This window comes from Acanthochromis polyacanthus, chromosome 8 (assembly GCF_021347895.1).
Source record: "Acanthochromis polyacanthus isolate Apoly-LR-REF ecotype Palm Island chromosome 8, KAUST_Apoly_ChrSc, whole genome shotgun sequence".
In the NCBI taxonomy this organism is placed as follows: domain Eukaryota; kingdom Metazoa; phylum Chordata; class Actinopteri; family Pomacentridae; genus Acanthochromis; species Acanthochromis polyacanthus.
Genome location: NC_067120.1, coordinates 23194791 through 23338969, shown reverse-complemented (window position 1 = coordinate 23338969; position 144179 = coordinate 23194791). Strand labels below are relative to the sequence as shown.

At 41.0% G+C, this 144179-nt stretch overlaps 1 protein-coding gene and 1 long non-coding RNA gene across 2 annotated transcripts; one reads left to right on the top strand and one right to left on the bottom strand.

The window, feature by feature from the left end:
• Positions 1-33869: 33869 nt before the first annotated feature.
• Positions 33870-136049, top strand: si:dkey-106n21.1 (solute carrier family 23 member 2). Its single transcript, XM_051952637.1, has 12 exons — positions 33870-34065; positions 56081-56236; positions 76983-77140; positions 80622-80805; positions 82597-82778; positions 96437-96554; positions 106191-106347; positions 109610-109863; positions 119403-119567; positions 121127-121235; positions 133375-133470; positions 134523-136049. Exons 1-12 carry the CDS (start codon positions 34009-34011, stop codon positions 134705-134707), a joined length of 1821 nt encoding a protein of 606 aa, XP_051808597.1. The 5' UTR covers positions 33870-34008; the 3' UTR covers positions 134708-136049.
• On the bottom strand, positions 125755-130562 carry LOC127535239 (uncharacterized). The gene is made up of 2 exons (XR_007944059.1): positions 129460-130562; positions 125755-127924 (listed from the first exon to the last, which is right to left on the bottom strand). It is a non-coding gene; the product is annotated as an uncharacterized LOC127535239 (long non-coding RNA).
• Positions 136050-144179: the final 8130 nt, after the last annotated feature.

The window sequence follows — 144179 nt, the reverse complement described above, 5'->3', positions numbered from 1 at the left end:
TCCTCTTGGTCCGCAGTAATCGCTAGCTAAATATCTAGCTTCTGCTTCTGAGAAAAAGCTAACACTTGCATGGATTAGGAGCCCTGTTACTGGGATTAGAGAAGGTTTAGCAAACAACAAATAAAACATGGAATAAAAGTGGTACCACTGATGTTTAAGCTGAGCCAATCAAGCCTTTGATAGTTTATTGCCTATTATTGATGAATATGTAGCAGAAAATTGTAAAAGAGATGGTATATTTTTCAAATATTTTGTAGCACAGATGTCCTCCAATTCTGGAATGATCCATTTACATATAGCTATATGATTAGTATATATTAGATATCTAGAAGAGCGTGTCTTGTTGATCTAGAAACATTAGCTGATCAATGAATAGCCACTTTCCATAGTCAGTTTGTTGTATAAATCTGCTAATAGTCAGGCTTTCAAGGTTCTCTCAGTGTACAGTGGTGAGCAGCAGTTGTCGGACAAACCATGAGCCAGTAAGAGAGTGTTGGAAACCTAAAGGATCTGCTGTTAATGTATTTGTGCTAGAGGGCACGGGGCACCTTCACAGGTCTATAGAGTCCATTTCTCACCCTCCTGGAAGCCAAAGTGATCAGCATGTTTTGGCTGATCAGTGTAGAGTTAACTTTTGCCTCATGAGCTAGGCAGTTGACTCGACAGTTAATGTTTTACACTCATAAGTCATTATTCTATATATTTTTTCTTGCCCTTCCTAAAATGATTTCAAGGGTAATGGCAGATGAACTGAAGTTTACTCTAATGTGTTCCATTCATTAGGTCGTTCAGGGTAAGTCAGTGTATGCTAAATGCCTAAAACGTCATTGTAAACTGGGTCAGTCAAACTCACTGAGGCCTGAGGCCATTTTGTTGACCAGTAGCTCATTCACTCTCACACACAAATAGAATTAGAGGTCAGAACAGGAGTCAGGAAGTGCATGTGTGTGTATGTGTCAGTGTTGGGGTTAAATTGATTATTTCCAATGGCCCATGTGTTTGTTTGCGTCAGTACTGTGTTTGTGTGTTAAACAGAGATGCAGGGATTTTAAGTATGTGCTTATGTAAAGCTTTTTTTAATGCAAAACAGCAAGTGATAACAGGCAGCAAAGTGACCTGATTTACTCTAAATGGTGGCTACATGTCAAGAGCAATGACTGCGTTTGTTTCCATCCATGTGTTTTCTATCAGCACTGAGTGTTTGTTGGTGCATTTCCATTTCCATATTTTTATGTCCATCTCTACCGTATGAACAACAAAACAAAACTCTCCTTCCTCCCCCAAGTTTTAAAGTCTTTGAAATGTCGTTAAAACCTTGAAATACTGCCAAAAAAGTTTGGATGCTTGGTTAAGGTAGAAAAGGCGGCATATTGATTAAAGAAGAATGAAAGAAAAATACGACTGAAAATGGATTTGCCTACATTTAGTATAGAACTTTAACATCCACCGAAGATTTTGCTGCACCGAGGAAGCTATAAACCATGGCAGACAAGAACATCAAACCTGTGTGGAATGATGAAAAACTAGCAAACTTCTTCACAGTGATCCATAAGACAAACAGAAAAGTCATATTTCAGCCAATCAGAGTGTGAGAGGACTATGGACAATGTTTAATTTCTGTCATGGTATTTTGTTCTCTTCTTAGTAGGTAGTTTGTCTTTTCTAACCTATTTTTTTTAACTTTACTTGAGACTCATTTGGATGGAAACCTAGCCAGTGATTGTAGTTTCTACACAGACAGCAATTAAGGACATACACACACAGACATGAATCCCAAAAACTATAATGTCTGAGCACAAGCAGTACTTTGGTGTTTGTTGTTGTATTAGACTGAATGACATGACAAAAAAACAAACAAAAAAACTGTGGGTATGGCTGCTGAAGGAGAGCTGGATTGATTATATGCAGCTCAATGAAGCATGCCGTGTAACAAACAAGTGTGCAATTTACTTTTTAGCACTTAAGCGTGGACTAACAAAATGTGGGCCTGTGTGGGGACCACGTGCTGAACTGGCCTTTCACATTCACATGGTGAGCAATCCTTTGTCAGCTGCTCAACTCTAATTAGACTATTACTTCTGCCTCTGGGCCTCTGTCCACTTCCTGTGAACTGTTTCTCCATCTAATTGACTGAGTAGAGCATGAAATGTAAAACCCTCTGCAACACTTTTCCGTCCAAATTATCTCCTTAAAGAATTATATGAATATTTCTGCATTGTGTGACCATAGGAAGATGTTCACCATTGATCCCAAGGCAGATGAAGTTTCTAAAGATAAGCAGTGGTCATTACACATTCAAGATTCAAGCATTTTTGACACTTTGAAGGAAGATGAAGAACATAATATACTCAGCAGGAGATCTTACACCATAAAAATACAACCATTTGTTATCCACTTGCTCCCAAGAGAGCTGAATATATAGTACTATTGTTACAAGCACTGTAGTTTCTCTAAAACATGAGTGGTAGAATGGATGGAAACTGAGAGCTTGGTCTCATTTTCATCTCATCACATGTGGCTGCTTTGTCAGAGCCCCTTTGTGTCACATGTAATCACGCTGGGTAGCCTTTAGCATCATTTTCGACATGCAGGGTCATTAGTAGGACCGCTGGTGAAACTCTGTGATTGTCCAAAAGAAATGCCATGTGTCCACAGTCAGATGATCTCTGTTGTTATCCTCACTGATGCTCCTTTTCCAGCAGCAAGAAATTTGCCTTCTAACATGTGGTGAATGTTGTGAAATGGTGTGTTTTAACCAAAACCCATGGTCTTCTCCTAAAGCTAACCAAGAAATGCAGCTTTAGTGCCCATGGTATACAACTTGTGAGTGAAAACAAAACTGAAGTCACAAAATAAAATGAAACTAAGTGAAAAAATAATAGTCTGACAAAAGACACATGGAAACTGCATCATTCCACAAACATCCTCGTGAGGCTCCTTTTAACTGCATTTAACTCCTTCACATCAGTTTGCTTTGGGCGACACCAATATTGAAGGGCATCTTGTGCATATCTGTGGGACACCAGCAGCTTGGACAAAATGGCAATATCTGACATCATTTATTTTAGAAATGCAGCATTTGTTTGTTAGATATTGATGATCAGAAATCACAGCAACATAGAAAGTGGCCATTTAACATACATGTACCCACAAGCAAAATGACCTTGTGCTGAGTACAGGCATGTGTTGTGCATGCGTACATTATGTATGGATACCGAATTGTGTAACTTAAATATGTAGGAGGAATTTACGAGACTCGGAAACACCTAGACAATTTAATCAATTCTTCCTTGAATCATTTCCGGCAGTCCCAGTCCACAGTGGTCAATTTCTATTAGGATCACAATCATGTGATCGTCAGTAGGCAGCAGATGTAGTGTTCATTTGTAGTCATAGTTACAGTGACAGTGTGGTGTCGCTATCTTGCACTGATACAGAAATCTTCAACAATTCTGTGGATCCGGACTTTAAGCCGCATCACTGCTAAAATCTAGCCACTTGGTCCTTGTGTCATTTTTGACCTCCCCTAAAAATGTCATCCAAATCCGTTAGTCTGTTTTGAGTAATGTTGCTAACAGACAGACAGACAAACAGAGGGACAGACAGACAGTTGTAACAAACCATTTGGAATTTGGTCCCTCAGTATTAGTATTGCCCATTACAGGGGCCTGAGACCTGCTATAGCCCACCTGAACCTTTTTTATTTTACTTCAGAGGTTACAGTAGTTTGCCAGAACATATCTTTTAATAGAGAAATTAACATTTAAATCACTTAAAAAAAAAAAAAAAACTACCACCCTTTTTTGAGGTAGCCAAGTGTGATGCATTTTGGTTTAAAACTAGGATTATTGAAATAGTTGTAGTATTCTTGAGCTTCATTTTATTTGAATCAAATTGTTTAGAGTTGGGATTTTTCAGAGGTGGTTCAAAAACACTGATGTCACTGACTCATGGTCATAAGATTGATATTTACTCTGTAACAGCATTTGTAGCTCTGACCCTGAACCCTTAAAGCCTGGCTATTAGCCCATTTATACAACAACCTGACTATGGAAAGTGGCTATTCATTCACCAGCTAATATTTCTGTATTTCTAGTATATACTAATCATAAAGCTCTATGTATCTGGGTCATTCCAGAGCTGGAGGACATTTGGGGTACAAAATATCTGAAAAATATACCTTCTCTTTTACAATTTTCTGCTCCATATTCATCAAAAATAGGTAATAAACTATCAAAGGCTTGATTGGCTCAGCTTAAACATCATTGGTACCATTTTTATTCCATGTTTTATTTGTTGTTTGCAAAACCTTCTCTAATCAGAGTAACAAGGTTGCAATCCCTGCTAGTATTAGCTTTTTCTCAGAAGCAGAAGCTAGATATTTAGCTAGCTGTTACCGCTGACCCAGAGGACAAACTTGTTGATAGAAAAAAGTAAGGAAAAAAGTAAAAAGAATTTGCCTAATCCTGATGATAACATGGTTGCATGAGGCAGAGTGAGACATTCAGTCAAGGCTGACGTCATGAAAATATGAAAAACAGAACAGAGGACATACCTTTGCTCTACCCATTCTTTTGAAAAACTGTTTGATGATGTTAATTCCAGCGTATCATGTAATTCACTGTTTTCTTCTTCTTCTACCAGCTAAAAAGGATATTCTAACTGGGTTGTTGTGGGACACACGTTCCATGCATAATTGTTATTTAAAATATTATATTGATTACTGAATGTTCCCACATTTAAAAGAGACATCAATGAAAACAATAACAGCAAAAAAGGAGATATAAATGTCATTTTAACGGTTTTATTTGAGACTCAATTTGGTCATCGAGGGGTGGGACAAGAGAAAAATGGCATTTTAGGGGGAACTCCAGACTTTCTTGGTATTTTTCAAAATATTTTCAAACATTCTTTTCACCTAGTTTGTTTTTTAGATTTGGTTTCAGGACAAGCACATGTATACCACAACTGTATGTTTTATTATTTTTTACATGGATTATTTGAAATTTGATGGCTGGGACATGAACTGTTCTCCAATTCTGGAATGACCCATTTACAACAGTAGTGCAAGGCAAGACGAGAGAGCACCTCTCCAGGATCCAATTTAAAGCAATTAAACAAACTTTACACTAGAGAAAGAAAAGGCAAATAGAAAAAAAGTTAAGATCACCCACACTTGTGCAATCACACACCCACACTCCGTCCTGTCCACACACATGAACACATCCCTAAGATGTTGTTTTACAAAACTGGCACAATTGATAAAATCAGCAGTTGAACTGCTATGAAGTGTCCATAGCAGCAGCCTGTGATGTAAAGTGCATGACAGTTAAGGTGACCTTGTGGAATGAGAAATAATTTACATACTGAAACTAAAACTAAAAATGCTAAAATTGAATTTAAGGTGCAGAAGTGTGTGTCTATCTGGATCAATAGTTGAGCATTCTGGCAGCTTGAGGAATGAAGCTGTTGATCAGTTTGTTGGTTCTGCCTTTAATGCTCTGAAAACATTTGCCTGATGGCACTCTCGACCACACCTCTGTAGAAAGTCCAGAGGATGCTGGTGGGGAGAGAGGCTTGTTTCAGTTTCCTCAGGAAAACAATCTCTACTGGGACTGTTTGATGATTGTTGAGGTGTTCTTATTCCAGATCAAGTCCTGCGAGGTCTGCACTCCGAGGAACTTGATGTTCTCCACTCTGATGCTGAGGAGAGCATGCTCAGGTTGCGACCTCTGAAAGTCCATGATCATCTCCTTCGTTTTGTTCATGTTGAGCAGCAGGTTGTTCTCACAGCATCCGCTCTCTAGGTGTTTAACTTCGTCCCTGTACGTTGATTCCTCATTTCCACGAATGAGTCCCACCACTGTGGTGTTGTCCGTGAACTTGATGATCTGGATCCCCTTGTGTGTTGTGGCACAGTCATGTGTTAGCAACAACAGTGGACTGAGCAGCGTGATGGAGTTGGAAATGTTCTTTCTGACCTGGACAGACTGGGGTCGCTCAGTCAGAAAGTCCAAGACCCAGTGACATGTGGCAGCATCCAAGCAAAGTAGGACAAGTTTCTCCATTAGCATCTGGGGGATGATGATATTACATGATGAGCTGAAGTCATTGTACAGGATTCCAGAATAGGTGTCTTTATTGTCCAGATGGGTGATGACTGACTGCAAGGTAGTGGACATTGCATTGTCAGAGGCACTTAATTGCTCTTAATTCAAGCACTGAAAGTGATGCACATGCCTACCTCAACTACAAGTCAGATATAAACAATATGATCGGTCTTGATGCCAAGTAACAATGAATTGTTTACTAAATGAATGGGTCAGTGAATAATATGAATATACAGAATATGCAGCAGAGCAGCCAGCAGGTATCATTGTTTGGTGCATTTTTTCTCTGTGACATCAGTATCTTGCTTATGATTAATTGCACAATACACCTCCATGCGTTCTATAAGGTGACCCTTCCTCCTGCTGAACAATGATTTCCTCTCCATTTAGGAGATTTGCTTCTCTTATAGCACTTCATCACTTGCAGCCTGGCTGTAGAAGAAGGACTTTACCCTGTGAATCTCTTAAGCTCCCAAGCTCTCCTCCATTTGCTGCAGTCATCACACATGAGGACATAGTGATAGCCCACTTTTATGAGCGGTTGAGTTCTCTTAGGATCTACATGGTGTAAATCCTGGGGTTTCAGTGTAGGATTACCTCCAATAATCTTGCTCTGCAAGGAGATGTAATGACCTCAAGGGGTTATGGCTAAAGATTAGGATTTACCATGTTCATCCAATGAATGTACCTTTGTAAATGTTGATCTATGCATGAACGGAGTGTATGTGCTGAATGAAAAGGATTACAAGGAACCTAGACAAACCAGGATTTGTTCATGCCAGGGTATTTACCGCTCCTGAGTAGTGTTTGAATAGTAGAGAAACTGAGTTAGTCTGGCAGTTTTGATCTGCAAAATTTGCTTGTTTTTTCTTTTTTCAGTGTGCTGCAGATGGGCACTGCTGCACTGCAAGGGAAATGAGGAGTGAAAGTTTAAATTTACTGCAATAAGAAACAGAACTTAAGAGATGCATAAATAAGCATGAAAGCAGGTTGATTTTCTTTATCCTAATGCCATATACTAAACAGTTTCTGAGGTTTATTATCATCCAACTTGTAATTATGGCTAAAAGCGCCAATCTATCAGATTTGGTGTTAAACAATAAGCAGATGCTGACACAACCATTGATAAATCAAAAAGACAAAAACACAGATGAGGTTAAGCTCACCAAACACACATTTAATTAACAGCGTTAAGCTTTCACCGCACATGGCTTTTAACCCACACATATCCAACTTGATCTTCACTCAGGTGCTGATGATCAAGTTCCCATCTCAATCCCATAAATTGTGATTCTGACAGAGCTGCAAATCAGAGTGTACCAAGAAAGTGAACGTCCACCTACAATCACCGAACGAAAACAATAGAAATTCATTTTACATTTTTTCCATGAAAATAGTTCCTCCCTACCTTAAAATAGCCCAGTTGTAACTCCACACTGTTGTCTCTCTCAGAATGCACAGATCTACATAGTATCTGCCTCTCTCTCCACTCACCCCTCCCCCTCTGGGCAGCTCAAGCACACCAGCTCACCTACAGCTCTGCTCAAACACTGTAAAATTACTTTACTTTACAAAACGGCAATGTGAACTAACGTTGAAATTTATCCACATACACTGTATTGCCAAAGGTATTCGCTCACCCATCCAAATAATCAGAATCAGGTGTTCCAATCACTTCAGTGGCCACAGGTGTATAAAACCAAGGACCTAGGCATGCAGACTGCTTTTAAAAACATTTGTGAAAGAATGGGTCGCTCTCAGGAGCTCAGTGAATTCCAGCGTGGAACTGTGATAGGATGACACCTGTGCAACAAATCCAGTCATGAAATTTCCTCGCTCCTAAATTTTCCACAGTCAATTATCACCTTTATTATAAGAAAGTGGAAGTGTGTGGGAACGACAGCAACTCAGCCACCAAGTGGAAGGCCATGTAAACTGACGGAGCAGGGTTAGCGGATGCTGAGGCGCATAGTGCCAAGAGGTCGCCAATTTTCGGCAGAGTCAATCGCTACAGACCTTCAACCTTCATGTGGCCTTCAGATTAGCTCAAGAACAGTGTGCAGAGAGCTTCATGGAATGGGTTTCCATGGCCGAGCAGCTGCATCCAAGCCATACATCACCAAGTGCAATGCAAAGCGTCGGATGCAGTGGTGTAAAGCGTGCTGCCACTGGAATCGAGAGCAGTGGAGACACCTTCTCTGGAGTGACCAATCGTGCTTCTCCATCTGGCAATCTGATGGATGAGTATGGGTTTGGCGGTTGCCAGGAGAACCATACTTGCCAGACTGCATTGTTCCAAGTGTAAAGTTTGGTGGAGGGGGGATTACGGTATGGGGTTGTCTTTCAGGAGCTGGGCTTGGCCCCTTAGTTCCAGTGAAAGGAACTCTGAATGCTTCAGCATACCAAGACATTTTGGACAATTCCATGCTCCCAACTTTGTGGGAACAGTTTGGAGCTGGCCCCTTCCTCTTCCAACATGACTGTGCACCAGTGCACAAAGCAAGGTCCATAAAGATATGGATGACAGAGTCTGGTGTGGATGAACTTGACTGGTCTGCACAGAGTCCAGACCTCAACCCGATAGAACACCTTTGGGATGAATTAGAGCAGAGACTGAGAGTCAGGCCTTCTGGTCCAACATGTGACCTCACAAATGCGCTTCTGGAAGGATGGTCAAAAATTCCCATAAACACACTCCTAAACCTTGTGGACAGCCTTTCCAGAAGAGATGAAGCTGTTATAGTTGCAAAGGTGGACCGACGTCATATTGAAGCCTATGGATTAGGAATGGGATGTCACTTACATTCATATGCGAGTCAAGGCAGGTGAGCGAATACTTTTGGCAATACAGTGTATGTTCAAACCAGAAGCTGATTCCGAAGAATAATGTCAGACAAAGTCCCACGTTGTGAGCTGAATGACTGATTCTTTATTACTCCACCAAGGAACACAGCGGAGTTATGTGATGATTGGTGTTGGTTTGTCTGTCTGTCAGTCTGTTAGCAACATTACTCAAAAATGGACTAACGGGTTTGGATGACATTTTCAGGGAAGATCAGAAATGGTACAAGGACCAACTGGCTAGATTTTGGCAGTCATTTGTTCAAGATTTCTGTATCACTGCAAGATAGCAGCATGGTGTCATTGTAACTATGTCAGCTGCCTGCTGACGATCACGTGTATGATCCTACTACAAATCAACCGCTGCGGACCACAAATTTTTTAGTTTTCATCCGTTGGAAATTGTATAGCGACTGAGCAGCCTTGGTGGACTACTACACTCTCTGAGTGCTTTTCTTGTGGTTCTTACATATGACAGTCTGGAAGTCTGAATCTGGGTGTTTGAGAAAGTCACCAGCACACAGCAGTTTTAAGTTGGATATGCTCTGCCATGGCATCAAATATTCATTGTGCTCATGATATGTTGCTGAGCATATAAACAACACCATACGGACATGTTTACATAATAAAAAAGCTGGTTTTAACCAGAGAGGGCCTTTAATGAAAAATGTGTAATGTGACATTACAACACTAAGATGATTGGTTTAAATGCCATAAATAGGATGAAACTAATATATAAAAAAAAATGTTAAAATTTCTGGATTGGAGGAAAACAAAAAGCACCAACAAAAATGAATAAGAATGCAAATTGTGCCACTTTCACAGGTCCAGTCCAGTCCTTGACACATCTTCTTACATGTCCATGAGAGTTCCCAATTGTCCCACTGTAAAGTCAGTTTAAGGCCACTTTGAAATACTGTTTAAACTTTATCTATCCACTTCATTTAAGCATCTAAGCGTTTAAGCATCTGCTGTGCTGCAGAGTTTGAGTACGCCACAATAAGAGTATGAGAAGTGCAATTTCTTTGTTCTGTGTTTATCTTTGCCTGTCATTCAACTGTGGTTCTAACAGTAATATTAGATGAATGCAGTAATTAATACAAACTACTTATTCAGGCTACACATGAACTTTAAACACATCTCATCTTCTCAAATATCATTTTAAAGCCTTTGAAAACACCCGTGTGGGCGTACCATACCTATGGATATAAACTTTAATTTGTGCATCCCATCTGCTTTAGCTCTTCCATACTTCGACAATGGTGCCAAACTGTTGAGATATAAATCAGTTTCTGTATTTCTCTGTGTTGAGCAGCTCAGCATGTGGACTGTCACTTCTCAGCTTTGGCTGTACTGCCATCTTGTGGTCAAACATGAGACAATGGCCTTTTTTTTACATGCTAACTTTATCGATGACTGTGTTCAGTTCAGTTAATCCAGCTGATTCGACGTTCAGTTTTAAAAGCAAGGCAGTTTTGATTTAACAGCACAGAAATACCAATAGAATACAACACACAGACTGATCTGGAAGCATTAAGAATACTCTGTGCTTCCTTTGGTTACCTTAAGTAACCTCTGACATGTCTGATGCACTGAAGAGAAGTGGTGTCAGATGCTGGAATCATTGTGCCCATGGAGGTCACCAGTAAGTGTTTATTAGTTCTCATAGCTTTCTCAAAAAGTATGTTAACAATAGAGATACATTTGATCCTTCCTCATTAAGTGTGAGCACCTAAAATCCAACGATGGAAAATTAATGTGATGGCTCTCACATGCTCATAAATTTTTGTATTTCACAGAAAACATCATGCTGGGTTGATTGTTTCCAGTATTAAGAGTGTAATATAAGGTAATAGCTGTTGCCCAGGTGTTTCGCTTTGCATGAATTATGCAGACAGTAAAGGGCCATGGGTTTCCAGCCTTCACTTCAGCCTGCTTTTTTATGTTAAATTTGCAAATGGAGCTAGAAGGCAAAACATCAACATGAAGTACAAAGAAGTGACTCTGATGGAAGTTTAATTCATCTTTATGAGGAGAAAAGCAAAACATTGCTCCGAACCGGCCACACCAGCAAACTCAATGCAAGAAGAAGCTCAAACATGCCAATATTTTATCTCAGAAAGAGCAAGTAACTCTGCAACTGCAAGTTTTCATCTACAATAAGAAGGACATTGTTATCATTTCAGTTTACATAAATTTGTTAAGCCTGTTGTATATCATGAGTCTGCAATGACTCCTACAACTGAATTTTCTGTGATGGTACCATTACAACACACGTGTCTTTGTCACAAAAATGTGTTTTGGCACTTTCATAGTTTTATTATAAGTCTTCTGGTGATATGAGAAAATCTGCTGGGTCAAAAATAAACTTAAAGAGTATTAAGCTCTGCACATATCATACACATATTTATGTCCATGTCATAGAAAAATAAAGCTCAGTGCTTGAACTATTAGAGCTAAAGTCTCTTTTCCCTCTGTATTCACAAAAAGCTGCTTGTATTTTAGAGCAACTATTTCTTGCCTTGATTCCACACATAGAACAAAATAGTTTAAAAAAAAAAACACTCACTGAAGTGGCCACTTGTTTATGTAATAAACAGTAACAGCATCTTAGTATTTATTATGTTAAATACACCCTTTGTAGATCGTGCTGCTACTTTACTCACTGTCAGCTTTTAGTTTGTAGATACTTTGCTTCTATTCTTAATCATTCATTTCATATTTTGATCTGTCTGTCTGTCTCTCTGTCTGTCTCTCTGTCTGTCAAGCATCTGACCTGAATCCAACTGAGCATGCATTTCACTTACTGAAGACAAAACTAAAGGGAAAATGTCCCAAAAACAAGCAGGAACTGAATACAGCAGCAGTAGAGGCCTGGCAGAGACCAGGGACTGAACCCAGCATCTGGTATTGTCTATGGGTTCCAGACTTCAGGCTGTCATTGACTGCAAAGGATTTGCAACAAAATATTCAAAGTAACAATTTGTTTTATGATTGTGTTTGTTTGTCCAGTTACTTTTGATCCCATGAAAAGGTGGAGGGCACATCTAAAATGTGTTGTAATTCTTATGCTGTTTATCTGATTTGGATGTAAACATCCTCAAATTCAAGCTGAAAATCTACACTTAAAGCACATTTTGACTGTTTCATTTCAAATCCATTGTGGTGATGTACAGAGCTAAAATGCTGAAAATTGTGTCAGTGTCCAAATATTTATGGTCCTGATTGTACAAACTTAGCTTGGCTTCTTTATGGTTTGGTTAAAGTTTTTTTTTTAAATGAAGTGTGTCATTAAAACCTAAAATGAAAAGCAAATTAAAAACACACAATATGACCAAAGGTCGCTCTTTAATTCAACAACAAATGCAACATATTAACATCAATCTTGTAAACAAAGTCATTACTTGTTCATTTGATGTTCACAGGAACAGCAGGTTCCCTTGATGACCTGTAATTTTCTCACGGTATTTTTGATGTCTTTAGTACTATAAAATATAACTTTGAATGTCCCCAAGATGGATTCCCTTTCATGTTTGTCCAGGCCCTCTTTTCTTCAGCTCAAAATATTCCATGCAGCTGTTCAGCTTTTGCTCATTCCCTTTGTAATTATGCACACAACCATATTTGTTTGAAATAATAGTAGTTTCCCTAAGGGCTGCTCAGTGGAGTAGTGGTTAGCACTTTCGCCTTGCAGCAAGAAGATCCCTTGTTTGAATCCCAGGGTGGGCCTGGGATCTTTCTGCATGGAGTTTGCATGTTCTCCCTGAGCATGCGTGAGTTTTCTCCGGGTACTCCGGCTTCCTCCCACAGTCCAAAAACATGCTGAGGTTAATTGGTTACTCTAAATTGCCCGTAGGTGTGAATGTGAGTGTCCTTGTTCGTCTGTATATGTAGCCCTGTGACAGACTAGTGACCTGTCCAGGGTGTCCCCTGCCTTCGCCCGAGTCAGCTGGGATAGGCTCCAGCACCCCCTGCGTCCCTAGTGAGGATAAAACGGTGTATAGAGAATGGATGGATGGATAGTTTCCCTAAGGTTTTGTGTGCACACAACATCCTTGTTTTGGTACAAGGACGCTGCCACATGTTGAAGGCGAGGTGTATTGTATGTCACTGTGACCTTCCCAAATTGCCTCAGAGTTGTGTGAAGTGGTCACACAGAAAAGCAAAACTGCACATGGGTTTCTTGGAATACTGCGCCACCACAGTAGCATGAGTTGCCAGAGCTGTTTCTTTGCCTTTTTGCATGACTTGCTTGACTTGGACTACAGATGCACCATTTATAGCATCCACACATTCAATCTTATACATTTTTTTTGCAATTACTTTGCCAAGAAGGCAGAGGCAGAGGGTTCCGGTTCCGGGTCGCTGCTCGTGTGGTCGACCGGCCGGTCAGCTGAGCAGTTTTGCGTTCTTTTCCGACTTTAATGCTCTTTTTCATTGTTTGCTTCGCCGTCTTTCGGCACCTTTTTCTCGGTGTTTTTCGGACTATTCGGCGTTTTTGACACTCCGATATGGTCTTACGGCTCAACTACACCAGAGACTCCCTCATCCAGCTGCGGCCGCAGCCTGGACTCCGGCTTTTTCGTTCCGCTCCTACGGACTACTTTCCTGAGGAAATACTCCGAGGACACTTTATTCATCAGCACAACCCTAACCGCAATTCCAAAAAAAACCAAGGCAACCAGGAGGGGGTTAAAGAAGGGTGGTGTGAGAGCCAGGCTCAAGCAGGAGACGCACAAACAACGAGCGCTCCCGTCCATTATTCTAGCTAACGTGCGGTCTCTCCGCAACACGCTCGACGAGCTGCAAGCCTGTGTCAACCACCTGCAAGAATACAGAGCGGCCTCCATTCTGGCATTCACGGAATCGTGGCTGAACAACGGTGATGACGACGGCATGCTGAACATCGATGGCTTTTCACCCCCCCCTTCGTCTGGACAGAGACAGTGGATGCACCACAGTGTCTGTATGTAAACAACAGCTGGTGCTCTACAGTCACAGTTAGAGAGAAGCTGTGCACTACAGACATTGAGCTGCTCGCTGTGTCCCTGCGTCCCTACTACCTCCCCAGAGAATTCCCTCAGCTCTTCATCATCCTGGTCTACATCCACCCCAGGGCTGACACAGCTAAAGCCAAAGACCATTTCACCAGCATGCTGCACAGACTGGAATTATTATCACCGGACTCTCCCAAGTTCATCCTGGGTGATTTCAATCACTGCTCCCCCGACAAATCACTTAAAGGTTTCCAACAGTACATCACATGCAGCACTCGCCAGGGGAAGACTCTGGATAAATGCTATGGCTCTGTACCAGATGCATTTAAATCCATACCCCTCCCCCTCTTGGCTCAGCAGACCACCACACCATCCTGCTGGCTCCTGCCTACACTCCAGTCATCAGGAGGATTAAGAAGGTTACCAGAAACATCAGGCAGTGGACAGCGGAAAGTATCCTCACCCTCCAAGGATGCTTCGATGCCACTGACTGGGACAGCCTCCTTTCTCCCTCTGATGACATCAACGAGCAAGTCGACACAGTGACATCCTACATCTCCTTCTGTGTGGACACCATCATCCCCTCAAAAACCGTCACCTTCTACCCTAACAACAAACCCTGGATCACCAAGGAGCTCAAGGAAATCCTCAAGAAAAAGAGGATTTTTTTCACCGGCTCTGCACTGGAAAAAAAGGAGGTCAACAGGGAGGTGAAGAGGGCCATAAAAATTGCCAAGCTGGAGTATAAAAACACTGTGGAAAAAAGTTCACCACAGGGGACCTCCGCTCAGCCTGGCAGGGCCTCAAAACCATGGCCTCAGTGAATACTGCGGTCACCACCCCCAGAACCATCCAGGTGGAGAGCAGCAACCCCTCCTCCCTCCCCGACGACCTTAACGCCTTCTACACCAGGTTTGAGTCGGACAATTCCACCCAGCTTGAGGAAACCAGATCCTCACTCAAACCTGGCAGCCCTGCACTCACCTTCAGGACTCAGGACGTGGTGAGAGCCCTCAGGAGGACCAGGGAGAGGAGCTCACCAGGCCCCGATAACATCAGCAGCCGAGTTCTGAGGCACTGTGCAGGGCAACTAGGAAGTGTGTTTCGGACTCTATTCCAACACTCCATGGACAGACACCGTCCCCCAGCTGTGGAAACACTCCACAGTCATCCCCATTCCCAAAAAAGCAGCCCTAAGTCTCTGAATGATCTTTGTCCTGTGGCCCTCACCTCCCTGGTGATGAAGGCCATGGAGAAGATCATAAAACAGCACATCATCAGAGCAACTGACCCCCTGACGGATCCACTCCAGTTTGCTTATCGCGCACGCAGAGGCGTCGATGATGCAAAAATCTTCATCATGGACTCCATCCACAAGCACCTGGAGCTCCCCGACTCTTCCGCCAGACTACTGTTTGCTGACTTCTCATCAGCATTCAACACCCTGCAGCCCCACATCCTGGCCACTAAACTCTCCTCCCGTTTCCACCTGGATGACCAACTAATCCTGTGGATTCTGGACTTTCTGACCAACAGGACTCAGAAAGTTCGGGTCAACAACTTACTCTCTGACCTCTGTTCCACCTCCACTGGCTCCCCCCAGGGCTGTGTGCTCTCCCCCCTGCTCTTCATCCTCTACACCGATGACTGCAGATCCACACAGCCCAACTGCCACCTGGTTAAATATGCTGACGACACAGTTCTCCTATCACTGCTGACAGGCCCCTCACAACACCACGGACCCATTCTCCAGGAGTTTGTGGAGTGGTGTGACAGCTCCAAACTAGAACTGAATGTCAGCAAAACCAAGGAGATGGTGGTGACCTTCTCCAGTAGGCAGAGGGATCTGGCTGCTGCAGTCACCACCACCATTCACGGGAAGCCAGTGGAGGTAGTTGAGGAATACAGATACTTGGGCACCATCTTTGACAACCTCCTGAGATTCTCTGCCAACACAGAGGACATTCTCAGGAGGTGTCACCAACGGCTGTACCTCCTCCGGAAACTCAACTCCTTTGGAGTCAGCACACACATCATGTTGACTTTCTACTATGCTTTTGTTGAAAGCATAATGACATTTTCCATAACCTGTTGGTTCCACTCCCTCAACCTGCAGCACAGGAACAGACTGCAGCACACTGCATCAGTGTGCTCCAAAATCATCGGCCTGCCTGTCAGAACTGTCTCACACGTTTACAGCCAACAGGCCCTCAGACAGGCAGGTAAGATAATCAACGACCCCTCTCACATTCTTCACACTGCATTTCAATGGCTCCCCTCCGGGCGACGCCTCCGCTGCATTGCCTGCAGGACTGAGAGGAGGAGAGCCACCTTTGTCCCCAAAGCCACTGTACTCTTCAACTCAAACTGTTAACACCATTCCCCACACACACATACACCCCCCCCCCCCCCCCCCGACTACTCAACATCCTGCTTATACTTACACTGGTTACACTGTTTTATATTATTTAGAATGTCTACACAGTCCATACTATTTCCTCTGTTTACACTGTCTGTTTGCACTTTACGTCATCCACTCCAGTTACCTCATTTGATATTTATATTGTGTACATACTGTATATTCTAAATTTTATTCTATTTTATTCTTTTTATCCTATTCTTCTGTGAATACCCTGTCTATTTTTTATAATGTCCTGCTGCTGATATGCACCTTAATTGCCCCTCGGGGATAAATAAAGTTTATCTGAATCTGAATCTGAATCTGAAGAGGCTCGCCTGAGTTATGTGACGATTGCTGTTGCTTTGTCTGTCTGTCAGTCTGTCTGTTAGCAACATTACTCAAAAACAAAATAATGGATTTGGATGAAATTTTGTACCATTGTGAGATAGTGACACGGCATCACGGTGACTATGACTACAATTGAACGCTACGTCAGCTACCTGCTGACGATCACATGATTGCGATCCTACTAAAAATCGTCCACTGCAGACTTATTGGGACTCATCTGTCAGAAATGATAGAAGGAACAATTGATTGGGGTGTTTCTGAGTCCCATCAATTCCTTCCGCCCGCCAATTATTTAGGTTGCGTGATTCAGTATCCATACATAACGTATACATGGATAACACACAGCTGTACTCAGCACAAGGTCATCTTGTTTGTGGGTACATCTATATTAAATTGCCACATTCTGTGGTGCCGTGAGTTCTGCCACAAATTGTTTCGTCTCTCGGAAATGATTCAACGACTGAGCAGCCTTGGTGGAGAACTGTGCTCTCTGAGTGCTTTTCATGTTGATAACTGCTATGTTCTTTGATATTTTCTTGGGTTTTCTCTAAATATGTATGTACATGCAGTGAGGATAGTTTAACCTATTCTACATTAAATTTTAAGTCCTCTTGGCAGTAGGGACAACAGAGGATAGGATATGGCATTTAAAGTTGTGTCTGCTAAGGAGCACATTTTGTTTGAAGAAAATATGGAATAACTAGTGAACATTTCTGGACACAGAGACCCTGTTGTGATAGAAGCACAGGACAGAGTGTAGGCGATGAGTGACAATGGGACAAATCAATAAAACAGGATTAGACGGTGAGTTATGTTTGGACTGCAGCTGTGGTAAGAGTCTGTTGCTTGGGAGCTGAGTAAGCCTTCAGGTGTCCATGTGTTTCATGTCTTTCCTCCTAATTACAGCTTTTTGCAAACAGGACAATGAAAAGGTTTAACATCCCTGTTGTTTAGATCGTTTCTGCAGATGTTTCTATCCAACAGCAATTCAAAATAAGCTGTTTAAACTGTCCTGAAACAAGACACAGGAATGCAGTCAAACATGAGCCCCATTCAGGCATGCATTCCATTCAGTTAATATCAGAACTTCACATGTGAATGAACAACCAGGTCACTTTTCTGTGAAAGTCGTAGTCTTGGTTGAACCTAGTAACTAAAAAAAAAAACCCTGATCGCTTTTCTGGGAAAGTCACAACTCTACTAAGTTAGACTTAGTAACATTTACGCATCACTTTCAACAGGGCATAAGTCTAAACTGCAGTGTGACTTGGTGGCAGAACCCAGTTCATCCGTGTTTCAGGTGATTTATCAATATGAATAATTAATTATGTTACTGCTGTTGTGCTACATGTAAATGCAGGTTACTCTCTTGCTTTGAAGGTGCTTATATTAGTCCTTCTGCTGTTTGATGCAGATATGTAAGAAACTCAGAGGTATGACTCTTATAAACAGCTGGAAAGCAACAAACTAAGCTTTGGGTGCTGTTCAAGTTTTTTTAAAACCTAGATTGCATTCATTATTGCGGAGTCTCATTATTTCACCCTGTTGTGGACTTTGTTGTCATCGCAGTAAAGTCTTAATTTTATTGACATTTCAGTTTGTAATATGTGTGAAATTGTCGGGAAATTTCAATGAAAAAGTTGTTTTGTAACTTGGGCATGCAATTGTGTGACCTTAATCACTTACTTACTTTTGCAAATCTATGAAGGGGGACTAATTATAATATTGCCTTTTACCAAATCTATTGGTATATCCAGTAAATATATTGAAATTAAGGACTACTACTGTCTCATTTTCATGTTTTGACATCAAATTTGAATGCCTGAAGGACCAAATATATCAGATTTAAATCTACTGTTAATAATTGTGGAGGACTTCTGTATACATACATGACTGCCGGTAAATGAATGCTCTGCTATACCTAATTTTAAATAAAGAGCTCTCTGAGTCAGGAGAGTCAACTCAGGGGCCACTTTCAGCCTAATTTGATCTCAAGTGGGCTGGACCAGTGAAATCATAACATAATAACCAATTAATATCGACAATTCCAGATTTTTCCCTTTGTTTTAGTGCAAAAAAAGGACATTCTGACAATGTTCACATTTAATGAACTATCTTTCATTTGTGTATCACAACTCACAGATCACAGTGTGTCTACAAAGGCATAAATCATTTAGTTGCAGGTATCTTGAAAAGATGTAGAAATTATTTTAAGATCATATTCATTTCCACATCTGTGTAGTAATCCTGACACACCACACCACACCACACCACACCACACAAACTGAAATGGGAACTATTATTAAGGAAAAGGGTAAGTTGTCCTCCTGTCTTGTAAATGTAGAAAATGTAAACAAATGCATAAGGGTTGTGGCAGTGCATCAACAATAGTGTTCAACCAAACCAAACTCTGTCATACTGGAACTGCTGACTGACATTATATTGCACAATGTTCGATGTCTTTAAATATTTTCACAGGAAACATTCATTCTAACCTCTGTACTTTTTATACTTTGCAAAGTCTTCCTGCAGGCTGGATTGGATCCTCTGGAAGGACAGTTTTGCCCCGCGGGCCTTATGTTTGACATCTTTGCTCTAAGGCATCGGGACTCCTTTGTTATGGCAAAAAATAATAAATAATAATAATAAATCTGTTGTGGTCAGGCAAATTTTTGTTTCATGTATGTTTGACCTGAACAAATGTCTTTGATGAGTTGTTTGACCTTGTGGTGCTAATCTGATTCACCATTCTGTCCTGTTCTGGACTGCTAGGAATGTCAAGTGTTGTAAAGGTCAAGTGATGTATTGGAAGGACAGTGGCATTTTCTGAAATTTTTTTTAAAAGCATCATTTTTCATTTGTCATTCTTGCCATTTTTTTCTGTGATTAGTTTGCAAAATAGATAGCTTCAAGACAAACTTTCTCCTCGATTGAAGTAGTCACTGCCAGACTTTGGAGGTGCTTTTGTTTGTAGCTACGTGAGTCCAAGCACAGCGGAAAATGCTTAATTCTCCAGAAATCTTGTGCTATGTACATCCACAATGCTCAGCACTCAATCACTGACATGGTGCTACAGCCCAACCTGTAAGTAACTACTGTATCCTGTAAAAACTCCAAAGTCTCAGCTTTCAAGAAACATCTACAGGAAAAGCATGTGTTTGAGGCAATGTGACAGTCTGCAGCAGACGTACACCAATTGTCAGTGCATGGGGATGCGGAAATCATAAATTGGCCCTCAGAAAAATTGTCCCACACGACACACGGACCCCAGACTCCTGGATGAAAGTCCTTTTGTGTATAAATGTCCACACTTCCCCTCCTAACCCCTCCACACGAACAACTGGAAGCATTCCCTACTACATCATAGTCTTGCCTTTAAGGGAGAAAGAATAGTTTCTATAAAAATGTAGTTAAGTAAACAGTTTTGTTGCAAAGTTTTGTAATGTAATTTTGGTCAGATATTTGCCCAGTTTAGGGAGAGAATTGAAACTTTTGAATGTGTCCTGTATGTTTCCTTTCCACTCTTCACACATCTGTCTGTTTTGGAGTGTGCTGATGAGTACAAAAGAGTAAATGCTTCTCAGGACAGACCAAAAGTGTCCAAAAGCATGCATCTTTATCTTAAACTGAACAATTATTACACCTTGTTCCTCATTGTGACTCCAGGACTCACTTTTAAATGACAACAACGTAAACCAGGCTGTTTCAAGCACACTTTCTGGCCTCTCTGCTTGGTGTTTATAATAATTCAACATGCTTTAATAACCCTCTGGTTGAGAATGGTGATGTTCACCATCCTGGGGCCTATTTCACAAAGTCTAATTTGTAAGCTCCACATACATGGAGTTTGAAATGAGTCACTTGCAGAGATATTCTCAAGTTCTTAAGTCCTCTTGAAACATGGTGTTTCTCCATCCATCCATCCATCCATCCATCCATCCATCCATCCATCCATACATACATACATACATACATACATACATACATACATACATAAATACATTTCAGTGTATTATTATTATTTTTAGGCACTTATATTTTTATTGATAGTGGCAGACACTTGCAGAAAAAACATGAATTATGGTTATGTTCTGTATGCTGTCCCAGTTCTCCTCTGCTACAAAGATCCCCAATATAAGCGTAATGTGGCTCGCTCAACATGCATAGTGATAATTTGCTTGTAAAATAAATAAATATATAAAATTTAAAAAGCTTACCTAACCCTAACCCAACCCTAACCCTAAGCTTACAACCAAGTCACATAACTGCAAAAAATTCAAGAATACGTTCAATTTTGCTTGGTTTAAATGTCTTGGAATTTTTGGATCTTAGACACAATAAACATTTTTTAGACGGGATTTGAAAAACAGGACCAGAGTGCAGTTACAGATGGGAAGCACTGCGGTTAATTACACACAAGATGGCTGGATAATTGAGAGACCCATAAAAACTAATCCAATGACAAAAGAATCCAATAAATCAAAAAAGAAAACACAAAAATAGACAAACAATAAAAAAGAGGAGTGGGTGGGGTGGGGATGAGGAGTACAACTAAAATCACAAACCAGATGCAGCAAGTAGAAGAACAAGAGGACAGAAACGAGGTGTAGATCAGGCAGGTAATCCAGCAGGTAGAGCAGGGAAAACCAAAACAGGACCAACTGGCAAAGAACATCAGAAGATGCAGGAACTTGCACTACTGTTCAAATGTTTGGGGTCACCTAGACAATATCATGTTTTCCATGAAAACTTACATGTGTTAACATAATTGCACAAGGGTTTTATAATCATCAGTTAGCCTTCCAACACCATTAGCTAACACAATGTAGCATTAGAACACAGGAGTGATGGTTGCTGGAAATGTTCCTCTGTGTAGACATTCCATTACAAATCAGCTGTTTTCATTTAGAATCGTCATTTACCACATTAACAATGTCTAGACTTTATTTCTGAATAATTTAAAGTTATCTTCACTCAGAAAAAAAACAGCTTTTCTTTCAAAAATAAGGAGATTTGTAAGTGACCCCAAACTTTTGAATGGGGTTCCATAATGTTATCAGAGTTCTCTTCACTGACTTGTTTTTAATGTTACTTCACAGTAGATGTTTGAATTCACAGCTTATTTTTATTTATTGTATTTCAAAACTACATGGAAAACATCTGTAATATGAATGGAAGAAGACATTTCTGTGTTGACATTGGTCTCTGATGTAAAGCAAATATTACTTGTGGTTTGTTTGTTTTTTTTCTTTAATTTTATTTAGTTATTTTTTTTAAAGATAACCGGTGCAGGTAAGCAGGTAAAGATGCTTCCCTGGATCACAGAAGAAAGGAAGAACTAGGGAAGCGTCATTTCAGCATAAAATCTTCCTCAGCTGTGGTCAGTCAGCTGGGCTGTCACATGTGCTGCATAATGCATATTAAACCATGGCAGTCATAGTTAGGTTAAGCATTTACCTTTAAATTTGAGCTGTGAGTCCCCACAACTTTCCTTACTGGCCATTTCAAAGGCAAAATATCAAATAAAATAAACCAAAAAGGCACCAACTTCTTTAGCCATTGATTCTGATTCCTTTCTTGATCTGTTCTTTTTTGTTTCCTAAAGATGACTAATAATTTTTTTTCCCCAACACAAATCTGCTTGAAGCAATCCTGTGACTCAGATGTCTGTGTCAAACCATTTCATGTGACTAGGGATGACTAGGTCAGGCTGTGTGTAGAGTACAGGAATTTATTGTCTCCAATACAACTTCTATAAATGCACGTCATTTATTCTAAGCTCTCTGTTAAGTCAAATGTCACTGTTGTTAAGTCTAGAAATTAGTATATCACAGTGTGATGATGAATGTCAAGGCTACATCAAAGTCCAAAATAATAACACATCTAATTTCTTTAATTTCTGGCATACCAGTAACACTGATGCGGACTGATACGGTAATGCACCTAAAGTGTGTTTTGGTGCAGGACACACTGAGGCTGTGTCTGAAATGGCATACTAACGTACTACATACTACATACTCAATGAGTATATACTGTATACTACGTACTATAAGTATGATTAGAATGCCAACCGTTCACACTGTAGTATACTATTAAGTTTCCCATAATGCATTTCAAACCTCCGACGACAAAAACCGGAAGTACACCAGGCTATCAGATATCTCGGCTTGACTCTTAGCTTGATTAATTTGTACTTACAGTTTGGTTTCCCTGTTGAGGTAAGTCCATTTTTGTTGTTTTCTCATTCACAATTCATATTTTCTATGATGCCATAGCTATGCCACATAACCACTTTTTAATTTTATAGCAAAGTTTAATAATTTAAGAATAATTTCCTATAGATGTAATAAATACTTTAAATATGATTCAAAACAAGTAGTTAAAAAACATACACAAATACCAATAAATAGTTTTAAAAAACACACAAATACCCATAAATAGTTTTTAAAAATACACAAATACCAATAAATAGTTTAATAAATAATTAATGATTATTGTTAATATAGTTAAACGCAACTCTGTTCAACACAAGTAAATAGTTTTCTCACATTCTAAATTTCTCACATTCTTTGTAAATAGTCTGCTTATTTCTACATTTTTTCTTTTTTTTGCTCATGTGTAATCGTAACTGTAAACTCATAATTGGAAACTATACCTACATTGAGATGCTGTATATAATATTAAAAAAATTAACCAAACAGAAGATTTGATAAACATTTTTTTAATAAACAGAACCAAAAGGTCCTTTCTCTTTCCTCCTCTCGCTCCTCCATGTCCCTCAAAAACTCCAGCATGTCAGCCTCTCTCCGTCTCTTCCTTCCGTCGCCTTCCGGAGGAGAGACGGCTGCTGCCACAGGTTCTGCCATGGCTGAGGTGATGAGGACTGGTGGGGCTATGCTAGGCTTTTGCCCCATCACCTCATCCATGGCTTGATACCATTTCCACAAGGCAGCAGTTGTCTCTCCTCCCTCTGTGCTGACCCCTGTCCTCTGTGCCTTCAGTTCCTACCACACAGCACAGAGGTTATTTGTTAATGATCATAGAGGATATACAGTGGATAACTGAATGACTATGGCCAAGTGTTTTTAACTAACCTTGTATTTTTGTTTTAAGTTTTCCCTTTTTTTTTTTTTTTTAACCCACCCTGCCTCCACCTTTCCCTCAAGGTTGTGGTCCTTGATGAACATTCTACACGTCAGGATTGAAATAGGAAAACAGACTTTGTTACAATAAATTCTTTGCATTTATTAATGAGTAAAGTCAACTATCTCTGAAGAGAAGATTGTGACCTTACACTGTCCAAAAGACTTATCTCAATGATCTGTGAATTATTTTACAACAGAGTGGGGGAAAAAACACATGCACACAATGTATGACACAAGTTTAGTACTTACTCGAAACCCTTTTTGGGCTGCATTACGAAGCCCTGTAAACATGTCCTCGTTTTCAGCACGCCACTTAATGAAGCGATCTGTGTCCTCATCTGTCCCTGAGAAAAATAGCAGTCGTGTCCAACATTATAAGCATTAGTTGCATTGTTAGGTGGTATAAGAAATTGCTTCCATTTGATCATCATAACAGTCCGCTCGAGTGGTAAAGCCACCCACATAATAATATTTAAGAGTTTTTTGCAGATCCTGTCCGGGAAATGTGCTCGGCGACTGACCATAATATAAACAGCTTTTATGAGGACAACAGTTGAGGGAACTTCGTGAGATCAGGACGAGCAAACAGTCGCATAATTAATGTGGCAATTTCAAGCCGGCACTCCTCATGCAGTTATTAGCCAGATTATGCGAATCGTTTCAATTGTAGCTGCAGGCTACTGGAGGTAGCTGCTACTTGTTCTGTATGCAAAGCGAGCTGCTGCAACTAGCTGCTAGCATTCAGTAACACGTTGTGAGGCGTCTGACAAATTTAAAACGTTGGTCAGAAAACGCCTATTTCTCAAATCTGTGGGGTGATTAGGATGACTATTTAACCACATAAAATAAAATAAAAACAGTGGGTACTTACATTTAAATTGCCCCAGTCCGGCCGCAGATCCCGCGGAGGCTTCCATTTCGGTGGGTAGCTCGCAAAGCATTATGGGGCGGTTGAGTATTACTCGTGTGGTCACCGCGCATACTTAAATATTTTCCGGAAATAGTATACATCCGGGTATTTCTTGCGTACTCAATCTTTTCATACTATCTAATGTGAACGCACTACATACTTATTTTGACGTCACACTTAGTATGAGTAGTACGTTAGTATGCCATTTCGGACACAGCCTGAGTCATGTCCGTGCACAGGAAAGTTTGGTGAACAGTGAAGGAAGACAAGACCGCGTTGAGCTTGTTGGGTGGAAAGTTTTCTTTTAAAAATGTTCCCGATGACAGCTTGGATAAAAACATGATTGTGTGCAACAAAGAGTTTATCACCACAGTACTTCAAGCCAATGGTATCATCTCAATACACAACATGTTACTGTTAGCACCAGAGCTAACGTTAGATACGACAGTCCTGGTACCAGAAAAAGGTGTAGCCATCCCACAATAGACCACTTTTTAAGACTCTAAAAGTGCTTGAGTTCACAAAAAGTCTTAAAATATTGAATTAATTTCTTGAATTGCATTTTAAATTTGGAGTAATTTGTGAATGTAGTAGACAGATGAAAAATGCAGATAAATATAAATTAAACAAATATTTTTGTTGTTTAAGTTCATGTATTTGTCTATTCACCAATTCAGTCATCAAGGTCTGTCAGCAGAGGCGATTGTTTTCTGTGTTGACCAGTTAGCTCAATAAGCAAACTGAAACGTGCCCAAAAAGGAGGGAGGATGGATTTGATGTGCTTCATGACTAGCCTTTTAAAACATTTCGTGATTGTAGAAGTCAGTGCCACAGGGCCGTAGTCATTGAAACTGAATGGAGAGGACTCCTGTGGCTAGTATGATGGTTGTTTCTTTGAACCATGCGGGAACAGCAGTCTAGCTTCGGGATGTGCTAAAAGATGTCTGTGAGGCCATCTTTGGGCTCCTCTGTGCAGTCTTTCAGCACATGATGTTGTCAGGTCCTGCAGCCTTGCTGGTGTTAGTCCTTCTACATGTGATTGTATTGGGTACATATTGTTATGTAGTTACCAGGAGGTTATGTAATCACCGGAGTTTGTTTGTCTGTCTGTGCATGTGTGTGTGTGTGTGTGTGTGTGTGTGTGTGTGTGTGTGTGTGTGTGTGTGTGTGTGTGTGTGTGTGTGTCTGTTAACAGCATAACTCAAAAAGTCATGGACGGATTTTCACCAAATTCAAGAGTAAGAATCGATTAGATTTTGGAGGTGATCCGGATCACCGTCTGGATCCAGGATTTTTTGAAGGTCGAAGGACAATTGAGAGATTCTTACTCTTCCGGACATCCTGTAAAAATTTGGTGAAAATCCGTCCATGACTTTTTGAGTTATGCTGTTAACAGACAGACAGACAGACAGACAGACAGACAGACAGACAGACAGACAGACAGACAGACAGACAGACAGACACACACACACACACAGACGGACAGACAGACAAACAAACAGACACACGGCATGGCGGAGGTATGCGCTCTCCGAGTGCTTTTCTAGTTGGAAGAATGTAATGTAATGAAAGGATAAGAAAGGATAGTGGTTCAGATAGGTTTGTACAGAGTGTTCATATTCACAGCAACCTCTGAATGAGCCTTTTGGTGGTGGAGCAGTCCGTTGCTAAGACAATTACCCACCAGAAGCCCTATTTGTCATGATCAGGCAACATCAACTATTTGATTAACATGAGGGAAAAGTCATGGTCATGGTAGCCAAGCTCAGTAACTCTGTTTGATAAGGTGTAGAAAGTTGCCCTCATGGAGCAGACAGACAGACAATTCATCCTTGTCCATTCTGTCATAGATTAATCCTTTGTATGCATAGTTCACAATGACCTCCTTCTTGTTCCAGATTTTCACAAAGGTCTCAGTACATCTTCTTCCCACTACATCAACATAGGTTAGTCTAAGCTGTAACGACAACTCATGCTGATCACTTGTTTGCACATTTGTCAGGAACTACTGTCTGAACGCCTTCTGTTTGGAGCATTGCAAGTGTCCACGGTTCATCAGAGCCTGGAAGTAAAGCTCTGATCCATTCTTTTTGTTTGAAATTGCCTACTAGAACGGTTTGATTGTTAGAAATTTATGTATTACACTATGATGTTCATAGTGTTTACGATATACTTTTAAGTTAGGCTTTGGTTTGTCTATGGTGTCTGACAGATCTGGTATAGTATGTACAGAAAATCTTGACTCCACAAAAATGTAGTCACTGACTTCACGGTTAATGAAGCATCAAAATTACACAAGTTTAAATTTTCTCAGGATGGAAATTATCCTGCTTCTTTGATTTTAACACGTGAGACACTCACTACAACACCACTGTGAACTCTGAGCTTACAGGACGAAGGTACAAAGAACCTTTTCAGTGCAAAGAGTGCCATGTCGAATCCCTTCAGAACCCTGCCATACAGATTTTTAACAGCAACTTCGTGAGATAAGATCTGTAAGTTGCAGAAACCATCAAAGAAAAAATGCGTGAGTAAATGAAAATGCATAATAACTAATCAAGTATTTGGCACTTTGAATTTATCTTGCCGGCTGTGGCTGCTGATGTTTTTGTGGTGTTGAGACATGCGTACAACAGAAACAGTGTAGAACACTATTTACAGTTTCAAAGATTTGGGAAATACAGAAGGGGCCTCTTTGTGTTGATGATGTAGATACATGAAGACAGGGACAAATAAAATCAATGGGTGGTCGTTCACAGAAGAGCACTGAATGCCAACATCACTCTTTAGAGTGCTTTAGAGATTCATGCATATGTCAAGCCGTATTTGTAAAGCCAACACTCACAAACTGCTGTATCTCCTTTCAGTCAGCTCTGCATGGTGCAGTGCATATATACAGTTCTCAGTGAGGCCAAACAGAAAAATGCGGTTTCTGCCCTAAGTTTTCTTTTTGCACTTCTTATTGTCAGGCAACTTCAGACTTCATAAGGTTCACTAACATGTGACAAATATATAAACCCTTGAAAGGACCAAGATTTGTTTCAAAAATACTTTATAAACTTTAAATTGCTCGGGGCCCCCGTATAGCTCAACGGGTTAAGCGGGCGACCCATGCACAGGGGCCTCCCCCAATGCATTGATACCTATTGCTTTTGCACATAAGCAATGAATTAGCTTCCTGCATTTAGGCCAGTCAGCCTAAGAAAATATGTAAAAAAAAGTGCCAACAAAACAAAATATGTTTTTGATTTTAGTAGACACAGTATTCCATATTATGCCAAGAACGCCAACTTAAAAGAAAAGACAACAACAAATGAAAATGAGTCAATGTGGAAAACTTCAAGAGTTTTCATCAAGATTTCTTCAAAAGGAGTAAAAAACCAATGTTATCATCAGATAACTTTACAGAACCCATATACCTGACCCCCAGAGCAAGCCGTAAGGCGACAGTGGCAAGGAAAACACCCTTATAACAGGGGGAAAAAAAACCTTGAGCAGAACCCGGCTTTTTATGTGGAGCGACCCATCTGCCTGCTGGCCGGGTCAAACTGGGTTTCATGTGGACTGCGACCAGGAATGGAAGACAAAGAGTGTGTTAGAGTTATTAGCTTGTTACGCACGCCAGCTCTGCTTTCACTTAGTGGCAGATTTCTTTTTCCCTTCCCTCTCTCTCTCCTCAGGTGGGCAGGTGCACAGCATGTGATGTGAGGACAGGTGCTGCCAATGATAATCAGTGGAATTGGCAGCCAAGTAAGTAGGAGCAATCATCAGTCTACAGTTACCTACCATAAAATACAGATCCTGCAATGGGCTCGTCGCTGGATCATTGAACTACATAGTCAGTGCTGACCTTAGTTCCCTTGTTACTCCTGCAGCTCATTGTTTTCTCCAAGTCTGGATTTCCCACCTGCTCGACCGTCCACCCGGAGTCTTGCTCCACACCACGGTCTGCCTGAATCCCTCCGTCTTCTGTTGGCCCTTCACCTTTACCCTGCCAAGACAGCCACAGTCCAACCGACTCCCCCCGTTCTTGCAGCACCTGTCCAGATTCCGATCCCTTCCAAGCTACACCTGACCCACCAAGCTTCTACGGTTCCCCTCTATCCAAGTCTGTGTACAGCTCAGTTCCCCGCTTGCCTTTAAGAGCCAGTCAGTGTTTGTACTTTTCTACTTTGTTACTCTGAGTCAATGTTCAGTATGCAGCTCTGCTACTAGCTTTAGCCAGTCATGGGTAAGAATGTGTTTCCTGTTTCAGAGTTACCGGGTAACTTTTGCCTAACACCGAATTCTCCAGCTTCCTGCTTTAGTTTATCTGGGTTATTCTTGTGTTTTACTGTTGCGGTGTTACTCCATGGGGACAACTTGTTAAATTCTTTATTTCGTGAACCAAGTCCGGTTAATGTTTCTCGCTGCTCCACTAGGAGACTCTGTTGATCCTGAACTCTAGTTTTTCCACTTTCATTTGAATGACCTTTTGTGAGGTCATTTCCTGTTGTGACTAAATAAATCATACTAAAACTCCTACACCTGCTTGATGTGAGTCTGTGAGCCCCGGTATCTGTAACACAACCTCAGAATTTTCCAATTTAGAGCACCTTAGACAAGAGCTCACGTCAATACTTCTCAGATTATTGATTTCAGAAAGTAAACTGATGATTGCATGTGTGGTTTCAAGCATAGACGAGGAAGTGTGATGATGCGTGTGTTTGTTGAAATTAATTCAGAATTCAAGACAACACCGAATAAATTGAATTCAATTATATTTATTATATATATTAATATATATATTAATTATATTTACCCATCTGCCTGCTGGCCGGTTGAGAGGGACAGAAGAGGTAGAGAGGTCGAAGGGTAGAGTGGTGGAAAGGGGGAGGGATGGGAGAAGAGGAGGGTGGGGAACAAGGAACATAACACACAATTGGATACATGCACAATAAGCTAGACGATACATACAAAGTACAAGCTAACATCAAAATTGATTCATAGTTTACTGTTATGGTGTACAGCTCTGGCATTAAATATACTACATATATAGCTGGTAGTAAAATTTAAGCAATATGTAGATGAGCATATCAAGTATAGTGAGGGTGATGCAGTCCGACTATTGGCTACCACAACAAAATAATTCCATCTAGTGTTAGCTTAGTGAAACCATAAGTAGCTTTTCAACAGGACAAAACCAAAACGCATCTGCCAGGTTTTGTGAGGACTGTTTGTCCAAGGAGCAGAGTTATGGAGTGCTGCAGATAACTTGGCCTCCACCGTCACCAATCTAAACCCAACTAAGTTGGAGCATAAAGTTAAAGCGAAGCAGTCAACAAATGATCAGCATATGTGGAAATGGTTTCAAAACTGTGAAAAAAAACAAACAAAAAAAAAACATCCTGAATGATGTCCTCATGAAGCTGCTTGAGAGAATGGAGATTGTGCAAAACTTTACCACAGCAGAAAGTTTCAACTTTAAAGAAGGAAATTCAAAACACAGATTTGCACCCTTTATTCATACAAATGTGTTACTTCATAGTTTTGATGTCTTCAGTTTTGAAAAGACATCAAAAAAGGTAAGCTTTGGTCTATTTACCGAGGTTAAATCAGCCTATTTCACACAACTCTCCATTTATTTCCAACAATCTCAAATATTTTATAACTTGTTCAATAAATGTTTTTTTTGTGGTCACAACTGTCCTTTTCAAACTGTGTTGAAATTCAGCTGCCTCTGAACCTTTTCTCAATGACTGTTGCTCTCATGACAAGTCTTCCTAAGATGCCATGACAGCAAAGTGAATTGATTTTGCATTCTCTTTTCTAGAAAAGGAGATCCTATTTACCATGCAGGACAGTTGTGTTAAACATAGTATTCATGCTTGTTTTCGCCTACCCAGTGTGTTCGATGCCCGAGTATGCACGGCCAAACATGCTCCAGAGAGGTGCACATTTGGGTCAAGCAAGGTTTCAGTTGTGGATAAATTTCAAAGCTTACAATGATGGAACTAAGGCTTTAGGTTTAGCACCCAATTGTCATGCAACGGGGCGGGTGAACCCAAGCAGCAGGCAGGCAGGCAGATAGATGAATAAATAAGGCTTTAATCTATATACAAATTAATGAACAGAAGGGCACTCAGGGAAAGAGGCACGGGGAATTAACAGAATGGAAAAAAGAAACTAAATAGAACTAAAGGCGGACCCGAAGGCCGAGTTAAACTAAATATAAAACAAAACTAAATTACGGGAGTAGGGAGACTCACAGAATGTCCAAGGGTGTGAAAAGGCGGAAGCGGGCAAAACGGATGGAGCAGATGAGAGATGTGGCGAGGGCAGGGAAACAGGTAAATAGTCCAAAGGGGAAATTGAGTCCAGGAAGCAGCATGCAGGAGACAGGGAGCGGTGTGCAGGGTTAAGCGGAGTGTGTCATGGCTTGGATGATGGAGCAATGAACCAGCAGTGAGCTGTGCAGAGAGTCAGGCTTAAATACTGCATTGATTGTTGATTTCTGCCGGCTGTGCTCTCTGCACAGCCGCTCGTCATTGCACTGATGAGCCGGCTCGTTTGGAGCAAGAGGGGCGTGACACCAATACCACTTGGGATCTTTTGAGAAACTGAAGGCTACAGACATTTTTTGTCTTTTCAAACTTAGCTACAAGATGTGTATGTTGCGGTGCTGCTTCTTGTAAATGTGTTCTTGGTATTAATTAATGTATTATTAATCACATGGACAGAGAGAGAGAGACATTTGTCATATATTTTTGGTTGTCATTTTTTGTATTATTTTTGAAATAATTGACTTGTGATAGGATGTCGGTGCCTGTAACAGAAATAGGATGAGGTTAGTGAAATAAGGGTTTTGAATAATGAACTGCCTATTCAAGTATAGCAATAGACATATCTAAGTTATCTAAGTGAGTTGAGATTAACCAAATTAGTCACTGGCAACCTGGTGCCAGTAATGGAAACTGCAATAAGTTGCTGCAAAAAGGCAAAAATGGAGAAAAAAATAGTAATGGAAAAGCATGAAGAAGCTGGAAAGAGGAAGACAGCCAAATCATTAACAGGCAAACCCAGTGTTGGGAACAAATCAGCATAGTGTGCAAAGAGGTGTTTCAGAAGATTGAAGATAGAAGATAGACTACACATCATAAGCAAAATAAGCTGTCAGTGCCAAATCTGAGCATCCCAACTTCAAACAAAAACACCTCATTAAATGAAATGACGTAAGAAGACACACATTGGTTACTCACAAACAACATGAGTTTCTTGAATCAAGGCTGGAATTGCAGTATGGACTCAGTAGCATTTTTACTCCGGTACCATCAGTTGTATTAGTACCTGGAAACCTGATGTCAGTAGGGAGTTACTGTGGTGAGGATAAAATAACTAAATTAATAACTGCAAAACACAATATGGTTATAAATGTTAATGAACTCTTTATCGGTGTCTTTTTCGTACTAATTCCCTGCCAACCTTTTCTGTAAGTAAGTGGTTGAACATTCCATTGGAGGAATCCTCCAGATGAATTGAAGAGGGAGGAGGGAAATCAATTGCTATCAGAAGAAGAGTTACCTCAGCCTGGTGGCATCTGTCTTGTTAGTGATCTAAAGCATTAAAAAAAGTAATCATCAGTAAACTTTTTAATAAAGTTTGCTGAAACACCGTGGCTTTGATTTTAAAGAACGCTGAACACTGAACTGAAACAAGAGTTAAAAACTTTTACGTTTAAACAACAAGATGTAAATAGCTTAACTTTAGTTTATTTGGTCTAATTTTGTTGGTTACTTTGTCTTGAAGTCAGTGAACGTAACACACACAGTACTTATGTCTCTCATGGAAACGGGAACAGAAATTAGCTGTATGGAACCACATTTTTAGGACCAACTCCCCCACCATGGATTTATGGTTATACAGCACTTGACATTCTGAGGTCTAGTTAAGAAAACTTGTCTCTTCTCTTCACTCGTGATGTTTTACATTTTTAACCAGGAGCCCTAATGAGGACTAAGAGGTGTATAGATAATGGGTGGATTAACGAACAGAACCAAAAATATGTGAGCACTGTAAACAATATTACTGGAAAACAATTTAAATACACAATGAACTTTTTTTTTAATCAGTGTTTCCTCATTAAGTTGACAGTAATATAGGAATGTGCTTTGTGCCGAATCACATTACTATTGCAGATTAGTACAGCATGTAATAGGTATAAAACACAATAATACTAATATACACTGTCGTTCAAAAATTTGGGGTCAACCAGGCAATTTTATGTTTTCCATGAAAACTCACACTTTTATTCATGTGCCAACTTAATTGCACAAGGGTTTTCTTATCATCAACTAGCCTTTCAACACAATTAGCTAACACAATGTAGCATTAGAACACAGGAGTGATGGTTGCTGGAAATGGATCTCTGTACCCCTATGTAGATGTTCCATTAAAAAGCAGCCGTTTCCAGCATTTACCACATTGACAATGTCTAGACTCTGTTTCTGATTGATTTAATGTTGTCTTCGCTGGAAAAAAAATGCTTTTCTTTCAAAAATAAAGACATTTTGAAGTGACCCCAAACTTTTGAATGGTAGTGTAAAACGAAAGTTGGAAAAGTAACAGGCAAGTTGTAACTGAGATTTGAAAATATAACACAAGCTTCTGACTATGAATTGAATGCACCATGACCCCAGGCTTTAGTGCTTTAGCAGCAACAGCTAATCTGAGATAATGTGAGTCAGACACAATGATCTGTTTGTGACATAATACAACCTATGATAATTATTGCTCTATCCTATCTGAATGTCAAGAACTTTATTGTGTCAGGTGGTAACATGGTAATGATCGTACCGCAGGTGAACTCCAGGGCTTGAACTGTCTTTTCTGAGTGGCACTTATTAACCAACCTCCTTAACTCAGAAACCATTGATAAATGAAGACTAGTGTGACAAATGAAAGATTCAAGTGACAAACGTGCTTGTTTACCCTCAGTAGATGTATCGTCACACAACAGCAGGCACATGACCGTAAGTCAGGGTAACTAAAGCTTAGCAGCAGACCAGAAATGTTTTAGAGCCGGAGAGACGATTACAAAATAACAGAGCCTCTCTTTTTTTCTTTTACTGTGATACTCAGTTTCCTTGGTGACGTGAGGCGGTTGATCACGTTGTCCCCTTTACATCTGCGGTCAGTCCGAGTTTTACTCCCACCGTGTGTGTTTGTGTATTTGGAGCCCACAGAGCCAACTGTACAGCACCTTGCTTCTTTTACCAGAATGCAGAAGATAGAGCTGGGACTCAAGGAGCAGGGGACGATCAATCCTGCATTTGGGGTAAGTTAAGAGTCACCTCTCTAAATTTGCAGTTTGACTTTGTGACACCAACAGAATTAAAGTGTCAAACACTGCTTGAGGGTATAAGACGACACAAAGTCCAACCCAAAGTCACACGCTAGTATTCTAACATGAAGAGTTTGAATTTGAACGGATTTCTTTGACCTATTGTTCCACATTTACTAGCCCAAGAAGGGAAAAAAGAAGTACAGTGTGAGTTTCTTACATTACAGCAGTTTGAGTGAAATATAAGCCACTGTGGAATGTAAAATCACCAAAGTCACCACGTGTTCCACAAAAGACAGCATATTTCAGTGCAGTCGGTTGCATGGTTTCAAAGTTTGTGGCGAGCCTTGAAATCACAAAATGTCAACCAAGAACCACGAACTGAATAAAGTATATTGAAGCTGTGGCGTGCGGTGTGTGTGTGTGTGTTTATGTGTGAATGGTAAAAACAGTGGACTGCATGTGGTGTGCAAGTGTACACAGCTGAGTGAAGGGCTGGTGTTTCTTTTTTCTCTCTTTCTGTGTCCATCAATGGAAGAATTTAGAAAAATATGAACAAACAAGCTTGACAGCAGATGAGTCAACATGTCATTCTGTCAACATCTGCAAAAGCATACATGCAAAGGCACAGGGCCTCAGTCATTATTTTTAACCTCGGATCGTATACTTGACACTTGCACACAAAGGCCCAACCTAAAATGAATTCAAATATGTTGAAATGGGGATTATGAAGCTCACAAATCCAGTGGAACGTGCCAACTTTATCATCCAGATTAAGTTTGCATTTTTCAGACTTTGATCATGCATTTGACAAAACTCTCTTTCTAGCATTGTGTGCTGTTTTTTCCACTAATGCTCAAGTATGTTATCCACAAGATGAGCCTCACATTAAGTCTACCTCTTCGTCTTTCTGGTGTATTTAAGCTCCATTGGGACCAGATTAAAGTACATTAAAGGCTTTTTATGAGCTCCATCCTCTGTGAGCTTAGAAGTTCAGGAAAAAAGAGACGGAGAAGGTTATGAAGTTATGGAGTCATTTGATCTGTACAGGGCACTTCATGCTGCATTTCTAACAAATAAAGGATGTGTCATTGTGCTGGCATATATATTTTTTCCTATGTTAGGTATAATGCCAGCAGCTGAGTAGCATATCTAGTGAACTTTTAAGATTTTCTGCAGTGTTGCTAAAAGCAACTTCCTGCAGATACACCCCCTGTCAAAAGTTTTAGGACACTGTCTCATTCAAATAAAGTAGAACCTGTCCTACAACTTTTGACAGGGGATGTATTTCATCATATGGATGTGATCAGGGCAGGACTCTGATCATACATGTAAAGTTTCAGGCAGATTGGAGCATGTTCAGGGCATTTACACAGCATTTGAAATTTCATGGCGAAGGATCAAAATTCCAGAGGCCGCCACGGACATGCCCTTTGACTTTGGAAAAAGATTTTAATAACTTTGGATCATTAAGGCCTCCTGTATGTACTGGCCGAATTTGAGGTGAATTTGAGTTTCCCCCTAGGAGGAGTTCGCTCTAGAAAAAAATGCAAAATGGGCAAAATCTGACATTCAACGCAAAATATCTCACTTCCTGTTGGGTTTGGAATGTGGCTGTCACTGACTTTTTTGTTCAGCCTGATGTGCTGCATGTGTGTACCAAATTGGGAGATACACCCCCTGTCAAAAGTTGTAGGACAGGTTCTACTTTATTTGAATGAGAAAGTGTCCTAAAACTTTTGACAGGGAGTGTAACTGATTCCAACCATGACAGCATGACAGGAAGCAAATTAGGATCCACATCTATAACAGTGGGACAGAACAATTCCAGCAAATACAATGATCCTGATTGTCTAAGATATTTATTGTTTAGAAAATGGATAACTTGATTTTTATGTTGTTAATCCGTGAAATCCATGACTTCTGCCTTCCTTTTTCCTTGTCCCATCTTGTTACTGTACAATACAGCAAATACAGAATTGCCATTTCTGGAGCACAAGAGCAAAAATGTTGAAAGGAAAAGTGAATGTGCTTTTGGCATTTTCCTGCAATACAGACAAGAGAGCGTTTGCTTGTCAGTGCGAGGGAAATCAGGCCATGCCGGTGCATTTAGGGTGTCTGGTGTCAATGAGCTAAACTCCAAAAACAAAGGCCAGCTTGATGGTCAAATGGAATATATTTACCTTTACAGGAACATCGCCACGGTACAGTGACTCTGACCTTTGAGCTCCACGCTGGTGTTGTTTTTAGTGTTGGTGATGGGAAGTTTTCTACTCATTTTAGCATTTTAGATTTGAAGCAGCAGTATTTCAAATGAAGCAAGAAAATACACTGCAGTGGACAGCTATGTTACCAGATATGGCACATACTATGTGTGTACTTGTGCATGCATGTTTCTCTGAGGAGTGTGCAAATCATTAAGTAGAAGGTCAGTCATCTGTTAATCTTCAATATGATTCACTCTACTCATTAAACACGTCTGAAGCCTTTAGTTAACGCAAAGATGTGGATTATTTTTGCCAAGTTCAGGATTCACAGTTTTTGAATGGAAATAAAACTGTCTTTCAAACCTAATTTTTACAGTCGAAAACATCTCAGTTTGTGTGGAACATGAGGTGAGGCAGGTCAGTGGCATCTTTGGCTACTAAACATGTTGGATATTCAGTGCAGAGAAACTGCTTTAACTATCAATAGCAGCAGGATTGAGAGTTCAGGTTCAGTGATCTTGTTTGAGGGGAAGTACACAATACATTGTGTAACTTAAGAAAAACAATTTCTTCAATTTCTATAATGCAAATGGAATTTCTGTATTGCTTCACAGTTTGTTTTTCTCTTGAACATCTTAAAAGCATTATTAGCAAAAGCTACAAGGTTGAGGGTCATCAGAAGAGCACAACAGTTAAGCAGTCATCTGTAAACAAAAGCACTTGTCTTCACTTTGTGTCACGGCATCACTGATCCGGTCCTTATGTTTTCTTACGTGTGCTTAACAGTCACTGACCTGAGTGGCCTCTTTACAATTGTTCTACAGCCCGAAAAATAATTCTTCGCAGCCCAACTTATCCGTTCATATCATTACAGCTGTGATGTGAAAGGCACGCATCTCAGCACATGATGCTACTCACAAAATAATCACACTGGTTAGCTTCAATGATGATTTGCCACACATAATCTGATTCATCCATCCATCCGTCTGTCCAGCCATCCATCCATCTATCCATCCATCCATAATTTCCTTTACTTAAGTGCTCCATTACAACTAAAAGTTCAACTTTGAAAATGTTGCTTAAAAGTAGATACTTTATTTAAATATAAACACTACCCTTCAAAAGTTTGGGGCCACTTCAAAGTGTCCTTATATTTTTTGAAAGGAAATCTTTTTCTTTCTTTTTTTTACAATGAAGATAACATTAAATGAATCAGAAATACAGTCTAGACATTGTTAATGTGGTAAATGGCTATTCTAGCTGGAAATTGCAGATTTTTAATGGAATATCTTCCAACAACCATCACTCCTGTGTTCTAATGGTATATTGTGTTAGCTAATCATGTTAAAAGGCTAATTGATGATTCGAAAACCCTTGTTATTTTAGAGCATGAATAAAAGTGTGAGTTTTCATGGAAAATATAAAATTGCTTGGGTGACTCCAAACTTTTAAACAGTCGTGCATTCTAACTAGAAAAGCACTGTTGTATTTTGGCTGAAATCTTGAAAAAATTCGTATACCCAGAGTATAAGCCTCATCACTGCCAAAATCTACTCAATTGGCTCAAAACTATGATCAAAATAGACGTCACTTTGCTGATAAATTGGCTCAATGATTAATCCACTAATTGTTTCAGCTACACTTGGATTGTAAACTGTTAGAGTTTATGACAAGATACAATGTTGTCAATTCTTCACGGATTTAGTGTGGACTGGTAACTGAAGGTGCAGGTAAATGTAGTAAAGTAAGGACAGGCACTTTCCCCCTGAGATGTTATGGAGCAAAAAAGAAAATACTGATGTGCCTCAAATTACTACTAAAGAACAGTTCTTTATGTCTTACCACCTCGTTGCTATTTTTCTGGTTAATAATTAGAGATTGATTTATACAGCAAATCTGTTCAATAAGTTCACTCAAATCATGCATACATTTTTATTTAAAACAGTAGTGCAGCCATGCTGGTCTGTAGCTGACAGTCAACATGTGACAGCATATGAGGGCAGAGGGAGAGGATAACATTTAAAGTAACAAATGTTCTCAGCTATGTTTACAGCAGGAAAATTGCAATGATGTGGTTACAGAGATATTAGTCTTTTCGGTTTCTGCTTCCACCCAGAAAAAATGGAGGTGAAAGGAACTTTGTATTTGGTACATAATCTTACTGTGAGCTGCTACCATGGTTGTAAAAGTGGCGGTATTTTGTGAGATTTTTTTTCTTTCTTTTGGAACACCACAAAGGTGAATACTCTGAGAGGCAGCATGGCAAGACTTGACAAATAAAATCCTGCAGCAATGAGCTACATCAGGGGTGTCAAACATGTGGCCCGCGGGCCAAAACCGGCCCATCAGAGGGTCCAGTCTGGTCTGTGGGATGACTGAAGTGTTAAAATTACAGAAAACACATGAATTGCAAATTGTAAATTTGTAAATTTTAAATAATTTGTAGACCTTGACAAGTTGTTGATCATAAAATAAAATGGTATATTGCTCATAGTTCTTTTGTTGTTTTGTACCTCTTTTTGTAATATTTTGCCTTGTTGTAGGTTATTTTGTCTTGTTTTTTGTTTGACTTTTGTCGTTTGTCTCATGTTTTTGTTGTTTTGTTTCTCATTTTTGTTGTTTTGTGTTTCCTTTTTGTGTGTTTTTTAACTTATTTTTGTCATTTTGTGTTTCACTTTATTCACTTTTTTCTTGTTTTTGTCGTTTTGTGTCTTCTTTGTCTCGCTTTATTTTTTTGTATTTTTTTGTTGTTTTGTGTCTTTTTTGTCTCGCCTGTGTCATTTGTCCAACTTGTCATTTTGTATCTTGTTTTCCTAACATTTTGTTGTATTTTGTTATTTTTTGTCTGACCTTAGTCATTTTGATCATAAATATATTAGCAAGCATGAGTATATTGTTCAGTTCCAGATACCTGTGACTACATATGTTGTGCCTTTGCAGATAAACTGTGATCTATAGGTTGTAATGTGTAAATGATAAACTGAGGCACATTTTGGAAGTTACACTTATTTTTCTTAAGAAATTTCAGGCTGTTTATGATGTTTTGCAAAAAGAAAATTTCTAAAATGTGAACATTTTCACAATGATTTTTTTTTTTGCACTAAAACAAAGGAAGCATTTGGAGTTGTCATGATTTTTAAGTTATTGTGCTTAGATTTTACTGGTCCAGCCCACTGATGAAATTGGGTTGAATGTGGCCCCTGAACTAAAATGAGTTTGACACCCCTGATCTACATGAAGTGAACCTGCCTCTCCCAGTTTCTAAGAAATCAACCCACTGCTGGTCACACTTGGATGGCCTTTTATACAGTTAGAGTGCAGGTAAAAAGCCACTAGATCAGGGGTGCCCAATACGTCGATCGCGATCTACCAGTCGATCGCGAAGGTACTGTGGGTCGATCGCATGACATTAAAACATAGACGTCAGCCTATGATCCGTCTTTGCTCTGAAATTTGTCACTTGATTGGCATAGAGGGAGGTCGGTCTGACCAATCGGACCTTTTCTGACAGAGGGGTCACTGGACATGCGCACATAACGGCGCGTTCTAGCAAGCTCGTGAGTTAGCCTCCAATTTATTTCTTCTAAACTTAAGGATATAAAAATGAGTGAGGGAGCTCGCCCAAGTAAAAAGCCAAAAACGTACCATTTCCATACGGAATGGGAGGTGGACTTTTTTTCACTATGTCATTTTCAAAGTGCATTTGCCTCATCTGCCAGTCTGTCATCGCTATACCGAAAAAGGGAAATGTGGAGCGGCATTTTCGGACTGTTCATAAAAACTACGATACTGACTTCCCTCCGAAAAGCGAGCTGAGAAGGAGAAAGGTGAAGGAACTAAAATCCCAGTTGTCCGGACAGCAGTCATTTTTCTCACAGCTAACTTCAAAAGCAAAGGCAGCCACTGAAGCTTCGTTCCGGGTGAGTCACTTAATCGTTAAGAACAAGAAATCCTTCCAAGACGGAGAAATGGTAAAAGAGGCATTTGTTGAAGCAGCTGACTCGTTGTTCAAAGACTTTAAAAACAAAACAGAAATACTATCTTCGATAAGAGCTCTCCAGCTATCAAGAACTACAGTTACACGACGCAGTGAAGCCATGGCTGAGGATTTGACTAAGCAACTTTGGAAGGACATCACAGATTGCGAGTGTTTCTCTCTGCAGTTGGATGAGTCTACAGACGTGAGTGACACAGACCAGTTGTGCATTTTTATTTTTCGGATGGTGCTTACTGATATGAGCACAAAAGAGGAGCTGTTAACAATCCTGCCCATGGAAGAACACACGCGAGGAGAAGACATATTTCAGTCTTTTAAAAACTTTATTGAGAAAACCCAGCTCCCAGTGTACAAAATGGTGTCCATCACCACGGACGGAGCGCCTGCGATGGTTGGCCGCTCAAATGGGTTTATTGCAAAGTGCAGGGAGGACGATGCTTTCCCAGACTTCCTTAATTACCACTGTATAATACCCCAACAAGCGTTATGCGCAAAAATGCTCAACATGAAAGAAATAATGGATGTGGCAACGAAGATCGCCTGTTCTATTTGCGCCAGATCTCTTCAAAGACGTCTATTCCGTGCACATCTGGATAACACTGACGGTGACCACTCTGAGTTACTGTTGCACACTGATGTCAGATGGCTTAGTCGAGGGAAATTCCTGCAAAGATTTCGAGACCTCTGTCCGGAGATTAAGGTTTTTTTCCGTGAAGCTAAACATGCAGAATATAACCAACTAAGTGACGACCAGTGGCTGCTAGACTTGGCATTTTTAACCGATCTGACCAACATGTTAAATGACCTTAATCTAGAGCTGCAAGGAAAAGACAAAACTGTGATCAATATGATAAGCTCAGTTAATGCTTTCAAACGAAAAATGCAACATCTCTCCTCGAAGCTCTAGCACCAGGGGCCTATTTCACGAAGCAGGTTTTACAAACTCTGAGTTTCTTCCACAACTCTGAGTTGATCTACTCTGAGATAGAAAACTCTGAGCTTTCGGTTTCACAAGGGCTGATTTGAGTTGGGTTAATCAACTCGGAGTAATTTGACCCGGAGTTACGCGCGTGCACCGCAAGTCTGAAAAAACAGCATCAATGGAACCCCGATTCGACGAATCACCATGGAAACGGGGAAGCGAAAGGCTGCGTTTTTGCACTGGAAGTTTTTAACGTGCTCATATTGCGAGTTTGAACACGTTTTTAGAATGAACTGCAACACCGCTGCAGCTGTAAAAGAGAGGGAGACGGCGTGGAGAACAGCCCGGATCAATGTGTAAGTTTAAATGTCGTCCTTTGTAATCGTAATAATATTACAGGGAATAACTGTCTGAATAGCAGCCTAGTAAGTTATTTCATTTAGGTGAAATCTCGCAGGGGAGAAGCGCACGGGGCAACAGCTTAAGATGAAATATAACAACATTGTTCAAACAGGTCAGACCTCGGCATTATTTCATGGAGGTACTTCATGTTGATCATGTTTTACATTGTGAAGTATCCTAAATATTAAGTGGCTGTTTGACTGTGCAGTTGTTTTATCCACACATAGCCTAAATGTCTGCATCCATATCATGTCCTGTTAAATAATTAAGCCTATTTAAACTAACACAGACTTCTGCTCAGCCAACAGAAAGAAAGCAGATGCCTGTAAAACGGTGGTATAAAAGGTCATGGATGCATATATATATATATATATATATATATATATGTACCTTGTAATTGTAAGTAGGCAACACTCCAAAGATTTATCCAAATGGTAGTTTAAGTTTACTGAAACATGTCACTGATCTAGGATGAAGAGGATGAAACTGTGTCTGCTGCCTTTACAGAGGGGGATCCAGAAAGGCATATAGAAGTATGTTACTGATAGTTCTCTTCTCATTCAGATTTTGGGTGGAATATAGAGTGTGACATTTACCCTACACTAGTATCTAAGTATTGCACATTCTCATCTTTTTTAACAGAGCATGGCTGGACAGCAGCAGAATGGTCCCTCAGCTTCCACTGCAGTGAGATGGATGTTCAGGAAACACCAGAGGTTCATTCTGTGGAATTCATGTGCAACTGTATAATTGAATGTCCTCTATGTATTCCCAGTTATCAGGAAAACTGATTTAAAAACTGCATTTCCTGAGAAAAATCCAAAAACAGATTAGGAGGGCAGATCTGGAAATTGAAATACTGGAGCACAAGTTAGAGGTGGTGATGGTCACAGGTGAATTATGTTAACTATTGGAACATGAACTGAACTATCTCTTTTATTTGTAGGAAATAAAGAAGACCAAATGAAATGTGTATCATGTCTTTATTTGCTGTGGTGGTGATGATGGTGACTTAAACTCTAAAGTGATTATTGCATACGGTGTCTCTGACTGCTCTGCTGTCCTGGATAGCTGCAGGTGGATGGGCTCATCATCTTGGTCTTCAGTTTGTAGGGCAGGGTGTTGCTCTCCTCTAATAGTGGTAATATTATGAAGAACAACACATGCCACAGTAATATCACAGGCCCGAGGAGATGTAGGCACTGGAAACGGGCTTTCAGCAGGCCTATGGTCATCTCCACCCGGGCTCTGGTCCTGCAGTGAGCCCGGTTGAAGTTCTGTTGGGGGCCTGGTTCAGGGTCAGGGTATGAGGTCATCAGCCTGGGTTGGCATGGTAACCCCTGTCACCCAGCAGAAGGCCATCAAACTCTCCTGTAATGTATAGTGGATACATCAGAGCATATTAAAGGAGGGAGACAAGAGAATTATATTGTGAAAATCTTTAGTCTGCTGACCATGCTGCAGTCTGTTGCTCAGGTTAGACTCTCCATAAATCCTGGAGTCATGAACAGACCCAGACCACGTGGCCTCCACATTAGAAATGATGTATGCAGCATCACATATGATCTGGACAGTGCAGAGAATGACAGATGTTGAACTATGATGCAGTCTTTAACATTTAGAAACAGTAGTCAGTCTACCTGTAGCCTACCTGCACATTTATGCTGTGAATGGACTTCCTATTCATGATGTGAGGGAGCTGTGATGGGGATGTGTGTGCATCTATGCAGCCAATCACACTGGGAAATCCTAAAAGAAATTAAAATTACTAATCCCAGTCTGAGGCTGCATGTCATTAACAGAATATGATTTAAAATTAATTTAACAGATCTCTACATCATTCACCTGCAATCCCATGGATCCTCCTTGATGCTCTGACAGGTTTGTGTCCAGGAAAACCACAATGACGAGTAAAAGTCGTTTCAGAGCCAGGAAAACTTTTCTGACTGTCCTGCATACAGTTGTCTTACTGTAGTGCTCTGCATCTCTGACATCATATAAAAACTTCCATTTGCAAAGAACCACAGCGCAACACACAATATCTGCTGGATGTGAGAGCATGACTGCGGCTGGTAATGTAAATGTAAGGACGGATTAGGTTGTTTATGTAGATTATGGACTTGAAACGAATACGAAACGGTACCGCTCAAACCGATAATTGTCCGGAAATGCGAGAACATTTATGCTCGGTCTGATAACAATCTACCGACGAATATTTAATTATCTGTGCAGTAATGCTGCTCCTTTATCCACTGGATCGTTAATAAAAGCTGTTCTACGCCAAAACTCGCTCGCTTACTGTCTGAATGAATTAGGAAATGAAACAGCGTGTGTGGCTGAAAGTGGGCGGAGACGGAGAGAAACTCGAGGTTTTCTCAGATAAACCTGCTGGCGACCAGGTTAGAGTCATAGAGTCTGTTACTGCGGTAACTGACCGAGAGTTGAAGTTACCCCTCTTTGTGAAACAGGCTCGAGTTACCCCGCATTCCCTGGTTAGAGTTACCTCACTTCGTGAAACGGAAAACTCTGAGTTTCCCTCATTTCAGGGTTAACAAACTCAGAGTTTTCACTAAACCTGCTTCGTGAAATAGGCCCCAGGATTTGGCAAACTTCCAGAACCTCACATCAGAGCTGGAGATGCAGGGGAAGTCATGTGTGCAGCTTGACACTGTACGCTACACAGAACAGATTGACAATTGCCTCTCAGAGTTTGACAAACGATTTCAAGACTTTACTTTACTCGAGCCTATTGCTACATTCATGTGCTACCCTTTTCGGGAAGATGCTGAGGTTGTTTCACTTGCATCAAAAATCGCAACACTGTTTCACCTGAACTCATCTGGAGTGGAGGATGAGATTTTAACACTACAAGCCGACATTGAGCTGAAGTCCAGAGCTCATGGACAGTTTTGGAACTTACTCACAGAGGAAAAGTACCCCAACATGAGAAATTGTGCAACCTCCTTGACTGCATTATTCGGCTCCACTTATTTATGCGAGTCAGCCTTTTCCCACATGAAGATCATTAAGTCCAAGTACCGTTCCACCATGACTGATGATCATTTGGAAGTGTGCCTGAGGCTGACTGTCAGCAGCTACTGTCCGGACTATGCATCCCTGGCTGATTCCATTCAGTGCAAGTCATCAGAGTAAGGTAATGACAAAAAATGCACAGAGTTGTATTGAGCAATATGGATTCATGTAGTTATGCAAGGTACACCAACATATATGGTTCATAGAAAGAATTCTCAATATATTTATAAATAAATATATGTTTTGCAAATTTATAGTAGGTAGATCATTTTGACTTGGTCATTTTATAAGTAGCTCACATGCTGGAAAAGTGTGTGCACCCCTGCACTAGATGGAAGCAAATGGTCACGTAATCATCAAAGCAAACATCTGTGGACATTACCTGCTGAAACTTTGACACTGTGAAGGCAAATCAAAGGCAGGGAGCAAATGTGTTGCAGATTTGTCTGTTGTTGCTGTAGCCTATTTCAGAGTGTCAGTCTGACTGAATGCCAGGTTCTTCCTCTGAAGCACAGCAGGTTTAAAAGGCGAGGCTGCTCCTTTGGCAGGAATGATGGAAGATTCATGTCAAATATATTCACTTGAAGCTGGATGTTATCTTGTGATCTGTTTAAATGTGTGAAGCATATACAGTGAATGTTGGGGCAAAACTCCATCGATATATGGTTTAAATTTTAGTTTGCAGAAAGTACTCTCTCGAGATTACAGCTGTAAAAGCTATAGAATACGATCCATCATCAGTCTTCCTTTTCACTATTCCCTACATGTCCATAAAAAAAGAAACACTAGGGCAGGTGTGCAGACAGGGTCCCAGAAGATTTATAAAATATGTTCATTATTGTTAAGTCGGGCTGCACAGTGGTATAGACCCCTTTCACATGACGTATGCATACTTAATTAGGCAGCTGCATGCGCAGACCCGGTTCAAAACAAAGCCTGTTTACCTGGCCAAGGCGTGATATTGCAAGCACATATTACGCTAAATATGCTTTCTTGTTGTGCTGTCGGCTGTCAGAATCGTAGTAAAGCAGATGATATGGCAGCTGTGACAGCGACCAGGTGGAACTTGCTTTGTTACCGTGGCTAAACGTTTGGTTTACTTAATACTGATTTCCGCGTTCTCCGGAGCAGTCGTTACGTTGATATCACAGTTCCTGCTGATATACCGGAGAAGCCCTGAGCCCGTTAGCAGGACAGTGCAGTATGTCAAAGTAGTGCCTGATAACGCATTGAAGGAATACTTTAATACCCAACATGCCGAACCAGGTCAGCAGCAACAGGACAGCACACCATCCGCTGCATCTAAACAGCAAGAGGCCGTGTCCGGCAGGCAGCAGGAGGCGGCTGTCGGCGGCGGCAGCCCCAAACAACAGCCGCTACCGCCTTCTCAAAGCGAGCCCATTGATGCGGCCAAAGCCGAGACATGCAATTTCCTAAACGCGGAGGAGGAGCTCCTGCACCGGGTCTGCGCGTGCATACCTTGTGTTAGTAAACACTGCAAGGGGTCTATAGTGGTTAGCACATTTGCCTTGCAGCAAGAAGATCCCTGGTTCAAATCCCGGGGTGGGCCTAGGATCTTTCTGCATAGAGTTTGCATGTTCTCCCTGTGCATGCGTGGGTTTTCTTTGGGTACTCCGGCTTCCTCCCACAGTCCAAAAATATGCTGAGGTTAATTGGTTACTCTAAATTACCCATAGGTGTGAATGTGAGTGTGATTGTTTGTCTGTATATGTAGCCCTGCGACAGACTGGCGACCTGTCCAGGGTGTCTCCTGCCTTCACCCGAATCAGCTGGGATAGGCTCCAGCACCCCCCCACGACCCTAGTGAGGATAAAGCGGTGTATAGAGAATGGATGGATGGATTATTAAGTCAGATGTATCTTAAAATCAGCATGTAAAGTCACGAGGGCATATAAAACAGACTTTCCTACTCATTGTCCTGTTAGGTGGTCTACTTTAGTAAATGGAGCTGATTTAGACTGACCCAAAGGTTTGTTACAGTGTTAACAACACATGCTACATTAAAACACAAAATATCTGAGTTGCCATGCCACTTGTGTCAAGATGGATACAAAGGAGTTTTACCACACAAAAAAATGGTTTCTAACTGTAAAATTAATCTATTTTAATTTTTCAATTTAATTTTTTCTAAATGGGGAGATAAAAAAAAAGAAAGAAAAGTAAATGCGCTGTAATATAAATATAACAAGCCAGTGATTCAAGTGAAAATGTAACCAATGTAAAAGCCCATTTTGACTTGTCATGTCTAATCAAGTGAAAAACTGCTGCAGCCAATCAGGCTCTTCCAACTGGAAATGCCTGGAACAAACTTGAAACATTAGAACCTGAACCTTTTCAAATACAGCGAATAACGATTCAAAATTGGCAAATGATCTCACATGTATCTCACATGAAGTTTGTGTGTCAGCATTAAAAAAGAAATTCTGCATGTTAACTCTGAAATAAAAGCACAGAGTAAATAAACAAATGAAGTTTAAAAAAATTCAGAAATCTATTTTAAACTTCTGACTCATCAAAGTAGTCACCTTTCATAGATAAAACAACTGAATACACTTGTGGCATTCTTTGCATGATGAAAATCAAATGTTCCCATAAATGTGTGGCACTAGTAGGTTGTTTTACTTTCACTCTTCTGTCCAGTTCATCCCAAACGAGCTCCACAGGATTTAAGTCTGGAGACTGTGCTGGCCAATCCATGTTTTCAAGCTTACCATCTTGTTCTTTTTCCTAAGGTAGTTCTGGCATAGTTTGAACTTACGTTTTGGGTCATTATCTTGCTTTCGGATGAACCCGTGACCAACTAGGAACATACTAGAGGGTACTGCATGGTGCTGCAGAACGCTGTGGTAGCCATTTTGGTTCAGGGTTCCTCTCACTCTGTACAAGTCACCGACCCTGGATCCAGTAAAACAGCTCCAGACCATCACGCTTTCTTGTCCATATTTTACAGTTGACGTCACACACTGAGGAACCATCCTTTCTCCTACTCGACGGTGTACAAAAATCTGATGAACCCAAGATTCCAGTCTTCAGTAGTCCAATGGCAGTGTTTCATGGCCCAAGTCAGCCTTTTTTTCTTATTCTGACATCTTAGCAATGGCTTTCTTGCTGCAACTCAGCTTGTCAAACCTGCAATTTGAAGTCTTCTCTTCAAAGTTGAAACTGAGACCTGCTTACTACGACCACTAATAAAAATAACTGTGTTTAAAGCTGCTGTCCTGTAAGCTGACTATCACCAAGCTGGTGACTCTCAGAAACTTGTCTTCTGATTCTGCTGTGGCTTTGGGTCTTCCAGACCTTTTCCTGTCAGAGTTTCTTCCATTTTTTGAATGCCTTTTGATGGTGAAGAAAACTGTACTCACTGACACCTTGACTTTCTTTCCTTTGTAGTAAAGACATACATTTTCAATTCCTCTATAGGAAAGACCTGCATTTTTAAATTTTCTGATGGTTTTTCTCTCTTCTATTGTAAATTGCCTTTTCCTCTCCATTTTTATAGCAACACACTATTTTCTGCAGTACAATACTGTTCAAATAATGCTTTCGAGGGTATGGCACCATAGTGTGTTCCAACTCTACTTTAATGCGGACAGAGAGGGTTGTAAATAATCAAGAACAGTTGGGACACCTGTAGGATTTGGCAGTACTAACTTTCAAGGCTTGATCAACTTCCATTGCTGAAGACAACTTTAAGTTGAAGTAAACAGTCCTCAGTTCACAAGCTATGCTTGTCAGAGCTCCCTTCTCACCCCCTGTCCTCCCCATCTGGCATCCAAACACCCTATCCTGTCTGTTTCCCACTGTCTACTTTGCTCTATTGCTCTGCTCTCCCTCTCTCTCTCCCTTCTCTCTCGCCAGCACTGCACCTGAGTGGAGCGCGGCTCTCAGCTGTCTCCACTCAGGTGATAAGCCTCCCCATGAGACCCGGACAGCTGAAACTCATCGCCAAGATTACACCTGCTGCAATAAAGACCAGCTGAACCTTCCACACCCTGCCAGATCGTTGAACTTGACTTACCAGTCAGTACTTTCTAGCTGCTCCCAAAGGTACGTTGCAAAATTGGAGGTTTTAACGTCTCTGTATCTCTGCTCTGCCCAGACTCCAGCTGTCCGGGCTCTCACCTGCCCTGTCTCCTTGGGACACCCTCAGAAACCATTCGGCTCACTTCTTTTTCCCCTGGACTCCCGGCTCCACTCATCCTGCGTCTGTCTCCCCGCCGGCTTCCCTCCTTCGTCTGCCTTCAACTGCAAGGGATTCACCCACCTCCCTTACTCATTTCCTACAATAAAAACTGTTTCATTCTACCCAGCCCTGGTCGTGTGACTCTCTGCTCGGGTCCAGACTCCTAGAGCCGTGACAGAACGATCTGGCCAACAACAGGGCCCGAAGAACCCACTACCAGGGTTCGGACCAATCCTCTCCCCGCACAGTCGTCGCCATCCCCGCTATCGGAATCCCTCTGCACAGCTCCTCACCTCGTTTCCCGATTCCCCAATCACCATGTTGAGTTTTGACACTTCCTCTCATTTCTGGGGAACCCGCCTAGCAATTAAGCTGCCTTCCAAGAGGCAGTATGGACCCTGGAAGAGAGGCACTCAGCCCCCACCTTTTTCCATCTCCTCCCATGAACTGTGTGATTTTTTTTGTTTTGTTTTGTTTTGTTGGACCGATCCCTTGGTTTGCCTCCCCCCAGCTTCTCATCCGACAGTCAGTCTGAACTTGTCTCCCTGCCAGCCATGGAGCCAGCCACCAAGCGACCTGGCCGCTGGGAGGCGCCGTGGCTCCCTGGATCCTGTTTCAGCGGGGCCCCACACCGACCCTCCATTTCCAGTCCACATGGGGGCCATCTTCCTGTCCTCTGTTCCCCAGAACCAGACCCAGAACCAGACCCTGACACCGGCCCAGCCCTCTGTGCCCCAGACCCAGACCCCGGCCCAGTCTTCAGGCCCCCCCAGAACCTGACACCGAACCAGATCTTTGCTCCCCAAAACCAGACACAGAATCAGTCCACTGATCCCCAGAACCAGACCCCGACACCACCAACAGAAAACTCAGCTGACGCCCCGACCTGGACCCAGGGCTCCTCCCTAGTAGTTCTCCTCTCCTGTGTAGAGAACAGCATATACTTTTTAGCATTACGCGATCTACATGAGTGGAGGAAGGACCTCAAGGAGGAAACGGTGATCCCGGATCTCAGGTTAGCAGCTCAGCGACCTGGGCTATTCGGCTACCTGCCAGACTACATTCAGGAGTTCCTGGACGCCCCCCTGCCCAACATGCCCGGCCCTCTGAGACTCTCTGCTGGCAGCCAACTGAATCCGGACTCCCCGCAACCGGAAGAACCGCCCGCCAAGAGACCTGGCCGCCGAAGGCACGATGCCAGGAGGCGCCGTGGCCCCCTGGCTCCAGCTCCGGAGGGGTCGGACACCTCCTCACCTCCAGATCTGGCCCAGACCACCGCGGACCCTCCGGTGGAGGAGGTCGACGCCCCGCCTCCAGTCCCTGAGGAGGTCGACGCCCCGGTGAGGTCCCGCCTCCGCCGGCTCCCAGTCTGGCCTCCGACCTGGCCCCCGGAGAGGTCTCGCCAACGCCGGTCCTCAGTTCGGTTCCCAGTCCGGCCTCCTGAGGACCTTCGTCGGCCTGGCCATCGATTTACTGTCCGGCCCCTGGGCCGTCCTCCGGAGCGGTCCCTCCTGTCTGTCCAGTTCCCGGGCCGTCCTCTGGAGCGGTCCCTCCTGTCTGTCCAGTTCTCGGGCCGTCCTCCGGAGCGGTCCCCTCTGCCTGTCCGGCCCCAGCCTGTCCAGCCCTCGGGCCGTCCTCTGGAGCGGTCCCTCCTGTCTGTCCAGTTCTCGGGCCGTCCTCCGGAGCGGTCCCCTCTGCCTGTCCGGCCCCAGCCTGTCCAGCCCTCGGGCCGTCCGCAAGAGCGGTCCCTCCAGCTTATTCAGCCCCCAGACCGGCCTCCGAATCAGTCACTCCAGCCGGTCCAGCCCACGGATCTCCCTCTAAAGTGGGCCCTCCAGCCTTCAGGTCGCCCTCCGGAATGGACCTCCCAGCCTTGGCCTGCCCAGCCTAAGGTTTTGGTCAAAAATGAAAATCTGACAGATGAACTTGCATCAGTTTCTCTTCTTCTTCAAGTGGAAAACATATTCTAAACAGGGCTGGCTCCCAACAGATATAAAAATATGTAAATCCTCACAACAGATTTGAAAAAGTTAAGGGGGCTTGTTTTGTTATTTTTTTGTTTGTCCATTAAATCTCATTTATTTTAACCCTCACAGTTTTGTTACTGATGTATACTCATATGTTACTATCTTAACCCTCCGTCTGTTACAGCTTTAACATGCTCCCTCCATGAACAACTCCGTCACATTATAAACACTGGTATCATCTACTGACTTGCTTCCACTTCTCCTCATCTCAGGAAACAATGTGTTATATAGACCCTTTAGAAACTGATCTGTCCCATGTGGACTGTGTTAAGAGGAACTGACCTCTTTGCATTTGAAAACAGCTCATTACTCACACGGGACATCTAATGATATACTATGTACAAATAAATAATAGAAAATAAATATTCCTGAGAACAGAACATGTTATAGTTACCATAAGTTACTGTTGGCATTTTTTTTTTTTTTTTACTATAAAATACCTGAAAGGTTACTCATTCATTGCACCATGAAACCAAACATAGTTCAGCTTTGAACAGGCAGCTCTTCAAGTGTTTGTACTGACCGACAATAAACTGATCTGTCCTATGCGACCTGCTTTAAGAGAGACTTGACCTCTTTGCACTTGAAGATGGCCCCTGGTGTCACATGTCAGGTGGTCCTTGAAGGTCACTGGGTCCCCATTGTCATTATTTTACACAACTGAAAGCGAGTGACTCTATTTGCTCGTGGACAATGCAAATCACTGGGGTGAGTCCAGTTAGAACTCCAAATGAAGAGGCGTTGATGATGCAAGGGCTTTTTAATGAGGATAAATCAACTTTACAGCTGTTCTCCAGCACCACTTCTTGCTGTTTTGTACAACTACTTGTAGGTGGTAAGGGTGTCTGTGTGTGTGGTCTAGAACAGAACACAAATAGAACAGTATTAGCGTCTAAATGACACACAATAATACTACAGTAAATCAACACGTGCTAGACATGCTAACTGTCACTGCGTTAATGACTCCTTTAGCTGCGCATGTGGAAACAAGTATTATCAAGCAACCAGGCTTATAATGCACACTTACTTGTAATTACGCACACTTTCAATATTGGTGACTGGAGAACGGAACTTTAACATAAACCAAATAACTCAGTACAAACTATGCAACTGTCTCTCGTCTCTTCTCTTTGCCTCTACTCCCCTTTCCTGCATCCAGTTCAGACCGGTGGTCTAAGCTTCGCCCCTTAAAGGGCCAGCATGACATTTACACTGAGCAGCCTTTTCTACAACAACTGTTCAAAAGTTTGGGGTCACCCAGATGATTTCATGTTTTCCGTGAAAACTCACACTTTTATTTATGTGCTAAAATAATTATAATTGCACAAGGGTTTTCTAATTCATCAATTAGCCTTTCAACACCATTAGCTCACACAATGTAGCATTAGAACACAGGAGTGGTGGTTACTGGAAATGTTCCTCTGTACCTCTATGTAGATATTCCATTAAAAACCAACTGTTTCCAGCTAGAACAGTCATTCATTATCTTAACAATGTCTAAATTGTATTTCTGATTCACTTAGAATTATCTCATTATCTTATTATTATAAGGACATTTGTAAGTGGCCCCAAACCTTTGAACAGTAGCGTAAGTATTGTAAGTTAAACTCCCAAGCACCACCAAACAATTTTCCCCAAAGAATGCCAAACAAATTCCCCAAAAACCTCTCAACAGAACAGGATGCCTGGATGCTCACTGATGCTTTTGTCTTTTAAGGATGTTGACTCGATTATATACAAATGTACAGAAAGTTTTGCAGTAAATTTAAAACAGTTTTGAATAAACTGTTGCCACTGCTTACGCTGACATCATTGTGTATGAGTCCTCATTTCCACAAATCTCAAAAACATTGGTGATGGGTGCAAAGTACAACTCATGCAGCCACAACAGACAAATTTAAAAGAAAAACACCATGTTTCATCCTTTAAAGTGTAAGGCTGTTTTTGTGTTTGTGGAATCGGTTTGGAGACATGTGGTTTTGGTTACATTTATGTGTGAAAATCTGAGGCTGCTTTGAATTCATTTTTTCCACCAAATAACATTGTGCTGTGCCTGAAGAAAAACCGAGTCATCTCTGTTTTTGTCAATGTTATATTTCCAAAACTGTTAATGTGACCATACAGTCATGTTGTGCATGGCTTTATGTGCATAACTGCCCTTAGCACTGGACACGCTTCATTCCCGAAAGCAAATTACTTGCAAAAATCTTCAAATCCAAAACTTCTGTTTCTGTTGTTTTTGTCACTAGCACAGAGATTTATTTCTCTCCATGCTATTCTCCTACTCGTGACCTGTCTTTGGATGGCTAGCTGAGAGCCAGTGACTTCAAAGTTACATTCCAGACAATTGCACTTGATAATCATTTTTCTCACATTTCTATGATTTACCTTGTGCTTGATCTTACCAAAATTATTTAAATGACAAGAAAAAGGCCTCTTTCTAAAGCAGCATAAATACGATCTCCAGTATCTGTGTTCTTCTAGTAAACTGAAGTGAGTCAAGCAAAGGCTTCCTCTGACAACACTAATGGTTATTTAGTCGACACTTCATTGTAAAATGCCTTATATTGCCGCGCATATATGTTTCCCTAATGGGAACAGAACGTCTGACGGTGCCGATGTCTTGTTCTATACGTTTGAACAGCAGTCAGAGAAATAAGGGCAAAGAGATCAGGTCCTCTGTAAATTCTCCCTGCTTGTTAAACCTAGATATGACTGAGTAGGTACTAACGCAACCCTTTGACAAAAGCTTACTTTTCATACTATTGCTACTACAGCTGCATAAATATATGTAAATATGGGATATAGCCAAATGGACACATTAAAGGACAGCAGAAGATGCTGGAAGACGATTTTTTTGCCTGTGCGGATATGTTCCACAAACATACTACATATCTAAAAAGCCAATGCCGGTGCAGCTGACACATTTACGATCACTTCAGGAAGTATTTAGCTTTCATGTGGATATTACGCTGACAGATGCCATTGTTGCAGACCAAGCTCATGGGTCTCCCATGGCAACAGCACTCCCTGACAGCAGCAGCCTCCTACAGCAGGACAACCCACTCCGTACCATGACAAAAACTGCATAATAATGTCTTAAAGAATATGAGAAAGAGCAAAAGGTGTTGATTGTCACCTAAGTATCTAAGGGGAAAAAGTTAATCCTTTGTGCCGACACTCCACTACCCCACTGCCAACATACTGGTGCCAGACATCATCTGCTCTTATCACAACGACTAATGCATGTGTGACTTCATCGATATGCACCTTGATGAGCAGGTGAAGTCCATCAAAGAGTTGGCAGACTGGGTGAAGGACCTGCATCGCATGGGAGCTCCTCAGAACAGCATGGTTGAATACCTGTTTGATATTCGTTCTTTGTAAATCCAACAGCTCTTAGTGGGCTGGACCACCACCTAGAAAACATGTGTCTCACGTCTCAGTTCAGTGTTGTGATCTGTAAAACTGACAGAATGGGTGGTGTTGGGGAATAGTTCATAGAGCAACATCTATCTCTGTCTAGCAAATATTAATGACATTGTCTGTAAAAGGTGAGCTTGCTCTGTAGAAAGACCACCAGAGTACTTGAGCTTCAGCACTTTCATCATCAGCACTCTAGCATTTCAACACGGTCTCACGGGGATTCGTGAAACTGTTACGTAAATTTTTTGTTTCTTTTTCGTGCGCACCAACACGATTTCGTCATGTTTTTCGTGCCGCTCACCACGAAATGTTTTTCGTGTTGCTCACAACGAAACCCGCTGTGGTAATCACAGCTGAAAGTGGTTTATACCAGCGGATTCATGACGATCTAAGCTGTCCATCGGCGTATACTGCTTGTGTGATCGCGTTTGCGGCCGCCGGCCGCCGGACATTCTTTAAATTCCTATGCAAATTGGTAAGTGTACCACCGGGTTATGGTTAGGTTATGGTTAGGTTATGGTTATGGTTATGGTTAGGGTTATGGTTAGGGACGATGTCATGCAAAATATAGCGTTGGATTCGCCATGGTTTTACATTAAAAATATAATACACACATTCGTTTGAAATACGTTCTGGGTGGCACGAAAAGTCCGCCGTTTAAAATACATTGGTGCGCATTTCGTGGTGAGCGGCACGAAAAACATGACGAAATCGTGTTGGTGCGCACGAAACCGAAACAAAAATTTACGTAACAGTTTCACGAATCCTCGTGAGATCGGGCTGAGCATTTGGAACAAGGTGTTTTTCACTGGGCCTAACCTCCACTATCATCTCTATAGGCATTCCACTTGTCATAATAAATCCATTGGGTATGCTCAGTCAGCCCGATCTCACGAGGATTCGTGAAACTGTCACGTAAATTTTTGTTTCGGTTTCGTGCGCACCAACACGATTTCGTCATGTTTTTCGTGCCGCTCACCACGAAATGCACACCAATGTATTTTAAACGGCGGACTTTTCGTGCCACTCAGAACGTATTTCAAACGAATGGGTATATTATATTTTTAATGTAAAACCGTGGCGAATCCAACGCTATATTTTGCATGACATCGTCCCTAACCATAACCTAACCAGAACCTAACCAGAACCGAACCATAACCTAACTATAACCCTAACCATAACCCGGTGGTACACTTACCAATTTGCATAGGAATGTAAAGAATGTCCGACGGCCGCAAACGCGATCACATAAGCAGTATACGCCGATGGACAGCTTAGATCGTCATGAATCCGCCGGTATAAACCACTTTCAGATGTGATTACCACAGTGGGTTTCGTTGTGAGCAACACGAAAAACATTTCGTGGTGAGCGGCACGAAAAACATGACGAAATCATGTTGTTGCGCACGAAACCGAAACAAAAATTTACGTGACAGTTTCACGAACCCCGTGAGACCGGGTTGGCTCAGTATATTTTTTCATTTGAAAGAAAAAAAACTACTCCACTTGCAACTTTGGCAAACACTGATGATGGAAAGCTTTCTCTGACCTACCCTCACTTTCAAAGACAATGAATAACAAAACCATTCAGGAATCCTTGGCTCTGTGAGAGTGTCTGGTATGCTCACAGAAAAAATGAGAGAATAACTTCTGTGGGTTGGTGTCCAGATAGTCCGGGTACAGTTAAAGTTAATTTCTTTCAAGAAAGACATTTTTTAAACTTTTTGTTGCTTGGATAAATTACATCAGTGGAAAACTGACTAGTTTGCCTTTGCTGTGCTTCTTTCCAAGGACAAAGAAAGTGATGAACAGCCACAGCTGACGGTTGACATTGAGGAGCCACAAACAGAGGAGACTCTGGAGGAGACGGCAGACAAAAGTGTTGACCTGGTTTACTCCCTCAATGGCAGGCCTCCATGGTACCTCTGCGTTTTGCTTGGTTTCCAGGTAAATTCATTTCATAACCTGTTTAGCCCAGTGACATAATAGAAGAGGCTGTCCCCAAAGTGTCCCTAAGGTTTATCCCAAACTGGAGAGTACTGCAGAAAACACACTGCATCCATTTATTTTTAGCTTCCAGATGTTAAATGAATGTCAACGCAAGGTGACAGACATGCAGCCCTGTTATATTATGGCCTCATAAAACTGTGTTGTCTACATAAAAAAGTACTATTTACTCTTGTAGGCAAAGACAAGGCCATATTTGTAGTCATTAGTAATTTTTCTGTCCACCTGATTAATGTAAGTCCAGTATTTGCACTCTTTATAGAATTATGTTTGACTTCAAAAACTTATTTGGCTCAATAATTGCATGTCTAGGTATTCCATAGTCTGTTGGCAATTTGGTGTATGCAGTTTAATGATGAGCAGTTAGCAGACAGGAAGTAGCTGTATCAGAGCATGATTTCTGAAAACAATAGTGTGTACTTGATGGAAACTAGACTGAAGTAAGACTGGAGTGTTTGTAATTATGAAGTCACAATGTTAAAGAAAATGTCCTACTTACTGCATATACTGAAAATAATCAATGTGAAGCATTTCACACCAAAATCCATCCATTATCTATACACCGCTTAACCTTCATTAGGATCATGGGGGGGGGGGGCTGGGGTCTATCCCAGCTGACTCAGGGTGAAGGCAGGTGGCACCCTGGACAGGTCACCAGTCTATCACAGGGCTACATATAGAGACAAACAATTATACTCATATTCACACCTCTGGACAATTTAGAATCACAAATTAACCTCAACATGCTTTTGGACTGTGGGAGGAAGTTGGAGAACCCAGAGAAAACACATATATGCACAGAGAGAACATGCAAACTCTATGCAGAAGGATCCAAGGAAGACCGGCACGCAAACCAGACATATTCTGGCTGCAAGGCGAGAGTGCTAACCACCAAGCCACTGTGGAGCCCCAGTGTGAAGTATTTCTACAACTAATTTGCTACAACTAAATGGAAAAAATACTGTAACAGAATACAAAAATCCCTTACCACAGGATAAAGGATTCCATGTGTAAAACATTAAATTCTTTGCATGTCTGTGTTACATCCTAAATTGCTGTAAACACATGATATTGGGGCCATGCCAGTGACATTTCTCAGGCTTCAAAACAAGTTTTTAATAGTCGAGCAGCTTCAGAGCACAAAGAGGATGGTGCTTTTTGAAAAAAAAAAAAATTGTCATCTTCTCTTGTTGGAAAGATTACATTTCCTTCCTCCTCCTGTTTTGTGTCCTAAAATCAATCAGCAAATAGGTTTTTTGAAGCCATGTACTGGCTCTGAGTGTAAAATAGTTGCAGCATGTGTGTGCGCTTGTTAAAAATTTTACAGCACTGTAGAACAGTTCCACCGCCTACTTGCTGCTGCAATTTCTCTTGGTCGGTTTGGAAAGAAACCACAAGGAAAGGGACTGTCAAATCAAGTTAGCTCAGCTCTTTAGAATCCTTTTTTACACTACCGTTAAAAGTTTGGGGTCACTTAGAAATGTTCTTATTTTTGAAAGAAAAACATTTTTTATGACTATAAATGACTATTCTAACGGGAAATGGCCGATTTTTAATGGAGTATCTACGTACACACGTGGACAAAATTGTTGGTACCCCTCAGTTAAAGAAGGAAAAACCCACAATTCTCACTGAAATCACTTGAAACTCACAAAAGTAACAATAAATAAAAATTTATTGAAAATTAAATAATCAAAAACAGCCATTACTTTTGAATTGTTGATTAACATAATTATTTAAAAAAAACAAACTAATGAAACAGGCCTGGACAAAAATGATGGTACCTCTATAAAAGATTGAAAACTATTTGACCAGAGTGACATGATTAACTCAGGTGTGTCATTTAATTGACATCACAGGTGTTTCCAAACTCATAATCAGTCAGTCTGCCTATTTAAAGGGAGACAAGTAGTCACCCTGGTGTTTGGTGAAAAGGTGTGTACCACACTGAACATGGACAACAGAAAGCGAAGGAGAGAATTGTCCCAGGACATCCGAAAAAAAATTATAGACAAACATCTTAAAGGTAAAGGCTATAAGACCATCTCTAAACAGCTTGAAGTTCCTGTGACAACAGTGGCTCATATTATTCAGAAGTTCAAGACCCACGGGACAGTAGCCAACCTCCCTGGACGTGGCCGCAAGAGGAAAATTGATGACAAATTGAAGAGACGGATCGTTGGAATTGTATCCAAAGAGCCCAGAGCAACCTCCAAAGAAATTAAAGGTGAACTCCAAGGCCAAGGTACATCAGTGTCAGATCGCACCATTCGTCGTTGTTTGAGCCAAAGTGGACTTCATGGGAGACGACCAAGGAGGACACCACTGCTGAAAAAAACTCATAAAAAAGCCAGACTGGAATTTGCAAAAATACATGTTGACAAGCCACAAAGCTTCTGGGAGAATGTCCTTTGGACAGATGAGACCAAACTGGAGCTTTTTGGTAAGGCACATCAACTCTATGTTCATAGACTCAAAAACCAAGCATACGAAGAAAAGAACACTGTCCCTACGGTGAAACATGGAGGAGGCTCAGTAATGTTTTGGGGCTGCTTTGCTGCATCTGGCACAGGGTGTCTTGAAAGTGTGCAAGGTACGATGAAATCTGAAGACTATCAAGGCATTCTGGAGAGAAATGTGCTGCCTGGTGTCAGAAAGCTTGGTCTCAGTCGCAGGTCATGGGTCTTCCAACAGGACAACGATCCAAAACACACAGCCAAAAACACCCAAGAATGGCTGAGAGAAAAGCGTTGGACTATTCTAAAGTGGCCTTCTATGAGCCCAGATCTGAATCCCATTGAACATATGTGGAAGGAGCTGAAACATGCCATTTGGAGAAGACACCCATCAAACCTGAGACAACTGGAGCTGTTTGCTCATGAGGAGTGGGCCAAAATACCTGTTGGCAGCTGCAGAACGCTCATTGACAAATACAGAAATCGTTTAATTGTAGTGATTGCCTCAAAAGGTTGTGCAACAAAATATTAAGTTATGGGTACCATCATTTTTGTCCAGCCCTATTTCATTAGTTTGTTTTTTTAAATAATTATGTTAATCAACAATTCAAAAGTGATGGCTGATTTTGATTATTTAATTTTCAATAAATTTTTATTTATTGTTACTTTTGTGAGTTTCAAGTGATTTCAGTGAGAATTGTGGGTTTTTCCTTCTTTAACTGAGGGGTACCAACAATTTTGTCCACGTGTGTAGGGGTACAGAGGCCCATTTCTGGCAACCATCACTCCTGTCTTCTAATGCTACATTGTGTTAGCTAATGGTGCTGAAAGGCTAATTGATGATTAGAAAACTCTTGTGCAATTATGTTAACACGTGAATAAAACTGAGTTTTCATGAAAAGTTAGTTCACTTGCTCCCATAGGATGAAGGTGAGTTTTACTGAGTGAATGATCACTGTATGTTGAAGCATTGCTATGCTGATGGTTGTATTCTCTGCCAGGATAGCACGAGGGGTGACTGAATAGTTTGAAAAAATTGATGTGAATCAGATGTTATTACCTTGGTAGTCACCATATGTCAATCCAATAGAACAGGTTTTCAAGCCAATGTGTTGAACAGCATTCCTCACCAAAGCTGAGAAGCCATGACTCTGGAATCCTGCTAATATGGTTTAGATGGAAATACTGGAAAATGCTTAGGCTCTGAAGTATTAGTCATCAATCAGAAATTCTAATATTTTTCGTATATTTTACTTAAAAGGAAAATAACTGCAGAACATATGTTAAAAACTACTGTTTGTAGACTGTCATGCTGAAATAATTAAACATATTGTATGCTGAGTTTCTCTGGGAATTCAGACAAAGCATCAAATTTTTTTTCTAAAACAAACTAACTGGTCTTGGTGTCTAAACCTAACCAAGCAGAACGCGATAACTGGTAAACTGAATGTAAACCATGAGTGAAAATGAAATGAGTAATTGTCCAACATAGCAGATGGACACTGATTGTCAAAAGTCCTGCAGCTCACTTTGGAACCAAACCATAGGAGGCCTCACTAGTATGTACAGAAATGGACCTGGATCGGACTCAGTGACCTCCATAAGGAAGGCAGATGGATGTGGTCTGATGGGTCTAAAGTCAACTTTGTCTTTTGGTACACAGCACAACCAGATAATGCTGGAGGACAGGAACACTGTGTACACACCAAATTCCACCAAAGCATTACTAGAAGGTTTAGGCAGCAACATTACTGTCATGCCCCTCCTGCTCCAGTGCGCTGGTTAGTCAGCTCAAGGAGATAACATTACTATGGACCATTTTTGCCACACGTGGCTTCGGATACCTCAAAGTCACCACGTTGTCACAGTATCTTCATGCTATGATTTCCAAGAGGGACTCAGAAATGCTAGAAATGAATTGTAATGCCTTTTTGTTTCCACATATCCACAGTAGACTTATCTATCTGCATAACTGATTTAATGAGCCATTCACAGTTTCACTGTACCGGCCGTGTGTACTTAGACTTGCATGGCTTAATCTTTGAGACAAGCATATGCTACTGGCAGGATCAACCAGGTAGCCCAGATGGGACGAGCGTGCAGCGCACGCCCGAGCGTAGATGTAATGTCTCTGATATAAAATGTAGAAAAAGAAACCAAAACAGTAGTCCTCTCATACCTCTGATGCATTACTCATGATTTCAGACAACTGTATTTTACCAAAAACAAAACTCCCATGAGATGTGATTGGAAGCACTGGAATATGCTCACACTTACAACTACTGTTTCCAAGGTCAAGACTGAGCTGTTGGCTTCTTGTTGCAGTTTGTACAGAATGGTGATGTAACTATACTGGCAGCAGAAATGAGTGATCAACACGGCATAAAACCCAGCTCTCTCCAGTCCTCAGTGCTGGATCATTGCACCTGCACTCTGCACTCCGGACTCTGCAAGCCGGACTCTGCAAGTGCCTTCAGTGTCACTCCTGCCCCCGGAGGGGCAACCGGTTCCAGCTCCGCCCCCGGAGGGGCCGCCGGTTCCGGCTCGTCCCCGGTTCCAGCTCCTTCCCCGGAGAGGCCACCAGCTCCAGCTTGATTCTTGGAGGGACCTCCGGGTCGGGGGTCACCCCCGGAGGGGTCACACTGTCACCGGTCCCCTGACCGGCCACCGGCCCGACCCCCGGAGGAATCCCACCATCGCCGGTTTCCAGTCCGGCCACCGGCCCAACCCCCGGAGGGGTCCCATCGTCGCTGGTTCCCAGTCCGGCCCCCAGAGGGGCCCCGTCGATCCAGCTGCTGGTTCCCAGTCCAGCCCCCGGAGGGTTCCCGTCAGGCCAGCTGCCGGTTCCCAGTCTGGCCCCCAGAGGGGCCCCATCGGGCCCATTGACGGTTCCTGGTCCGGCCTCCAGAAGATCCCCGTCGGGCCCGTTGCCAGTTCCCGGCTCGACCTCCAGAGGATTCCAGTCGGGCCAGCTGCCGGTTCCCAGCCCGGCCCCCAGAGGGATCTCGTCAGGCTAGCTGCCGGTTCCCAGTCCGGCCGCCAGAGGACCGCTGTCGGCCTGGCTATCAGTTCCCCGTCCAGCCCCAGCCTATCCTGCACCCGGGCTGTCCTCCGGAGTGGTCCATTCAGCCTGTCCGACTCCAGCCGGTCCAGCCCTGGCCTGTCCAGCCCTCAGGCCATCCTCCAGAGCAATCCCTTCAGCTTGTCCAGCCCCGACCAGTCCAGCCCCCGGGTCGTCCTCCGGAGCGGTTCGACTCCAGCCTTTCCCGTCCCTGGACCATCCTCCGACATTGTCCATCCCACCCGCCCGGTCCCAGCCCGCCCGTCCCTTGGGCCGCCCCCCAGAGCGGCTCCTCCTGCCGGTCCTGAAGTCACTCGCCGGCATCCCAACCGATCCAATGTGCGCCAGGAGGCGCACCTTGAGGGGGTTACTGTCATGCCCCTCCTTCTCCAGTGCGCTGGTTAATCAGCTCAACGACAAACAACTGTGCTGAGTGCACAGCCGGCAGAGATGAGCAATCAGCACGGCATAAAACCCAGCTCTCTCCAGTCCTCAGTGCTGGATCATTGCACCGGCACTCTGCACTCCGGACTCTGCAAGCCACACGCCGTCGCATTCAATTCTCTGTCTGGACTCTGTTTCATGTTTCACGCCCTGCTTCATGCTTCACGCTTGATACACGCTGCTCACTGCCGCATGCCACACTCTGTCACACTCCCTCCAACTGTTGGACTCTGCCTCTATCCCATCTCCCAACCTAGGACATTCATGAGTCACCTCTCCCCGTTTTAGTTTAGATTATTTTTTGTTTCTCCACGGCCATCTGGTCCGTCGCCCTCAGTTTAGTTCTAGTTCAGTTTTTCACCTGTCTGGTTAATTTCCCTGTGCCTCCCACGTGAAGTGTTTTCTGTTTGTACTCTATATATATATGTCATGGTAGAGACTGTGATTTGGTAGAATTGGAGTTTGGTCTGGTCTGAAAGGCAGGGAAGCTGCCAGGAAACCACTCCTAAGAGAGCAGAACATAAAGAAGAGACTTCAGTGGGCTAAAGAACATAGAAATTGGGCTGTAGAAAAATGGAAAACAGTTCTGTTTACAGATGGCTCAGGTGTTAGAGTGGGTCGTCCAATGATCGAAGGGTCGGCGGTTCGATTCCCGCTCTCGCCTAGTCATGTGCTGTTGTGTCCTTGGGCAAGACACTTCGCCCCCCTTGCATCTAGTACTGCTCTCACTCTGGTGTATGAATGCGTGTTAATGTTGGTGGTGGTCGGAGGGGCCGTAGGTGCGGATTGGCAGCCACGCTTCCGTCAGTCTGTCCCAGGGCAGCTGTGAGAATGTGTGAGTGAATGAGTGCCTTTGAGTGCCTTGAAAAGTGCTGTATAAATCTAATCCATTAAGACAACGATCCAAAGCACACCTCCAAACTGTGTCAGAGGTATCTGGCCAAGAAAGAAGAGGAGGGGAAGCTAAGGATTATGACTTGGCCGGCTCAATCCCCTGACTTTAACCCCATCGAACTTGCATGGGATGAACTGGACAGAAACGTCAAGAACAAGCAACCCACAAGTGCTGCAAACCTTTATGAGATGTTGGCAGAAGCATGGGAGGAAATTTCAAGTGATTATCTCATGTCACTAATTGCAAGAATGCCTCGAATTTGTCAAGCAGTTATCAAAGCTAAAGGAGGCTATTTTGATGAGTCACAGATTTAGGCAGTTTATTAACAGTATATGCTAGATGATTCAATTTTGTTTCAGTGTTCTTATCTATAGTTCTGTGATTAGAAATGAAACATGGCTAAATTGTGCTCATAATCTAGGTAATATGAACCAATCACAGAAAAATTAGGGGTGAGTCCAAACTTTTGCCTGGTAGTGTATCCTGCCAAACCTCACGACGGGGACAGTACTTGGTTCAGAGTGTTTATTATAGGTGAATGTTAAGAGAATGTTTCTGATTTATCGAGTAAAGGTACAGAGAAAAGAATAGAATGAATGAAATGTGGTGTTTGCGGTTGCATTCAGAAATTTAAAAAGCAGAAGGTGGTGATTCCAGAGCTGAGCAGCCATGACAATGGAATCCTGCTAATATGGCTCAGATGGAAACACTGGAAAATGCTAAAGCTCTGAAGTGTTTTTCATCAAAGACTGTCATGCTGAAATCATTACATTCATTGAGTGCTGAGTTTTTGAGTTTTTCTGTTTTTGATTTATATTGGTATTATTTATGCACTTTTCTTTGAAGAAAACAATAAACCAGCATGTATTTTGGAGCCTTCACCATTGAGGAATGCATTTACACTGATATATGTTTTTTGCATTTCATTGATTATTGCATCAATCAGGTTTTCCAAACAGTTATCTCCTGTTGTTTTCATAAAAAAAAAAAAAAAAAAACCACCTGCTAGCTGTCTCCAGTATGGTGAGCCAGTGCCCATAAATGATAACACACTATCCCTGTAGCTTGATGGGAAATGTTGAGAGTTGAGTTTGTTTCATCATTCGTGGACATAAAATAACTATAATGGAACATTTTTACAGCCGATATCTCAAGATTTGAAAAGTTCAAATAGTATATTAGTCAGTAAAGTTTTGGGCTACATGCTGACAGAAGGGCCCACATGGACCCCTGTAGATTTGAGCTGATGACCAAAATTACAACACACAGACTCTGATGCACTAACAGATGCACTGACTTATAGCCAATCATGTGCATCTGCCACAGCAGACTCTATCCAAGCAGCTCACTGGCAGACAGAGAAGAGTGCACATGTGATCAGTTCAGGTACAAACAAAACAAATGTTGTCCAGATGTACATCTTAGTACCATAATTGCTAGCTGACTACTTGTGTGCTTTTTGTCCATGTGTTCATCATCATTGTATTAAGGACAACTGGGGATTCCACATTTAAAGATGTAAAAAAAAAACATATTCACGACTTTAGACTTAACATCACCAGAATAAAATTGACTGGGATCATTTTTCAAGTATAAAATATCCATGAATCAAGAATTCATAAATGACAGAGAGGGTAAAGAAAAGAAACCTCTCTGTGCATGTAGAGCTGTCCTGTCGATAGTTTTATACAGTCTCTTTGAAAGTGGTGGTCTACGGGCCTGTAAATGGATTTCTTCTGTTGCAATACCATTGAGTGACCACTGGAACGGATTGGTGGTGAGCCTGAATAATGCCACTGCACTCTGAATCGTTGGATGTATTGGATGAAAGTATAAGCTTGCCATTGACCGCTCATATCAGGCAGCTTCCTCCTCTCCTTCCAGTATCTGCGTGTTAACATTTTCAAAATCCACTTCACTATGGAAAACAACAACAGCAACAACATGTGAGCAGGAGCATCCTGCAGTAAAAATGTAAAGTTTTGCAGAGCATTTAGATTGCACATTAAAGTACACCTATGCATTTTCTTTCAGTGGATTATTCATTCTAATCACAACTGTCATCAACAAGCATACAAATTGGTATGGCAGCATCACACTATCATACTGCTGTGAGGTGAAAAATGCTCTGGTTTGGTAGAATTTCTTGAAACCAATCATAGGCATTGTGGGTGTAGCTAAGTGAAGGATGCAGTGTTCCTTCGAAATAGAGATGGGTGAATTTTTTATTATTATTTTTTCCACAGAATAGCCTGGTTTAGCAAGACTAGTGCCACCTTATGCAGCTGCACAATTGACGGAAACGTACATTCAGGACAGGACAATATTCAGAGAATAGAAGAGTAGCTTTAAACATGTTATGAAAGGGTCTTATTTTTCCCAAACTCTGCTGTTTTCCTAAAACTAACCGCACACTTTTGGTACCCAATCCTAACCAATGAACGGTGAAAATTGAAACTAAACAATGAGATGAGGGAAAATAGAACTTTAATCTAAGAATAACTCTTTAACATGGCAGATGCTGCTGCTGCCATCCTTCCCTCCTAATGTGGACTTTGGAGCTCTTTCATATACAAAGAATTTTCAAAATGTTCATTTTAGGATGAAATAAAGGTTCTTTTAAAACGTTAATGAGAATGAAATTTATATTTATAATAATGTACATTTTGAAGAAAAAGTTTGGAATTGGAACAATAGGAGGCCTCACTACAAGTTATCAAAAAAAAGATACACATTGCCAATAAAACTTTAAAACATAAAATTGGAAGAAAAAAAAACTACAAACACAATTCTTGTCTTATTTTTGACCAGTTGGATCCTATTACTTTCATAGCTCAAGCAACTTCTTTTCCAACAACGATCCTTTCCCTTTAACATCTTCTCATTTTTTACAGCTCAGTTTTCCTTTTTTATTTGTAACTTCACAGTTTCATTTGTGAGCATTCATTTCACGGAAGTTATAACTTCTAAGAAAATTACTAAGTGCAGGCACCTGAACTTGCATTCTTTTGACTATTTATGCAGTTTGTATAAACAGATTTATTATATTTAATGTTTCGGTAATGGTCATTTTTCTTAGGAAAAAGTGCCCAGACTCCACAGGACTAAGCTTCTCAGATGTGAACATTCACTGATTTTCTCAGCACTTTGCAACAGAGAACTGAACATCTGGAAAGTATTCATTCCGAACTGACATTTGAAGGCAGCACCTTGGTCTCAGGGAAACTTTAGTAACAAATGTTCTTTTTTTTTTATTCCTTCAAGGCCACTGAAAATAAAGAAACAAATCAGAAAATTTGATTGAGAATTAAAATTATGATAAGCTGCAGCCCTAATTTTGCATGTCTCCAGAAGTGACATACACTGGGACTTCAGTCAATTCCAGCCGTTTTCAGTACAAAAAAATCGCTAATATTCTATTTTTAAATTTAAAAAATGACGAAAAATACAGGGAATATTGGACGCACATCGCGAGGTGCATTTCCTTGAAAACGACCGATTCATGGATTTTATACCGACTTCAGGACATGTTTTGGACAAAATAGTTTACTGGCTTGTGTTGTCTGGATGTAAAAGGCTGATGCACTAACAGATGCACTAAATGTAAAAGGTTGGATTATGGCCATTTTTTGTGGAATCTTTTTTTCTGTGTGTAATAATGAACCCGGAAATGTGAGTCGCGTTGTGTGCATTGAAGCCGTGTATAGAGAACGGATGGATGAATATTTGTTTTTGTCGGACAAATGTGTTTTTCTCACCCGCTGTGGTAATCACATCTGAAAGTGGTTTATACCAGCGGATTCATGAGAATCTAAGCTTTCCATCGGCGTATAGTGTTTATATAATCGGGTTTGCAGCCGTCGGACATTCTTGAAATTCCTATGCAAATTACGACGCACTGAAGCGTAAAGGGTTAAACAAACAAGTGCAAAATTCACGTACCTATTACCAAAATGTGTAACAAATAACAAGGTACCTTACTTTTAGCTAACAAACATTAAACATTTTCAATAAGTCTGTCAGGTGGCTTTCTAACTCTTGCAGACTTTCTGACAGGTTCAGTCATTTGAGAGGTTGCCTGAGGTTCCGTTTGGTGTGCAACTGGTATAGGGTGACCATATTCTGTTTCTCTGAAAAGAGGACACAGTTCCAGCTCGCGCGCGAAAAATTTATTAATTAATTAATATATTTATTAATTTAAAGCAATTCTCCTAAACAATATAATCAGTCACATACAAATACGGCATGCTCTAGTCTTTAATAGTTATTGACTCAAGTTGTGTAGGAACACATGTATTCAGATGTTTAACTGGATGAGCCCTCAGTAGAGGGCAGAACCACGCCCTCTGCTGGCGAAAACCCTGTCCTCCCTATACAACTGATGCAATATGTATCAATTTTGATCATCGTACGTATCTCCCTCCCTACTTGATCTGCTGACCTGTAACTCCACAACTGAGCAGGGGACCTTAGACTGATCTTTAGTGTCAAATTTGATTATCCTGACTTCAGCGGTTGCAGAGATATCGGACCGGACATAGCCACATACATACATACATACACACATACATACATACATACATACATACATACATACATACATACATACATACATACATACTTACCCAGGCAGATACCGCACCGAATGCAATAACCCTGCCGACGTACTCGTCGGGCGTGGTTAACAGAATAAGAAATAATCATCTCTCTTAAGTCTGACACTTACACCTTAGTTAGGAAAAGTGAGGTAGAGTACCATTCTTCAAAATAACCTCCCAATTATCAATTATGTAAAAATAGAAATAATGCCTCAAAATATTAAACAAAAAGAAAAAAGAGAGGTAGCCTATTCTTCAATGTTCAGTTAGCCCATTCTTCAAAATAATGTGTCTAATGGCAAATGAAAAAAATATAGAAATACTGCCTCAAGTCAACAGTCCTTTTTTTCCTTCTTTTTCCTTTTCTTATTAGCTACAGAGACATAAGTCCCAGCTTTGCAAACTGTACATTCTGTCTCCCATTTGACACGACCCGGGGAACAGGGGTACTTTTTTCGCCTCAAACTTCGCCTCTCAGAGCGTGTTTCCAAAGGAACCATTCAACGTGAATGATAAAGGTAGTGTCTACGGATACGGACCCGTATCCGTAGCCCACAGGCTACGGGTACGGCACTTTCCATTTGCCAGACAGATACGGACCCGTACGCGAGTCTCGCGAGTCAAGAAGCTGCTAACCACTGCAAACTGTTGAAAGGTAAGCAAAGGTTAAGGTTAAGGTTAGGGTTAGTGTTAGGGTCAGGTTTAGGGTCCGTACCTGTCGTACCGATGCTACGGGTCCGTACCGCTAGCGTCTACCGGGAGTCACATGACCAGATCTCGCGTATCTGATTGGCAAATGGCAAGTGCCGTATCCGTAGTCCACAGGCTACGGGTACGGGTCCGTACCTCTAGCAACAACCAATGATAAATACACTGGTCTGTGACGCGCTCAAGCTAGGCAAGATCAAAAACCAGGACATTTGAAGGACTTTATAAACGCCGGCCAGACAGGCCGGACAGCCTCTCAAAAGAGGACATGTCTGGGCAAAAGAGGATGTATGGTCACCCTAAACTGGTGTATCATTTTGTTTTTCAGGTTCAGCCTCAGCAGAATGTTTTTCAGTATCCTCTTGAGTCTTTAACAGACTCCTTCTGTTTCTCCTCACTTTTTGTCCATCCTCGGTTTCCACAATGTAAGATCTAGGTCCAACTTCACTGAGTACAGTTGCTTTTCTGTCCCAGCAATCAGGTCCTTCGATCCTTACAGTGTCCTTTTCACAAAGAGGTTCCAGATGTTTTGTAGCTCTGTCATACGTCATTTTCTGTTTGGGTTTGAGCCTCTTTTTGTTGTCCATCCAGATGTTGTTGTTACGTCCTTGTTGTACTTGTGGAAGTGTGGTGCGGAGTTTATGACACATGAGTAGCTGAGCAGGTGATGCTCCACACTCCAGAGGTGCAGCTCTGTAACTTAGTAAAGCAAGGTAAGGGTCAGTCTTACCATCTTTGGCTTTCTTCAGCAGTCTCTTGACGATTTGTACTCCTTTTTCAGCCTGACCATTTGCTTGTGGGTACAAAGGGCTTGATGTAATGTGCTTGAATGCATATTGCCTTGCAAACTCCTTAAACTCTCCACAAACATATTGTGGGCCATTGTCACTCACGACACACTGTGGGATTCCATGTCTCGCAAAGAATCCTTTCATGTGCACAATAACAGACTGTGCAGTGGTGCTGGAGAGTTGGACAATCTCAGGATAGTTAGAGTAATAGTCTATGACAAGAAGATAGTCTTTGCCATGCAACTGAAATAAATCTGTGCCCACCTTTTGCCAGGGTGCTGAAGGAAGGTCAGCTGCCAGCATTGGCTCTTTGACTTGTTTGTAGTGATGTTTTTGGCAAACTTGGCATTTTTGAATCATTTCCTCTATGTCCTTGTTAATGCCTGGCCAGTAGATGGCTTCTCGTGCTCTTCTCTTACATTTCTCTACTCCCAGGTGTCCTTCATGAAGGCGTTGAAGCATATCTTTGTGCATAGTTTGTGGAATAACAATCCTGTCCTTTCTCAGCAGGATGCCGTTGGACATACATAACTCTGCCCGCACAGGGAAAAACTGTGGGCAGATTCCTTTTGTCCAGCCATAGTTCATACATTGTGTTACTTTGTTCAGTACAGGGTCCATTGCTGTCTCTTTGATGATCTGTTGCAGCATAGCGTCTGTTGCAGGCAGTGAGGCTGTGATCATGCTGATGTGAGCCTCAGCCTCTTCTGTTGTGATGCACTCAGTCTCACTGTCAGGCACTGGTGCTCGAGAAAGTGTGTCAGCAAGCACTATGTATTTTCAAGGCGTGTAAATCAGATCAAAATCATAGCGCTGCGATGTCATCATCATGCGTTGGATTCTGGGCGACATGTCGTTGAGATTCTTTTTTCAAATTGAAATAAGTGGTTTATGATCAGTCTCTGCTGTGAATGTGGGCAGTCCATAAGCATAAGTGTGAAACGTACCACACCCAAACACTAGGCCCAGTGACTCCTTTTCAATCTGCGCATAGCATTTCTCAGTTTCTCTCATTGACTTCGATGCATAGGCTACAGGTTGCCATGTTCCTTTGTTCATTTGTAGCAGTACGGCACCTAGCCCGCCTTTTGATGCATCGGTGGAGATTTTGGTTGGTTTTGTTGGATCAAAGTAGGTAAGGACTGGCTCAGCTGTCACAGTTCTCTTTAGTTCTTTCCATTCTTTTTCATGTTTTGTAGTCCACTTGAAAGCTACATTGTGATGCAGCAGCTCTCTTAGACACTTTGTCTTTGAGGAGAGGTTAGGAATGAACTTGCCCAGAAAGTTTATCATCCCCATTGCTCGCAGAACTCCTTTTTTATCAGTTGGAGCTGGCATGTCCAGTATGGCTTGCACTTTGGTTTTGTCTGGGACCACTCCATTTGCTGTGACCTTGTCTCCCAGGAACGTCAATTCTGTAACTCCAAACAGACATTTCTCTCTTTTTAGTTTTAGTCCATACTTTTTCACTCTTTGTAACAGCTTCTCGAGTCTCTCATCATGTTGTTGTTTTGTGTTACCCCAGACTACTAAGTCATCAATATAAACACGTGTTCCTTCCAAACCTTTCAGATCTTTAAGATCTAGGCAGACACGCAACTCAGGGGAATTTCTCTTTTTAACACGTGATGGAATTAACCCAGTCTGTGGGCTCTTCTACTCTCTCAGTGACTCCCATCTGTGTCATTCTGTTTAGTTATTTTTTTAATCCAGCTTTGAGAGGTGCTGGTACTCTTCTTGGGGCATGCACTACAGGTTTAGCATCTTCCTTGAGCTGTATTTTGTAAGTGTAAGGCAGCGTACCGTGTCCTTTAAAGACAGAAGTGTATTTATTTACTATACTTGTGCTACCTTCATTTTGTGACAGTCCTTTGTTTGAATTGTCCATTTTGACATTGTCACTGTTGATTTGATAGATTCATTTCACTAATCCAAGGTCTTCAGATGCCTTGTCTCCCAGGATTGACTCATGTCCACTTGGTACTATTGTGAACATCAGGTTGTGCTGTTTTCCTTTAGCTGTCACTTTCAGGCTACAACCTCCCAGAGTTTTTATTGGCTGATTGTTGTACACTTTTAATGACATGGCCTTGTCTCTTTTTGGTTTCTCAGAAAGTGAATTTTTTAAAGTAAAGTAATTTTTACAAATAATATGTATGTTGTTATAGTAACTTACAAAGACATAAGAGGAAAATTGAATAACTTAAAATTTGGGATAAAACCAACAGATTTTTTTTTATTGTAAAAGAAATGTGTTTAAATTACATTATGCCATGAAATAGAACCTGTCTTTTTAAGAATATTACTTGTTTATTTATGGTTTGTGAAATGCCTTTGCAGGGCATAGAAAGGAACATTTTAGCTCTTTGAAAATGTAAATGTTACACTGACTGTGCATTCATAACTCGCATGTTTTTATGTAAGAATGACCGGTAACAGGGGGAACATTTGGCCTATGCCACATGCAAAAAAATTGTATAAATTATTAAATCATTACATCCTGAGCTGGACCAAGCTATTTTTCTTATAGTTTCCTTATAGTTGTTATTATAATTTTCTTATAGTCTCTTATAGTTAGTTATAGTTTCACAGGCCCTCCCTCAGATGAACCATAAAATTACAGATATATGTAATTTTTTTAAGGAAAGTTAGTAAGCTGAAATGGCACCGAATAGTAGGAATGACTCACATATACATGCATACACCTTCATGAGTACTGTGCTGAAAATAAATAAATACCAATGTGCTTATTTTTTCTTCAGTTGCAGTGAACTTGCACTTACTTACCCATTTATCTATGTCAGCTGCCATCCCAGGCCAGAAAAACCTTTTTGAAATCGCATCTCGGGTTTTTTTGGCCAGTGTGAGCACCTGTAGCGCTGGCATGAAAGTCCTTAAAAATGGCATCAGCCTCCTCTGTGCCTCTTACCACTACAGTGCTCCATCTAGAAAATAAATTGCAACATGCATTAACGTTAAAAAAAATAAAATAAACTGAGTCGGAGACGTACAATCAAAATCAGCGTAAGTGCGTAATGTCCATAGTTGAACTACACATGCATTACTCACCTTCGAGAACAAATTTTGAGGCCTTCCGTCAAATTTCATTTTTTTCTGTCTTTGTTGTATTATCAGGATATCTGCCTTCGATTTTGTAATCCAAAATAGTTGTAAACAATACTGGATCCATATTGCTTTCAGCTGTTAGGGCCTACTTGTTATGCTACAGGAAGCTGTTGATTTCCAGATCTTTAGCCTATAGGTATTCCCAAAAGTGTGCCATCTCATTGGAGTAGCGTAATTTGCGTAACTGGCGTAAAATAGGCTTTAATGTGTATTTAGCATCACATCATGCTCTTGAAATAAATATAAATAATGATAAAATGACTTGACCCATTTTGGCTACATTATAATATATTGACTGATCACATTACTTTGTAATTATGTAATATAAAGTAAAATTGTTACACTAAATAAAGGGGCCAAGGCAGTTAATATGTAGGCTACTTGGAATAATCTGCTTCACTATCTTTGTTGTACTGAAAGTACACAGGTATTTATAAATACACTTAAATCTCATTTGAGATCATAAAAGTTCACAACTGTAAATGAGTGGTTCTGTTTGGTGTTCAGAGAAAATGAACATTTAGACTTTGAAAAAAAATACTGAAAGTATGGTTTTAACTTTTTAAAAATCAGGTATACTGTTATTTATTGTTTTTGTTAATTTATGATACATTGTAGGTTATGTGATTTCATATGTATTTTGTATATATTTATGTGTGTGTTTGTGTGTATAGGTGTATATTTCCACCCCCACACCAAGTCTGTAATACCCAACCTGTACATAACTGTTTGTAAATACTTTTTAATATTTCGCATATTCCACATTATGTATTTATTTGTGCTCCTGCAATATATGTTTTATTTGTACTATAATTCTATTGTATTTTCTGTCGCCTATGGCCTGCTCTAAGATAGGCTACCTTTTGCTGCTGTAAATCAGAATTTCCCCTTGTGGGACTAAAAAAGGAATATCTAATCTTATCTTATCCTTTATTATCTTATTTCATTTGCAAAGATGCAAATGAAATTCAGCGTACAATTTTGAAAAACAACACACACAAACTAATATTGACAAGTTATGGTTTCATGAATGTGGTGTGTTTCTTCAAACATCAAATACTTATTCAGAGTAGCTTTATTCAAAGGATTGATGCTGATGTGGAGTCAGTTTCATGCGTGTGGCACCTTCCTCTTAAAAGTTAGCAGGGGGGTGCTTTTCACGGCAGGGTGAAACACCCCCCCCCCAATTTGTTTTTCTGATGGCCCCAGCATCTAATGCTTTGTATTGAATATACTGAATATCTTGCATGTAGGTTGTATAGGCTACAGGTCAATCCAATTAAACGTGCATACTTTTGTACCAACATATTGCAGTGAAAGCTTGATTATACGTATTTAGCCTTGTGAAACACAAGTCCAATGAATTAAACTTGCTCCTTAAATCAATTTAATTCATTTTGTAATTATGTCTGGGTTATATTTTCAAAGAACATACTATAAGGTGTTAGTTTGCGTTCATTATTATCCGACTTTTATCCGATTCTGAGTTGAAAAGAACATATGTTATTTACACTCTTTAGAGGAGCTTTAGAGACTGTAAGCAACCGATGTTCTTCTCTCCTAATCTCCTTAACAAATAATTAAATCGTAAAATAGTATTCTCCCCTGCGTTTGTCTGCGATAGCGCTTCACTTCCCCTACAGATGAGTGGTGAGTGCGCGCTCCCGCGAGGGGGTGCATTTCCCGGCAGGGGTGCTTTCTACAGCACAACACCTGTTCACACCGGCAGGTAGTGGGCGTGACCTGAACCCATCCAGAAACAAAAAAGAATATACAAAGAAAAGCAACACAACAAAACATGCAATTTGACAAACCAACACAGAAATCAAGCAAATAATTTCACAACAAAATATAAGGAAACCACACAAAAATAATCATGCAAATAAAGAAAATCAAAGTAAATAAAAGGCCATATTCCCACATTAAGAAAATCTTTGAGGCTAGTGGACTTTAGACTTTAATGAGCATGTGTTCATGATACAGTGGCTCATTGTGGTCATTGTGGTAGCTCTGACTGTTGCCTTCTCGAATATGTATGTATATATATATATATATATATATATATATATATATATATATATATATATATATATACATATTTCACTCAGTAAGTTTTCACTTTCCATGTGCAAAGTCTAAACACAGTGAGGTTTACACAGCTTAGCTGTAATGAGGGCCTCCTGTGAATCTCAGATGAATACATTTACTGGAGATGACATGGGGCTACCACAGCAGACCACCTTTTGTAAGGAAACCTCCTTGCTGTTTTGTGTGTCATTCAACTGACCTTAGACAACTCTGTTTGGATTATGGGAGTGACAGGTTTGAAAATACCTCCATAAATATTTAGAGGTCTATCAACAACTGCCTTCAATCTTTTTTTTCCTACTTTGTTCAAATTCAGCGGCAATTCCCACCAGCACCACCTCTGCACATACATGAACAGAGCGTGTGGGATGTTTATGCTTCAGTTTGAGCCCAAGAAGTTTGAGATGTGGAAAATTATCTTGGTGTAGCTCATACAGGCCACTGTGTACAGATGGTCATGGGTGGAGGAAAGAATTCAGGGCTCTGTACATGAGCATTCTTTGTGAGTCCTTTGTTTCTCATTTCATCCATGTTTCTCACATCCTTTGTTTTGTTTTGTTTTTTTCCAACAAGCTATTTTAGCCAACAACTGTACACACAAATCTATAGTGGTTGCTGGGGGAGCTGCTAATGATGTGTACACATCTGGTCTGGTTTCAGCATCAAGAGCAAGATGGTGATGACCAAAGTTGAGACCTCAGAATGGTCGTCCACAAACCAATGGATGACTTTTCAGTCAATTCACCTATCTTTTATATACAGTCTGTTGTCCTGCAGAACCAGTGATGGAACTGTTGTTGCTACACTGTGGTGTCTGTTTCTGAAACTGAGGGTCATTTATTTCATGACATAAAGTTTTGGAAGGTATTGTTGTGGATATAGCATTATGTGACACTATAGCTATGATACTGATGAACGTATGATAATGATTAATTCATGTCATACAATACAAATATACTCCAATCTAAATTCTTAGCTGATGGCCTTCAAGTTGAACACCTGAAGATAACATTAAGTGAATCAGAAATTCAGCTTAGACATTGTTAATGTGGTAAATGACTATTCTAGCTGCAAACAGCTGATTTTTAATGGAATATCTCGGAGTACAGAGGCCCATTTCTGACACCCATCACTCCTGTCTTCATGTACATTGTGTTAGCTAATGGTGTTGAAAGACTAATTGATGATAAGAAGACCCTTGTGCAATTATGCTAGCACATGAATAAAAGTGATTTTGGGTGACCCCAAAATTTGAACAGTAGTGTATATTAGCTTAAACAATTCTTAAAGTGTAGCAGTTGAACTAGGATTTCTTTTTAGTTAAAGGCTCAGTTACAGTCTTTCTGGTCGAACTGAAAAAAATCTTCTGAAGCCAAATTTAACTCGTACTTATGACAAAGAAAAACTAGAAGTTCAAAACTGCAAATAAACAAACAGCTCGGCAGAGGCACTTCTTGCACTTCCTTTCAGGTTACCATCCCTTCTTCTCAGCTGAAATTCTATTTAAGTATTTAATGCAGTAAGACGTAGCACGTATCGAATATAACTGCATGACTTGATCTTTCCAAGACTCTCAACCAAGATGTCTGAAAAATTGTTTTAAATTTCCATCACATTTAATCATAGTCACCACCTGAGTACAGTTCTGCATCCATCTCCACACCATCACTCTGGTTTGAATTATTCATAAACTCATAATCGCTTAGATATGTTGATATCTATCATTGCATACATTAGATATGATATGCTGAAATCATATCTATGGTAATGCAAATAACAATATCATTTCTATGTAGCCAAAGGTTTCAAGACTGCATGCTGAAGTGATCATCTCTTTTAAGCAAATCAAACCTCTGCAAAATAAAAGCTGTAATAATTTCTTCTTACATTTTCACACTCCTGCTAAATAAGTGATCAAGACCCTATTGTTTTAAAATGTAGACATATCACAGTAAACAGCAGAACTTACCTTTTGTGATGATACAAGTTGTTGCTTTGTGCCTTAAAGTGTACTCTGGTTTGAAATTATATTGAATTTCTGTGCTGTCTCCAACTTAGTTTTGACATTACATCCTGCTTTGTATGAAAAATAATGGATTTGCTTTTCATTGCAATTATTTTAAAATGAATTTTAACTGATGAAAAAAATAATGTGAAAAGGCCATGCATTCTTTTTACTACTGTTCACTTTGACTGCCAAAAAACATTTTTTTTGGGATTCCATCCTGGATTGTTCAAAACAGCAATGATGGCGTGACTTTACTTTTACTATTTTGTATTTTCTAAAAGACACTGCATCATTTTTAGTTAGTAATTTATCTCGATATATTTTAGAGTGTGACTTTTCCATCATTCATTGCAATGGCAGGTAAATGTCTGAATTTTTAAGAGACACATAAACATATTAAAACAAATACATACATGGGTTCAGAATATTCCTAGGAGCTTAGATTATTTTGGTTAAAAGAAAAATGTGTTCTCCCTTCCAAAGACTGACTCTATTTATCCATTTCCCACAGCACTACATCCTTGCTTTTGGTGGCATCATTGCAGTCCCACTGATCCTGGCTGAACCACTTTGCATAAAGGACAACAACGTTGCCAAAAGCCAGCTCATCTCCACTATATTCTTTGTGTCAGGATTATGTACATTGCTGCAGACGACTCTGGGAACCAGGTAACACCCCTTTACTGCTTTACAGCGCCAGCAAACCAGACAGACACACATGCATGCACACACGCATGCACGCAACACTTAATTTTTTGAAGGAAAAATGCTGTTCAGCCCATCTTGCCCTATCTATCAATCTACCAAATGACCAAATTCATTTGGCAGTTCGGTTCAAGGTTTCACCAGCCACACCCATGTATGATTCCTGCTAAGCTTGTTGAGCCTAAACATCACTAAATACAACCTGTTTGGTGCTGTGAAGTAGCTAAAGGGTCTCAACAAGCAGCACATGATGCCACGTTTTAAAGAGATTCAAGAAGAGAAACAAAACACAGTCATTGACATTTATCAGTCTGGAGGGCTACAAAGCCATTGCTAAGGCTCTGGGACTCCAGAGAACTACAGTGACAGACATTATCCACAAGTGGAGAAAACATGTTAAGGTTAAGGTCGGTCTAACTGATTCCACAATAAGGAAGACACTGGACCAAAATGGCAACATGAGAGAGTTGCAAGAGGCAAACCATTAGTGACCAAAAACAACATAAAGGTTTATCCTGTTTATCCTGCATTTGCAAATATATATATATATATATATATATATATATATATATGGATGAGCTCCAAGACTTGTGGGATAACATCCTGTGGACTGATGAGTCACAGGTGGAACTTTTTGGAAAACATGGGTCCGTTACATCTGGTGTAAAGCTAGTACTGCATTCCATAAGAAGAACATGATACCAGCAGTGAAACATGGTGGTGGTAGTGTGATGGTTTGATGACCTGGACGACTTGTCATCATTGATGGAGCCATCAATTCTACCCTTTAACAGAAAATCCTCCTGGAGATTATCCATGAACAGTTCATGACCTAAAGCTCCAAGCAAATGATTTATGCAGCTTGACAATGATCAAAACTCAAAAGCAAGTCCACCTCTGAGTGGCTCAAAAAGAACTAAGTTAATGTTTTGGAGTGGCCCAGTCAAGTCTGGACTTCAATCTAACCGAGACGCTGTAGCAAGACCTTAAAAAGTCAGTTCATGATCGAAAACCATCTAATATGACCAAGTTAAAACTACTGTGCAGAGAGGAATGGGCCAAAATTCCTCAATGGTGATGTAAAAGTCTGATCACAAGCTGTAACAAACATTTAACTGCAGTTGTTGCTGCCAAGGGACCAACCAGTTCTTAGGTTCAGGGAGGCAATTGTTGAAAACCTATACCACCTGTGTGAAAAAAATACTTTTTCACACAGGTGGTATAGCTTTGATAATTTATAGTATTTGATTCGTAGGTTGTTTTGTGTTTGATGAAGTTGTAAATAAAGACATTCACTTCTACCTTCTTCCTGAAGCTCCTATGCCCAAACTAGGGAGCCCCCAAGCTTTAATCGCAAGTAAGAATTTGGTCCAGGTGCTATGTAGCACCCAAGTGACCAATATGGGTCATAAAACTAAAAATTCTTCTCAGTGTATAAATGTGTCCCGTGACATTAACCTAGCTTAAAATGGCTTGAATGTACCTCTACACTATTGCATCTTCTAGATGTTCCAGATCTAAGAAACCTCCACTCACCTCTCCCATTCATTATAGCCGGAGCACACCAGCTCTGCTCAAACACTGTAAAATTACTCTGTGCTCCACAATACTAAAGTGCACTAATTCAGACATACATATCAGAACCGCAAACTGATTCTGAGGAAGCTGACAAGGTTAGGGTCCTCATTGTGAACCTTTCCATGTGTGGAAAGGTTGACAAGGTCAGACAGCTTGTTTTTTACTGGAGATGGTCTGTAAGATTCCAGCAGGTGCAAAATGAGGGACTGCACTTAAAAAGGTTTCCTTTATACTCTGGTAGATTAATCTTTTCACCTTTGCTCTGAATGTTTGACATCACCAATAAAGACAAATCATTACTTCTAATTTATTGAGGATTATGTGACAGCATACCTCTGTCCTCCTACATGCATCGTTTCTTTGGAGTGGTCCTGTGATGGTTTCACAAATTTCATGTCTTGACAGAACAGAACTGAGCTTTTTTGAAACTGCCTGAAGTAACAACCCCTTTGATTGTTCACATGGATTTAAACTGTGAGTCAGTCTGCTGTCAGGCTCTGCGTCACACTAAGTGGATAAGAGACTTTCCCTTTCAGAATAAGTTATGAACCGTAAGTTCTCCAAAGTTTACATGGCTTAATTTGCGGCTTTACTTTTATGATTGAGTTGTGAAATCTCGGTAGCCATTTGACACTTTGATTACAATAATCCCATTGAAACTACTGCATTAATCTTGTTCTTAAAAAAACTGTTTATGTGAAACACAGCACCACTGTACAATACACTACAGGGCTCCACATACACATTCTTCTTCACTGCTGTAACAGTAAGCCTGAGCAAATAGCTAATGCTTTTGTTTGAGTTTTCCACCCACATAGTTTGGCAAAAGCTTAAAGGGACACAAGTAAGATCCCAACAAACACTCTGACATTGAGTAATAAGGAAGTCCATCTTTATTTCTTATTTCCCCTTTCAAACTGTGGTTTTCATTTTTGTGAAACAAGACAATACAAGAGAAGCCACACAAAGACACACAGACGGAAGTGCATAGAAAAATGCAAGCTGCGAATCAACAAAGGCAAAGATAATAATGCATACTGCACATACACAGTCCAGATTACACTATCAGTCAAAAGTCTGGACAAACCTTCTCATTCAATGCTTTTATTTATTTGTATTATTTTCTACATTGTAGATTTAAACTGAAGATTAACACTTTTTATTTACAACATAATTCCATATGTATTCTTTTATCATTTTAATGTCTTCAGTATTAATTTACAATGTGTAAAATAATCAAATAAAAACCACTGAATGAGAAGGTGTGTCCAAACTTCTGACTGGTAGTGTGCATCCTGCAAAGCACTGTAAAAGATTATTTGGATTGAAGTTTAAGCAAACATGCACAACCACAAGTTTTAATGAAGCCCTTATAAGCAGAAGTGTGGAAATTGCTAAAGGGAAAAGGTGACAATTGTTCTCAGTCTAAAAGGTTGTTTTAAAGAGTTGCAAGGAGAAAAAGAAGCTGGAAATGACTGGTCCAGCCAATGATTTGTAAATTTTGAACATAAACCTCTGGAAGAGGATGACCTGGGACTGTTTTAAATTTGTGCTGTTGATCAAATTACATGATGATTATGCAGTTTGTAACTCATCTACTCCCTGTCTCCCCCATTTTTACAGTTCTTGCTGGTTCAGTTGAGAGTCATAAAGGATTCTAAAGAAGTTTGTGTTAGTTCAACCAAAAAACACTTGTGCTAATACAGTTGTGCTTCCTGACTGATCTCCCGGACACTGAGAAAAGCAACCTGCTCATTAAAATTCCTTCTATTCTGGCTTGTGTTGAGCAGATCCAGGTCACCCTAGTCTGACATATTTTGATCCAGTTACTTCACACCTTTAACCCCATTACCTTACTGACTTGCAGGTTACCGATCCTCCAGGGTGGGACCTTCAGTTTCATCACTCCAACCTTGGCCATTCTTGCTCTGCCCAAATGGCGGTGTCCAGCTCCAAATTCACCTGTCATGCTGTCAATGCAGTTGCAAAATGGCACCAGCCCACTGCAAATGGAAAATTCTGATGAGATCTGGATGTCACGAATGCGTGAGGTATGTAAAATATTCACATTTGCATTAAAGGATGACTACTTTGTAATTTTGAAAAAAACACACAAATCCAAACAAACAAACAAACAAAAGAAGAACAGCCCCAAGTGTGGTAAAATGCAGAAATTTGTGGTAAAAACCAAGTTGAACCTAATTGTAGAAAATCTGAGGCAAAATCTAAAACACTTCAAAAGACAAAACATGATTATACCAAACTTAAATTGAATAATTAAAAACTAACATTCCAAAAAAAAAATTCAAGACTGAAATATATACCAGCAATATTCATGTTAAGAAAAAGAAACAAACAAACAAAAAACATGCAACTACAATTTACAAAAATAAACTTGTTGAAATGAAAAAAATAATTTCATTCAAAACCAAAATTTCTGATTAAAAATAGAGGTCATTTAAAAATAAAAACATGTTTAATTTGTGATCAAATGAGTTTTATACAGAACACAGTAAAAATACATTATGATCAGTAATAATGCAATATATGCACCAAATAGCAACATCATTAAAACCACTTAATGAAATGTTCTGCTGGTAAAGCTTGGCTCCTGGCATTCATGTGGATGTCACTTTGACATGTACCACCTACCTAAACATTCTTGCAGACCAGCCACACAACCTCCATGTGAACGGCAACACAAGCTTGATGATGTTACCTTGCTACACTGCTAAAACTGGTCAGGACCAGCTCGAGGAATACAGCAAAGAGCGCAAAGGTTTTAACATAGCCTCCAAACAACCCAAATTTCTATCTGATTAAGGCAGAACAAGACCATTTCAAGAGGCCACTTTACAACCCATTCAACCCAAAGAACCTATTGTCCTTGGGCCAAAGATTCAGAGCTGCAAAATATTCAGCAGGTTAGGGGTTGCACAGTGACGTAGTGGTTAGCACTTTTGCCTTGCAGCAAGACGGTCTCGTCAGTCAGAGAGCAGAGGGCGCACCTCTGAGTCTTGACCTCAGGAGGGCGCCATTTGTTATGTAACGTAACACCATCAGAGTGTCAATGGATGCTTTCTCAGCTGCGTGCTTATGAAGGGAATTGTATTTAATGATTTTTTTTCCCCCCTTCATCATGCCGCCCCCTTGAGTTTGCCGCCCTACGCGGCCGCCTAGTTGGCTTGTGTAAAAAACCGCCACTGTGTCCCAAAACTGATGATCACAGGCGAGAGTTTGATTGGCTGGTACATCAGTCTCAGCTTCCTCTTCACCACAATGGTCTGGTACAATGCCGATGCTACACCAATCCATCCGTTCATCTCTTCACTAAATTCTTAACCTCAACCCAGACTTTTAACTTAAAATTAGTTATTCATTTTTATAGTTACTTAATCCATCCATCCATATTTTGCATTTCATTCTCCTCCAGACATGTTTAATGAACACTAAATAAATCGTGGCTCTGTAAAGTTGTTTGGACCATATTTTCACACATTTTTGATGCTTTATAGTCTAAACAACAAATGATTGAGGAAAAAAATATTGGCAAATCACATGATGGCAAAAATAATTGTTGCAACTTATAACTGATTCATAGAAATGTTAGTTTCTCGCAGTTTCTATAATGCTAGTTATTGGATTTCTTTTTATGTAGTAATAAATCTGTGTTCGAATGGTTCCAGTTCTGCATCGAAGGCTTGATGTCAGAAGCTTAAAAGTCAAACCGGAAGCCTTAGAAAGGTTGATGCACAGTATGTTGAACTGCAGATATGAAACAGCTGTCCCTGGCATATGTATTGGAATGTATATGCATTGTCAATTTGTCTTGCTTTCCACAGATCCAAGGAGCCATCCTGGTGGCCTCTCTCCTTCAGATCGTCCTGGGCTTTTCTGGGCTGGTGGGCCTTGTGCTCAGATTTATTGGCCCTTTGGCTATCGCTCCCACCATCAATCTAATTGGCCTATCACTGTTCATTGAAGCTGGAAAGAAGTCAGGAGGTCACTGGGGAATTGCTGCTCTGTGAGTGGATGTGTTTTACCAAGTTGTTGTTGTCCACAGTGGCTTCTTCTTTCCTCATAACCTTTATTTATTGAGCACTTTCCAAAATCTGTGAAAGAAAGCGCTTTGTAGGCTAAAACAGAATTTAAATTAATCTGATTATTAAAGAAGACAGTTAAAAGCACTCCTGGGTATTTACGTCAAAGCAAATTGTTATTTTTTTAGTTGTAGTGGCACTAAAAAGAGGTCACTGAATCCCCTGACAGATTGTCTCACAATACTGACTGCAAATGCTCCATCCCTATTTTGTTTTTCAGCCAGCTCCTGAAACAGACAGACTTCTTTGTTCTTGGTCTTCATTCTTGGAAGAGATGTTTCAGAAATTCTCTGAGCTCTCCAGTGTCAAACATCAGTCCTACCTCATGTAGTGTCTGAATATATGAAGAGTTCATTTGCAAAAACATATAACTCCGTTTGGATAAATTTCAGAAAACTTTTTTTATTGTTTACTTGAGATAGTATCAAACTGAAGTTGAGTGGACTCAGTAGAAAAATACATGACAAAATAGAGAAAAAATAAATTATTAGTGTTATTATTATTATTATCTCAAGTAATGAATAAAAAAAATGAGTTTTCTGAAAACGGAGTTTCCTGTTTTTGCAAATGAATTCTTCATATGTACACTCACCGAGCACTTTTCAAAACAATTTAAGTTCTTTATATCTTCAATTCTACACCATGTTGGAAACCTACTCCATGTCGACATGATTGATCACACCATTTCAGCAGATTTATCATCTTCACAAAGGTGTTCTACTGGATTCCATTCTGTGAAAGGGGAAGGGCACTGTCTGTTTCATTAAACCAGGCCACTGAACTCCACTGCTGAAGGTGACTTTAGTTTTGTGACATGACACATTAACCCGGTAAGAAGGAACCACTGGAAGACAATTACGTTTGGTGATAAAGGGGTAGACAAGGTTAAATGGTCTGTATTTATATAGCGCTTTACTATACCTGCAAAGTACCCAAAGCGCTTTACATGATACATCACATTCACCCATTCGCACACTGATGGCGGAAGCTGCCATGCAAGGCGCTAACCACAACCCACCAGTTAGGGGTTCGGTGTCTTGCTCAGGGACACCTCGACATGAGCACAACGGGCTGAGGATCGAACCGGCAATCTTCCAGTTACAAGACGGCCACTCTACCGCCGCCCCATAAGGGAGGTTGACATTAAGTCCTAAATGGAATGTGTCATTCAAATCATGACTGACTGGTATTAACGTGACCCACAGGGCTAAGACAACAATCCACTCACAATTGCAATACCACCAGCCTGAAGTGTTAAAAAGGGCAGGTCGGAATAATGGACTCCTGCTGTTAATGTCACATTCTAACACTTGCCGTCTGTGTGCTGCAGCAAGATTCAGACCAGGCTCAGTTTTCCAACTGTGCAGTGTTGGGAAGACTGTGTCCACTGCAACCTCAGGTTTCTATTGGTCTTCTGTTGTTGCAGCCCATCAGCATAATACAGATATTCCTAACACAATGCTCATTCAACTACATGTAATCCATGCAATAAACCCTGTCTTCATAAAGGTTGTATCAGATGAGCTGAACTGAATTTTTATTCCTTTTTGAGGCTGTAGTTTTGGGTGCTATTGAACTGTATTTGGGATGAAGTGGGTTTAGGAGTAAAGAAAAGAAATGAGTGAAACATAAAATTATGTACACTACTGTTTAAAAGTTTGGGCTCACCCAGGCAATTTCATGTTTTTCATGAAAACTCACACTTTAATTGATATGCTAACATAATTGCACAAGGGTTTTCTAATTATCAATTAGCCTTTCAACATGGTTAGCTAACACGATGCACCATTAGAACACAGGAGTGATGGTTGTTGGAAATGTTCCTCTGTACCCCTATGTACACACGTGGACAAAATTGTTGGTACCCCTCAGTTAAAGAAGGAAAAACCCACAATTCTCACTGAAATCACTTGAAACTCACAAAAGTAACAATAAATACAAATTTATTGAAAATTAAATAATCAAAAACAGCCATTACTTTTGAATTGTTGATTAACATAATTATTTAAAAAAACAAACTAATGAAACAGGCCTGGACAAAAATGATGGTACCTCTATAAAAGATTGAAAACTATTTGACCAGAGTGACATGATTAACTCAGGTGTGTCATTTAATTGACATCACAGGTGTTTCCAAACTCATAATCAGTCAGTCTGCCTATTTAAAGGGAGACAAGTAGTCACCCTGCTGTTTGGTGAAAAGGTGTGTACTACACTGAACATGGACAACAGAAAGCGAAGGAGAGAATTGTCCCAGGACATCCGAAAAAAATTATAGACAAACATCTTAAAGGTAAAGGCTATAAGACCATCTCTAAACAGCTTGAAGTTCCTGTGACAACAGTGGCTCATATTATTCAGAAGTTCAAGACCCACGGGACAGTAGCCAACCTCCCTGGACGTGGCCGCAAGAGGAAAATTGATGACAAATTGAAGAGACGGATCGTTGGAATTGTATCCAAAGAGCCCAGAGCAACCTCCAAAGAAATTAAAGGTGAACTCCAAGGCCAAGGTACATCAGTGTCAGATCGCACCATTCGTCGTTGTTTGAGCCAAAGTGGACTTCATGGGAGACGACCAAGTAGGACACCACTGCTGAAAAAAACTCATAAAAAAGCCAGACTGGAATTTGCAAAAATGCATGTTGACAAGCCACAAAGCTTCTGGGAGAATGTCCTTTGGACAGATGAGACCAAACTGGAGCTTTTTGGTAAGGCACATCAACTCCATGTTCATAGACTCAAAAACCAAGCATACGAAGAAAAGAACACTGTCCCTACGGTGAAACATGGAGGAGGCTCAGTAATGTTTTGGGGCTGCTTTGCTGCATCTGGCACAGGGTGTCTTGAAAGTGTGCAAGGTACGATGAAATCTGAAGACTATCAAGGCATTCTGGAGAGAAATGTGCTGCCTAGTGTCAGAAAGCTTGGTCTCAGTCGCAGGTCATGGGTCTTCCAACAGGACAACGATCCAAAACACACAGCCAAAAACACCCAAGAATGGCTGAGAGAAAAGCGTTGGACTATTCTAAAGTGGCCTTCTATGAGCCCAGATCTGAATCCCATTGAACATATGTGGAAGGAGCTGAAACATGCCATTTGGAGAAGACACCCATCAAACCTGAGACAACTGGAGCTGTTTGCTCATGAGGAGTGGGCCAAAATACCTGTTGACAGCTGCAGAACGCTCATTGACAAATACAGAAATCGTTTAATTGCAGTGATTGCCTCAAAAGGTTGTGCAACAAAATATTAAGTTATGGGTACCATCATTTTTGTCCAGCCCTATTTCATTAGTTTGTTTTTTTAAATAATTATGTTAATCAACAATTCAAAAGTGATGGCTGATTTTGATTATTTAATTTTCAATAAATTTTTATTTATTGTTACTTTTGTGAGTTTCAAGTGATTTCAGTGAGAATTGTGGGTTTTTTCTTCTTTAACTGAGGGGTACCAACAATTTTGTCCACGTGTGTAGATATTCCATTCAAAATCAACCGTTTCCAGCTAGAATAGTCATTTACCACATTAACAATGTCTAGGCTACATATTTAATTAATTTAATGTTATCCTCATTGAAAAAAGCTTTTCTTTAAAAAAATAAGGACATTTCTAAGTGATCCCAAACTTTTGAACAGTAGTGTATATTTGTGATCACAGACAAAAAATAGTACTGAAAACTTTAACATGACAAATACAGTACAGTAAGATAAGTCAGAGGAATACTTGAGAACTGAATAACATTCTCAGGGAAAGCAGTCCTGTACTCTCCATCCATCTTCTTAACACACTCCAAAAAGATCTGATGGCCATGTCATTGTACAGCCTATTCATTTTGTATGTATCTGCCTGTTTTCAACTGATCTATATCATTTTTACAGCAAAGATCCACCTAACCATCACAACTACAGCTCAGCGTTCCACAAAATCTCTCCCTTCATTTACCTTTTATTCTGCTCTGTGCAATCCCATGAAATCAGTCTTCATTTACCACTACCATCTCCAGATAATACAGACTAACCTCATTACATAGAGTGATCCTTGCGGGTTTTAAAAGGTCCGGCACATTCACCTCCTTGTGCCATATATGGATGGTAATCAGTCATATCCTTCTTAGTCTCAGTGCCTTGCACCACTCCACAGGAGTCTCAGTACAAGATCCCTGTAGATTGAAGGAGCACACACATCTTGTTGTAATTTGACCCCCTTAGGGCACAAATCATCAAGACACTGCCAGTCTATCATAAGATACACTGGAGGGGGAAATGATGATGGCAATTTCTGAATCATGATGTATGGAAAAAAAATCACTTGAATGCATCCTTCATTTAACACTTTCGAGCTATTTTAAGTATTATTTAACATTGAATTTTAAAACAAGATATTATAAATGGGATTTTTGATAGAGGTTTAGTTTATCAGATCACAAATTTATAGACCATACAGTATCATTACAGTTTATCTCAAATGGTAAAACACATTTCACAAATGTTTCCTCCATTTTCTCCAATGTCTAAACACAACATACTTTTCTGAAGCTACATAAATACAACCACACCTTCTCACTTCAAAACTCAAACTTTCACACCAAAAGAGCAACTCGAAGCTTTCAAAACTGTAAACACGATACGCATCATTACACACTACAGCAAAACAATTGAAAACACAATGCAGGGTTCTCGCCAGGCTTTTTTTCAGCGTAACGGCAGGTCCTCCTGCACGCGCACGCGCACGCGCACGCGCAATAGACGGGAACGCGCATGCGCGCATGCGCAATAGACGGGAATGGGTCAATCGACAGAAAAGTACGGCTGAGGTGGGGAGACATAAATTAACCTAGATAGGCACCCAGTTGATAAAAACAAACGCACATGGTGTTATCTGTAAAAATAACAGCGCAGCGGCCCTAATCACAGTGTTAACCCTTCCTGTTCGGCCCCCGACCGTGGTCAGGAAGCCCGGGGTTAACGCCCTTCACTTCCTCAGCAGCCGTAGAGGCAAAGACACAGGAGCCCAGCTGTATCGAAGAGCACTGCAGTCTTTATTGTCTATAAACAGTGGCTGAACCGCACAGTGCCGCCAACCCAGCACCTTCTCTCATCCCCCGACTGCCCTGACTGCCCGTCTCTCTCGCTCGCTCTCCCCCTCCCTCCCACACACACATGCTGCTCTCTCTCCCACTCTCATGACGGAGCCACACACTCTCATAACAACAGCATAATCTTTGAAATGCGCTGGCGTAGCGGCCCTAATCACAGCGTAATCTTTTAAACTGAGCATAACGGGCCGTTAAGACTGCGTAACGGCCCGTTAGACAGTGTAACGGGCCGTTATGACAGCGTAATGGGCCGTTACGCTGAAATGCGCTGGCAAGAACCCTGCAATGTTCAATTTGGTTCTTTGGTTCTTTGTTTCATAATTGCTAATGCATATTTTTTAGAAACTTTAACGGATCTTCTTAGAATAGATCTCTGTAGAGGATTGTGCATTTAGATTTGTGAGTTTCATATGACGAGTATAAATCTACAGAAAATACTGTATGTACACTACTGTACTGTAACACAAGTTACACAACTCAATGCAAAAACAGAGAATCTATTGCACACAACAGTACTCACTGAAAACATGTTCAGGGTGTGAAATTTTTTTAAATTTACTTTATTCACCACACACGCACCACGATCACTGTGCGGCATCATGTCGCTAAGCTGCATCGGGCCACATCACCTCATCCACATCACAGGCTATATTCTCCCTATAGACCCTATAGACCTGTTTCGCCCACATCTTTTTGAAGAAACACGCTTCTCGATGTCAGACAGATGTTTTAATGGCAACGATGAAGAAACCCTAAAACGATACAGAGGCAGAAACGTAAGCTAAAGCCTTCACTTTCCTCATAACAGGGATAATAGAGAGTCACTTACATGTAACAGGCAGAACAGCTCAGTACATCCACTCCAGCATAACATGGGTAACATCCAGAACAACAATGAATGAGCGATAATCCCGCCAACAGCGGGTTCTTATTCTCTCAATACCACCTGACCTGGCATAACCAGAGGCCCCTAACGGCCGGTGGTGATCTCTGCATCCCCCCCAGTCCGTGAAGCCTAAACAAGGTGCAAAGTAACGGACTTAGCTCAACACCCAACGGCCCGTCTCAGGTTCATAACGCTTGGGGGGCCTCTTCGTACGAGCACAGGGCAACACAGGCAACGGCGACGGCCGGGGAGACGCGGCAGGGGCCGCAACCAGAGAGGCAGGGTCGCCATGAGGACCGTCCATCGGGAGGGCCTCAACATCAGGGGCCGACAGGGGGGCCGACAGGGGGGCCTCCGAGTCGTGACCAGGGGGGTGGGCCACCGCAGGTGGGGGAACCACCTCCGGGGGGTCAGAGCGAGACTCCCGGACCGGTGCCGACGGCCACGACGAAGGAGCAGGGAGCAGCCGGCGGGGGCAGGTGGTGGCTGGGGCAAAAGCACGGAGGAAGCGTCTGTTACGCAGGGTCAGACGGCCTGAACCATCCACCCTAACCCTGTATTGGTCGTGGCCAAGAGATTCGACCACCACGCCTGACCTATCCCACCGAAGGGGGTCTGGGCCGTGCTGGTTCTGAAGGAACACAGACTCCCCCAGTGCCAGGGGCCGGAGCGGCCTGGAGTGCGCCCCCAGAGCCTCCATGGTGCGAGAGATACGAGTCCGGAGGGCCTCTTCCTTAGCCGCCCAAGCGTCACGCCAGAGAGGCCGCACGTGCGGGTTGGTGAACTTCTCCAGTCGGTTCACAAAAGGCATTGATTCCCGGAGCGGGCGGCCAAAAATGATCTGCGCAGGAGAGAGGTCACAGTCAGGGTCCGGCGTGTTACGCAGCTGCAACATAGCGCGCAGAAAGCGATCGTGGTCAAGGTTGCCAGTGGGGCCAGTGCTGGATATAAGGAGACGCTTAGCTGCCTTCACCGCAACCTCAGCCCTCCCATTTGATTGGGGAAAGTAGGCAGACGACACGCGGTGTTGGACATGCCACAAGCGGAAGAAGCGCTCCGTGAGACCGGAAGTGAACTCCGGGCCCCCATCGCTCGAGAGTTCTTCAGGAACGCCAAAGGTGGCAAAGAAAGTGCGAAGGTGACGGACCAGGCCAGCCGAGCCCCCAGGGTCGGTGCCTGTGGCAGAGCTCAGCACCTCCACCCAGCCCGATAAGCGGTCACCCACAACCAGGTAGCGGCGGCCCCCATAGTCAAAAAAGTCCGCAAACACTGCCTCGAAAGGAGTGGACGGTGGGGAGGACGGGAGGGGGGGTGTGGCTGCCTGCGAGGGGGCATGACGGTTACAGTCCGTGCACCTCTCCCTCGTAGACAGAATGTCCTTCGACAGCCCGGGCCAGTAGACAATTGCACGGGCGCGCCGGCCCATGGCTGAGGCACCCTGGTGGGCAGCATGAAGATGCTGAAGAACCCGAGGGCGGAGGGAGGCTGGAACCACAACGCGATCGTGGTACAGCAGGACACCGTCATGCGTGTAGACAGACCTGCACACAGGGGAGAGATCCCCAAGGGCCGGGTCACGGTCATCCATGACACCTCCGTGTTCAAGGAGGTGCAACAGGTGGGAGAGACATGGATCTGCAGCAGTCTCTACCGCAAGGAGGGACCAAGGTATAGAAGCCATTTCTCGCGCATCCTCACGTATGGAGGCCATCAGCGCAGACTCCTCAACGTCAGATTCGCTCGGTGAGCCCACAGAAGGCCCATCAGCCGAGCCAGAGGGGGAGGGGTATCTCGAGGCAGCATCAGCAGCACAATTGCTCTTGCCAGGAAGGTGCGCGATGTCAAACCGCCACGGGAGGGTGCGCTGTTTGAGTCTAAAGAGACGAGAGTTGGAGATCTCGTCCAGCGTGCGGTCGCCAAATATCTTCACCAGGGGCCTGTGGTCGGTAACAACGACAAGGTCATCGCATCCCTGCGTGAAGTATTTAGTCTGCTCCAGACCCCAGGCCACGGCCAGGGCCTCCCCCTCAATAGCAGCGTAGCGCTGCTCAGCCGGGGACAGGAAGCGGGAGCCAGCGAGAGTGATCTTCCATCCACCCGGGCAGCAATCTGGGAGCCCAGTGCCGCAGTTACAGTGCTGCTGGAGCAAAAAATACCCAATCCCACGCCTGGACCAATCCGGACGGAGGCAGGTTCGCCGCTGCATGTCAAATATCTCAACACCCTCATGGATGGCTTCAACTATGGCACGCTTGGACGCCTGAAACGCAGACTCCAGATCAGGGGACCAGGAGAACTGGCAGCGCGGGCTAAGAAAGGGCTTAAATGGCGCCATTATGTCCCGCAGCTGCGCGTAGTTGGCGACCTGGTTGACAAGGCCGAACCAGCTTCTGATGTCTGTCGTGGACACAGGGGAGGGGAAATCCCGAATTGTGTCCAGGTACTTAGGCAGAGGTTCAATGGTGGTGTCCGAGACCCTAAAGCCTGCAAAGTCAACCGCCCTTTCCGCAAACTGAAATTTGTCCGGGTTCAGCACAATACCAGCTCGGCCGACCCGGGTGAGGAAGTCAATAGTCCTCCACCAGTGCTGCTCTAGGTCAGTGTCATAGTGGACAGTGTCATCAACGCATCGCTCCTTACGCTCAAAATCTGAGATGATAGCGTCAAAGCGGCGGTTGTAGCCGTCCCCGGAGGACAGAAAACCCTGTGGTGCCCGGGTGTAATGCCAACGGCCAAAAGGTGCAATAAACGTGGTGAGGTGTCTATCTGCCTCACGCAAGGGCACACTATGGTACCCATTCCAAGCATCAGTAACGGTCTTCCAGGTCCCCTTCGGAACACGGCGTGCCAGGTGGAATGGCGATTCAGAGGCGAACGTCTCACGCTGGCAGAATTTGTTGAGGGGGGAGAGATCCACAGTCCTCCGGGGTGAACCATCATGTTTACGAGTGACCACCATACGGTGACACCACGTCACGGGTTCACCGTAAGGAACGCGCTCTATCACACCAAGGGCCTTGTCTCTAATTAGGTCATCATAGACCCTCTGCTGCCAGTGCAGGGGCAAGGTGGCCGCTGTATGGCAGGTCCGTGGCACTGCAGCAGGGTCCACATGGATCTCTATAGGAGGCCCGTCCATGCATGGTAACGCCCGGTGGGGGCACGTGTTAAACGTGGATGAGGCATACCTGTCAAGCAGCCAAGCCTTCATCCGATGATTGTTTTCTGGCACGCAAGGGAAAGGCAGCTCAGCAGGGTGGGCCGGGGGGGTCGTGCGCAGGGGGCACGGGCACCTGGCCACAAAGGTATTATGTGAGCCCCTGCAACCATCAGCGGTTCCCAATGAGCCAAGAGAAGGGGACACAGCAGGAGTGCGCTGGGCGCCTGACGTACTTCCACCCACGAGCCCCCCCCCAACAATTGCCGAGGGGAAACCAGCTGGTAAGAGGCCGAGGGAAAGCAAAGTCTCATAAGAGAGGTACATAGCGTTCACCGAGCTGCTCACATAAACCATGGAGCGGCAGGAAGTTGCCACCCCAGTATCAGGCACTGTGGAGAGCCTGGCGAAGAATGCTCCCTCGACAGCTATCGGAGAGCGGTTAGCTGCTGACAGGCTGAGGGCGACTGGGTGCAGGTCATCCTGTGAAAAGCCACACCTGTGGAACTCCTCCAAAGACCAAAGGTCCGACTGGGCACCAGTATCTGCAATGGCAGACACAGTCGTTACCGCTGGGGGGCGTGGGGCGCCAGCACCACCTCCAGGTCTCACCGAACCATCAACAGAAATCTGAATCGAAACCCGGGGGTGCTCCTTCATCCGAGCGCGTCGCCACTCCCCCTTAGTAAAGATATGGTGTGGGAGCCTAGTGGGCCCAGTCATGGCACCTGAGGGTGTCAGGGTGCTATGCTGGTGTTGGCCCCCGTGACGACCCCTACGTCTACTGCGACCGGAGCCAGAGTCGACCAGGGATATCTGGGCGATCGGCCCAGCACTCACAGCGGCCTGTTGACCATCCGGAGCCGGCTGCCGCCGTCTCCCCCTCCTGTGCACCCTGAAACAGTCCAAACACACCTGGTGGGGCTTCGAATTCCACCCACGGGGCCCCTCAGTAAACACATTAAAAATCCCCTTGCAGTCACAGCAAGCCGCCCGCTGAGACCTATTGACGTCAGCAGAGGGAGGGGCGGTGCTCGCCCGTGCGCCGGCCTGGCGCCGGAAAGATGATACTGCTGACAGAGAGGAGGGCGGTAGAGCGTTCCGGGCAATTTCCCTGTTTTCTACCAGGGCGATCACCTCATTCACCGTCTTATTCAGCACATCAGGAAAACCAAGAGTCTCTCGGCGGATATCAGTGTCATAAATGCCATTAATAAGAACGTCACGAACAATATGGTCACTGTAATCCACGTCTCTACCGCACACACACGCAGTGTGGAAGGCGCACGTCTCTGCTTTGCCGCGCACCCTGGCTGCAAAGGCGCGAAACGTCTCCTCCCGTTCCTGGTGCAGCTGGAGCAGCTCGGTGCGCAGAACGCACGCAGCCACGGGGATGACCGCCAGCGAGCGCATGGCGGAGAGGAGGGCCGCCGCAGGTCCGGTCGCAGCATCCGGGTTGGTCTGAAGAAGGCTGTCACCGAGGTCCGGCCCGGCGCATTGGAACAGCTGGAAAGGGGCCTGGGCGTCCATGATGCCCGATCCCGCGCGGAACACTTCCCAGCGGCGCGTGAACAGGTTCCACTCCTCGATGGACACGCCGACATCAACCGTGGGGCGCTCTAGCTTCGGACCCGCGGGAGTCGATGCCTGGGGTGGCGTGGCCGGGACGGGCAGAGGCTGATGAGCCAGCCCGTGGTTCGACAGCGATGATGGTTCGATGGCGAGAGCTTCGGACACATCAGCGGAGACAAACGCGCAGCCGGGGACAGAGCACTGTACCACCACCATGGTTTCTTCATGAAGAAACACGCTTCTCGATGTCAGACAGATGTTTTAATGACAACGATGAAGAAACCCTAAAACGATACAGAGGCAGAAACGTAAGCTAAAGCCTTCACTTTCCTCATAACAGGGATAATAGAGAGTCACTTACATGTAACGGGCAGAACAGCTCAGTACATCCACTCCAGCATAACATGGGTAACATCCAGAACAACAATGAATGAGCGATAATCCCGCCAACAGCGGGTTCTTATTCTCTCAATACCACCTGACCTGGCATAACCAGAGGCCCCTAACGGCCGGTGGTGATCTCTGCACTTTTGACGCCGGAGAACTATTGTGGCCAAGCTGACGTCAATTTTCTCAAAGTTGACATTATCGGCAATGACTTTGTCTCTGATCTCCCAGAGTATGATGAGGTTGTTCTCATGAACCATATCCACAATCAGGGTTTCTTGTGCCGCTGTAAATATGGCAACCCTCCCACCTCTATGTGGCATTCTTTCAACTCTAAAGAAAGAAAGTAACATGTGTTGTCAATTGAGATGTTTTGCAATAGCAACTGAGATGGAACCAATAGACTACTTTAACAGGCTTGTAAAACTGTATTGTGACAAAGAAAGCAATAGAGTACAATACCTGTTGTGTTGTCTGAATGCCCTGATAATGGTGGCCACTGTGAACCTACTCAGGTTTGGACGGACTCTTAGGCCTGCTTCAGTCATTGTCATGCCATGGACAATGACATGGTCAATGACTGTTGCTCGCATCTCGTCCGTAATGATGGTGCGAGGTTGTCTTGCTCTTCCTCCTGGACCTTCTTTTCCTCCTGGACTTTCTCCTCTCCCTTGTTGGTCTGCTCCTCTTCCTCCTCTGATTCGAAATCCTCTTCCTCGTTGGCCTGCTCCTCTTCCTCGTTGGCCTGTTCCTCTGCCTCCATGGCCAGCTCCTCTCCCTCCATGGCCAGCTCCTCTCCCTCCTCTGACTCGAATTCCTCTTACCCTGACTCTGCCTTCATCCATTGTGTTTGTTTGGAATCTTCAGCAAACTGTGCACTCTGAACTTGCTTTTATACGTGTGGTCACATCATTAACGAGTGTCTTCAATTTCGAGTCGTTGTATGTAATGAATGATGCCAGGTGTGTTCATTGTGGTCAAATATTGCTGACTGTGGCAAGCATTTTGGATCACATGAGCTTCCGTTTGAGAATATGAGCAGAGTTCTTTTGCAACTTGTGTTTAAGGCAAAATGTGTTTAGATTTATGAGAACGGAGGATTGTGTTTTGTGAATTGTGTCTTCATGTGAAATGTGTTTATGATATTGGCAAATGAGGGCTAGATTTATTAAATGTGTTTAGACAACTCGTCATGTCGTTTAGAGGATTGGCTTTTGTGTTTTAGCATTTAAGAAAAACTGTAATATTGTGGCACACATGGGGTTTTATGTCAAAAACACTGAAGGAGAACTCTGAGTAGGTGGAATTTCACATTCTTCCAGCTGTAAAAAATGTGAAAATATGGCCGCAATATCAAATCACCATCTCCTGCATCTTTCTCCCGTGACCCTTAACGAAACCTCTTGGCTAATAGTCATCAATCAATCAAAGTTCAATCAAAGTTTATTTCTCCAGCCCTTTGCAACAGCCCAAAGGATGACCAAAGTGTTTTACAGTGACGTAAGATCAAAGAACACATCTTTTGTTCCTAACATCTGACTATATTGCTTTTGCTCCTACTGTGTGGGGGTCAAGGTGTGTAGAGTGTAAATGTTCACAATAATTTGAAGGACTTTCTCATACTGCATGTGAAACACAATGAAGCTGAGAGCGGACAAGAATTTTTTTTCTCCGAAATAATAATTTACACTACTGTTCAAAATTTTGGGGTAACCCAGGCAATTTCATGTTATCCATGAAAACTCACATTTTCATTCATGTGCCAACATAATTGCACAAGAGTTTTCTAATCATCAATTAGCCTTTCAACACCATTAGCTAACACAACACAGCATTAGAACACAGGAGTGATGGTTGCTGGAAATGTTCCTCTGTACCCCTATGGAAGTATTCCATTAAAAATCAGCTGCTTCCAGGTAGAATAGCCATTTACCACATTAACAGTGTCTAAACTGTAATTCTGATTAATTTTATTTTCATTGAAAAAAAATATTTTCTTTCAAAAGTAAGGGCATTTTTATGTGACCTCAAACTTTTGAATGGCAGTGTATCGTTTTTTATTCCGAAAACTAGGCCTTGCCTTGCTATTCACCCAATTTTCCCACTGAAAACAACATGCCCCATGACACTCCTGGTCTTAAACAGAATTTCATGCACAATGTGCAGTGTGTTCAAGCGCACCATGAACTGTTACAAGCACAGCATGAAATGCCATTCAAATTCAGGAAATGAGTGCTTTATATTCTAATGGCCACCTTTGCCGCACCAATGCTTTTACTTACCAAAAAAAAAAAAACCTTTTCCAGTGTCATGTATTGTGTAAAATGATGTGTTTTTACTCGTTCTGACCTCCTTCTAACAGTGATATATGGAAGCATGCCATACTTAAGTACAATGACACTCATAGCTGGGAGTGAAGGCCAGACCTTGGGGTAAATGACTGTGACTGACATATCTCATCCTGTGTTCTGTTTTCCCCACAGCACAGTCTCTCTGATCCTCCTGTTCTCCCAATATCTCAGCAACGTGAATGTTCCAATGATTGCTTACAAGGACAAGAAATGGAAGGTTTTCCAGTATCCGCTCTTCAAACTCTTTTCTGTGAGTTTCCAAATGTATCCAGATTCTGCTTGTCTTCCATTATGGAATAAACAAAGACAATTTAATTTCAGGATACACAAAACATCTTCATAATATCCTGGTGTAGGGGATACTATGTTATAATTTCGCTCTCGTTATTAATAATTGGGGCACCACCTTACTTATGCAAGGAAAAATGAATTAGAAAATGAATAAAAAGAATTATTAATTAAAATTTCTCATATCAAAAAGGGTTGAATTCTCGTTAAAGGGACCACACTCTTGCACAATGAAACACTCGAAACTGTACTTTGGTCTAAAATGAATGTATTTATTGACTATTCTATTAAAATAAGGACAAGTGAACTATATACAAGGCAGATATGATGTGTGTGTGTATGCGTGCGTCTACGCGTGTCTGTGGAATGTGCGTGCGTGCGTGTGTGTGTGTGTGTGTGTGTGTGTGTGTGTGTGTGTGTGTGTGTGTGTGTGTGTGTGTGTGTGTGTGTGTGTGTGTGTGTGAGAGAGAGAGAGAGGTCTGGGTGTGTGTGTACAGTGGGAGACTGGAGATATGGTGAGAGAAGAGCCAGAGCTAACTTGACGAGGTAACCGGTAATTTGGATTAAGAATTAATCATTTGTAAACGAATAAACTGATTAAATGAATTAACTGACCAAGCGGTTAGTACATCACCCATAGAATGGAATCAGAGGAAGCTCAGCTGGATTTTACTGTAGTGAACCGTCATGAGCTGGGACTATACGAGCCTGTAACGCTGTACCACGCCTCTGGACGTCTTTGGTTCCCGAAGGTGGTATGGTCTTCTGGCACCATTTCGTTGTCCTGCTGTTGGTTGATCGGTTCCGCCCAAATGGACCTGTTCCAGCAGGTTTCCGGAGATCACAGCTGAATGCCGCTTGATTTAAAAATGATGGTTCTCAGGCCTTAGCCAAGAAAAACGGGTGTCGATGAAAAACTGCTCAGATTAAGAAAAATAAATGCTGGTTCTGAATCTGTTCTTCAGATTAAAACGCATAAAGTCGGCTTAAAATTGAGCAAAATGTCTAAATTAAGTTACAAAAAAATGAAAGGATTAATAGCTAACAAACTTTGGAACTTCGAACTTTAGGAGATAGAAAAAAACACGCTTTAGAAGGAAATAGTGGGAAACCCTGACATGGGTCCCAGAGACGGAAGGAGAGGGTAAGAGAAGAGAGAGCTGATGTGGGCTCAGTCGAATTTAAGACCCCTGGGGGCCGGCATAGGGCGGAGAGAGGAACTTTTTGGCGCGAATCTCTGGTGGAATTTGACTCTTCCTTTGTTCTCAAAGAGGAGAGATGGAGAGAGATGGAAAACTACTCCAGAAGGAATTAAAACATTGGGATATTAAACGATTAAAATGCGATCTGTCTATTCCTTCACCAGATTCAGTTGTGAAAGGGAAACGTGTGTAAAATTATGTGAATTATTCCATTCTTAACTATATGTTTATGTTTATGACATTAAAAATATATATCACAGTGAAAATATAACAAGAAGTCAGACATTTGGTAATAAGTAAATACAATGGTCATCATTCAACCAAAATAGGAAGTCGGAGAAAGAAGAAATCAGATTAACATCACAAATTAATAAATCAGCTTCCGTAAGGCATAGAAGTGTGAATTTTGAATAGGTTAACGATGAAGCACTGTCAGAACTTTTGGTAAAGCTGAAAAACAAAATACATATCAGAAATATCAATTTTGACCAGTGTCCTTTATATCGGTTAAAGAGAGAGTGTCTGTCTCTGTTCTTCATGTGCTCTTCTGCAGCAGGGTCATAAATTTTATGACTTTGGAGCCAGGCAGCGATGTCTCTGAGAGTGCATTCCCGAGAGGGGAGGGGGGATTTGGTTAGAGCAAAAATAAGGTGTTTGTCCAACAAAACATTTAAGCATAAAGTGATAGTTATTGTCTCTCAACAGAAAAGGTTCCTCCAGGTGTAGGGATCTCCATCCCTGTGGATGAAACGTACACAGAAATACACTGTCCCAATCCTCCTGTAGAGAGAGAAAGAGTGCTGGAGAGCTTATCTGAGTTTCGTCAGCTCAGGAATTCCAGAGGCCTTCGCAGTATTCCTACACTGGCCTTGTTTCAACATTACATATTGAGAATTCAACATACACTGTAAAACATCATCTGGTATCAAACCAATGCCTGATTGTCTACTTTCAGTGGGATGAATCATTTTTGGAGAGATAAAAATCTCAAGACAAAGCAAGTCACTTATGTTGTGTTTCATGGATAATGTTTGTATCCTCAAAACAGTTTATTTATTTATTTATTTATTTTACAATATTCTTATCTTTCTGAGCAAATATTATTGCTTTTATTTCTTTACTTATTTATCGCAGAAGATTATATGTAACTGAGCACATCATCAGCGCGAACTGAACTTGTTTTCTAAATAAAACAATGATTAGTGGAAGAACATAGGCTGTTTGGCATTTTTGAGGGTAAATTTTTATTTGCGAGTCGAGGTAGTCAGAAAAATTCATTATTTTCAATTTGTAAAAAAACTCTTTGGGCATCTGGGAACAACACAAAATATTTTATAAATACAAAAAAACTAACTAAACTAAAAAGTGCTACACTGGGCCAAGCTAATGAGCAAAGTAATACAAAATCAGGTGATCCTCAAGAATAAGGCCAGATGAAAACATAATGACTGTCCCACTTCTTATCAGTGGAAGGCCTTAGTGTTGGTCTTCATCCAGGGTGTCACCCAGATGAATAATCTGAGTCGAAACACATTGCTTTATCCATCCACCAATAAAAACTCTGTTACGATCCAACCACTAGGGGTTGGCTGGATGCAACAAAAATACCAGGTGTTATTGGTTTAGGTTAAGGGATTTATTGCTTAGTAGCAAAGGAACGTAAAAGTGACAATAAAACATAAGACTGGTGGGTGTTGCTAAAACAAAGAACGGAATAAAACATAACGAGGGCTAACAGAGTTTGTAACTAAGCTAACAAAGAAAACAACTAAACTCCCTAGCCAAACCGAACTACAGAAGCAACACCCATCACCAGGAATAAAAACTAATACAAAAGGTGTACAAACGAACGAAACAAAACTGGTGCCTCACACTCATTGATTTCACAGTTCACAAAGACTAAACACAGAGTGGCTTCTTCACTAAAGTGGCAGGCTGCTGAATGGGAGCCCCAGTCGCTGCCCCACCGTAGGCTCCACACCAAGGTAGCAGTCGCCAACAGAAACCCAAAGTGTCAGCAGAACCCACCAGGAGTATCTACCAACCGAAGTGTCTGCGGTACCCGCCAACCCACCACACATACCTGCAGACCGAAACACAAACAAAGTTCCACACACAAAGAGGCACCAGGGTGGACTGGTCAAAGTACCAGCCACCAAGACTAATGGCATTGGTGGCAGCTACAGTGCCTTGTGAAAGTATTCGGCCCCCTTGAATTTTTCAACCTTTCGCCACATTTCAGGCTTCAAACATAAAGATAGAAAATTTTAATTTTTTGTCAAGAATCAACAACAATTGGAACACAATCGTGAAGTGGAATGAAATTTATTGGATATTTTATACTTTTTTAACAAATAAAAAACTGAAAAGTGGGGCGTGCAATATTATTCGGCCCCTTTACTTTCAGTGCAGCAAACTGACTCCAGAAGTTCAGTGAGGATCTCTGAATGATCCAATGTTGTCCTAAATGACTGATGATGATAAATAGAATCCACCTGTGTGTAATCAAGTCTCCGTATAAATGCACCTGCTCTGTGATAGTCTCAGGGTTCTGTTTAAAGTGCAGAGAGCATCATGAAGACCAAGGAACACACCAGGCAGGTCCCAAATACTGTTGTGGAGAAGTTTAAAGCCGGATTTGGATACAAAAAGATTTCCCAAGCTTTAAACATCTCAAGGAGCACTGTGCAAGCAATCATATTGAAATGGAAGGAGTATCAGACCACTGCAAATCTATCAAGACCCGGCCGTCCCTCTAAACTTTCACCTCCAACAAGAAGACTGATCAGAGATGCAGCCAAGAGGCCCATGATCACTCTGGATGAACTGCAGAGATCTACAGCTGAGGTGGGAGAGTCTGTCCATAGGACAACAATCAGTCGTACACTGTACAAATCTGGCCTTTATGGAAGAGTGGCAAGAAGAAAGCCATTTCTCAAAGATATCCATAAAAAGTCTTGTTTGAAGTTTGCCACAAGCCACCTGGGAGACACACCAAACATGTGGAAGAAGGTGCTCTGGTCAGATGAAACCAAAATCCAACTTCTTGGCCACAATGCAAAATGATATGTTTGGCGTAAAAGCAACACAGCTCATCACCCTGAACACACCATCCCCACTGTCAAACATGGTGGTGGCAGCCTCATGGTTTGGGCCTGCTTTTCTTCAGCAGGGACAGGGAAGATGGTTAAAATTGGGGGCGTGCAATATTATTCAGCCCCTTTGCATTAATACTTTGTAGCGTCACCTTTTGCTGCAATTACAGCTGCAAGTCGCTTGGGGTATGTCTCTATCAGTTTTGCACATCGAGAGACTGAAATTCTTGCCCATTCTTTCTTGCAAAACAGCTGGAGCTCAGTGAGGTTGGATGGAGAGCGTTTGTGAACAGCAGTCTTCAGCTCTGCCCACAGATTCTCGATTGGATTCAGGTCTGGACTTTGACTTGGCCATTCTAACACCTGGATACGTTTATTTGTGAACCATTCCATTGTAGATTTGGCTTTATGTTTTGGATCATTTTCCTGTTGGAAGATAAATCTCCATCCCAGTCTCAGGTCTTTTGCAGACTCCAACAGGTTTTCTTCCAGAATGGTCCTGTATTTGGCTCCATTCATCTTCCCATCAATTTTAACCATCTTCCCTGTCCCTGCTGAAGAAAAGCAGGCCCAAACCATGAGGCTGCCACCACCATGTTTGACAGTGGGGATGGTGTGTTCAGGGTGATGAGCTGTGTTGCTTTTACGCCAAACATATCGTTTTGCATTGTGGCCAAAAAGTTGGATTTTGGTTTCATCTGACCAGAGCACCTTCTTCCACATGTTTGGTGTGTCTCCCAGGTGACTTGTGACAAACTTCAAACAAGACTTTTTATGGATATCTTTGAGAAATGGCTTTCTTCTTGCCACTCTTCCATAAAGGCCAGATTTGTACAGTGTACGACTGATTGTTGTCCTATGGACAGACTCTCCCACCTCAGCTGTAGATCTCTGCAGTTCATCCAGAGTGATCATGGGCCTCTTGGCTGCATCTCTGATCAGTCTTCTTGTTGGAGGTGAAAGTTTAGAGGGACGGCCGGGTCTTGATAGATTTGCAGTGGTCTGATATTCCTTCCATTTCAATATGATTGCTTGCACAGTGCTCCTTGAGATGTTTAAAGCTTGGGAAATCTTTTTGTATCCAAATCCGGCTTTAAACTTCTCCACAACAGTATTTGGGACCTGTCTGGTGTGTTCCTTGGTCTTCATGATGCTCTCTGCACTTTAAACAGAACCCTGAGACTATCACAGAGCAGGTGCATTTATACGGAGACTTGATTACACACAGGTGGATTCTATTTATCATCATCAGTCATTTAGGACAACATTGGATCATTCAGAGATCCTCACTGAACTTCTGGAGTCAGTTTGCTGCACTGAAAGTAAAGGGGCCGAATAATATTGCACGCCCCACTTTTCAGTTTTTTATTTGTTAAAAAAGTATAAAATATCCAATAAATTTCATTCCACTTCACGATTGTGTTCCAATTGTTGTTGATTCTTGACAAAAAATTAAAATTTTCTATCTTTATGTTTGAAGCCTGAAATGTGGCGAAAGGTTGAAAAGTTCAAGGGGGCCGAATACTTTCACAAGGCACTGTATATGGGTTGCAGGTGTGGTGCCTGGCTGCCTCTGATTGGTCCAAGGAGGAGGAGCTGGAGGGTGGCCCAGTCCGGAAGGTTGAAGGGCGGGGAGACTCTGCAATAACCCAGCTGAACCCACACATAAATTGCTCCCACACAAAGGCCCTACAGGACACCACCTCAAAACAAACGGCCCACCAATACTGGTGGCTGTAACACTATCATTTTAATCAAAGTGCCTCAAATACTTACTGGATAGAAGACCAGTACTGTGTGCTTCCATTAATAAGAAGTGGGACTTTTTAAAAAAAGATTCTTTACAAAATATTCTATTTTACTCTAAGTATACACATTTCTGATTTCAAGCAATTCCAGCTGGGTAAGCTGAAATTATTATTTTTTTTAAACTAGTCATACAGAAAAAAAATCTTGGAATTAAGCTAGTGTAGCTTCAAACACTCACACACATTTCAAAATGTGCTGAAAACATTTTTTTTTCCCATTGTTTCTTGTCAGCTCACATTCTGCTGTGATTTTTAGGAGTGGGCTGGGGATGGAGTGTGGAGGGGAAGTCTTCCCTGTCTGATTTGATGGTACATGAACAGTGTACTCCTGTCAGGTGTAGTGTGTGTTGGTCTGGACTCGAGCGTAGAACCGTGCTACCGAGGCAGAATAGGGTATGAACAGGTTTATTGGAGGAGGGGAGGAGTGAGTATGGTCAAGGGTGAAGGTCCAGGAACGCAGCGGCGGCGGATGAAGGGTTCCGGCTGCGGAGGTGGAGGGAAGCCGGGGATCGGCAGCCGTGGGGGGCTCCGGAGGGGAGCAGAGTGCGGCGGCAGATGTTATGCGGATCCCTGGCGGCTGGTGCTTCCAGGAGGTCCATGGTGGGGGGAATTGTGGAGGTCTGGCGGGGTCCGAGAGTCACCAGGAGGCAGGAAGATGGGAAACCAGGGAAGGGGTCCAGAACGGCAGGGTCCGAAGGATTCAGAGCAAGAGCAGACAGGTCTCAGCAGAAACGGGAGCCTGGACACCTGGTCCTAGGCAGGCAGAGGAGAACAACATTAATAACATCGAAAAACACACAGCAGAATCTATGTTAACAAGACGATGACTGACTGAGAAGTCTAGTGCAACAATCTGGTGGAGAATAGATGACTGAACCGGTCTTTTATGGCAGCAGCGGTGATTAGTGGAATGCTTCTTAGCTGTCCAGGCTCCAGTGCAGCAGCTGATTGTCTGAGTAGGCACAGCTGTGACGGCCGAGCTCCACACTGAGCTCTGCTGGGGAGGAAACACAGAGAGGGAGAGAAAGAGAGTAGGAGGGAGAAAAAGGAGGGAGAAGAAGAAGAAGGGAGAGGATTTTGGGATGCCAGGTGGGTGAGGGTGAGGTGAGGAGGGAGCCCTGACATGTAGACTTCCTGTGATGACTGAACAGCACTGACTGATCAGTTGAGCAGTCAATGAGGAGTTTTTTTTTTTTTGTTTGGTTTTTTTAACATCTAGCTTTTGTTGAGTCAAACACACGTGCTCTGCATAACATCTTTCCTGCTTTGCATTCATGCAGTTGCATACCTTGTCTGTGTGGGGGCTGACACAGTCACAACTCTCTGTAGGTGTCAATCAGACACGTTTATCGAATCTTGCCTTGGTTTTGATGAAAATGTGAGAGATCAACTGTGGTGTGATCTGCTTCTGAATACACAAATTAGTCGTTTTCATTAATGCACAAGACATTTTAGCCAATATTGGCAGCAGTCTAGAGCATTGTTGGATGTGCTTTGTGTGTTTTGAAGTGAAGGATGGTGAGGATCCATGCTAATGAAATGCTGACTCCAAAAATAGAGGTGCAACAGAATCACAAAAATATCCAACTGAAGTCAAAAATTTTTACCCGTGAGCTAAATACCTGAGTCAGAAGCCCTTTAAAATAATTAATGTAAGACAGCCCTGCAGATTTTGAGAGCATGACTCAGAAATCCAGCGAAGCCTAAAAAAGTAATAAAAAAACCCTCTTGTTCATAGAGTAAACAAGATCATGTGTTCGTAGCTATTCATCAGTATTTCTTGTCCATCATCAAAATATGCCACACAAATTATAAACTGCTAAACACATGATCCATTATGTGAGGTTTGCTAACAACCAGTAGTCCACACAGTGCCTTTGCCAAGTCCTGTTCATAATCGAGGAATCATGTGATGCGTGACATATTTTAACCATATCAAATGTAAACAAATTTGTAGTTTAAACATGACCTCCTTGTATATGTCATGTAATTTTCTTCGTTGGCTGTATGGATACTATAATCACCTCCTATAGTTGAGAGTGCCGAGATGGGATCAAAGCAAAAGTGAAAAAAAAAAAACAACAACTAATAAATAGACTTTGCTGGAAGGTTTTTCTTCCCTTGAGCTATTGTTCGACTGTCTTGGAGAGGCCTGCAAATGATGAAAGCATTCTTGTGCACAACTTTTTACTCACACATAATCCCTGTACAAATGTCAAAAGAATAACATCCAAGGCAAATGGTATACTTACGCATAAAGGCTCAAATTTCTACACAACTCTAGTGCACTTTAATCAATGCTGGAAAAGAATCATAGCTTCTTCCTGAAATGTAAGACGATGACATAATTGGAAACATTTCAAGTTTAGAAGAGTTACAAAGTCCGTGTTAGGTGGTTGGATTGTAAGTCCTCAGCAGGACTTACACCTAATAGATTGGGCTTTATGTCCTGGATGGGATCATTATTCTTAAGACTAAAATAAGTTTTGTTCTACCTTGGTAACATGTTTATATGGTATTTTGTTACATGCTACAAGATACATGATTAGTGAAATTAGTGTGTCATGGCTGAGCATTTCCACCTTAAAACTGCAGTGTACCCATGACAGTCTAGAAGACATCAATTCACAAGTCAGGGTTTCATATATACCAAACCTAAAGAACTGTTTCTGTCACCCAGCAGCATAGGACTTTCCTTATAATTACTCTCAGAATTGGTGTCCAGTTTAAACATTAATCGCTGAATTACTCCAAAATCATAAATTGCCATTGCATAGAGGAGAATAGTTTCACTATGTTTCAGCAGTCATAGGTAAGCAGGCAGAGCTGCAGTGGGTTGAGAAGGAGGTGGAGAGTTCATACAGAACTGCACATTTTAGAGGAAAAGAAACCAGTTTTTAGGAGTTAAATCAATAACTTAGTGTCTACTTTCATTTTCACTTACTGTGTGGTTATGTTTAGGCACCAAAACTATATCATATTAACCCTCTCACTAGATGTTTAAAGATTCTCCTCTTTCTGGGATGAGTTCCACCCCATCTAATGTGTAACTGGGAGGATTAAAAAGAGTGGCCGTTGGAAAGCAATAAAATAGATGGCAGAGGTATGGTATATTGATTAAAAATGTCTTTGTGATACAATATGTTTCCCTCAAAAAGTAAATGAGAATGCACTTTTGTTGTGTAGCGATGTAATTGTTAAGAGACAAAGCCGCAAATTTAAAACAGGTGTGAAACAGTACAGCAATAACATTTATTTAAAATACCATTCCAGTTAAGATTCAGTATCAGACGCAGTTGTGGAATCATTATCATTGTCATGCCTGAACTACTTACTGTGAGAAAATTAAATATGTTACTCATTCTCTTCAGTGTTCATAATATGCAGTGAATAGAATCTCTTCTGGGCCAAAGTAGTTGTTTCAAAAGAGTTTTACAAAGGTGGTTGAGCATAAATGTACCAACACTTTCTTCTGTCTTATAATAATTTCTAGGCTTTGTTCGGCATGTGTGGTGGCTGGCTGGTCTGCTTCTTACTGACCATCTTTGATGTCCTGCCTTCAAAGTCAGACCAGTATGGCTTCTCTGCCAGGACGGACATCAGCCTGGATGCTATGAAAAACTCCCCATGGTTTCATGTTCCTTACCCAGGTAAGTGGACTATTTTTATACACCTACAAAAACATCCCCAACCTCATTTGTGTAGCCAAAATTAACAATCTTGAGCTCTATACATAAGTGGCACTTGAGATTTTTGAAATTTTTAAAAACACTATGTCTTTGTGTCTTTATCAACAGGCCAGAGTTGCATTTGAATATCTACAATAAAGTAATGACATTCTGCCTAACCCAAAGTGGAAATTCAAGAGTAATACCAGCCTTTTAACAAAGAGGCAGCTGTCTATTTTCTACTGCAGGAACTGAATCGTTGTGCCTGTTCTGACTACAAGAACAAGAAGCACCTCTGTAGAACCTCTTTCGGGGCTATTTTTATGAGAGAAAAAAGTACCTGCACCAGAGGAGCTACTAATTGGTTAAACTCAAACAAGACAAACGCTAACTAGTTTAAATCAGAAAAGATAGAAATTTTTCTCCTGTTTCAATGTCCTTGTTGAGTAGCAGGCATCTCCTCTTCACATTGTCATTTACAATGAGTTAACATAACAAAGATCCATTGTGCTATATCCTATGTCCTCATCAAACAGGAGTTATGTTCAATAATTGTTATTTGTACACTACCATTCAAAAGTTTGGGGTCATTAAAAAATGTCCTTATTTTTGAAAGAAAAGCAATTTTTGTCAGTGAAGATGACAGTAAATCAATCAGAAGTACAGTCTAGACATTGTTATTTTGGTAAATGACTATGCATACAGAACACATTTTACAATAACCATTAGACAAGTAAGCTGTCTAATGTCCTACAATGGTTCTATCACTAAAGAACAATCTTTTGGCTACTGCTGCTTTACAAATATTTCCTAACTGGTTTGACTCTGCTGAGTAAAATGGTACAGTTCACTTGACATGTCACCCATCACTGACAAACATCCAAAGAAAAGGAAAACTGAAGTCATGCGAAGCTGCATATTTTACATCAGCTTCTTAGTGATGTGTTACATTGTTTATGCATGAAAAATGACCAGCCACTACTATGACTGCTTAAAGCTTATCAGCTGAAAGCTAAAACATTAATGAATGATCTATAAAATCACAGATTTTTCTAGTCGCATCAAAACAACAGAGCTCTTGTGAACAGTCATTTGGCTATGGCTCGCTGCTCGCAGGATTTGGCATGTAAAACATATGATTCATTCATACACATGTGGTAGTAGAAAAAAATCAGAAACCTTTGGGGCTTTCATTTTTTAGAACCAACCGCAATTAACATTTTTGACGTTAGTGATATATATAAATATTTCTCAGTGCTGCTATATTTCTGTTTTTTTCACTATATTGAACACATATCTCTCAAAAATATGAATTTGTGGACTTTGGAAAAAGTCCCTTATAGGGTCAGTCTGATCTCGGCTTTCTTATGGATGAAAGTGAATGGCAAAGTCAATTTTATGACTCTGATTAATTACACTTGCTACTAGCTGTTTGCAACTTGAACTTGAACACTTTCATCCACTGTAGGAGAAGAAAAAAACTGACAAACACAACAGTTTTATATGATAGCAAGCATGACACATCCACTGTAAATATTTTTAAAATTATGCATGTGTTTTTGGCAGGATCTAGTTACTAAATGTGCTTAAGGTTAGATTAGCATACCTGCAATGTGTTGTTCCTGCACTGCCATGCATTAGGAGGAATAATACTGAAGAAAAACATATTTATGTGGCTATGAAATAACACTCAACACATCAAATCACATCATATTAGATCACATTACTTTGGTATTATCATAATGACACAGGGGCTGCATGTTCTCCCTGTGCATGCGTGGGTTTTCTCCGGGCACTCCGGCTTCCTCCCACAGTCCAAAAATATGCTGAGGTTAAGTGATTACTCTAAATTGCCCGTAGATGTGAATGTGAGTGATTGTTTGTCTGTATATGTCGCCCTGCGACAGACTGGCGACCTGTCCAGGATGTCCCCTGCCTTCGCCCGAGTCAGCTGGGATAGGCTCCAGCACCCCCCGCGACCCTAGTGAGGATAAAGTGGTGTATAGAGAATGGATGGATAATGACACAGATTCATATCAAATCTAGGGGGAGAAACGAGCTGAAATTTCTTTCCAACCTAGCATGAATAGATGACCATATGCTTGTATGTAAGAATGTATAAACATTTGCATGTGCACAAGGTTTACATTTGACCATGTCTTACTGTAACTACAATTGGGGTAGTCATCGTGAGAACTTCTTCATGACTGTCATGTTGTTTTTCTCAGAGTCAGTGGTCCAGTTGTAGCCCAATTTTACCATGAGAGTGTGCAGAATGTTAAAATACTTAGAATACTAATATTAGGGTTCTTGTGTAAATGGTGACTGGTTTCTATCATTGAGCTAAACCACACATCAAAGACATCTACAGAGAACATGATCTGACACAAGCTTCCTGCCTTTGTAACCGGGGTTCATTTGAGGTAGAGACATTGCAGAGAATTTAAAACAGGCTTTGAGCCAACCATGTCCACAGGGCTAAATAGTTTAATATGCTGATTACATTTTAATTCATTAGCAGTGAACTTTAAAAGATGCTTGGGCTCATTTACTGGCAAAACAGCTCCTGTATAACTGCACTATGAAAAATGCAAACATTCTTTTTTACATCAGCAAACCTAATAAAATGTATAATACCTGTACTGCTGTGTTAAACAAGCATAAAACACATAGCATCAGAAAAACTGTCTTAATTGCAACAGTAACAGAGATCTAGAATCTCGTATTCTCCCATTGACTTGTTAGTGTGAGGAAATCACAGATAATTTCTCCTCTGTAGTGCCTGTTAAGATGAATTTGTTTTATTATTAGAATCTTTTAAAATAGTAGATATTAAAACCTTTGCATGTTTAGATCTGTCCAGATGTCTCCTAACAACCTGAGTAGGGTCTACATGGTGTGTGTGTGTGTGTGTGTGTGTGTGTGTGTGTGTGTGTGTGCGTGCGTGCGTGCGTGCGTGCGTGCGTGCGTGCGTGCGTGCGTGCGTGCGTGCGTGCATGTGTGTGTGTGTGTGTGTGTGTGCGCGTGTGTGTGTGTACACAACTCCTTGTCCATAAATTTCTGAGCAGTTTAAAAGAAGGGTTAGATAAAAGAAAGAAAACAAATCCCTTTATTTTAATGAAAGAACCCTCTAGGTCATTTCACTCCACCTTGTCGAAGCTTGCTAACCCCTTAGTCAAAACAAAATAAACCTTTCAGATAAATTTTGTCAATGTGCTGAAGTATGTTTACTCTGTGTCCGCAGGTCAGTGGGGCTTACCCACAGTGAGTTTGTCTTCAGTGTTGGGTATGATGGCGGGCGTCTTGGCATCTACCATGGAATCCATCGGTGACTACTATGCATGTGCTCGTTTGTCTGGTGCTCCTCCACCACCCACTCATGCCATCAACAGAGGCATCGCCGTGGAGGGCATTGGCTGCATCCTGGCTGCACTGTGGGGAACTGGAAATGGCACCACTTCCTACAGCCAAAACATTGCTGCACTTGGCATTACCAAGGTATACACCTAAGTTATCTCTAGTTAGGTTGTAAGGGTTCTTTAGGGTTGAATTACTTAAACTTTGTGCCACTGGGCTTCTGGCAAAGCCACAAGCCTGGTACATCATCACTTAATTACGGCTTACATGGTAATAATAATAAACTTTATTTGTATAGCACCTTTTAAAAACTAAGGTTTACAAAGTGCTTTGACACAGACAGGAACATAAAAGCATCACAGCACAAGAGAGACAGCAAAGAACAAGATAATAGATAGACATACACAAAACACAAAATGAAATTGAGATAGTCCCTGTCATTGGAACCCAGACAATACAAGAACCCTGCTACATAAAAGAGACCATGAGGACCAGAGTAAAAGCTAAAAACAACAAACCTGAAAAATACATATTAAAAATAATAGAACAGAGATTATAAAAAGAGACAAAACAATAACACAATAAGCTATAAAATAGATTTAAAAGATTAAGAGTGTAGAGTGAGGTGAAGTAAAGATAAACAATCAGAATTAAAAACAAATCAGACACGAAAACACTAATCAGTTAGCAGGGCATAGAAGAATTCAATAAAAACAAAGGAACTAAAATAAAACGAGTAGTACTAACAACAAAAAGGCTAAAACACTAAAACACAACTACAAGTATACTGTATACAGAGATGGATAAATCTCCAAGATGTCACCCATGTTTTCCTAAACAGTAGGTTTGAAGCTCAGTTTGGTGATGCAATTGGTTGCCGACTTCGCAGTCCCTGACTCGTCCTAAATCTGAACTCCAAAAATAGCAGAGGTGGAGAATGAGTGAAGCTGATGTGGGTCATGCAAATATCTGGTCATGGACTATCCTATGACACCACCCACCTGTCACACAAATCAGCCACACACCTAATTAGGCAAAACTTAGAGCCCCGATCAGTTTTAAGAGGTGAGTTATGAAGAAATTAGCCCTTTGTACAGTGATCATGAATGGGAAATTAGCTATTGTTTTTTGCAGTAAAATTGGGTACTTGGAGGTCTGTGGGGATTGAATCACTTAAGGAGTCAGCCTCAAGTATTTGAGGAACTGCAGTTTTTGGCACTTCCCTGTTGGCTTTAGTTTTCAGCCTTGAAAGTTGTTGCTTTATCGCAATCAGGAGTTCAGCACCTACATCTTCTCTGTCTAAAACCTTCACCTTAATGCGGAGGTCATTGTGCTTTGACCACATCAGCCTGTCTGGTGAACTTTCCAACTATAAACAGATGCCATATACCAACAGAGGCTCTGATGCACTCAATGACTGCTATGATACAATAAAAAACATTTACCATTTGTTCTAGAGGGACACACTAGGAAAGCTTGACCCATCTGAAAACAGACAGAATTGAAATCTTCCTATTCTAACATCTGAATCCAGTCAGTGCAGAACTACAAAAGTCACTGAAACTCGGAGAGCCTGTTTCAAGTGCTCTGACAGGAACGTATTCTGCAGGTCAGATACACTTTTGCATGAACAGAAGCAGTGAAACACCACAGCAATAATAAACTGCATGAACACAGACATTTAACCCATAAACAGGGAAAATAACTCCCTTCTGCCATTTTATGTTCAGAGGGTGATGAGGCCTCTGTTCAGGAAAGCATCTGTCAAATCTAGCCTTAGAAACCTGGGGGTTGTATTTGACCATGCCATGTCCTTTGAGGCGCACAGTAAGCAGCTTGTGAGAAATTGTTGTCATCACTTAAGAAACATCTCAAAAATTCGAAAAATGCTGTCAAAGAAGGATTTGGAAATGGTTATCCATGTGTTTATATCTTCACAGTTGGACTATTGTAACTCTGTTTTTTTCTCGTTTAAATCAGACCTATCTTGAAAAGTTACAACTAGTCCAAAATTCGGCTGCCAGACTGTTGACTGGAACTTCCAAAATGTCCCATATCACTCCTGTGTTATCAGCCTTACATTGGCTCCCTGTCAAATTCAGGATTGATTTTAAGATTTTAGTTGTCACCTTCAGGGCTTTGCATGGTCAAGCTCCACATTATATCCTGGAGATGTTGACTCCTTACTCTCCTGGTCGTGTTCTTCGTTCCTCAGGTCAGAACCTGCTTGTAATCCCTCGTGTAAACTTCAGAACTCGAGGACAGAGATTTTTTCAGTTTGTGGCCCCCATGTTGTGGAATGCTTTGCCTTTGTCTCTGCGTTTTGCAGAATCTGTGGACTCTTTTAAAAGTGGACTGAAGACACTGTAGTTTAGAAGAGCATTTGGTTGACATTTTTCTGATTTTGTTTTATATATGTATTTTATTGTTTTATATATGTATTTAAAATTGTTTTCTAGTATTTTATTGTAAAGCACTTTGTGATTTTTATCTGTGAAAAGTGCTTAAGAAATAAACTTTACTTACTTACTTACTACTTACTTACTAAAGTAGCAGTGGAGGCCGAAACCAGCTGTGACGCCAGAGCGTGAGTTTTTGGCAACACAGCTCCCACATACAGCCATTAAAACTCGAACTGTAAAGTTTATGGTACCTCACACTTCCGGGATCTGGGTAGACTTTGCGCCGAAATGAGGACCGAGACTGTTTTTGTCTTTATTCCGCCAAATAATTATTTGCCTGGTGACAGAGATCTCACGTATGAATAAAAAACATCCAAAACAACATGTATGTTAAAGATTAAAAAAAGTTCCATAAAAAGTTGGGAGAGCATCTGGCGGTCTGAGCAAAACGCTGGCGCATGCGTGAAGCAAACAGTTGTCCACATATTAAGGACACATTAGCATTTATTTAGAATCATGTTTCTGCCAGTTTGATAAATGTAGATGTAGTATTTTCTCTCCTTTTAGCCATTGTTTGGCCTCCCACTACTCGGATTGTATTCAGAAATGTCACTCAAATATATCTCAGATAGTGAAACTATCTGGTTTCTTAAGCTTTTACACATTTCATTTTCTTTGCCAGATGCTAACAGTTTGTGTCAGATTCAATAAACTAAGTATAAGTCTAATTTTGACTTTGATTCTTTGGTTGCCACCCGCAAACTGTTTACTTTTGGGGTTAATTGGCAGAGCAGAGGTTAACTGCTTTTTTGGCATGGCCCTTTAGAACATAGACTGTATATATAGTGGACGTAGCATCTGGCTCCAGAATTGAAGCCAACCCGGAAGTGTCAAAAACTTGTAGTATCACGCCGTCCGCTAGGGCTGGCTCCAAAAAGCTTTTTCTCCATAGACCCCAATTCATTTTTGGAAAAAATAAAATTTGATAGACTGATTTTCTACAGCTCAGGATTTTTTTCCCGTTAGTTTTCATGGTCAAAATGAGAGATCAGGTGGCCGATCTTAAAATAAATCAATACTGAATTTTAAATAAATCATTAAAGTTGGCGGAGCCAGGGGGCGTGGCTATACTTGATAGACAGCAGCAGAAGCCTCTGTGGTAAAATGTGGGCGGGATAAGAGAGTCCTCAGCCAATCCTGCCCCTAGTTGCTCTCCGGTCCAGTCTGTTTGATGACGCTTTTTACGTCACTGGCTCCAAAAAATCCAAAACGGTGACCAGGAAGGAGCAAAATCCGGGCTTCATTTTCTCGGCGTTGAAACCAACGGGTGACGTCACGGTTAGTTTACGCCTGCTTTAGAAGAAATCCCCACTGTTGTCTTTATTGCCAGAACATTATGATAAAAGCACAAGTGGATTTCGGTGTACTAATCCTTTGGCCTGGTAAGATGCAAGCAAGGATCACATCCTACCCAAAATTAAATGTGCTGTTCCATCATCAGTGCCACAGCTGGAACAAATTAAAAAATGCATACTTTTAAATTTAAAAAAGCAGGGTTTAGATTTATGGGGTTGGAGTAACCTCCCAGTAACATGTAATTCTTCTCTTTCGTGTAAACCATTAATTATACAGAACCATTCCACACTTAGAAAATGTTTGTCTAGTTAGTTCCAGACTTTTCCAACACTGCATTATCGTCACATGTGATGCACACAGTTACACATCACTCCATGCCAAATGGAAGTAAAGGACAATAGGCTAAAAGGCCTATGGAAAGCGCACGCAATGTTGATTGAGTGGGAATAGCTTTGCTGGCTAAGGGCCTCTTCTCTTGTAACAAATCAATCTGTGGCGATGATACTACTTATAATTCATCTATTATGGCCACGATCAAGGAATTTCCTGGTACAGGGTGTGAGATCAAGGGGCTGATTCAAGATTTTATTTTTTTTTTAGCCCAGATAGGAAGATCACAGCCTCACTAACAACATACATACACTGAATGCAGAACAGATCAGTAGCACAATTAACAGCTATCACTGTTTTTCTTCTCTCTCTGTCTTCGGTGAATATCGGTTAATGCAACATGTAATGCCATTTTGTCCTGAACACAGGGACAAAAACTTAAATCTCAAAATGTTATCCCAGTACCATAAAGGTCAAGTATAAGAACAAACTTACAATGTTTGTACAGTTGTGTATGTCTGAGGTGAAATCGTCTTTGCTCCTCAATGTTTTGGTGGACAGACATGCAGAATCTCCCAAACAGAAGCAGTAGCCCGGGTAAGCAGAGTCAGATATGATTTTGTTTGACCTTTTGATTATAGTCTTGTGATAAAATGGAAAGGGAAGCGTGTAATTAATTAATTAAATAACTGATTGTGTGCTGTAGTTGTTTGTGAGTCTCACTGTCTGACCAGACTAATCAGTTGAATGAAGGCCAGATAAAACTGGAGGAGGAGGAAGAGTCTGTGTTTCACTTTCAAATCCAACCTTTGCAGAGCTTTTGTGAAACAAAAATGAAACAGATAAAATTCTGTTTGCTTGAAGTGGAAAAAAAAATTCAGAACACCATTCCATTGTGATAAATTACTGCCTTTCAAAGAGACTCTCTTCACATTCTGGGAAAACGGGGAAAAAAAAGCTAAAAAGAAGAATAATTAATGATGACTGTGTAAATCTCTGGAAATCAGTATCCATAAAGATGCCTGCATGTTCTATGTTACAAAAAAAACAGCCATCATGTCTGAGAGATAGCTCCCACTAGGTTTGTGTGAACAAAGACATGTGGATAATAGTCTTGAAACCATATACTTTCCATAAAAACACCAGGCTATTTGACCTTCTAGAGCAATAAACAGGGCAGGAGAAGGCAGAGTGTTGGTGCTCTCTTCAAGTCTTACTAACCACCACTGCTGACCAGATCTTCTAGAACCTGCTCTGATTGAAACTTGATTAGATCACAGTTTTGCAGACCAAGCAGTAAGCCCACCACATAGCAAGTTTGATGCAAAGTATACAATGTGTGTTGCTGGAACTGCACGTCCTTATTTAGTGGCCTTACTAATATACAGCTTGACAGGTTTACATGTACAATGTATTCCTTCATTTGAGAATGTGTGGTGGTATTACTCCTCTAAATCGGTCAGGCAGTGACAATCCACTGTCTAAAGCAGTGGTACTTGTTTTATGGTTACTCAATGCTGCCGTGTTATACTAGAGCTTTATACAGTGCCTGTTTCCCATAGCTAGAATATATCATTAATGATCATAGATCATCTTAACGTCTTCTCAGAGAGTTTGCTTTAGTTGTTATAGCCATTGTTTGCATCCCTCTTTCTAATGCAAACCACTTACTGTATACAGAGATGGACAAATCTCCAAGATGTCACCCATGTTTTCCTAAACAGTAGGTTTGAAGCTCAGTTTGGTGATGCAATTGGTTGCCGACTTCGCAGTCCCTGACTCGTCCTAAATCTGAACTCCAAAAAATAGCAGAGGTGGAGAATGAGTGAAGCTGATGTGGGTCATGCAAATATCTGGTCATGGACTATCCTATGACACCACCCACCTGTCACACAAATCAGCCACACACCTAATTAGGCAAAACTTAGAGCCCCGATCAGTTTTAAGAGGTGAGTTATGAAGAAATTAGCCCTTTGTACAGTGATCATGAATGGGAAATTAGCTATTGTTTTTTGCAGTAAAATTGGGTACTTGGAGGTCTGTGGGGATTGAATCACTTAAGGAGTCAGCCTCAAGTATTTGAGGAACTGCAGTTTTTGGCACTTCCCTGTTGGCTTTAGTTTTCAGCCTTGAAAGTTGTTGCTTTATCGCAATCAGGAGTTCAGCACCTACATCTTCTCTGTCTAAAACCTTCACCTTAATGCGGAGGTCATTGTGCTTTGACCACATCAGCCTGTCTGGTGAACTTTCCAACTATAAACAGATGCCATATACCAACAGAGGCTCTGATGCACTCAATGACTGCTATGATACAATAAAAAACATTTACCATTTGTTCTAGAGGGACACACTAGGAAAGCTTGACCCATCTGAAAACAGACAGAATTGAAATCTTCCTATTCTAACATCTGAATCCAGTCAGTGCAGAACTACAAAAGTCACTGAAACTCGGAGAGCCTGTTTCAAGTGCTCTGGCAGGAACGTATTCTGCAGGTCAGATACACTTTTGCATGAACAGAAACAGTGAAACACCACAGCAATAATAAACTGCATGAACACAGACATTTAACCCATAAACAGGGAAAATAACTCCCTTCTGCCATTTTATGTTCAGAGGGTGATGAGGCCTCTGTTCAGGAAAGCGATAAAGAGGAAAACAGAAGGTCAAAACAGGATCAGTCCAGCTGTACTAAACTGCCTGTGTAGCTCAACTGGGTCCAGTGTTCCCTAACATGTCTAACATTTCTTTTCATAGGGGTATAATTTCATAGTATTTCAAAAGTGCGACTTTAAACCCTGTGCCAAAATCAAGCAAGATCTCCAGCCTCGACAACTTCAGATTAATTGTTGTTACATCTGTGGTCATCAAGTCATTTGAGTGAATCATCTCTCCTAACTGAAATCCAAGACCACCCCTCTGATGGACATATGCCATTTTGCATTTTGCGGCCAACAGGTCTGTTGGGGAAGCTATTAGCTAAGCTCTTAATCACATATTACCTTGGCTAGAGACATGCTGCAATCCATTCACTGACTTCAACCAATAAATCCAAAACATTCTTGCAATACACTGTGGAACATGAACACTGACTCCCATATGCAACTGAGTTTGGAGCTCACTGTGGAGAAAACAACAGTGTGAAAAAGAATGTCTATTTGTCTCGCTTTCCGTCCACTCACCTTGTCTCTTCTCCATGGCGGCTCTGCTAGAACAAATATACTGGCCGATATCATGAGCAGGTAGCCCAAGCAGTTATGTGGTGACTTAAACAATGTCTAGCTCATTACGCGAAAGACACACGAACTACTTACCCTTTTAATGTATAGCCTTATCCCCGAATCCTGCATATACATTATAGGACATCCATCACTCATGTAAATTTCTTGGCATTGACAAGGGTACTTTAAAAAGTTCTCTGCTGGAAAAAAAAGGGGGGAAATCCCATTTTGGGATATGGTTGTATAATATAAAGCCTTACATCAGTGTCAACAAAAAACTCAAATGTTTAAAGCAATCAAAGTTAAAGTTAAAAGGAGAGGAAAACTTCAAGCTGTCTGCTGTTGCTCCACGAGAATGAATCCATCCGTACGTCACAGGGGGTAGTAGCAGCCAAATGTCACTTTGAACTCCATGAATCTCAGTGACCAGATGGGCCAATGTCTGACTTATTTGTTTCTGAAACTGAAATCTCACCTGTGTGGTCACCATTTTCTGAGTGCTGATTGATGATGAGTATTGTTGAGAAGAATCTGGAGGCTCAAGATGTGACCCTCTTACACTAATCAGCCACAACATTATGACCACTGATAGGTGAAGTTTGATCACCTTGTTTTAATGCAATGTTCTGCTGGGAAACCTTGAGTCCTGACATTCATGTGGATGTTTGACATGTACCACCCACCTAAACACTGCAGGTCAAGCAACCCACCAACCCCCAGCCCTCCCATGGCAACAGCAGTCCTTGATGCCAATTGGCACCCTCAGCATGGCAATGCACCTCGACACATTGCAAAAACTGGTCAGGAGTGGACCGGGGAACACTGCAGAGCTAAGGTGTTCACTCAGGTTCCACACTCCCCAGATCCAAATCTTATTGAGCATCTTTGGGATGTGCCAGGCTAAGCCTGATCTAGCGAGGTCCCACTCTGCAGCCCATAGGACCGACAGAATTCACTGCCACCATCCAAGTGCCACAGGACATCCCCAGAGGTCCTGTATCTATGCCCCACTGGGTCAGAGGAGTTTAGCAGCTTAAAAGAGACCAACACAATATCAGGCAGGTTTTCAGTAATGTTACGCCTGACTCATGTACAACAAAGTTTGAACATCAATGGACCAAGTGCACTAAAGTCAAGAGACTATGTTGAAAAATAATGCAAGAACAGTCCTCCGTGACATTTTCTGGTGAGATAGATAACTTTTTCAGATACCCTCACACATCAGCAATAAACTCAAAGGAAATATTATCACTGACCACATTACCAAGAAAGAGCCTGTTTTTCTACAGACTGATTTACAAAAAAATCTAAGTAACGCAAAGTGTCACCATTTAATTTATAGAGCTGCTGTATCATTTAGAGGATAGCCACCTCGTTCACATTAATTTATTATAGCATCTTGGACAGCAACACATAGGAAAAACTGCAGCTCATATTCAACAGTACATCCAAGATTATTGGCGCCCTACTTTCATCAGTTGAAACATACCACAAATAAAAAGAAGAAATAAATCCATTTTTAAAAAATTGCGGATCCCAGTGCAAAAAAGGACTCAACACGTCTCTCTAACCCTGAATCATGTACTCTTGTAAATGTTGACGGTGAATTTGGTTTTATAGCAGCAGTTCTGTTAGTGTGTTATGTGTGTTATATGTTAGTTTGTTATGTGTGTTAGCAGTCTGTGCTAGTTGTAATGTCTAATATGATGTTGACATCTACCAGTCTTCTTAAAGACTGACATCTTAACTGAGCTTACCCATCATTCTGTAACAAGAAGCAAATACCACTGACCTTGGTTACGAGCTTATTGTAATGATTCTGGTTCGGACACGTTACAAGTATGTATTTGCATTTTAGTGTGTGTTTTACTGCAGTGATATGGCAAAAATATATTACACAGAGCCAACATGTGTCAGTATAATGTACTCAAGCCTGTCTAAAATACCAGCACAACTCCCACCTGAGACATAAAGCCTGGGCTGTTTCTAAATCTCGACCTGTCCAGGGTGTCCCCTGCCTTCACCTGAGTCAGCTGGGATAGGCTCCAGCACCCCCCGCGACCCTAGTGAGGATAAAGCGGTGTATAGAGAATGGATGGATGGATGTTTCTTAATCTTTTATGATTCCTGCAAACATTAACATTCTTTTTCTGAAACCACTTTCTCTGTTGTCACATGTCTACATGGAAACTAGAAATCCCAGCACATGTGATTTGTTGTGTCCTTATTAAAACTCCTTATTAAAACGTATTTACAGAGGTTCACACACTGTCTTGGTCAAAACAATGCTAGCATGGTGAAAATGATGGATTAATATATGTTTATTTAAATGTATACACTATAAAAATAATCCCTGTTGTTACTTTATATTAGGTTGGCAGCAGACTAGTGATCCAGACAACTGGAATCCTGATGATTATCCTGGGGATCTTTGGAAAGTTTGGAGCCGTTTTCATCACCATACCAGACCCTGTCATCGGAGGCATGTTCCTTGTTATGTTTGGAATGATAGCAGCAGTGGGGATATCCAACCTCCAGGTAAATAAATTTAATATTTCAACATATTTTATTTTATTCACTGGGACATTTTATCCAGAACGCCTGCTGTGTGAAGCAGGGCATATCAATCTCGTTGCAAAATCAAGACATTGAGAAACAGAACTAGACAGTAGAGTCTAGCTTGATCCAGGAGTGCTGCTCTGCTGCTGACCTGAGAGCTAAAATACAAGCAAAACAGAAGATGGGGATCCTATGGGGATCAATTAGTAAGCACTTCTTTTGGGTTGCATCGTTCATACATGAAATACATCTTTAAGAGATAAAAAATTATACAAACAATTAAAAAAAACAAAACAACAAAGCTGAGAAATAAATTAGAAATAACTATGGGGAAAGACAATAAATTATCCAAACTAACAAATTGGAGCTCATAAGAGTCATTTTAAGTTGTTTATATACTGTAACTTACAGTTGCATATCAAAGTAGTTTGAAGTTGTGTTACTACTTAGATTTGCTACTTGTCTTCTCATTAGCTTGTCAGTCACTTGCAGAGCATTTTGAATTGCACTAACCTGCATGAAAGGTGCTATTTAAACAATTGTTGATGGTTGCAAAATGCATCGAGCATAACGTGGCAGTTGTTGGCCCTCTAGAGGTGGGGTCCATATTGCATCTGTGCTTTCTAAGAGTTGTGGTACACTTCGAGTGTTAGCTGGGAAACAGTCCAAGAAACAGGCTAGCAAGTGAGCAAGGGTCAGCTGCAATCCTATTTCCTGCTACGAGATATTTCAATGTGATTAAAGCAGGAGTACCAGGTAAGGTCTTTGGCACTGTTGGCCATTCAACCACTCACAAAGATATTATTGACACGATTCACCTCATATTATAGTGTTTTGCTGGGGAAATATCATTGCTCTTTACAAAAAATTACAATCAAAGCACTGATCTTTCCTGTCCTCTTGCACAACACCAATCACAGAAGCATCTGTAAAGAGCCACAGCCCAGCTCTTACAGGGTATTTTTCTTCTAAAGGGTTTCTTCTGTCAGTCTTTGTAAACAGATGAAACATTACACTGTTTGCCCCTTTATATTCTAACAACTATTTTGTTTGCATTGAGTAACTACTGCTCCCATGAGTCTTTGTCATGGGTGTCAAAACTGCAGGGAAGCAACAGTAGAGTATGTAGTATATAGAAAATAACTGGTTGCAATGACAAGGTGCTCAGATGTCGCTTAGAATATGGACATAAAACTCCAATATTATGTTTCAGTTGTAATGAGAAAGCTCATGTAACAGATCCTAAGTCAGAAGTGGGACAAGTCTTTTCTTTAAGCACATTTATAGACTAAACTGACTCCAGTGTGGCCTGTGATAACCCATCGTGACTAACTGAATGTGAATCTTACACTAAAATAGAATTTGGGTCATTTTTTATTTCCAGCATATTTGTAATCACATTTTAGTCAGGTTCCAAAACAGAGATGGCGGCCAGCTAACAGAGAACAACAAAATAATGGCTTGCATCTGACAGTCAGTAAACCAATTTAAACAAATTTGCGTCACTTAATCTGTCCCTCTCTCCTTTCTCTCTCCAGTATGTTGATCTTAACTCTTCTCGTAACCTCCTCATCCTTGGCTTCTCTACCTTCAGTGGCCTTGTCTTACCTACCTGGTTTCACTCCAATCCCGGCATCATTGACACAGGTGATTTAAACACACATTTCTCATGAACACACTGACAACAAAACAACAATTTAGGGTTATATAAAAGAAGATTGACATGAATATTGATCATCTTCACTAAAATGCAGATTTTGTTTTGACAGTAATGGGCACAAGTGGGATAATTAGACGCCACATCACAGAACAGGATTAGCTGGTTGTTTGCTTATCCATGCTGCAATTTGACAACAAAAAAAGGCATTTTGATCAGATGACAGATGAAGGGATGGGGTGTAAAATCTGCCTCTGACCTTACACTCACTCACAGACCATGCATTTTTATTATTTATTCACAACACAATCTTAGTGGATTGGGTCAGATGGAAAAATCAGAAGTAAATGCCGCACAACAAAAGACTTGCATTTATTGTTTCTATAGATGCCAACACACAGTGCGAGCACATGTTAGTGTGGCACGGGTAATAACAAGAGAATGGGAAGAAGACCATAATGCCACTTGAAGGATCTCCTATGAACCAAACTTTGCATTGACATACACTACCATTCAAAGGTTTGAGGTCACCCAGGACATTTCTTGTTTTCCATTAAAACTCACACTTTTATTCATGTATGTGTACATGTTCACGCCTTTCAACATGATTAGAACACAACACAATGTGTTGTGTAACACAATGTAACATTAGAACACAGGAGTGATGCTTGCTGGAAATGGGCCTCTGTACCCCTATGTAGATATTCCATTAAAAATCAGTCGTTTCCAGCTAGAATAGTCATTTACAACATTAACAATTTCTAGACTGTATTTCTGATTGATTTACTGTTATCATCATTGAAAAAAATGCTTTTCTTTCAAAAATAAGGACATTTTTAAGTGACCCCAAATTTTTTGACTAGTAGTGTTATTAAGAGTCAAATAGGCAGCGACTGGATCTGTGAAGGAGAAAATGTCCTAACCAAATGAAAATTAGTAAAATGTTGCTCACCTTCAGGGCAACACAGCAAGCAAAGTGGTGCAATTCATGCCCCAGTGTTTTCATTCACATGGGGTGCCTATCCTCCAAACAATATGGCACCCTACTTCACTGAAAGAGAGGAAGTCATTTGGAAAGGAATAAAAAAAAAAATAACCCAGTTGGTTTGACAATCCAGACACAAATCAAGCAATAATCAGAAAGCCAAACATAACACAAAGCAGCAAAAGCAAAACACCACCAGGAGAACCTACAACAACATTCACCATGCTGCAAACCAAAAGGATGCATGCTGAGGACACTACTCAGCATCTGTGGTATGAGGCATTGACACAGCGTAGAGTTCCAGCTCACAATATTCTCAACCAACACATAGATTAAACCAGGCAGTCAGCCTGGTATGCAATGTGGAAGGTTGTCTTGTGCATGTTAGGCGATCACTTTAATAATGTACCTGCAATGCCTAACACTGCCAGCCACCACAGACGCTCTGGACAGCAGCCAGCAAAAAGGATGAGCATAGGTCATCAGGTGCCTTATATAATCTGACCCTGATTAGGGAATTGTTTGAAGGGAGGAGTCAAGTTAAGGGGTTGTGTTCACTAATGCTGCACATAATACTGCATGAGAGAAGCATATACTTGTGAGGATTCTGCACTGGTTTGTTACCAAACATCAAAGACTGTCACTGCTTTAGAAGGGCGGCAAGTTCTTCACATTCCCTCCCTGGGGTAGTGAATCGTAGCAACTGCATCGAGACTTCTTTGTCTGTTCCCACATCAGGTGTCTGGTGTGTTTAAGAATCCTTCACCACCTACTGTTTGATTTTATCTAGCAGCAGTGCAGAGTAGATTACAGACCCACACTGGAGCAGAGTCGATCAGACAAGCTGTCCAGGAAAAAAACAGCTTCTTATTTTTGTGCTGCTTTACTGTTGTTCACATAATTGTGACAGACGTGGTCCCGTGGTAGCAAGGCTATGTGTTCCCACTGCTCACAGATTACTCTTAATAGATGACAGCAGTTCTGCTGCCTAAGCTCCCAAGGCCAAGGTGTTCCCAAATCCCACATGCCCAGATGGCAAACACTGTACCTTTAGTCTTTAGCCTAGATTTTTTTAAGTGGTTTGAAGAACTTTTTTATTAGTCCTGTCTGACTTTGAAGTATGAATATGTTTCTGTCGTATGCAGTTATAGTTCTTGACAGAAAATGTCACTCAGTTTGTAGCTCAGTTAGTCAGGCCAGTGGGTCCAAATAGGTGCAAGGAGCAGTCTGACCTGTTGGGAGCACTGTTGGGGCTTTAACAATCTTGATCTTGATTCTCATCACATGGCTTTTTGTATGCTGTCACTGGAGGAATATGGTATTTTTCTTAAATTTGGTAATGTGAGTGAGAGGATAACTGTAAGGTCGGTTCAAATGAGCTTTACTTGATTATACGATGTATTGTATATTGTACATGTTGTTGGGGAAAACCAAAAAATACGTTAATGCTTGACAAACAACATCATGGACACATTTAATACATGAAAGAAGAAAAATGTATCATTACACTGGAGTTTTCTGTATTACTCTGGGATATTATTGATTACAGATATTACTAAGTAACGACTTACTGAGGTCACAAAATGTTTTTTTCATACATTTTGTGTGTTTGTAGGGATTTCAGTAATAGGGTAAGTACATCTGCTATGTGTGTTATGTGCATGTAAAATGGTTTCAAATGAAAGAACTAGAGTGCTTAGATGACAGAGGTCAAAATATTAACACATTTCGAAATGTTTAATCTGTTTTATGCTGGGTTTATTGGTACTTCTGGGTTGTTTGTGTGTACCAGTTTGGGCAAATAGCAATAGCTGTACGTAAAAAGTCAGCAGACTGTTTTCATCCCTGCCATTAGTGTCACTGCTGGTTGGTCAGGTAGGGAGAGCAAGATAGAGGGGAAAAAAAGAGTAAAAGATAAAAAAAAAAAAACAAAAAAAACAAATAAGATTAAATAATGAAATGTTATTTTTTGATAGAAGAAATTCTCTACAGCATTAGATAAATGTAATTCCCAATCCCAATTACACAAACAAAACAATAAGTGAAAAGATGAAACTAGATGTGGTGAAGTAAGTATGATCAATCAGAGATCTTAGAACCATTTAAAGATCAGTCACAGACTATCAGCTGATGGTTCTCTGCTTTTGATGACACATTGATTGGCTGCAGGGCGTCTTTGTGCCCCCCTCCTTTTGAAGACCATCAAAAGAACAATCCTCAAGATTAAATAGCTCGTCTCTGCAGACATAAGACCTTGATCCCATGAGTCATGTGATGCTCGTTTCTCCCAGGAGAGTGCTAATCCAGAGTTCATGCTGGGCATGAGGGCTTGTCTGGTTCTCTCAGGTCTAGGCTGCTTACCTCCCAATCCTCTTGGCTGTAATCTGCCCGGCTCAGATGAAGCACTCTTACCCCAAGTCTTTCCCCAGCTTCAACACTCTGCTGATAGCTCCAGACAAGAGGAGGCCTGTCGATGCTCTTTGTACACAGACTGCTGCTCAGTCCAGACATTCTTACATGCACGGGCTTCGGGACTTAAAATCAACTCAGTGGGTGCCTTGAACTTTTGACTGCTGCCTCTTTGAGCAGGAAATGTGTGTGTTCTTGTTGGGATGAGTTATGTGAACACGAGAGTCAGACTACGTCAGCACTGCTTGCAGTTCTTGATTCAATTCAATACAACTTCATTAGGCAGTTTATTGCCGGAGGGGCATTATGAAAGCAGGGCATTGGCCAGGCAGGCATTCGCATATTCAATGGCCCTTTGTATTCATCCATGTGCTAGTAGTCACACATGCGACATGAAAGGCCAACTCTGACTCAGGAAATTAAAGCATCTCAGTGGTCTAGTGCATACAAAGGATGCCCCTTGGCCACCAAACAACCCTAATCAGCTCCTATGTCTGGACATCTTTGGACTTGCAAACTTCACAGGAAATGCTGTTAAATTGTTCATTATCACGACTTCTTAACTCTGTGTGGCTTTCTTTTATTGTTCACTTGCATTATTTGAAAACTTTGTTGCACCAAAGACAATCATTGTTTAGACTTTAAGTCAATGTTTAATTAATCCAAATTACAAAAAAATTTCTTACAATGTCTGAGATATCCATCACTGTGATCATTGCTTGCACCAATACAAATGAGGTTAAATTAATTTTGTTTGTTACAAAATAATTACTTAATTTGATGAATCAAGTTTGCGGAATTGAAAAATCTCATTGAAAATGTCCTGTTCCTATAAAGCAGTGATGTTTGCAAATTGTTACTGAGACACATTTTCAGTGAGGACACAATGTTGCAGAGTGTTTAAAAAATGCTATTCTTAATCATAAAGAGGAATAACAGATTATTTTACACATCAGTGTTAGTGTACAGGTTGGAGGTAATACGACTGCTACCCAAAGAATTATATGAAGCTGTTTGTGGCTGCAGATGGACAAACACAAAGTCAGATACATATCTGAAGGGAAGGGAAAACCATGTGGATTTTTAACAAAAATTGGCACCCAGACACAGTAATGTGTTCTTCATCTCTGTTTTATTTTGGCTACATCAACTGGTACTAACATAGCACAGCTAAATCAGTGAATATGTTTTAGGAAATGATGGCACCAGGTTTGGACTACAATGAATAATATATGGAATAAAAACCAAGGCTAGAAACAGAAGCAGTAACATTTTTGAGTTACAGTTACACTTATCTTAAGTTTAGCCATTGATTTCATCAAACTTAAATGTTTACTTCTTATGAATGTGTATTTAAGTTTGAGTAACAACTCTAAGTGTTTACTTTTGTTAATGGAATAAATGTTAAAATAAATCAGGTCTGTATAATATATCCACATAAATTTCTTTTTAAAGTGATCATTTATTTGCAATTCCTTCTTGACCGCTCATGATCTAATAGAAGTGAACTGGAAACTTCTGATGCCTCCACGTTCAGTGATAATGAGAATATACACTACTGTTCAAAAGTTTGGGGTCACCCGGGCAATTTCATGTTTTCCATGAAAACTCACCCTTTTATTCATGTGCTAACATAATGGTACAAGGGTTTTCATCAGTTAGCCTTTCAACACAATTAGCTAACACATTGAACCATTAGAACACAGGAGTGATGGTTGCTGGAAATGGGCCTCTGTACCTCTATGTAGATGTTTCATTAAAAATCAGCCGTTTCCAGCTGGAATAGTCGGTAACACTTTAGAATAAGTGCACACTATAAAGCATTAGTAAATCATTAATAAAGTATTTGTAAATGATCAACTCACTATTAATTAAACATTTACAAAGCATTCTTTGACATTAGTTAAGCATTTATAAGTACATAAGTAGATGTCTTACTAAATATGTATAGGCACAGATCTAGTCTCTTTATAAACATTAGTTAAGGGTTTTTTAATCCTTAATAAATTATTGAAAATGCATTCATAATTGATGATAAACTATTTATAAGCGCAGAATAGCATATGTTGTTCATTATTTATAACACTTTTGGAAAAAATCATATTGAGCCGAAAGTAAGTTTTAATAAATCATTAGTTAATAGTTAAATTATGATTTGTTAAGGATTTACAACTGACTTATAAACACTTCATTCATGTTAACAGCATGTGTAACCTGCTCAACACAATACGCATTTACTAAGCTTTAATTAAGCATATGTAAATACTTTTAAATACATTTTGTAAACACTTTATTAATTGCTACTTTGTAGTTAGTAATTGAATAAACCCCTTACAAAGTATTTGTCCATGGTTAGCTATCTCAAATATAAGGTGTTTGGACAATCAACTAAGCCTTCACTAAGCATTAATTCAACATTTCTTAATACTTATAAGATGGCTATATTTTCACTAGAACTCATTTGTAGATGCATATGATATATTTAGATAACAGCTGACCAACTCACTTTTTAAAAGGCAATTTATAACTACTTATTAACCCATTAAAAAATTAAAATAATTAGTTATAAAGCCTGCATTAGTGGTTAGTAAAGTATTTCAAGAGAGCTTATCTAAAGTGATGGTCAAATTTCCATTGTAACTCATTTGCAGACGGATATCATATTGTCATTAACCAAAACAAACAGTAAAATATTTATTTTTAATATCATACTCTATAAATGCCTAACAACCTTAAAATAGTAGTTTTAAAGCATCTACTAATCATTTGTAAAGTATTTCAAGTGAGCTTTTCTAAAGTGATGGCATAGTATACATTCTAACTTATTTATTAATGTAAATGATCCACAATTACATGCATGGGAATGGAGTTTAAGGGAAAATGTAAGAACGCACACACACAACAGAGGTAGAAACAAATACTTGTTAATATGAAAAAATGATTATTAGTTAAAATACATACAAAATAAAATATTTCACAAAACTGGTAACCAACTGGCCATGTGTTTTGGTGTATATGCAAAACAAATAAAAACTCAGGTTTGCTCAACAAACTTAACCATGAGCACAGTAAGAAAGTATTTATTAAATCTGTAAGCGATCATCACACTGCCTCTCATCTGTTCAGTCTTCATCAGTTACACTAATGGCCTCTGGAAAATGAGGCAAACTCATAAGGACAATGGGGAGTGTTCGTTCTGCCATTCCAACTTGGCTTTAGACATTTGTAACTCCTGCTCTAGTTTTCTTCTTCCAAGGTCAGCAGTAGGAGCAACAACAGTTACACCTGCAAATAAAGAGCAATTTGGAGAAAAAGAATATTAACCACAAGTATAAATATAAATTGCAATATTAATCACGTGTAAAGTCCATTTGTAATTATAAAATGTGCACTGCTGTCAAACTAGAAACTGGCTGATTAGATTTAAGGGTGTTTGTAAATAACTTTAAACAGGCTCAATACTGCATGTATCGAACGTATATTTTACACTGGTATCAATATGATCTTTTCAAGATCTTACAAGATACCAACATGTTATTAATACATAAGAACCATATTTTTCTTGTATACAGATGAGAAACCACTTTAATAGCTCATTAGAATCAGACATCCAGATGCCTCCGAGGCTTTGGTGTTTATTAATCGATCAAAACTAGATTAAACATCTATGAAATATAAAATAATAAAAATAAACAACAACAAAAAAAAATCCAGAAAAACTGTAAAACCTTAACCTTTACGCAAACAGTAGAAACATGTATTTTTTTGGCACACGGGACGTGATTAATATTGTCCACCAAAACAAACACATGTAAATTATTCTATCAATTTAAAATACTTGCAAAACTAAACCGAGGGTCTAGGTACTATAACCAACTACCCCTCACACAAGCAAGATGTCAGCTAACTTAAAGGCATTAGAGGAGTTTAATTTCCCACGACTTTGAACGTAGCATGCGCATGCGCACATACAGCCTCTCCCTCACCCCCCTCTAACCTCCCCCCTCTTAACATTTACGAAGAAACGCCCCCCTCCAGAAACTTGCGTAGGACTCGTGAAGTTGTCTTTTACGGCTGGGTCCCCCTGGATCTTTATCTGCCATTATGTAAAAAAAGATGAGCAAAACAAGTCGCCAGCTAACTACGAAGCTTGTCGATCCTCAGGGCCAGTGACCCCCTAATTAACTTATTCAGCTGTCAGGGAATCACCGGACCAGCTCTCCATCCTCCGGGTCCGGTCCTACCGCCCCCTGAGATCTTACTCAGAGGGATGCTGCAGAACTGTTAAGCTGGTTGACGAGGAAAATTCACCTAGCTGTCTCACTGCCTTCATCCAGACGCCTATCCCTGCTTCCTCTGATAATTAATTTAACCGAGTAGCCACTTCGGTAAAGTTAAATTTAACCACCAGACACACCTGTTAACGGCAGCTTTTCCTCTCATAGATCTTGCACTTGTTAAGTTGCTAGGTTAATTCAGAGGTTATGGACATATAGACAACCTCTAGGATATGTTTATACAGGGCCAACCTGGCCCCCATGACTAGGTAACCTTTCAGAACCTTTGCTATTGTTATGCACGCAGTAATCTGACTTTTTACATCCAGAGCTAGATGTATAAGTATTCATTCAGGGATAAAAATAGCACTTGCAATTTGTTGTCTTTAATTGCAGGAAAATGCTTTATTAAAATATATTTAGCAGGGCAAAAGCATAGCCAATAAATCATCAGACAAATAATCAAACCTTAGATAATATTCAAATCACTCATCCTAACTCCTAACTGGTATTATGCTTTCCTAAAAGAGAAGTAATATTCACCCAGATTACATAATTTGGAGGGAGAGCAGTCACGGTGTGGCCACACCCGGCTGCTCACCTGAGACCCGCCGGGGCCCAGGGGGAAGTGGACGGGGGTCCAGACCAGATTTAGATCTGCATATATCCATTTTTGTTGTTTGGTCCAGTATTCCTCACATGGAAAATAGAGTTCAGTAATGTTCCTTCAGACAGCATTATTTCCAGATCACAGTTCAGTAATCCTCCAACACTGCAGGAAACGCAGTACTTTGGTCCATAATTCCAATAGAACAGTTATTCCTTTGCAGATCATGTTGAATTCCCTGTCCGAGTTACGTGGTAATCATCCCCTGTGCTCAGACTGATGTCTGGATTGCACCCAGGCAGATACCCGCAACAATCTCCCAACTTGCATCTCGATCAGATGTAATTTATAGTTTACTGTATCTTTACCCCCTCCCAACTCACACACTTGCCCCATACACTGACCGCATGATCACCTCCACTTTTAAGGAACTGAAACTGTCTGTTTTGGACTGTCCAGACAGCCCATCTTGCCCCCCCCCGATCTCTCCTGTCTGCAACTCAGCACAGGCTCCTGATCAGGAAATGGAAAAGCGGATGTCAGCCTCTAACTGTCGCTGGCATCCCATTGTGCAATCTTTTGGACAATGTGTACAGACTTATTAAAAAACCCAATCTATTTTGAGTCTAGAGACCCTTACTGTGAACACTTGACCCTAGTTCACTTAACTCGTGACTTCTCACCTCATTACAGTAGTCAAAACTCTTTCTAAAACACCTCAGTTTCATAGTAATCAAAACTCTTAAAAGCATTCCCATTTCATAAAGCATAAGTTCCTCTTTTTAGTCAAATCTATCAAAAACATCAGTTTTCACAGTGAGCTGCTGTTCTGACTTCTACACTGTTTCAACATTAAAGAATGTAAGAATAGACACTTGGTTAGTTCAAACTCATTCATTAGGTTATGGCATAATCTGATCCTAAATCACAGGTTATAATATCACAATGTTCCCTTATTTAGCTGTTGTTCTGTCAGAGTCTCCCCTTTGTGGCTGATTTTGGGATCTCATATCTCCATGCTTCACAACAAGCTATACCAAAGCAACACATACACAAAACACCTAAGTCCAAGGCGTACGTAATCTACGTAACTAGGCCTGAGCCGAAAGATTTTTGATTGACAGGAAAGGGAGCAAAGCAAACGCCTCGGTCCGAGTGCGATGATTGGCTGATGTTTTTCAGGTCCTGCCATGTCCACAGTTATTTTTTTATTTTATGTTATTCTTTTAGAAACCATACATACAAGTCCACTAAAGGTCAGTATATTCATTTTATGTGAATCAGACAAATTAAACAAAAAAAAAACATCCTCCATAATGCCTTTAAGCTAATAGTACTCCGAGCTAATGCTAGCCTTCCGAGCTAACATAGACGCTCTGTGAGTTAGGCTATCTCTATCACCATATAGAAGAACATAAAGGGAAATAATTAGATGTATAAACTCACCACTGCTACCACTGGCCTCCATCGCCTCCGGATCCTTCGGTGGGTTGCCTGTCTTTCTCTGCCGGGCGTGCATTGTAGAAGCGCTAACTGGTCTGGCGCGTGGTCGAGCTAACGTGATGCTACCACGGGCTAATGCGGAAGTGCGTCGCAGCATCGCCGTCTCTCATTGGTTACGTTCACGTTGCACGCCTTTCGTAACGTACGTACACATTTCCTGTTTTTATTCCGAGGCGGGAGCTGAAGCTCGGCGGGATTTGGCAGAATGCAAAGAACTTTTACAAAGAAATGAACAATGACAGTATCAAAACTCAAACGATATGTAAATGAGGGATCAGGAAAAAGCGATTTGAAGTTTATTAAGTGTCTTCAGAAGCTAAAGCTGTTGAAAAGGAAGGTCAAGTGTCAAGTATACTACAAAAAGATGAAGCTGAGAAAAAAGAATAACTGTGGAGATCGTTTTGTATGGTAAGTTTGATTAATTAATAATAATAATAATCATAATAATAATTATGATGATGATAAAGTAACATTCTTATATTTTGCTTCACTGATTCTGGGTTAAGCCAGTCTGTTTTCATTTTTGTGTACACTGGCCATTGTTGCTTGTAGTTTTTATGTCATACATACTTATAGCCATGTAATATTTTTACAATCAGTTTTGCTTGCCTATTCCTAATAATATAGATTTTTTTTAATGATTAAAGGTACGTTAAAATATTATTAAACAAAAACATGTTCTGTCCACACATAAGCTTAATGTAAAACAGTTTTCTTACAGTTTACAATTGATTTAAAATTTAAAATAATCTCTCTGAGATTAATAAAGTCATGGTTTGTCAAATGGTTTGAGCAGCTAGACAAAATGTAATCCTTGCAGTAATGTATGAACCAAGTGGTATTATTTTAAAGTAGTCAATATATGTTTAAAAGCTCACTGTTTTTGCTTTTTGTTCTTTGTATTAGAACCTGTCGACATGGTGGACAGACCAAACAACGGTCCATTAGATGGAAGTCCATTTTTAGTCACTCTAAAGTGTCTCTTCAGAAATGGATGCAGTTCATTTACAGGTAATTAACTGAGAATTTATGTTAAAAGGTGAATACCAATTCCATAAAGAAGAATTGGAATCTTGTTATATATTTGTCATTGTATTACAAAACTAACATTTATGTTTTGTCCTTTAAAGGTTTTCCCAGGGCCTTCGATTGAGACAAATTGACATGATGGATGATACCATAGCTGCCAGTTCAGCTACTCTAAGTAAAATGGCCAAGAAGATCAGGAGGGTTTGTGTATCTGCAATTCGAAAAATGAGACGGCGTACAGGCCAGCAGATTGGTGGAAGAATCCTCATCAACAATGAGTTTTTTTTTTCAAAACAACTCTGTTAAAGTTTAAATTTGTTTGTGAAGAACTAACAAATTAATTGGAGCATTAGCCTAAATATGGCCAGCAGTTGGTTGCCAGTTTTGTGAAATATTTTATTTTGTATGTATTTTAACTAATAATCATTTTTTCATATTAACAAGTATTTGTTTCTACCTCTGTTGTGTGTGTGCGTTCTTACATTTTCCCTTAAACTCCATTCCCATGCATGTAATTGTGGATCATTTACATTAATAAATAAGTTAGAATGTATACTATGCCATCACTTTAGAAAAGCTCACTTGAAATACTTTACAAATGATTAGTAGATGCTTTAAAACTACTATTGATTAATTTAATGTTGCTTTCATTGAAAAAAAGAATTGCTTTTCTTTTAAAAATAAGGACATTTCTAAATTACTCCAAACTTTTGAATGGTGGTATATCTCACAAAGAAAACAATTTTTTTAACAAAGCAACCATGTCTGGCAGCATAATCTGTAGCCTAGCAGAAGTGTCCTTCATTTCCGTTCCAGCAGAGGGGCCAGGTGAAGACATAAAACAAAATCGACTACATGTCAAAATTTCATGCTAATGAGTAACCTAATCCTGCATTTTGAAAAACTTTAAAAACTGTAGTTTTAAGAAATGTGAAAATAATTTTAATCATAGCCTTGTGTCTATATGACAGTTTTATTTGTGGACATAGTGAGGGAGTTCAAATTTAAAGTATGTCACATAAAGATATTCATTGTCTCGCCAAGAAACACTGGTGTGAGATCTATCCGTCGGAGCCGTGTAGGTTGGGTGTTATCCTGTCCTGTAGGATTTACTGTCAGGCCACAGATGCTCTTAGTTTTGGTGTTAAGTGCACTAGTATTTCTTTCACTTTTAGTGGGCTAAAGCTGACCTTTGCCCTTTGTGTGGAGGAGGCAAGAACAACGTGAATCTCGCTATAGTACTTGCAGTTGTTACATTGTTTCACAAGCTGCCAAAAGGGGTAACAAATGACTTTGTTTATTCTCTTCTCTGTCTGAAGGAATAAAAGAGCTGGACCAAGTGATCGTTGTGCTCTTCACCACACATATGTTCATTGGTGGATTTTTTGGGTTTATCCTAGATAACACCATCCCAGGTAGGACAAAATAGTTTAATATGAAGAACAAAAACTTATCATGGTAACTGTAACCTGATGGAAGAGCGTTCAGGGTACATTCCACATGGATGTTAATGCCCTGAGCAGGGAGTCTCTGGTTGAAATCACAGCTGGCTGGATTATTTACTGCACATTATTCCTATACAGTGGTACCTCTACTTATGAATGTCTCTACATACGGAATTTTCAGGTTACGACACGCCTCAACGGGAAAATACTGCCTCTTGTTACGAAAGAAATTTCAGGATACGAAAGGCAAATATACAGTACGTGCTGCTACTCGCAGCTCCCAGAGTTTACCGAACGTAAACATACTTGTAGCTGCTCTGCCATTGGCTATCGCCTAGCATCTTCCTGGCATCCCATTAGCTAGGAGGGACCTCTATGTGTATGTGTGTATCCCAGCATCCTCTTCGTTCTCCCGTCGGGCCACGAAGTGTTCGGACAGTTTTACGTGTGTGTATTAACTTTTATGGAGAAAAGTGGAAAAGAAGAAGAAGAGTTTTTTGTCCATACAAACAAAGCAAGAGATAATAGAAAAGTATGAAAAAGGGATGCATTTGGTTGATCTCGCCAAAGAATATGGCCGTAATACATCTACGATCGGCACAGTATTAAAACAAAAGGAAGCCCTAAAAGCTACGAGTCCTTCCAAAGGCCTCTCTCTCATTTCGAAGAGGAGGTCGGCAGTGAACAATGAGATGGAGAGGTTGTTACTTTTATGTTTATTGTGCAGTAATCTAATTGTAACATGTATTTGTTACATATTTTGATTCATTTTTATGATTTATAAAAAATTTATGTCCGAATTTTGGGGGGCGTGGAACGGATTAGGACATTTACATGGAAAACGTGTCTCTACTTACGGAATTTTCAGGTTACGAAACTACTTCCAGAACCAATTAATTTCGTAAGTAGAGGTACCACTGTACATGGAATTCTTTTACTATAACTAAATAAAAACAAACAACAAATTGACGAGCAATAATTAGCTAATGTCAATTAACGTTTTTTTTTCTTTTTTCTTCCAGGCACTGACAAAGAAAGAGGCATCAAGAGCTGGCAGGACAAAGTGCAAGGAGAGAGCAAAAGCACATGTGACCAGTCATGCTATGACATCCCTTTCTGCACCCCCATTTTCAAAAGGTTTAGATGTTTCCAGTACCTGCCCTTCCTTCCTTCTTACAACACCATCCAGGACGGGACATCCAAGTAATGAAGTGCTATCTTTCTGCACTCCAGACAGTACTGACATTGTCCACGTAAAGCAAAACAGTAAGCGGTGAGCACTGGTCATAAAAGAATAAATTAAACCTGGACATTACAACAACAAAAACAAAAACTAGCTTCTATAGTCAGTTAAACAGTTTGTAGACAAGAAGTGGACATGACATCATGTTGTTATATTCCAGCAGTTTTGCTCACTGTAAAATGACTGTGCTGCCTTCCTGCTCTGGTTTCCTCCCATGGTCTAACACATGCAGATTTGTTGATTAATATAATTGAATCTCTACCTTTTCATCTATAAAACTAATGATAGTGGATACTTATTCTGATTGTAGGATAGTATGCATGGCATCTTTCTGCAGACTGGACTTGACCAGTTGTGGCTTTTAACCTCCAGTGTGCATCTGAAGCAACCATTTTAGACTGGACAATCACTGCAGACATAAAGGTGCTGATGTGGGACCTGCTTGGCCCTCTTTATTATTGGCAACATTCAAGGAATTAAAAGTATTATAATCCACAGTAATGAGCCTTTAGTAAGGAAGAAAAACATATATGTTCATTACCGCTCCGAGTTAAATTTTTTTGTCTGTATGTACAGTAAAACAAAGCAATTCTTGACAAATGAAGCTCCTCACAGTTAGAACCCCACTGAATAAAGCCCTTTTACAGCATTTTTAGTTCAGTAAAACCTTCTTAGTTCTTAAACAAGCAATAAGCAGTGTGGTGCAGAATCATCAGTCATCCTTAAGAGCAGTAATTTTGACTTGTGAAAGAGATTCTCAAGGTGAAACCGTTTTTTTTCTGTTCTTTTTCTTAAACATCTTTGTACTAATGTTTCAGAATAACACTTGTTCTTGTTGGACAGCAGCCAAGTGACTTTCATGTATCTTCAGTCAACTGATGCACTGGCCCAATGCAGTCAGAGATGGCGTGAACAGCTGGTGGTGGTTGACCATCTGCATTAATGTTCCTTGGAGCCACTGTTCAGGTGTTATGAATTTAACCTGCACATTTTCAGCAGGATCTTTGCTACCTCATCAAAAACTGTTATTTACAGAAATCTTTCAGATGATTTACATTAGACATGTTGTATTATGAGATGTCTAAGAATATTGCCATTAATGTATCAAGGTTCCTGCTTTATATATTTTATTCTGTCTGCTGTCATTGTATAAAGGTGGATTTTTAATTTTTTTTAATATGCTTTTACATGTAAGAATCTAATTGTAATGTAATGTCACTAATGTTTGCACTGTAGTTATGAAACAGTCCTCCACTATCACGGTGGAGAGTTGTTGGTGGTAAATAAATTCTGAACTTACTAAAGATTTTCATAATGTTTCCTTCCATTTAAATTTCTTTTAAAGTGTTTGTCTTTTAAATGTACTAATTGCATATATATTATTGCATTTGAATGAATGACAATTCCAACTTTTGTTAACATGAAATATAACACTTGTAGTAATGTCATAAATACACTGCCCGTCCAAAAAAAAAAAAAGATCGCACAGTCTAATATTTCATTGGACCACCTTTAGCTTTGACAATGGCACACATTCACAGTCGCAGCGTTTCGATAAGGTTCACCCCAACTCTGTTAAAGTGAACACCGCATGAAGAGATAATTTAGAGCAAAATCCAACATTGAGAAGAGTGAAAGAGATTTTTACCACATACTTTCTAAGTTTAGATAAACCTATATTTTATCTGCAGGGTCATCATACCAAATGTGAAATGGATGACGCTTTGTTGCTTTTAAGGAGGAGTGGCACAGTTTAGAATCAAATATAATAAAGTTGGACTGTTTGAAAGAGAGTTTAGGGTATTTGTGCAGTTTGCATCAGGTGCATGCTGGGGGTTTGCAGTTAGCATTGTTAAGACTTAACAACAAAAATCAAGAATCTTTTAATTGCAAACATGATTTGGATGATTCTTTAGTGGATAAATAACAATAATGTATATCTCCTGAGTAAGAGAATGTGTTAAATACATACAAGTGCCAGTACATATACACACACGAATCAGGTTGTAAAAATTTAATCTGAAGTGGCCTCTTTCACCCATACAGCATACTGCCATGTTTTACAGTCAGGATAATGACTGAGGGGAAGGTTAATTGGGTTAACGTAAATGCTAAGATTAGGTTTCTTATGTTAGAAATTAAGGTGAGGTTTAGGCAGTGCAGAAAACATACCCTCAAAAGTGTAGTAACAAATAGATGTAAGTGTCTACATGTGCATAGATTTGTGCATGATACATAACTACATGCACCATGTGACCACATGTTTTTTCACACTGATAATGAAAATCTTTAAAATCTCTTCCTTCTCTAGGATTAGGATCAACAGTACACCTTACGATAAAGATTAGCCTCTCGGCCTTTTCTCAATTTGAGAAGTTCTTGGTGATCAGAAGATCTCTAAGGTTTGCTAATCAGGAACATCGGTCACAGTTTTTTCCCCTTGTAGCATTTATTTTCTATTTGGAAAGGTCACATTTTCATAGTGTGGAAAAAACATTTTCAAAATAAATTTGTATAATAAAATTAAACTGATGTTCCTTTAGCTGAGAAAAACAAAATAAATCATAAAAAAATCTAAAAATTAAATTAGTAGCCCCCCCCCACCCCACCCCAAATGGTTCTTTTCCATAGTTAGCTGTATTATTATATTTTGATCTACTTCTGTACTGATCTCATTTAGACTCAGGGTGGTTTGGATTTATCATTCAAAGTTCTTAAACAATCATACACTGAATTAGTACCCACTGTCAGCTGTTTTTATTAACAGAAAATTATAGTTTTGATCATTTCATTTTTTACTTAATTTCACTTATTATGTTTTCTTATTGTTTCAATTGCAAAAATGGACAGCACGGCATTTCATAGTGATTTAAAAGAACAAAATTGGAAAGAAACACATGCGTTCACTGTGCATGAATTAATAGCTTCTTTGTGTATCAGTATATTTCATTTGATGTGCCAAAGAATTCCAAACCTCAAATCAAAGCTGAGGTTATAAGGTAAACATGCAGAAAACTAAAAGACCATAACATTTCATTAGATTTCATAGCAACTCCAGGAAGACACTGACTGCTTATATCTGGATTGTTTAACAGTGTCTCTTAAAAATATTCACCCCCTTTGGAAGCCTTCCCCTTTTATTACTTTTTGAAAGTAAATCATTTTCAGTTTAATTTTCCTTTTTTGACAAGAATTTATCAAATGCAAGACTCGTGTAGAGAAGTGCGAGAGGGCAGCCTAATGCAGTCTGCAAGACAACTGCAAATTCGGAGAAGATTTGTTTTCCAACAAGCCAATGAGCTGAAGCACACACCTAAAAGCGACAGAAAAAAAGGTTTACAGACAACAAGATGAATGCTCTGGAGTGGTCAAGTTGAGTCCAGACTTTAATCCAATTAAGAATTTGTAGCTGACTTAAAAGGCGCTGTTTGCAGCAAACTTGCAGTGTTCAGGTGTGCAAGGTTCGCTGAGACCAAGGCAGTAGAAGGCAGTTTTCAGTCCAAAAATAAATAAAACTTCCAAGGGGGGTGAAAATCTATGATACGCACTGTATCTAAGTGCCAATTTTATATTGTGGTGGTCAACTCCAAGCATTACAAGCTTGGAATAAAAGACAAATAATCACAGTAGCATCAAATACAGAAGCCTCAAGTTAGGGAATGTTGTTTCTCACTATATATTGTCCCAGTCCATACAAGTGAGTTTTTTGCCAACCATATGTTCACGCACAATGTGCTTACAACAGCTGTTTCATTTAATGTAGCATATGTTGCAAACTGCTTCAGTGACATAGCAAGTAAAAATGGGCCACACACTGTGAGTACCATATGTAAAAGCCATGTGGCTGGGAGCAGTGCCAAGTTTGTCGCCAAGCCTGTCACCCGGTCAAGGAAGAGGCCAGTTGCAGTGTTAAAACTTCAAGATGGTTGTCTAGCCTTGCAATTTCATTGGCACAAATCTAACAGGATTGCCAAATGCTAATAAGGATTAAGTTGTATCGACAGATGTAACTGTTCATTAAGTGAAGAGGCACCTTTGGCCACAATGTTCCGAACGTGAGGTATTAGACAAAGTCTGTCAGCTCATTACCTGCGCTGGGGTTTATCGTCCTATGGAAACGTGACTTTGCCATGTCTTCGCTGTAAGGTTTGGATTCCTGGAGAGGTAAAAGACGGTAGATACTAAACTAAGCCTGCCAATTATCTGCATGGAATCGAAACAATGCAAATTAGGAGAATCAGCCTCATTCAACGTAATTAATGCTTCCTGTAACAAAATCAATAATCTAATCATTGAGAAAATCTGGAAAATGTTTTAGTTTATTGAATTTTTGCCCAAAAGCCCCCACAATTCTAAATCCTCTGCATGAAGACTTACTTTCAGAACAGACATTACTCTGGAAGATTTTTCTGTACCAAGGTAAATCAGAGAGACCAAAAGAAATTCATCTCCAAATGCAACCAAGACTAACATCAAGGATTAGAACAAAAGAGGTTACAGGTTAGTTTCTTCTTGGTTAAGCTACTTTATGCAGCTTTACTCTAAGGTACACCTCACTAAACTAATCCATGCAGCCCAGAAGGCTGAAAGCTGTTATTTCTTAGTTTCAGCTGGGTTACAATGATGCTTGAAAGTCTCAGAGCTGGGCAGTACTAAAAAGGTTTAAGAAACTTTATGAAAAAAGGTGTTAGATGATCATTATCTCACATCTACTATGCACTTGGCCCCACTAATTTAATCAAATTTTTCCTAATATCAAAATGCTTCCTGTTATTGTTATGAATGCTTGTTTCTAAGTTGTTGTTTGAACAGCACTGTGTAACCAACCCTCCTATCTGCAAATTGCATTTGGATGGAACTAAATTTGGGCAGCTGAAATGTTTGGGACGGAGCTGGAAGACTGCATTACATTCACTTACAACATTTTCGTTCTCCTGCAGGCAAATTTTCTCACACCACAGGTCATAACGAGAAGTCAGGACTGATGACTCACACTTATGTCATTGCTAATTATTTCAATACTAAAGCCTCTCTGAATTAAGTAGGTGACAGTTCCTCAACTAGAAGGTCAAAATAAACAATCTTGAGCACACTGGATAAGAGAACTAGGGAAAAAATGAAAATCTCCTTGTAATTATCACAAAATGAGTGAGAGTTGAAAACTGAGCAAATTTTGACAGATTTGCATCTCTTTATTCAATACTGAAAATTTGAGAGCCACTAAACACATTTCTGAGCCTGTTTTGAAAATTTCTCAGCTGCAACTCCACCTAATCTCAAGCCAAACAAAAAAAGCACTCAGAGACCGCAGTACTCCGCCAAAGCTGCTCAGTTGGTACATGATTTCCGATGGATACGTCCTGATAAGTCTGCAGCGTTTGATTTGTATTGGGATTGCAACCATGTGATCATCAGCAGGCAGCTGACGTAGTATTCATTTGTAGTCATAGTTACAGTGAAGCCGTGCCACTATCTCACAGTGATACAGAAATCTTTAACAAATCTGTGGATTCAGACTAGAAGCTGTATCACTGTCAAAATGTAATCACTTGGTCCATACGTCATTTCTGACTTTCCTTGAAAATTTCATTGAAATCCGTTATTGCATTTTTGAGTAATGTTGCGAACAGACAAACAGACAAACAAACAGACAGACAAACATACAAGCACAAATGTATGCCAATCATCACATAACTCCACCGCACTCCTTGGGAGTAATAACGCACAGTAGAGCTCTGCTTCAATTCTTGTAATACTTGGAAACCTCTTCACAGAATGGGTCATGCTGGATGACTTTCAAAAAGGGAGGGATTGTGTTTTCATAACAAATATAGTCCAGTCCTGTTACAGGGTTAACATGAACTTTAAATTCCTCTAACTTTATCACAGTGTTTCCGTTTTGTGTCCTTGACCATGACTAACTAATCGTGAAAATGTTTCCGCTACTTTCAAATTCCACTAAAGACTTTAGTTGACGAAAATGATTCTAATTATACTTTGTATAGTATAAAAGTGATCCCTTGCATTGACAAAATTGACAGTGGAGTGTAACAGCTTTCATAAAGCTTGTTTTCACCAATGACAGCAACTGTGATAAGCATACAAGCTCTGAAAATGCCAACGAATACTACCTACCCTTTAGTTAGAGGGGTTTAACTGTGTCGAATCTTAGGTTGAGTTTGCTTGTAAATAAAATACCACTGGGCATAGGTGGACATTTTCCCTTTGCCTTCCCTCTACTACAGAAAATACACATACAGGTTGTCCCAAAAAAATGTCTACACACTTTAAATAATTGTAAACTAGAAGTCTAATAAAGGAAGAAAGTACTGGAAACATTTCAGCGAAGTCCAAGAAAGTCTGTGTGGCAAACTAGTAGTGAGGTAGGCATTTCAAAATCATCTGTCCATCGCATCATGAAACGTTGTCAATGGAAAAGCTACATTCCAAGATTAGTCCATGCTCTTAATGACGATGATCCAGACCAAAGAGTACAGTATTGCGAGTGGTACTTGGAACGATGTACCAAAAATGCACACTTTCCCACAAAGATTGTGTGGAGTGATGAGGCCACATTCAAATTAAATGGTTCGATTAACTAGACTTCTTTTTTATGGGGATACCTAAAAGACAAAGTCTACGCAATGAGACCTGCAACAGTCACTGAATTGAGAGAAAACATTGAACGTGAATGCACGCAAATACCAAGGGAATTGTTTCATGATGTGTGCTATTCCATCGCTTCGCGTTGTCGACGGTGTCTGGACCAGAACGGACATCAGTTTGAGAACGGGCAGTGACAAAACAATAAAATGATGTTTGTAAATTCTTTTTCATGTTCAAAATTAAACAAATTATAATAAAAACCTAGTTTACAATTATTTAAAGTGTGTATACATTTTTTTGGGACACCCTGTATTTCTAATGTTCATCACCGCTGACAGGAGATTCATCAAACCCCCTGCCATGCAGCATTATGAAAGAAGATACACTGTAACTGTACAGACGCCTGGAGAGAAGCCAAGTTGTGAAAGACACTCTGAGCCGTTGCCAATGTAGTGACACACAGGCAAGTGGAAGGGCCAACGTATTTCCAAGAACCTAGTTGCCTTGGCAACGATGTTGTCCCATGTCTGATTTCCGAGAGCTGATAGAATTGAAATGAATTGCATGCCATGAGATGCATGAAAATACAAACATGTCTCTCTTTCTGGCACCATGAATTGACTTATAATCTGGAAGCACATCACTGGCTTTCACAACAGCTGTGGAGGCAGACAGCAGCCCAGTGATACACAGCTCATGTGACTTGTAACATATGAAAAATTGTCAATCCGTAACGTCATTAGCTGTACAGCTCGTTCACTGTGGCCATTTTGACAAGAACATATTGTGTGACTGAACTTTCTTTAAACTTTCGGAACTCCTAATTACTACTCCAGACTTTCAAATATGTCATGCTGAGTTTCAAGAAATGTGCATCAGATAATACATGGGCCATCTGCATTAGCAATGATGGCAGCTCTGTTAAGAGTAATATCAGATAAGTCCAAGGAATGTGCCATTTCGCTCTAGATAAGAACATATAAAAAAGTTTGTGTATATGTGACCCAGTTTGGTAAAATGTAATTAGTTAGTTATTAGCAATAGGTGTGCCACTTTTTTTTTAAACTGTCCCACCACTGGTCCATTTTTTTTCTGTTCCTCAGATATTTGTTTTCTCCTTTGTTATATACTTCTGTAATGGTAAATTATGGGCACTGTTCAGTATTCTAAGAACATATACACTATAGCTACACAGACTAGTAGAGAAAAACCGTGATGTAAGAAACTCTGAGCTCTTGATAATTTGGAGACCGGACAAAAAAGAGGAAGGGCTAACATATTCTCAGGAACACTTCATCCTGGGACAAAGACTCATAAGTAAGTTTTGTTATTGTTGGCATGTCTGGTTTCTGAGGTGTGTTCTGAACAGCTTGTTAAGGAATGCATGAAAACACAAACATGTCTGTTGTTCTGAGCAAAATTCCAGTGCAGTTTGACAAACTGATAATCAAATTATCTACAAAACATGTTCAATCATAGACATGCCAGATTGTGTGTATCACTGAAATCCCCCTACACCAGAATTAGATTTTAATGCCGACAATGAACTTTTTTTGGAATTTTTTTTGGACGTACGTTTGTCTGTTTGTCTGTCTGTCTGTCTGTCTGTTAGCAATATTACTGAAAAACGAATAACAGATTTGAATAGAATTTTCAGGGAAGGTCAGAAATGACACAAGGACCAACTGATTGTATTTTGATAGTGATGTGGCTTGTAGTCTGAATCCACAGATTTGTAAAAGGTTGCTGTATCATTGCGAGATAGCGGCTTGGTGTCACTGTAATTATGACTACAAGTGAACACTGCATCAGCTGCCTACTGATGAGGATAAAATTGCGATCCTACTACAATTAGACCGTTGCGGACTTATCAGGACTTATCTGTTGGAAATGATACAAGGAAAAATTTATTAAATTATGGGGGTGTTTTCGAGTTCCATCAGTTCCCACTGCCCGCTACGTATTTAGGTCACACGATTTGGTATCCGTACATAAGAGCAGCGTCTTTTTGTTTGTGGTTACATCTATATTAAATGGCCGCATTCTAATGTGTCGTGATGTTTGCCACAAAAATTTTGAAGATTTCAGCCGTCAGAAATGATACAATGACTGAGCAGCCTTGGCGGAGTACTGTGCTCTCTGAGTGCTTTTATTGTTATTTATGGTATACACAAACATGAATGATTTAATGAACCTGAAGTGGGATTTAGACAGAGTGCTCACATTGTTGAGAAATTTCCATCCATCCAACCATTCTCTATACACCGATTTATCCTCATTAGGGTCATGGAGCCTATCCCAGCTGACTCGGGCGAAGGCAGGGGAGACCCTGTACAGGTCACCAGTCTGTCGCAGGGCTACATATACAGACAAACAATCACACTCACACTCACACCTACGGGCAATTTAGTGTAATCAATTAACCTCAGCATATTTTTGGACTGTGGGAGGAAGCCGGAGTACCCGGAGAAAACCCACGCATGCACAGGGAGAACATGCAAACTCCATGCAGAAAGATCCCAGGCCGGGATTTGAACCAGGGATTTTCCTGCTGCAAGGCGAAAGTGCTAACCACTACCCCATTGTGTGCGCAGCCCACATTGTTGAGAAATTTGTGTTGTAAATATTTCATCACTGACTTTCACAATACCTGTAGAGGCAGACAGTAATCCAACGATGTGCAGTTCATGTGACTTCGAAATATTTAGACACTTCTCAGTGTATAATGTCATTAACTGTACAGCTCATTCACTAGTGGCATTTTAACCAAAAAAATTATTGTGTGACTGTCTTTAAACTCCTAATTCTTCGTCCAGACCATCAACAATAT

Excerpts from the sequence above, each read along its gene's own strand:
- si:dkey-106n21.1 (XM_051952637.1), top strand. The coding sequence starts at position 34,009 with ATGCAGAAGATAGAGCTGGGACTCAAGGAGCAGGGGACGATCAATCCT. Across the intron at positions 77,141-80,621 it reads CAGACGACTCTGGGAACCAG|GTTACCGATCCTCCAGGGTG; the intron begins GTAACACCCCTT and ends ACTGACTTGCAG. Across the intron at positions 119,568-121,126 it reads TGGGGATATCCAACCTCCAG|TATGTTGATCTTAACTCTTC; the intron begins GTAAATAAATTT and ends TTCTCTCTCCAG.